Consider the following 144,179-nt stretch of genomic DNA (forward strand, 5'->3'; position numbering starts at 1 on the left):
GTGTCAGCTCCTCCCTGCCTTCCTCACCAGGAAGAGCCATCAGAATACAGATGGGCACTTAGACACACCTAATTTTCTTGTGTTTGTGGATGTCTAGAGGAAATGCACAAAATGTAGCGGTCACCCACTCCAGACGTGTATTGGAGACAGATTGCAGGCATTAAGAGCTGTAAGAGCAGAGAAATGTCAATTTTCTTAAAAGTGACATTTCTAAAATGGTAATGTCAAATCCAACTTTGCCAGTAAAGAGGATTCATAATTACCCTTCCAACTATATAAAACATAACAAAGCTACTTCTTTCTAATCAGGAATTGCAGCTTAAAAGTATAATAAGCAATTGCCAAGGTTTACCGATGAGAGGAATGGGCCCCACAGAACAAGTAATTTAGGTGTTTTTTACTACCAGGACATGCAAAACTTAAAAGTACATGTCCTACATTTACTTACACAGCACCCTGCTTTATGGGCTACATTGCGCCTACCTTAGGGATGACTTATGTGTAATAAAAGGGGAGTTTAAGGCTTTGCAAAGCATTTTAAATGTCAAGTCAAAATTGCAGTAAAACTGCACACACTGTCTCTGTTGTGGTGGGTCTGAGACATGTTTACAGGGCTACTTGTGTGGGTGACACAATCAGTGCCACAGGCACACTAGTAGCATTTAATTCATAGGTCCTGAGTATATGGTTTACCACTTTACAAGGGGCTTACAATTCAATTGAATATTCAAACAGGTGTAAACTAATTTTGCCATGTTTAGAGGAGAGAGCACATGTATTTTAGCACTGGTCAGCAGTGGTAAGGTGCTCAGAGTCCTAAAGCCAACAAAATGAATTCAGCAAAAAGAAGAGGTGAGCTGACAAAAGGTTTGGGATGCCTTTTCGGAGAGGTCTATTTTCAGACACAAAGAAAATGGCAGAAAAATTAAAATAAAAGCTACTACTTAAACGCTTTAAGACATACTAACCTGTTGCATTAAACAAATAAAACTTGCACTCTTAAATTAGGTATTAGGTGTGAAATATAATTTTATATTTTTCCACTTAAGTGTACTCTTTTATAAAAGTGTTTGGTTTTTAAGAGTGCAAAAAATATATTTATTTGCGTTTAACTTTTTAAATGCTTCCACAGATATTTGCAAGAAACATATTGAATTTAAACTAATTATTTAAATCTTTTAGTGGCCTGAAAGTGCCTAAAATAAATAATTATATTAGAAATGTATTTTTAAAGAATTTAAGAATAAAAATACTAAATGAATGCTGCTTATTTCTCCTTTTTCTCAGAAGTGAACAAGAACTACAATAAATATAACTTTTAAAAAGTATTTTAAGTACTGATTAGTATCTTTATCTTTTTTAAATGGCTAAAGAATACATCAATAAATACTAATATAAATGAACCAGATTTTGCAATGTATAAAAATGTTACAACAAATTAATTCTCATTTGTTTATTTTTTAATGCACGATGAACAACTAGAAGCATCAATACTATGAATCTTTACAGGCCTAGAAAGCATCTACAAAACTGGATACATTTTTAAATACATTATAATAAAATACAAGTTTCCATGGAAAAAATCCTGAAATCCCACTTTCTATTTTTTTTAAATTTGAATGTTGATCATATGTTGAATGTTGATCGTGGATGGTTGATAAAAGAATTACAAAAACATTTAGGCCCTGAGTATAAGTCTGGCATTCTGATGACAAGCAGTCTTGTGGGGACGTGGCGGTGGTAGGCCAGCCACCACCACACTGGCAGTCCAACCGCACCATTACGAGTTGGGTGGTCGGACAGCCCTGGGACCACCACCACCAACAGGGAACCACCATTCCCTTGCAATGTTGTGGTAGTCAGAGGCCGCAATATGCTTGCCAGGACCAACACGGTCCTGCCAAGCATATTAATATTTTCCTCTCCATGTCACCGTGGCAGAGAGGAGACAAAGGGGGCCCTACAGGGCCTCCTGTGCCTCCTCCGCTTGTGGATGCACACAGGGGGGGCATAACATGTGCCCCCCTCTGTGCATGCAGACCAGTTCCTACATGGCATGGACTTTTGAGTCTCTGCCATGCAGGAGCCTTGTTGTGTGGTCCCATTGTGGTACCGCCAACTTTGAAAGAGGCACCACCGCGGAACCACCATGCTGCCCACCAGACCACTTTTAAGTTGTAATCTGGCGGGCGTGCAGCGGCAACTCTTGGCGTGTGTGGACGGGTGGTGGCGTGCCACCAGCTCCCTTACTGCCAAACGTCATATTCGGGCCCTTAGAGTGCTTGGATTACTTTGCTTAATATTTTAGAAATAAGAGGAAAATTATAATCTAATATATAGAATATGGTTTATTCTATCTTTCTTATAAACGTATGTTAAAGGGCCAATACCCTCAACCACCCTTTTCAATGGAATTATTTGTGAATAAATTATTATTTATAGGGGAGTGTAAACCCCACAAACCAGGGGTTTTCAATAGGGTGGGCGGAAGTCGCAGAGTTTCCCTCTGTGGAATTCTGCAGAGTTACATAAAAACTCTGTGAGATTCTAAAGAATTCCCTGAGTGAGCAGAATTCAGTTCTTGCTGATTTATAGCACCGGGAGCTTGTTCCGCTCCATCTAGTGTCATTCTGTGAATGACACCACACAGAATGTTTCTTTTCTTGGCCCAAGTTAATTTTCAGCTCAAGTGGCAACTTTGATCAATGCAAACAGTCACAACTTGATTTGATCGCCGCATTGGGAAATATCGCCGGGAGGGATTCTAGTGTCAACAAATCCTGCTAGGGAATGCAAATTCTCATTCACACTCGCCATCTTAATATTGGTGAGCTGTTTGCGAGAAAAAACACTCCGCCACACAATGATTGGCGGAGTTTTGTCAGAACTCCGACCTCTAAGTGGAACGCGGAGTGGGCAAAACTCTGTAGGTGCAGCAGAATTTTTCGCCCACCCTAACTTTTTCATTCAAATGATTACAATTTTGTAACCTATTATCTTCATATGTGGGATAAACCCAACAACCCCTCCCTAATTATTTAAAACTATTACACAATTTTACATTATGTTAAATATGAAGATATAAAGCCATTCCGCAGTTATAATTATTACATATTTTTTACATTGTATTTTGTTGTATGAGGTGCCCCATTAGTAATTTATATTATTGCATTTTTCTTTTTAGTGTTTCTAGGATGTTGCTACATTGATGCAGGGTGAGGTAAATAATCACTGCAGCTTTTTTATTGCATTTACCTTGTATATAAAGGCTGTCTCCTCACAGGCACCTTTGTGCAGCTATTGTTCACAGCGTGTGATGCATCGTGATATGGGCCTTAGGCTTACATTTTTCGTAATGGTCAGTGGCCCACAAGGAAACAGCAGCCGAGTACTACTGTTACCAGGCTGCCATATAAAATGATCTACAAGGCCACAAGCAGCCAATGGCCTGTTCATTGTGTATCCCTGTCCAAAAGCATTATGGTTTTCATGGAAAGGACTCAACTTTGTTGCCCAAAATATGTACAGAAGAAAGAAGCACAGTCTATGCTTCGAATATGGACTATTCATCAGCTGTTGATAAAGTTGATTCAAATACACTGTGGAAGAAAATTAAATGAAGTTCCCTGCTGGATTATTAAAATTAAATATAATTTTGGAATATCCTGGGCTCCACTGAAGGCACTAAAGCAGCTCAGGGCTAGTAATGGCTACCATAGACCTTCTGCTCAAACATTTCACAGCTTCTCTTTCTTGTTTTCCCTGTTTATTTTAAAGCCTGAGTGGGTGGAATTCTCTAGTATCATTAAACCCTTTCTTCCTTAGGTTATAATGGTTGTTAAAGCCCTCTCACTCGTTAGAGACCCTTATCTTTAGCTGGGATTTAAAGACGTTTAAAACACTTAGGGTCAGATTGCAAGTTTTTCTCATGTCTGGCAGGCTTTTTTTTTTACATTACCACGGTGGTACCCTGAAAATGGGCACTGCAATGAGAACGCCAAAAACTGTGTAGTCCATGCCGTGCAGAAACTGGGGTGCATGCACACATGGAGGCACATGCTGTAGTGCTCCCTGTTTTTCTTCCCTGCCACAGTATTCATTGAGGAGGAACCGCCATGAAAGCCGTTGAAGAGAGGAAACTTGTTATATGCTTGGGGGGGACTGCTGTTGTCCCAATAAAGCATATTGTGGCCTCCTGACCGCCACAACACACCAGGGAATGACGGATTCCTGGTGGCTGCAGGGGAAAATGGTGGTCCGACCGCCCAAATAGTAATAGGGCAGTCAGAAGACCGCCACCGCCATGCCCCCATGAGTCTGGCAGTCTGTAGCCTGCCAAACTCAAAATTAGGGCCTTATAGTATAAGCCTGGTTGCAATTATACCCTTGCTCTTTAGTGCTCCCTATACATCTTCTCAGTTCCAAAACACACAGCCTTAAACCAAGACATTTGCATACTACTTTGAACCCTTTTGGTATCCACGAAAGGGCTTCAGTAGAAAGCTGGAACGCCAGTGGTCACAATGCTCCTAAATAACAGATAACAGCAGCAAATAAAAAATTGGCTTGTATATGAGTACATTCTTTGTAACATTTTTCAACATGGCACTATCATGATACAGAAGAATGATGAGTGGTAATCTCATACTGTCTTATTCAAGAATCTCCAGCTTTTACCTAAGACTGCCTGAGGTCACTATATAACCTGTCCATCCCACTTGCCACTTATCTCTCTCAGAAATAGATTTTGAGCTATTTTTTTTTGTTTTGGTAATGAGCTAAACCCCAGAATAGGTCAGATTAGTATTAAGCCAAGGTGTCAACTATTGCTCTATTGAACTCTGTAATTGTAGGTCTATAAGAGACGCTGTGATTTTATAATCCACTTTTTTATTGACTTTTAGTAATCTTTATCTGTTAATATCTGCTTTGATCATGTGAATTTATAAATGTTTTTCTTGCATATGTGATGCCATTATTAAAAACTTGTTGTTGTTTTTGGCAAGCCAGAAGTTCTACATGAAGCCAATAAGGTTTTAGAGGTGCGTGGCATTACTTACATGTGGGAAATTTCATGCTAAACCACCTATTATTATGGAGGTAGATAGAGACATGACAGAGCTGCATAAAAATGTCTTGAAAGGCAAATGGTAACTACATGGCCCATAGAGTTATGAACATAGTCTGGTATTTTATTGTTATGGTCAAACTGAACAGGGGTATTTGAAATGTAAGTAAAATGTATCCAGCCCATGCAGCAGCTGGGGTGAGCATCTATTCAGTGTTGGTACATCTTAATTATATCACAAATAAAGACTAGCCTTTTACATTTAATATCACTTTATCCTATTTAAAGAGGGCCCAATTCACAAAGACTTTGCTGAAAGCAGATGCGTCTTAAACCCCCTTTCTACTTTGTTAGAAGTCTGGTAATCTACATTGAGTCACATTACAATTTCTCGGCCCAAGTCAACTCAATGGTATATTCATGTACCTTTCTGCTTGAAAGTATCTGTCCTTTTCTCCATTTTATTTTCTCTAGACGGTTGCTGGTCAGTAGTTTCTTCTCTGAATGGTTCTCTATTAGACTCCTTAAATGCTGTTTATTTTGGGGTAATAAACTCTGTACGTCAGCATCTGTAAATTGTACAAATTCAAGCCAACCTCCTACTATGGTGGCTACCTCCCTCCAGGTCAATATATACAATGATTGCCCTTTTTGTGATAATGTATTGCACTCTGGGTTTTGTGGTCGTTTGCTACTAGTTAAATTAACACACCTGATAACAATGATTTGTAAATAGAAAGCTCAGGACTGAGACAGCATCCGTGTTAAGGTGTGAGGTGGTCACCCTACTGCCTACTCACTTCTATGTCTTGTATTTGCATAGCCAAACCATTCAGAGTACCCTTTATTGGCTTCCTGTCACCACAATTGTTTTTAAGTCTTTTACAGGACAGCACTGCAGTTTCTAGTCAAGAGACTGAAGTTGTATACCCCTGGTTGCACACTACCTGCATCAAAACAGAGAGTTTTAAATGCCATACTTCCAATGAGAATAATAGCTGGCCAGGTGTTTTGCATCCTTGCCCACACCATATTGAACTCTGTGCAAAGCTTAAAGACTAATTTTTGGGTGTCACCTAAGATAGCTCACATGTGTGAGAAGTTGGCCTGGTATATGCTGTTCACTAGTTAAAGTGGACACCTTGCACCAGTACAATTCGACTCTTATGATAGTAGGTTTAAGACAACCTTTTAAAGAAAGTCATCCTAGTGGTAGCTGTGGAGAGCAGCCTTCAGGCTAAGTTTTTAGAGGAATGTAAAGCAGCTTGTTTTACCTTATAATCTCTTGAATCTCTAAATGAAAGGACACCACACAGGTATATACATCAAACATATATGTATTTATTACTAACAACTCTCTGCTAATCTCTTTATGAGATTAGAAGTCAGGAACATATGCATAAATCAACGTTTCACAATAAATTAACCCTTGCTGGGTGAGTCTGAGGGACTCACCCAGCAAGGGTAAGTCAGGGCAGGCCTGGAGCAACCAGGGGAAACCTTTGGAACTGTAGGAAAGTCTTCTGGCGACCCACAAGCCAACCGGCAAGGGATCGCGAAGACGCCTCGGGAGGATTCACTCAACAGGGGCTCACGGTCACTCGGGACGGGGTAGGCCTCTGATCTTCGGAGGGATTCCTGCTGGAGACTTGGACCACACGTGGTCTAATGCACAAGTTCATAGAACGTCGTGAAGGGGTTGCACTCGAAAATAGTGCACGGTACCCAGTAATTGCGGTTCCTCGTCACTCGTGGGGTCCATTTGCCACTGGGGACTCACGATGGCCTTGGAGAAGTCAGGAAATCCTGTTCCTGGGATGCAGGGACTTTGAACTCCGGCAGGAGCGGGAAAGTTTGTGACCATTGATTGCAAGATTGGGTGCCTGCCTAGCAGGGGAGTCACTCCTTGACTTCAAGGTAGATTCTTCAGTCTTCCAGAGGTAGTGGAACGTCAAAAGTCCAGGATTCTTCTTCAGAGCGTCGTCCAGGGATATCTAGTTTGCAATGGCAAGGGTTCCCTACCTTATACTGAAAGGAAGGGAGGGACTAGCTCTATGACCCCACCTATGGGAGGGTCAGGGGAGTGGGTGGCGACACGCCACCGGTTTGAACTGGTGTATGCACAGAGGAGCCTACTGCTCCCCCAGGGCAGGACTTCAAAGCACTCTAGGAGTGCACTCACTCAGCCCCAATATACTAAACCCTGTCTGGGAGGTGGCCACACCTCCCTGTGACAGGATACCTATTGTTGGGCCTCCTCTACTGCGAGTTTCGGTCATCAGCAGGAGGGCAGCCCAGTGTCTGTGACTGGTGGCATCCATTTTGTGATGCCAGGGCTCTTCAGGATTCTACCGTGTTTCCACAGTGGGTACATGTCTATCCCTCTAGAAGGGTGGGTTTATACTCCCACACCAGTTTCTGGTGTGGAGGTATGATTCCAAAGCGTTTGACACCAAACACAACATGTTTTGATGCAGCCATCCCAGAGTTAGCATTTACCGCGAGGTTATAATGCACTTAAGAGTATATGGTTCGACCGCATTCACAAACAGCCCCAGAGAATGGACTCTGAGAGCTGCAGAGGGGTCCTGCTCAGGCAGAGGCACCCCCTCACATGGAAACCAAGCCCCCTGCCCTCAGTATTGATAGGGCCTGCCTTAGGGGTGACTGATAGGTTTAAATGTGTGTGCAGGGAGAGATATAGTGAACCTATATCTCAGTGAGGAGTGCTAACACTACCTCACCCAGGCTGCAGTAGCAGGCCTGTGGTGTCAGATTTAGTCTGCTTCCCAGGGGTGGCATAATACATGCTTCAGCCCCTGGTAGGCCTGTGAAGTACCTATGCCCTTGGTACCTAATGTACCATATACTACGGGCTCATAAGGCACCACAGTATCCTATCACTAGTGCACCTAATATGCATTCCAAGTCATTTAAGGAAGTAAGCAGATAGACTGGGGTCCTGAATAGCAGGATCCCAGCCAGACTAGTCAAAACCCATCACAACACCAGGAAAAAAGTGGGGGCAACCATGTAGTCACATTCCACCTTCCTACAACATGTGATGGAGCTTGCAAGTGATTTTATCTCCCTTCTGTTGTCCATGTTGCCCACCCACCATAACAAACGGTTCAGCTCTTTTTTTCCTAACATTTAACCATGCTGCACAGCATCCGCACTGCTGTACAACATAGCTAAAGACATTGGCAAAGCAAATAGCTCTTGCATAGGCGAGACATATTGGCTTTGCCAATGCTTGTTGTAAGAACATCCAGTAATGATTTCCATCTGCAGTTCATTACTGTCTGATGCCAAGAGACCTTTTTCAGTTATTGGTTTCTTTTCCAAATCTAATTTTACACAATGTTTCAGGACATTATCTAACATACAATAACTTGCTTTAATTAAGGTACATTGTTGCAGAGCTTCCTTCTATGTTATCAGTGCAGCTTGGATGCTAGTTACTGGCTTATACTGCATTAGAGGTGTGGTAGTGTAGAGCTGTGAATTTTTAGCATCAACATAACCCTTACATAGATTTATGTATGTATATGTGCCTTATATAACACAAATCTACCTATTGAGAAATGAAGCGATGTATACAATTGTGGTTTTCCAGTGGGTAGTGCTAATGAAGATGGAGTGGGAATGGGGAGGAAGGCACACAACAAGAAAGGTATCTGCATATAAGATTGCACTGAAACGATTTAGGGCGGGGTTCTGCATACCACCCAGCAGAGGGCTTCCTCCATCGATATTCATGCTTGCTTACGAGAAAGGTGGTTGATGTTCTAAAATGGGATCTGTTTGAGGAAAAACTGATGATCTGTATTGCATGTTGTTCTAAACTTCAATATTGATTCATACTAATAGTGGAATAGAATGTGTATGAAGAGGTGAAACATGGAAATGTTGTGGTCTCCTAATTTAAATTTTCCAATTATTTTATATTCATTTTTATTTTTATATGGATAGAAAGCTTCAGACCTCACTTTATGTATGTCTCATGCACAATACAACAAGGCCACAAGTGTATACACAAGTACTTTATACACATTTGATTAGCTAGCCTATTTCTCTCAGCAGGGCATAGATACTCAGGGGCCGATTACATGTCGGCTTTACAACCGACATCATCGGTTTTAATTCTGACTTGCTGATTACGATACAGCTGGTCAGAACTGAAACAAGCCGGTCATTCCGGGTGGCTTCAGATGGGCTCAAGGAGCCCATCGGCCAGTCAGAACCGGCCCGTTATCCATATGGATGGCGGTTTACGCTGTCCGGATTATGATGCACATTTTTCAGCAGTATTTTCATGCTGGCCTATTCGACATGAGGCCCTGTTGGAAAGCGTGTTTGGGGGCCACTAGCAGGGCCTCCTTTCCCTTGTGGTCTCCAGATGGGTGCCGAGGGGCACCTATGGTGCCCCCTGTTAACCTCTGCACCTTGTGGCAGGCACCTTCAGGTCCCTGCTAAGAGGAACAGGGATGAACACAATCTCCCATTTTACCTATGGGAGCTGGTGTTACGACTGACTTATGGCCGCAACACAAGCTCACATAGAGAAATGTGAGAATGCGACCACTCCATGTTGGTTGGTCCCATTTCCGCAATGGTGTTGGCCAGAGGACACTACTACCTACTACATCTATACCTCATTTCTCCCATGGAATGGACGGAATTTCCACTGGGATCAATGTGGTCTTTCTAGTGTTCTTAGTTCTTAGCGAGTCCATATTGGGGAACCTAAAACCTGCCACTTCTTTACTTTTTGAGAGACCTCTCCTAGATGGCCTTCATGGGCTATGTCTGCAATGTGTTCCTTGACACCAATTTCTCTGACCTTAAATTTAATTTTCCGCCTAAGGATAATACATCTCTGATGTTCCAGAACAGTTGTGAGTCTGTTGGAAGTTCATTGCATTTTGTAAGACACCCCTTAATAATCTTTTCTCTTACTGACTTCAAACTTTTATCTTTAGACTTACACTGTTCCCATTCAGTCACTAGAATTTCTAGGATGGCTACTGACAATATGGGAAGGTCTTGGTCAATAATGTCTGAACTGTTATTAATAGGTAATCTGAATAGGAAGTCCGCTGCAAAGTGTTTTGCCCCTGGTACATATTCTATGTTAAAATCGATTCCTGAAGGCCCAATCCCCATTTGGCTATTCTCTTTGTGTTTGTATTCTATGTGTTTTTTGGATAAGACAGGCATTAGAGACCTATGTTCTCATGGCAAAAGGAAAACCCCACAGGTAAAATTAAAATCAATTGGTTGCCCAAAAACAAGCCAGGGTATTTTTTTTAGTAATGCTCTGATAGCTTTGACTAGTTTTAGTTTAGTTTAGTTGATTTGCATAGTAAAACCATTGTAATAATAACACCAAACAATAAATCCTTGAATGGATATGTAATGCTGTGTTACACATATGTCAGAGTAGAATAATTTTCATATACTCTAACCAGTTAAAATTACTTTAAAAAACCATTGTAATAGCAGCACTAAACATAAAACCATAAGTGTTAGTATAAAAATTAATTTTGCATTTGCCACAAGCAGAAGTCTTTCTTGCAGCCAAAGTGCCAAATGTGAAAGTCCATGAAAAATTAAATGTGCGCTTTGAGGCTATTTGGAGCTCATAAACAGAAAGTGTCTTGTAGAGATTAAGGGGGTCTTTCACGGCTGATTGTCTGACAGACTGCTCCATTGTTATTAGGATCTGCTAAGCAGGCTGGGTGCCAAAATCCAGTCACTGATCCACAATCATTACCAGGCAGCTATTAGCACCAATAAAAGCCAAACTCTAGCTGCTCTTTGATCTTTTTGAATATTCCTCGGTGTTCTTAAGGATGCCAAACAAAATAGCAACTCAACGCAAAATTTGCGGAGAGGGAGAATTTACTGTCAGGACGGCACTAGAGTACTCTGCTACAGAGTAGAACAGTCTTCAAATACTCTGACAGGTAGGTGAATTTGAAGCTCTCACAGTTGGCTTAGAAGGGTGCACCCCTTAAATGTGGACATCAGCCCTCTCAATCTTCAATCCCTCGCAGCCACCAAGAATACGCAGGTCACCTACCACCACATGAAGGGAGTCCTTTTAGAGCTGATCTTCCAAGACGTCTTCCTTGGCCTGTCTGGTCAATAAAATTGGCAAGATTACTCACGGGGGGACGAGAACCTATCCTATCCTTATAGCCAGTGTAAGAATCACACCAAAGAAGGAAGCTGAAGAGGATTTTATTAACAGTTTGAAATATGTGCACCTCCTGCCTTGTTACTCAGTTTCCTCACAGGAATTCTTACATTCTAAGGGCCTGGTTATGAGTTTGTGCGGGGTGGCACGCCACCACCCCACACAGCCAAACTCGAATGCCGCTCGCCAGATTAGGAGTTTTCTCCTGGTCTGGCGGGCAGTCCTTTGGGATTCCCACAATGCTGCCTTTCAAAACAGTCAAAGTACGTTCCTTAACAGCATGGAATGGGATGTCCATGCCGTGCAGGAAAGGGGGTCCATGCGCTCAGGGAACACCCTGGATGAATGCCATGGGCTATGAGGCACCAGGGGGCTCTTTAGGGCCTACTTTGTTTCCTCACTGCCACCCTAACAAATACAGTCTAACCGCCTTGGTTAGTGTCACAGTGAGGAAACCTGCTGCCTCAAGACTGCTGCTTCAGTGCTAGAGATTGTGGATCACTAGCGCCTACGGTAATCCATTCATGGTCTGACCAACCGTATTCATAATACGGCGGTCAAACCACTGGTGTGCTGGTCCTCAACCACCACCACACCTCCCCCAAGGATTCACCGGTCCACTCATAATCAGGCCCTAAATCAGCTCTACCTGAAGATTCCAAGGAAGGAGCAATAGTCAGTTATGACTAGGGGAGCAATGGCAGTGGGAAGATAACTGGAAGAAAATTACATTACGTGAAAAGTAAAATACACCTTGAAAAGGCATGCATGGTAAAGCCATGCTGTGTAATGTATAAAACCATAGATTACACATAGGTCTTCCTGCTACCGGAGGAAGACCTTCTGCCAGAGTCAATTCTCAGGCTAATTTTCTTTTGTACAGTATCTGCTTTTTATGGTGGGCCTCCCTTTCCTGGTATCTTCTCATGCATCACATACCTGTTGAACTACCATGCCATCCCCTACAGATGGTGAAAATACCGATAGTTCAATATGTTCCATTTGTACTCCTAAAAGGGGTTTTATGAGACTATGCATGCTTCTTTTACTGAAACAAACTAGTGCATTATGATAGTTATTTAGTTCTTGATTTGAAAAAAGAAGGTATTTTTGCTTTACTGCTATTGCTATTATCACATTGTTGCTGTTTTAAAACGTTTTTCCCGCAGACTCCTGTCTGTGATGTTACCTTTGTGGTTCAGGCTTTTCTAATGATCATTCTGTTGTCTCTTCCTATTGTTGCTGTTGTGGTTCAGATTTTCTTTTTTGTTATGCCCTATCACCTTTTATTAAGGGATTGGATCCAGTTTTGTCTATTTATTTCTCGCAATTTTGTCAGAGGTCTATTTGCCATAGCTGGGTATTTTCCTCTTTCAAATTGCTGATGTCTTATGTATAGATATACTGACTGTCCCTAAACCTGAGCTCAACCCCTTGGGTGTTATGGCACAGAGCAGACAGGTTAAAACTTAGTACTATCAGTAAAGTATTTATACAGTACAAAAACCTCCAATAAGGAGAACCAGAGATATGTATTTTTATGTAAAATAGTGTCAAAAGGCACTTAGGGCCAACAACAGTCTCTAGAATTGTCAGACCAGGACCAAGGTTCCATTTCAAACTGACAGCGATAGAGCACTGGTCAGATGGCCTAATGAACTTGTACCAGTGAAAGTCTGGAAGACAGTACGTTGTCACTTTCTAGAAGAAGAATGAGGACACTTCTTCTTAGTCCTAATACAAAATGGTGCTATGTCACTTTTTGTGAAGAAATATCCTTCCCGCACATGAAGCCGCTGAAGGTCTGGTGGCTGTTGTATAGATGAAGGCTGGACACTTGCAACAGGTTTGTTAGACCGGTCACCCTTAGGGTGATTTTCCCCCAACCCTTTTGCCTGCTTACTGCCTCTTTTTGCTGTATATTTCTGTTGGCCTTAGGACTTTGAACACTTTACCACTGTTAACCATTACTAAAGTGCAAGAGCTTCTCCCCTAAACATAGTAACATTAGTGTATACACAATTGGCATATTTAGTTTACCTATAAGTCCCTTGTAAAGGGATGTACTATATGCCCAGGTAGCCTTTCAAACCTGTCTAAAACCTGCCATTGCATGGCCTGTGTGTGCAGTTTACTGCCACTTCGACTTAATATTCAAAATCACTTGCCAAACCTTAAACTCACCTTTTACTACACATGTCACCCCTAAGGTAGGCCCTAGGTATCCCATAGGGCAAGGTTCTGTGTAACTTAAAGTTAGGACATGTACTTTTAAGTTTTACATGTCCTGTTAGTGACAAACACCCAGATTTGTTTTTCACTACTGTGAGGCCTACTGCTCTCATAGGCTAGCATTGGGGTGGGAGTTCCTTAATACACTTTTGAGCTGTAATTCCTGATTAGAAAGGAGTAGCTGGATCATCTTTCATATCTATGGAATGGTAATGAGAAATCATATCTTTTGGTAAAGTTGTATTTAAGTTTACTGTTTTAGAAATGCCACTTTAACCCCTTCAGCGCGGCGGGAATTCCCCCGCGGTGCTGAAGGGTTCGAGCGCGGGCGGGGCCATGACGGAACGGTTCCGTCATGAGCACAGCGCAACCGATGCTCATGACGGAACCGTTCCGTCATGGGCATGGAAGGGGTTAAGAAAGTTGATAATTTTCTGCTTTTACTGCTCTGTGTGCCGTGCAGCCTATTCCCAATACACATCTGAGGTGGGTTATGGGTAACAACTACAGTTGGTGGATTCTCTCTAGACAGCTACAAACACAGGAAGGGTGTGTGTGACAGGGAACTCGTCTGCATTCTGATAGCTCTTTCTGGGCAGGAAGTGTTTGAGGAAGTTGATACTTGAACCTGAATAGGCAACATCCTGTTTCCAACACAAAGGGTTGAATAACCCCTGCTGATAATCTAGAACTAGAGCTGGGAAGAAAGGGGAACCTGTGCACTTCAAAGGCATGCAGCCAGGTAGTGCCAATCTAGTCCTGGGCCCTTGAAAGGTGATTTCTGCTGACCAGAACCATCAAAATCGATACAGTGACGAATTTACGCTGATTGGAACTGACGCATTGCCCTTCGTTGCTGACGCAGGAGATGATTGACGATACCGCTTCAATGTACAGTGCGGCGCCTGCCCCATAAAGGGGTTTGTCAATAATGTCTTCATCGCCTGCATTTATTGGAATGGACGCATTGATTCTTCGATGTTGACGCTTTCTCTATCCAAGGTACTTTTTTTAGCAGAGCCTGCGTGAGTCCTGTAGTCGGCTTGCACAGTGAGCAAAAGAACGATGATGGATTCAACTCAGATCTATTAGTGGCTGAGGGCAAGGGTCTGAAAAGTTTCAGCGCTCTGTCCATCATCTTAATGTGGTTGCTTGGCTTTTCCTACGTTGGCAGGGTATGCTCAGATGTGGGTCCCTTGCTCACTTTGCCACTATATTCAAGCTAGCCTGGCTGATGAGGGGTGTTACCCCGAAACTGGTCCCAGGATGCTTATTTCCAGTCCAGCAAAGACCTGGCCTGGTAGTTCGGGCTGGACTGCTTCCATGAGGAACAGGGTCAAGACTGATTTGCATATTGCAGGGTCTGAACTGGGGTGGCGAAGTGAGTAAAAGAACGATGATGGATTCAAATCATATCTAATAGTGACTGCGGGTAAGTGTCTGAAAAGTTTTAGAACTCAGTTTATCATCTTATTGTGTTTACTAGGTAACTAGAGGGAATCCTCAGAGGACCATGAATGCACCTGCAGTGGCAAAGGCCCTGATGGGATTTTTTCCTGAGTGGGTTTCTCCAAGGATGTTTTGTTTCAAAGGGACACAAACTTTATGTCTGCATACATGCAGTCAATGTGGAAGGAGTGCAGGGTAACCTACAAATTCTCCACCCCCTAACCATCCACAAACAAATGTGCTTGTTGAGAGATTCAACAACACTCTGAAGGGCATGATAAATGTCTACCTGAGGGCCTTAGGAATAAGTGGGACATCCAGTTACCATGCCTACCATGCCTGTTGTTTGCCTACTGGGAGGTACCACAGAAGGGGATGGTCTTCAGCTCCTTTGAGCTTCTGTATTGGCACCCTGTTAGAGGACCTTTGAGATTGGTGAAGGAAATGTGGGCACAAGTTCCCAGGAAGATTCCCTAGGATGTAGTGAGCCACATGCTGGCCTTCAGAAGCCAAATTGCTAAGCCGTGGAAGCAAGCTTCTGACAATTTAGTAGCCCGTCAGGGTGTAATAAAAGAGTGGTATGGCCAAACATCTACCACTGTAGAATTGCAGCCTGGGTAGAAAGTGTGAATTATGGAACCTGTGGAACCCAAGGCTATGCAGGATCATTGGACTGGGCCCTCTGCGGTGATTTTGAGGAAGGGTAAGGCTATCTACCAGGTTGACCTCAAGAACAACAGGCAACCCCCACAGGGTGCTCCATTTCAATTGGCTTACTTTGAGGGGCCTGAGCTCAGATGGAGAAGAGAAGGAGGAAAGTGAACCTCTCCCTGACCTCTGAGACTCTAAGGAGAAATATGGGTCTGTGGAAGGAATGATCCTCTCCCCTAGTCTAACTCCTGAACAACAGAGAGACTGCCACCAACTGCTGGTTCAGTACTCCTCCCTGTTCTTCCTTACTCCTGGGATTACCCACCTGTACACCCATGATGTGGACACATAGAACAACCTCCTGGTTAGGAATAAATATTACAGATTGCTAGATTAGTTGAGGGTCAGAATTAAGAGCAAAGTCCATAAAATGCAGGAATTGGGTGATAGTATCCTCCAGTAACCCCCTTTACAGTCCTCTGGTTCTGGTACCAAAATCTGTCCCTCTGGTCACCACTGCTGAACTGAGGTACCGTGTAGACTTTAGAGGGCTCAAGGCAGTTACTAAGACAGATGCTTATGCAATCCTCTGAGCTTATTGATAGGTTAGGGACTGCTCAGTACTTAAGTACCTTTATCCTTACATCAGGGAACTAACAGATTGCCATAACCGAAGGTTCCAAGGAGCGGTCAGCCTTCTCCACCCCAGAGAGCCACTACCAATTCTGTATGAAGCCCTTTGGCTTCATACAGATATACCTCTGCCATTTCCAGAGGTTGGTAAACCAGGTCCTTGCTGGTATCGAGGCCTTCTCATCTGCCTACCTGGATGACATAGCTGTCTTTAGTAGCAGCTAGAACAACCACTTTACCTTCAGGAAGTGCTGCAAGCTCTGCAAAAGGCAGACCTGACTATGAAGGCCTGTAAGTGCCAGATAGGGCAGAGGTCTGTGGTATAAGTTGGCTACCTGGGGCTGTAAAAACCAAAGAAAATGATGGACGGAGTGTTGAACATTGCAAGCACTCACCCCCAGTCAACTGATCTGGGTTTAATCCATCACCGTTCTTTAGCCCACTCTGCCACCCCAGTTCAGACATGGCCATATGCAAATCAGTCTAACCCTGTGCCTCATGGGAACAGTCCAGCCCGAACTGCCAAGCCATGTCTTCCCTGGACCGGTAACAAGCTTCCTAGGACCGGTTTCTGGCATTTCAGCCGTCTTCAGCCAGGCTTGCTTGAATCCAGTGGCAAAGTGAGCAAGGGACTCACGTCTGAGCATACCCTGCCAACTTATGGCGAACAAAGCAAAAAACAAAGAAAATGATGGACGGAGTGTTGAACATTGCAAGCACTCACCCCCAGTCAACTGATCTGGGTTTAATCCATCACCGTTCTTTAGCCCACTCTGCCACCCCAGTTCAGACATGGCCATATGCAAATCAGTCTAACCCTGTGCCTCATGGGAACAGTCCAGCCCGAACTGCCAAGCCATGTCTTCCCTGGACCGGTAACAAGCTTCCTAGGACCGGTTTCTGGCATTTCAGCCGTCTTCAGCCAGGCTTGCTTGAATCCAGTGGGAAAGTGAGCAAGGGACTCACGTCTGAGCATACCCTGCCAACTTATGGCGAACAAAGCAAAAAACAAAGAAAATGATGGACGGAGTGTTGAACATTGCAAGCACTCACCCCCAGTCAACTGATCTGGGTTTAATCCATCACCGTTCTTTAGCCCACTCTGCCACCCCAGTTCAGACATGGCCATATGCAAATCAGTCTAACCCTGTGCCTCATGGGAACAGTCCAGCCCGAACTGCCAAGCCATGTCTTCCCAGGACCGGAAACAAGCTTCCTAGGACCGGTTTCTGGCATTTCAGCCGTCTTCAGCCAGGCTTGCTTGAAACCAGTGGCAAAGTGAGCAAGGGACTCACGTCTGAGCATACCCTGCCAACTTATGGCGAACAAAGCAAAAAAGAGTGGTATGGCCAAACATCTACCACTGTAGAATTGCAGCTTGGGTAGAAAGTGTGAATTATGGAACCTGTGGAACCCAAGGCTCTGCAGGATCATTGGACTGTGCCCTCTGCGGTGATTTAGAGGAAGGGTAAGGCTATCTACCAGGTTGACCTCAAGAACAACAGGCAACCCCCACAGGGTGCTCCATTTCAATTGGCTTACTTTGAGGGGCCTGAGCTCAGATGGAGAAGAGAAGGAGGAAAGTGAACCTCTCCCTGACCTCTGAGACTCTAAGGAGAAATATGGGTCTGTGTAAGGAATGATCCTCTCCCCTAGTCTAACTCCTGAACAACAGAGAGACTGCCACCAACTGCTGGTTCAGTACTCCTCCCTGTTCTTCCCTACTCCTGGGATTACCCACCTGTACACCCATGATGTGGACACATGGAACAACCTCCTGGTTAGGAATAAATCTTACAGGTTGCTGGATTAGTTGAGGGTCAGAATTAAGAGCAAAGTCCATAAAATGCAGGAATTGGGTGATAGTATCCTCCAGTAACCCCCTTTACAGTCCTCTGGTTCTGGTACCAAATCTGTCCCTCTGGTCACCACTCCTGAACTGAGGTACCGTGTAGACTTTAGAGGGCTCAAGGCAGTTACTAAGACAGATGCTTATGCAATCCTCTGAGCTTATTGATAGGTTAGGGACTGCCCAGTACTTAAGTACCTTTATCCTTACATCAGGGTACTAACAGATTGCCATAACCGAAGGTGCCAAGGAGCGGTCAGCCTTCTCCACCCCAGAGAGCCACTACCAATTCTGTATGAAGCCCTTTGGACTCAAATATACCTCTGCCATTTCCAGAGGTTGGTAAACCAGGTCCTTGCTGGTATCGAGGCCTTCTCATCTGCCTACCTGGATGACATAGCTGTCTTTAGTAGCAGCTAGAACAACCACTTTACCTTCAGGAAGTGCTTCAAGCTCTGCAAAAGGCAGACCTGACTATGAAGGCCTGTAAGTGCCAGATAGGGCAGAGGTCTGTGGTATAAGTTGGCTACCTGGGGCTGTAGCCAGGGTAATTTGGCGGTAATTTGGTGTTATAGAAGAGGCCACAGACCCCTATGCGGTCCCTTTTGTAATACCGATGGCACTGATGCACATAAAGCGCCAGTGCTATCTACATGAGGCTTTTCCTCATTTACATGGGGGCGTGGCTCATGCAAATGAGGGAATCCCTTTGCCTCTGCACCCATGCCATATTACAGACGTGGGCAGAGAGGCAAACAAGCTGTCAGGAGGCGCACAGTCAGTGCATTCCCCTCAGAGAACAGCCCTCTGCAGTAGGTAAAGGGGGCCCTGTGGCCACCCAAGACATCCCCTTAAAGGCGGATGCAGTCACTGTCTGTACCCGCCTGCAAAGGGATCTCTAATCCCCATTCAAAATGCAGGCGTGTTGCCGCCTGCACAGTGAAACACATAGCAGCTGCTTTGAAGCTGCTCCATATATCAGTTGAATGCTCTTCCCTCAGGGCAGTACGAGTTTGCGGCTGCCCTGGGGGCAGCACATTCAATGTAATAGGGCACACTTTCCCTGTTTGTGCCTGGCTCAAGGTGAAGTTGGTGCAAACAGGGAAAGTGTTGCCTAATATATAATATGTCACCTGGTGGGCAGGGGTAAGGTGCAGCCCCTCCAGGCCAAGTTAAAGACTTTCATGGCCTGGGAGCCCCCCAAAATCCAGACTCAGGTTAGAGCATTATTGTGCCTCAGTGTGTACTACAGGAGGTTTGTCAAAGGATATGACACCATTGTTGTCTCCTTGACAGAGCTGACTTCTTAGAAGCAGCCCATAAACGTGACATGGACAGAGGCAAACCAAAAAGCATTTGAATCCCTGAAGCAGGCCATGTTCACAGCCCTTGAGCTTCGGGTCCCTGAATTCTCCCAGGAGTTTATCGTTCAAACGCTGACAACCAGAAACCCCAGTTCCAACAAAGTTGCTCCCACTGCTCTCTGGAGCTTTGTCGATTTCTCACTGAAAATGTTCTAAGTAGGAATGAAGAATTGGACTTTATTGTATTTTTCAGAGGTGCGGTGATCTTTCCGCAGGATAAAGCTGAAATTCAATCTGATACTGCAGAACTGACGGTCTGATACTTTTCCTAGCAAGTGCCCACTGAAGTTCTGGAGGAAAGGTTTTCAAAACTTTCATCTGTTGCATAAACAACTACAGGAGTACACTTCTAAAACCTCTAGAACCTAAGAAACCAATGTGCAGAATCCTACAAGGACCATCTCTCAGCCTAACATTTCAAAATCTCCATGGCATCCCTCCCAGGCATCATCAGAGCCCATGGATTCGAAATCATATCCTACACTGACGACACACAGCTCATCCTATCCTATCCTTGACAGACAACGCCAACACCACCAAAAACAATTACATAAACTACATGACCAATGTGGTAGACTGGATGAAATACAACTGTGTGAAACTCAACACAGACAAAATGGAAGTAATGTAGAGATAGCGTCCAAAGCTTGCTTTCACAAAACTGCTGATGTGAGAAGGGAACATGGCGGCCAGTCAGATATAACTGACCGTGAGATCCCCACACCAGGTGGTCAAATTTAGCTCATCTGAGTCTATGAAGTGGAAAACTTTTCTAGGGAGATTCTGAAAAACAAATGAGCAGCTGCCCCCACTGGCAGAAGATTAAAAAAGCCCCACAGGGCTCAAAAGTCGAGTTCTCTCTCTCTTGGCTGTGCTGGGTCTGTGCAGCAGAAGTTTGGTCATGGGGATGCTGCATATGTGTCTGTAGTGGGACAGGCAGAGTCAGCACAATCTCTGCACTACCCGCGGCCAGAAAACAGGAGTTTACAGATGTGAGGTAAGTGCACAGGCAGAGACAGAGAGAAGGAGAATGGAGCACTGCTTCTCTGCAGAAAGGTGAGTTCACAAGCAACATTTGCAATAGTGCATGGAGTGGAGCATTGAGAAGGGCAGCAGTTTCCAGCAGAACGATGGGCAATTAATGGAAGTGACTAAAGAAAATGTAGGCTTGCAGAGAGTACTAAGAACGGCAGGCCTAGTGGGAGCCCCATGAAATGAAGTTGACCAGGCATTAATTACTCAGGGCACAAAGACAGTGAAGGGGAGAGGAGACAAAATGGGCAAGAGATATTCATTAAGATCAGCCAGCCTCTTAGGAAACAATACATAACTGAAAATAACACATAAAGTAATAGAGGGGGGAAACAAGGGGCCAATGGTTAGGTTTTCCAAAGCTCCACTATAGAGGACCTGTCAGGGAAGATACAGTTAGAGGGGCAGTCAAGGGTGGGAAAACCTGGGAAAACATGCTAAAAATATCAGGATAACACCATCTCAGAGGTCACATATTAGGGTTAAGTCAAACGAGGACACCAACGCCTCCAGTCTCAGTCAGTCGAAGAGAATGCCCCTGGAGGGTAGATAGGTAGACATCAGAAACTGTAGTGATTGCAGAAAAGAGATGGAGGAAGCCAGAGAACGTACTGTAGAAATAGAGAAAGAAATTCCAGTACTTCAGATTCCAATAATAAATTGATTCACCCCACGTATGGTACAAGAAATGAGACAGAAAGGAGAGCAAGAGGGAAAAGAGCTACATGGGCCCATTACAATGCTTAGGCTGGGAAGGAGCGAGGGTGAAAAATACCAGCAAACTCATGACAAATGGAGTGGAAACTCAGAAAACTGTACAGGAAATGATAGCTATGTTATTGGTGGAGATTAAAGAGTGTTTCTCAGTTTAAGAAACCAATCAGATGGAGATCCAAGTAGCTTGTACAAAGCTTGAAGGGAAAATTGATGGTTTGCTACAGAGCACAGAAGTACTAGAGAAGGAAATGCATGACCTCAGTTTGGAAGCAAGTGCTAGCACAAAGGAGATTCAAGGCTTAATAACATAAGAATCCTAAATATAACGAAAGGAGCGGAAGGGAGTGATCTGATGGCATTTGTAGTAAAATTATTAAAAGAGGTGCTCCTACTAGTTATTACAACGGGTTGAGGCTTAGAAATAAGGAGAGTACACAGAGACCCTTTCTGGTGAAATCCAAGAAGGAGGAAACCTCATAGAATACTCATGAATTTTTTTTTTTTTTTTTTTTTGGTGTAAGAATTTTATTGCACTTTATTTTACACATACAAAACATGCCGAGAATCACCTATATTGCACTCGCCTACATCCGCAATGGGCCGGCGACATGCAATCACAGTTTTCTGCTACAGTGCTAGGTGTACACAGCCCATCAGCCGACATCCAGCGGACCGGCGGCGTGTTATCAGACAGTATCCAGTTGTGTGTCAGTGCTATGCTCGCTGCCTGATACATCAGTAGTCTTACATTTTTACAGTTTTTGTTTATTTTATGCGTATTTTTTGTTTGAAACTGAAACTTATCTTAACATTGCATTCCCCAACTTTTAGGTCTCCCCCTGCATCCGTCCCTCTGCATCACGGCATCCTCCCTCCCAAGTGTCAGTACTGTACAATTGGTCGCCCTGTGTTGTCATTTGCAGGCTTTCATTTTACTCAACTTCCGTTTCTGTGTCCGATGTGCCATGTTCAAGCAAATAGGCTCGTAAGTACCCCCAATAGTCTTTGGGCCTAGAGCCGACCGGCAATTCCTCTTCGTATGTGACGAGCGTGTCTCGACAATACACCATGTCTTCAAGCCAGCGTTTAACCTCTGGCGCTCTTTTGCTATTCCAGTGAAGCGACACCCTTCTTTTAGCCAGCAGTAGCGCAATAGCACAGAATCTACGCCTCAAAGCTCTCAGGTGTGGAGTAATACCCAACAGACAGACCTTCGCCTCGCACTGCACGCCAACCCCCAGCATTTCGCTCAAAACCTGTATGACCTGTTCCCAATATCCCGCCACTTTACGACAGTGCCATGCTAGATGCATGAAGTCCGCGTCCTCCTGACCACACCTGCAACATTTTGAATCATCCCGTAAGCCATGTTTGTAAAGCCTCTGAGGTGTGTGGTACACCTGATGCAAATACTTGTAATGTATAATTTTCAAATTCCCGTTGGGTGTCAGCATCCCCGTGAGCATGCAAGCGGAATCCCAGTCTACATCCGTCAGGGGTTCTGCTAGTCCAGCGCTCCATCTGTCCCTGGCCTTGTGTGTGTTGTTCCCTACCGCCCCTTGTATACTCGCATACAGTTTGGAAACCAGGTGGGATGCTTTGGGTGTAGTCAGGAGTAGTCGTAGAGGTTCAAGGGTAGGCGGTTCCTCCGGATGTGTCGGGTAGTGTTCCCGTAGTGCTCTCTGCAGCCTATAGAAGTTGAAACTGAACAGTGGAGTTGGGTTGCTGATGTATTGTAGCTTATCAAGTGTCTGGAATTCGCCATCAATGTACAGGTCCCCCAATGTGTCTATTCCGGCCCGCCGGAACAGATCCATGCCAACCCTCTCGTGTGTTACCGAGAGGGCTGGGTGATGCGCTAGCGGGAGTGTGGGTGCGTAAAGCGGCAGGCAGCCTGCTTCCCTGCCCAGTAGTCTCCATGCCTCAGCGGTCGTGTTAACTGTGTTAATATCACGGTCGTGTAGCCTGGCGCGCTTATGTGTGAGCATACTGGCCAAAGGGACCGGGTCAGTGTCCCCTGCCTCCACCGCCACATGTGTCAGGAAGGGCACTTCGTGGTACCAGAAGTGCGCGTATTGCGCCTGAGCGCATAAGTAATATAAGTAGAAGTCTGGAACCTTGAACCCCCCCCTCGCATATGGCAGTGTCATTGTGCGCAATTCCATCCTCGCCTGTTTGCCTGCCCATAGCAAACTAAGGACTAGCGTCTTGATATTGCGGAAGACGGCAGCGGGCGGTTTTATTGGGATATTGTTAAACAAGTATAGGAATTTCGGTAGAAGTACCATTTTTACAATCGCAGCCCTGTCCGCCAAAGAAAGCGGAAGTCTGTTCCATTTTTTAATTTTGTCTTCCAGGGCTGCTATCGCCCGCCCGTAGTTCGTCCTGATGACCACTTCAGGATCTCTGTGGAACCATATGCCCAGATATTTGGTGGGTCCCTCTTGCCACTCTAATGGATAGTCCAATGTGGTCGGTTGTGTGCTGTCTGTCAGCGCCAATACAAGGGATTTATCCCAGTTTATCTGTAAACCTGCCTGGTGACCGAACTTTATATACTCTCTCAGAAGCGGATTCAGGTGTTGCTCAGGGTGTTTAACATATAACACCATGTCATCCGCGTATAGTGAGATATGTATGGGTCGGGAGGGCATTTGAATTGCAGAGTGATGGTAATGTTGCCGGATTTTGCAGGCTAGTGGCTCCAGCACTAAAGCGAAAAGCATCGGCGAGAGTGGGCACCCTTGCCGAGTGCCTCTGCATATTTGTATGGGGTCTGAGATGTATCTGTTTACTCTGATGCGTGCCATCAAGTTTGTGTAGAGCATTGCTATCCATCTCTGAAATATCCACGGGAATCCCATGCGGACCAGTACTGCGTGGATAAAGGGCCAGCCAATAGTGTCGAACGCCTTAGCAGCGTCTAGTAGCACTGCCACAGCTTTCGTTTCCGGAGCCAAATAGTGTGCTAATGCGAACAGTGTGCGAGTGTTGTGTGTAGTGGCCCTGTCCGGGATAAATCCCGACTGATCAGGCCTTATCAACAGCGGCATAAGTGGTTTAAGTCTGTCTGCCAGCAGACTAGCTATAATTTTGGTGTCTACATTTAACAATGATAGGGGACGGTATGAGTCACATTTATCTACGTCTTTGCCCGGTTTCAGCAATGCAATGAGCAAGGCTTCCCTCAGTGACGTCGGCAGTGTCTGGGCCTCATGTGCCGCCCCGTACAAGTTTACTAAGTGCGGGGCGAGTAAGTCAGCGTACGCCTTATAAAATTCCGCTACAAAGCCATCCGGCCCTGGCGCTTTGTTGTTAGGTAAACGTCTAATGGTGTCTGTGACTTCTTCTACAGTTATGGGGCGTTCTAAGTATTTTCTATGTCCATCAGCCAGCCACGCCATCTCTATATCCTCCATGTACTTCAATAATTCAGCCTGTGACGGTGAGGGGTGTGCCTTGTATAGTGTGCCATATGTGTTCATGAATTCTTGCAGTATACCCTTGGTGTCTGAGATCACCTCCCCGGTGCTGGTAGTTATGGACGTGATATGTTTTGATGATTTGCCTGAGCATATCTTTGCGGCCAGTTCCCTGCCGGGTCTACCTCCTTCCCCATATCTTCTCGCAGTAGCTCGTTTAGACACATATTGCAGCTCTTCAGTTGCAAGTTTAGCATGCTCCGTCAATAGTACCTGGATATCCCCCAAAATTTTGGTGTCTCCCGTCTGGGTGTATGACTGTTCCAGTTTTTGAATGGCCTGTTCGCGCGTGTGCAGCTGCCGTCTGATAACTCTGAGGATGCCTGAGGTTGTACTGAGGCAGACTCCCCTGATTGTAGCCTTAAAGGCCTCCCATAACAAACCCGGGTCTTCCGTTGTTGGGCCGTTAAGATCAAAGTAATCCCCTATTGCCTCATGTATTGTAGTAACGTACACTGGGTCTCTCAGTGCCGCTGCGTTAAAACGCCAGGTGAAAGGTGGTGGGTCGTAGTGTGGGACATCCACTTCCAAAAGCACCGGACTGTGGTCCGATAGTGTTCGGGGTAAGTGAACAACATCTAACACCCATGAGAGTACATCCTGTGTGCCCAGCCAGTAATCTATTCTGGACCAACTGTTGTTCGCCGCGTTTATGTGTGTCGCCGTCTTTACCCCAGGGTTACGCGCCCTCCACAGATCTACCATGCGTAAGTCTTCCATTGCGTCCCGCAACATTGTCCTGGCATTCCCATGATGTTCCGCAGTGTGTGCTGCTCTATCTAGTGTGTCTTGCAACGTGACATTTAAGTCCCCTCCCCATAGAATGTGAGGCGCCTGCATGTTCGTGATGGTGTCCCATACCGTTCTAAAAAACCCCGGGTCATCCACATTAGGGCCATATGTGTTCACTAATAGGATCTGTTGCCTTCTAATCCTGCCAGCTATTGCCACGCTCCGCCCAGCTGTGTCTCTGTGAACGTCGGTAATGTCAAAGCCCGTACCCTTCCTAATCAATATGCTCACTCCCCTGGAGTAAGATGAGTAGTTAGAGTGGGTGACCGATTCGGCCCATTTAGCACCCAGTGTGGAAGTGCCGTCTCGATCTAAATGTGTTTCCTGCAAGAAAACAATGTTAATTCGCAGTCTATCAAAGTAAGCAAACAGTCGCCTAATTTTCTTTGGGTTGCCCAGACCTCTCACATTCCAAGTGAGTAATTTCAGCGAGTCACTACGTGACATGTATTTGTATAGGGTGATGGATTATCCCCTTCAGACGTTCAGTCAGGGTTCCATATCGCGTGTGCACAGTTTTATACTCTACTGTAGGTGAATGTGACAAAGGCATACGTTGATTGCAAACATTATATACGTGATAGTACATTACTAAGGAGTTCGCCATGCTTCTCAGACACAGAGGTTGCAGTCGGTTAGAGTCCAAATTCCCCACCCTCCCCCCACCCACTTTAGCACCCAAACTTTGCCAAAGCCATCCCAGAATTAACTGTAACTTCAACTGTAGTATAATTAGATTTGAAGTGGGGCGCACCCTCCTGGGGGTGTCGCCAGGTTCACACATCTCCATCCACATAGTGGATGTGGGCAGAAGCTTAAAGCATTAATATTGATTAACTTGCATGTTTCCTTCCGTCTCCTCCCCCACCCCATACAGGTCTGCAACCGCAACCCCCGGCCCGGCCGCCGATGCACAAGTTCGCCATGTCCCAGGTGTCCAGCTTCTCGCTGTACCCTTGCAAGCTTTATTTACTGCGGACTCTCACAGCTGGATTGCACCTCCCTCTACCGGTGGACCGCCACCTCCCAAGGGGCTAGTGTCACCCAGTGTCTCAGGCCGTTGTGCCAGCCCTCCGCGTGCTGCAGGTGCATTGTGTCCCCCATCTTAGACGTAAGTCTATGTCCACCAACGCCTCATTCCCAATGTGTTTACTGTACTCACTGCGAGAGGGGACACCTCCGGTGCAACCGATCAACTGTTCCAGGCATGGGGTGTGTCATAGGTTCTTACTCCCGCACACAGTGGGAGAGCAGGGCCGCCCGTCGTCTCACTGGGCGCCCACCGCCACACTGATCGCAGTCCGCCCTGCGACACTCGGCGGCCGGTATGTATCCACAACTGGGTGTATAGTAGTTCTTACTCACGTCGTCGCGCGTGGTCCAGTGCGCCCAGGAGTTATTCGACGTCGCTGGTTCGATCGGTCCTTTCCTGCGATTCCCTTCGCTTTCCCAGCTTCTTGACGTATTCCTGCGCCGCCTGCACTGTTGGGAGTATTACCGGCTTACCCGCTGACATGATCTTGAGTTTTGCTGGGTAGAGCATTGCATATCCTAGCCCCATATCTCGTAATTTTTTCTTTACCGGGGCAAACTCCTTGCGCGCCATCTGTACCGCCATAGTGTGGTCTGGGTAAAATTCCAGGTTATTTCCTTGATGCGTGATTTTGCCCATTTCCCTGGCCATCCTGAGTGCTGCGTCCCTGTCCCTGTAGTTCAACAACCTCGCTATTATCATGCGTGGGGCTGCTCCCGGTTTAGGTGTTGGTGCCAGTGACCTATGAGCCCGCTCAACAAGGAAGACAGGTGAGAATTTATCAGCCCCGAAGATTTCTTTTAGCAGTGTTTCCACATAGGTCTCCATCTTCCCAGTGTTTGTGGACTCCGGCAGGCCAGAAATGCGTATGTTGTTCCTCCTGGACCTAGCTTCCTGGTCCTCCACCTTCGCTCGCAGAGTCTCCAGCGCTTTATCCTGACCACTGCACGTTTTCAACGTAGCCCTGGAGTCGTCTTCCGCTTTTGATATCCTTTGCTCCGCTTCCGTCAGCCGTCCATCATGCTTCTCGAGCTTTGCCGCCATGGTATCGACCCTCAGCATCGCGTTATCTAGTTTGTTGTTCATTTCTTGTAGGCTCTGCTGGATCGCCTTCAGGACAGTCTCCATTCCCGAGCCTTCAGACGCCTCACGATCACCCTCAGTGTCTGGGGTGGCCGCGCTATTCTTGCCCTGTTTGCGGGTCTCGAACTGTAGCTTGGACTGTTGCTTGTCCGTTTTGCCCATGTCAGCCGCTTGTGTCCGGGAGTTGTGGGTGTGTGGGTCAGCGTGTTACTGGGCTATCGTCACGGCTGTGGCGCGGTGGGCAGGTGTTCGGGGTCACAGCCAGGCAGTGAGTCTACCCATCAGCCATCCATCGGTTGCTGGCAGTTGTTTCACCACCCTCAGCCCCGCCAACACTGGCCTCAGCGGCCGACCCAGGCTCAATGCGCCATTACAGCCGCACATCTGCCGATGTGAGTATGAAGGCTCCTAGGTCCACCGCCGCGCCCCGTCTCCCGCAAAGCAATGAGGTGCTTCGTCCAGTGCCACGAGGTGATGTAGCGCTCCAGTCTGAGGCCGTTGCATCGGTGTCTAGCTATTTTGCGCTATGGGGTTCTGCTTCAGCAGGGACAGGCCGCGCCTCACTCGCCAGCGGAGTCCGCCCTTTCAGCAACGCTGTTTTCGCACCTGTTTCTCCCTCGCAGCCGAAGCCGCCATCCAGCCACGTTGGTTTGTGCACTCCATGTTACCGCCCATGTCATATCACGCCACCATCCATCCGCCGTGTGTCTCCCGAGTCTGAGATAACGGTGGTCATCTGGCTTCACTCGTTCGTGCCACCCTTCCTCATGGTATCTCGGGTTTGCAAGCCAGCCTCTCCGCCATTTTGTGGTCGCCGGAACGCACGTTATTTGCCAGTGCTTTTCTCATGCCCCAGGGCTCACCTCCAGAGTGTACCAGCGCACCGCTGGTGGCTCTCCGCTTCTTACACCACAGCAGGTCCGGGTAGCAGCGGGCCGGTTGTCAGACGTTCAGGGGCGGCGGCAGTCCCGAGTGACGGGCGCGGCCATCTTGTATTGGCTCTCGGGTCCCCGTCCACTTTTGGCCGAAAATGTCCTGTCACGCCGCCGTTTCAGCCCCGCAACTGCATTCCCTTAAGCGCCGAGGTTTCCGATCGCCATATTCGTCGTTTCCGCCGCTGTTGGGGTGGTTTAAGGGGGCGAAAGTCCGCTAATTATCTTCCGCCCGGCGGAGCTGCCTTTCTCAGCCAGCCATTCCGCAGTGCGCCCTCTACTCATGAATTTTTGATTGCACATTGTCAAAGAGAAGATTCTAATATTTGATTTGGGGGAGAAAAACCTAACCGTACAATGTGATCCATTCTCTATTAGATCAGACCTTTCCCATTCCACCTTACATAAGCAGTGGGAGCTTGGTAAAAGGATGGAAAAATGGAAGAAATTTGGAGCAAGTGTTTAACTCAAGTTCCCAGCAATATATAAGACTATGAGAGTTAATAAAATGCACAGTTTCACTGACCTTGAAGAAGTGGATGATCTCCTGCAAAGTCTAAATGCAGGTGAGGAAGAATCTTAAAATATAAAGCATGCTATGAGGACCGCCGGGTGGAGTGGGGTCTCAAATAGACGCATTCTTTATGCCTTCACTTTAGTCAGCAAGGGTTCCCATTGGAGAGTGGACTGGGTAGATATGCACAAGGTAGAGAGCATGAGGGAAAAAATAAAAAAATGTAGTCCTCTTTGTTGGTTTAAATGGAGCATGATATACCCCAAATCGGTTTTTAGTCTAGTTGACCATGATGGGAGCAGGTGAATGAATAGGGGGCAGCAGGGGTTATTGCTACAGTTGATGTGTTGGAATGTAATTGACTTCAGGATTAAAAGGAAACAGCACCAGATTTTGAGCTATTTAAGAGAGAGAGGTGTATATATTATGTTGTTGCAAAAAACTAATTTACTAGGAATGCAATGCAGAGAGCTGATGGAGAAGCAGAGCTGGGTTAAGCAGGTGACTTCAAAAAACCAGACACGTTGTGTTAAGAAGGGTTGCACCTGTGATTATGGGTAATATTGGTATAGAGGAGGTAAAAAGCAAAACAGATGACATGTGGCATTGGGCCATTGTCAAGATTAGGGTACAGAAAGATAGGTTCACTATAGATAGCTATTATGGAACCATTGTTGATGATGAAACACTTCTAATGCAACTCATGGATGCCCTATTGGATTTTCCTTCTGCGATATTCATAGAAGAGGATTTCAACATTATTTTAAATAATGCTCTAGACAGGTCATCAATGCGATCTCAGGTCAACTCTCAGAAAAAGCGATCTCAGCTCCTCACCTGGATGGAAGACCTGACCCTTTGTGATGCTTGTTGGAAGAGGGAGGGATATTGTAGGGACTACACCTGTCTAAGCAAATAATATGGTCACTATTCGAGGCTGCACTGAGTCAAAGATGGAGTCTGGAGCACTTGCCTATTGATCTCTCTAACCACGCCACTCTACCTATGCATGTTGCTCTGTCGAGTTATAAAAAGGCAACAAGATGGACATTAGACATGGGGCTCCTCCGCCATAAAGATAGAGTGTTGGAGATTCAGGTGAGAAAAGCTGAGTTCTTTGAATATAACAAGGGAACAGCAAGGATAGAAGTTGTGTGGGACGTGTATAAAGATTACCTAAGGGGCATAGTGCAAAGTCTAGTGGTGTCTAAGAATAGAAAAGAGAGAAGAGAGATGACGCAGTCAAAGGAAAAGTTGGACGAGTTGGAAGGAAGGTTGAAGTTAATAGGGGTAGAGGAGAGAGATTAGCGAAAATAGAACAAGAACTATATCAACATCAAGCTGAGTTTAGAGCAAGAATAGAAAGCTAGGAAAATAAGCAATGAGAAGCCAGTAAAGTGAGGAGTTTCGAATATGGTGAAAGCTGTGGAAAAATATTGACATGGATGGCACAAAGAGACAGAAATAGGAATTACATAAAGTAATACAAGACAAGAAAACGAAGACACTATTAGAGAACAACACAGAGATTGAAACCTCTTCTACAAATTATATACAGAACCCACTGTTCCAGAACAAGTAAAAGACTGGCTAGAAGTTAAAGTGCTACCTTTTCTCTCTTTAGAGCATTAGGAGTTTATGAAAAAAAGATCAGTGGGTCTGAGGTGCTGGCAGAAATCAAAAAGCTAAGGAGGGTGAAGGCAGCTAGCCCGGATGGAATGCCAAATTAAATGTATATTACCTTAGCTGACAAGAGAGTTCCTTTCTGGATAACCCTGTTCAAGTCAATACTGTTGGAAGGATCTTCCAACCCCCTGTCCTAGAATGAGGCAACTATTTCTTTGATTTTGAAGCCAGGCAAAAATCCTCAAGAGTGTCAGTCAAACCTAACTATATCCCTGTTCAACTGCGGCTACAAGGTGTTTAAAAATATTCTTGCTAACCAACTGAGTAAAGAAGCCAGCATTGTGATACACCAGGACCAAAAATGAGACCTTGCCAGGTAGACACCAGCGAGAGTTAGCACGCAGTTTGATTGGCACTATTGATACAACAATGGTGCTTTTAATACCATTGGTCATTCTCACTTTCAACGCTACCACAGCATTTGACAGGGTTAACTGGAAATATCTTAGGTTGGTCCTAAACATCTAGACGTAGGAGGTGCATAGGAGAGGTTCTACGAAAAATGTTTAGCTTCCCTACGGCGTGTGTTCCAGTTAATAGCTCCTTATCTTCAGAGATTATAATCGTGCGGAACTAGGCAGGGGTGCCCCCATCCCCACATCTGTTTGATTTGTATGTAGAACCGATGGCACAAAGTTTAAGACAGAGGACAGACATAGTTCTGTTCAAATGTGGGGAAATAAGCAGGATGGTACTGCTCCATGCGGACGACCTGATGATATATGCTTTGGATACTACACAATCACTTTCTCATTTAGAACAGGAACAGGCTCTTTTGGGAGTTTCTTGGGTTATAAAGTTAATGAAACCAAGACTGTGGTAATGCTTTTAAATATGGAGTGGCAAGGAAGAGTAATCAAGGAATCCATTAGGTACCTGGGACTAAGTATAGACCAAGATCTCAAGAGACCTGTCGAAAGAAACCTGGAGAGAGTGAGGAAAGAAGTGGATAAGTTGATGGTTAAATGGCAGTCACTACCTCTAGTGGTTTATGGGTGGGTCAATCTTGTGAAGATGACAACTTTGTGTAAGTTAACCTTCCTGTTTGACAACATCCTGCTTACTTTTGTGAAGACTACTTTTTAAGATTTTCACTGGCAGGACATTTAAAACTTAAGTACAAATGTTCTACATTTTAAATACCATGCCCTATGGGGCTTTAGGAACCACCTAAGGGTGACTTACAAATATTTAAAGGAAGGTTTGGGCCTGGTAAAAGATTTGTTTTACCAATTCGAAATGGCAGTTTAAAGCAGTGGCAGTCCTGAAACATGTTTTACATGGCTATTTTAGTGGGTGGCACAATGAGTGCTGCAGCCTACTAGCAACATTTAATTTACCGTCTTTGGGTACATGTTGTACCATATACCAGTGACTTATAAGTAAATTAAAAATGCCAATTAGGTCTATGCTAATTTAGTCATTTTTGAAAGGGAGAGCACAAATATCTCACCTCTGGTTAGCAGGAGTTAAGTGCATTGAGTTCTAGGGTCAGCAAAAAAGGGTTCAGCATAAGAAATAAAACATCTGGGGGAATAACACTCAAAAGATGGTCCTCTGGAACAGTTTGTATGTGGGATAAGTAAATACATAATTCAGTAAGTAATACTATTTTATACATAAATAATTCACATTTTGTTGGAATAAGTACATAAACGTTCATTCCCAATGTACATCACTTCTGGGCTGATTTATGTAAACGTTCTTGCAGGGACTACATTTTGTACTACACATTTTTAGAATGTGTATCAAAGTGAATCAGATGTGTCTGCAACTCTGCAATATGTCTCAGACATTAATAAAAAACGTGTTTTATGATTTCATCCAAGTCTATGTCAATATTTTTGTTCCAAATCTTGCTGGGCTTCTGATGCTGGTATTTAATCTGACATGCATAGTTTCCATACAGGATGCTGGTCGCAATTCAAACAAGGTTTCCCTGGCAACAGGAGCTCTCGACTTACCATGAAAGAGGGGGAATATTCAATGTTAGACTTTTATTTCTTTAGAGAGACAGAGGATATATTTATCAATATTGATAATAGGGCCGTTGATGATATTAATCTTGACTGATCTTCGCGCCAGTCAAAGCCATCTCAATCTCGTGTTGCATAAATCCTGTCATCTGCTGCAGTCAGGCTTCAACTCTCTTCACTTTAAGAGATGAAATCTATGCTAATTGGAAAAGACAAGCTGTCTTTCTACAGGGAGTGAGAGGCAGCATAGGATGGATGACCGAGAATCGGAAGCATCTCTAAAATATAGTGACAGCATCTTCCTGCCTCTTAACTATTCAAAATATTCTGCTATCACAAAAAAAGGCTAATCTTAGTATATAATTAGGTAAACAACTATACCATATGCAGATAGGCATGCATGGGACGTATATAATGTGCACCTAGATCTAGAGCGAAGGAGCAACGTACTAGAAAGGTTGTGGGGCCTGAAGGAAGTGTACAGGCCCATGCCACACTGTAGGATGGGAGGGGATGTAGGAAGGTTATGGATGGAGAGAGCACAGCGGCGGAGATGGCTGTAGCGACAAAGGAGGTCCTGGGGACGGGGTAGTGTGGATTAGGATTGATAATAGGGGGCACTATTGGAGATTAGGGAGAGGGGGTGATATCAAAGCATTGCTTTCCATACTGGAGTTTTATTCTACAGAGGGATTCCAAGTGTACTACTGAAAAGGAGATAGAGCATAACGTATGTACGATTGGCAAACAACCCAGATGTGGGAAACTCCTACTTGTGGATGGCAAAGACTTGCACAAGTATGTTGTGACCCTTTATCTGCAGCAGCCATCATGGAAGCTCTCTGTTTCTATTCCATCAAGCTTCCAATGACTATCATATTCATTCATTATGGAACGTTGTCAAGTGCAAGACTGACCTCTATGGGCAGTGTATCGAGGGTGGTTTTAAGTCAATAGACTTCAGCAGTGCATCATCTACCGAGTGGGGCGGCCTTGCAAAGTCTGTTGATCGACCACCCAAACATTTAACTATTGTTGCCAGCTAACAGGTATAACTAGACCTTGAGGCTCTTTCTATACAGGCGGATGGTCCTTCAGTACACCAGGGGGGGGGGAGATGACTGTTTTCACTGAACTGTGGAACCCTGAGAACTTACCTCATAGTGCAACACAGGACCTGCACGGGTCTTTGTCAGACCCCAGCATCCATCGTCCATGAAGGGAAAGGACCAGTCAAGTCCGGACTCAAGTCAGTCATTTGGTTTAAGGATATTGAATTGAACATTAAACTCAAATTTTAGCTGCCAGTGCATTGATTGAAAAGATCCAGCCACTGCTTTTAATGTCAAGAAACATACGTGTATTCAGTCAGGCAAAAAAAGAAAGCTGGGTCTAGAAAACCCCCTGTATTCTTTCCTTCACCATGAAGCTTCCACTCAGAGCAGCTGTGCCTCGAAAAGCGAGGAGACATGGGAGAGACATAAATGACATAAAATGACCAGGCGCCCCAGGCAAATAGCAGAGGGACGCCATTAGTCGCCCCACCGGCATGAGCAAAGTAGGGAGTACCTCATCGGTGTCGCCACGAAGGAGGGTTCCCTGTGACGTCACCTGGGGGCGCTGCCTGGGACCGCAGCATATAAGGCATTGCAGGGCAAAGGATTGACATCTTTTCCCTCCACTGCGCACCGGTATCCATCTTACTGTCTCTCGTTGGAAGTTGTTGCAGTAAGGGGGGCTGGAATTGGACGTTGTGAGCGCACTATGAACCTGGACATCTACTGCCACACGTCCACCCTCACAGCTAACCTACAGCAATCAAAGTGCTTGGAATACTGCTTAAACCACTGCCATTTTGTGGCTTGCACCTTTCCTCAGGAAAAACATGGAGTTGACCTCAACCCGTCATCTACCCCAATAGGCTTTTCACGCGTCTGCTCTTCCTCCCTTGGGACCTAGAGAGCGGAACGAGCGGCAGGTTCGGATGACATGGTTTCTACGCTCAAAAGGCAGTAGTGGAAAGCCACAGTCAATATCTATGGTGGGCGGGCGGAACTGGCCTAACGAAACTTGAGGTGGCCGCCCTGCAACATACGTGGAGGGGCCCCCTCCTGGCTCAATCAGGAGCTCTCCGGCCAGAGTTCTGTGCTTAGGGGGCCCCCTGGAGCTTGCTCACCCCCCCCCCCCCACCCCCGCACCGCGGGGGCTGCGGGGGCCTGTGTTACGCCCTGACCAGAGCTGCCTTTACCCTTGGCCACTGTGGCACAAGGTCCATTGAGAACAAATGCATGCAAAGTTGTCCTTGGTCTTTTTTCTGTTGCTTGGTTTCACACTACTCGTTCTTTTATTGTTTGTGTCTTAAAATCTCGTGTTATTATTATTTTATCCAAAAGAGCATTTATTTTCTTTCTGAATGTACTTTCAGGAGTTTTCATGATTTGGTGGACAGACAGACTCTTGCAGTAGTACATCAAAATGAAAACATTTCCACAGCTTTATTCTCTGGCCTTTTAGGACCAGATTCATGGCGTTCTCTCTTCTCCCTCTCATCTCGAGGTGCAAATAAAATAGCATTAATCATAAAATACAGCTTGAGAGATGAGAATGTTGGCGGAAATATCAAACTCAGCACTTCCCCTGCTTGTGATTCATACTGCAGAAAACAGGTTGTGAAAGCTAAGTATGTTCACAAAAAGGCATTCATCGCTAGTTTCTGTTTCCTTTGGTGCGTCATACTTTTAAGTATGGCCAGCCACGCTACCTATAACCCCTCCCTCTTCTACCTAAAAAGCTTATTTCGTGGTGCACATTAATTAAAACCAGTTAGAATCTAACCTACCTTATCAGGAAGATCGACAAATTGTGTTAGTGCTCTTTGTAAATGGACATTATCAGTCAGCGAGCACACAAGCGATGTATATGGCGAGTGTCATAAACCCATTTGTATGAAAGACACATTTGAAAATGCATGCGGATGCTGGCAGAGTGCCCAAGCCCTGCGGCTTGCATATTAAAGAGCAGCCGGGCTGCTGATACCACTCAAAGACGCCGTGATTTGTATATTTGGCCTTTGACGCAGCAATGATAAGTACATGCAGATCGAAGCGCTGACTAGTGACATTAGATCGCTCAGCCCCTCTTAAAGGTAGAACATGTGTCACTGTCCTTGGACTTCAAGGTGCAAGATCCCGGATTGAGGGTTAGGATGGCAGCAGTGACTCTGGTGAGGTTTTCCCTTCCATGATCCCAAAAACTCCGTTACGCATGAAATGAGCTGCATTTTTCTTTTGTTTTTATGGTGTGTTTTGCTGCTGTTGACACGCTCGTATTCTCCTATTGGATAGTTGAATGTACCATCTATTGAATGTTGTTTGAAATATGCAAATAAAGAAACCTTTGTATGTATTTTTAGTTTCTTTTGATAGGAGTGTCACACTCCCAAGATCTTTTTTCAGTTTTATATAGCGCGAACTCGGCCCTATGGCATAAAGGCGCTTTACAGGAGCACCAGTTACATTATACAAGGACAGTGTTTTTCAAGCACCAGGAGAGATGCATTGATTTGCCCAGAGCCACAGAATGTGGCGCCGTGCCCGGATTCGAACAAGGTTCTCTAGTACCCAAAGGGCGTTATTACAGTGCCGCTGCAGCACTTTTACGCCGCAGGAGCTTCCTTTTTGGGATGCTCCGGAGGGGCAGTGTGCCAGCCCATATTTTCAATGCCACGCAAAACCACTCTGCGTGGCTTTTCATGGCCTTGTAAATATGGAGTAGGAGAATGCCTTACTCTGCGTGGAAGGGTGTTCCATGGGGGTTGCTGTGGGTGTTCCAATGAAACATCCCTGGTTTTTGGCACGGCCCCAGATTTACAACATAGCGCTAACCAGAGCCAGTGGCAAAACTGACACCTTCCCAAAGTAGAAGTAAGAGGAGAAATGTTTACATTTCGCTTCGTTTTTTCCTCTTTTCATGTGTGGTGCAATGCACAGCACTCATAGAACAAGTAACATGCCTCCTTTGATTGTTTTTGTGCAGGAAGGTGTCCCTTCCTGCACAAAAACACCATGGTGCAAGGGTGCCTGCATTGGCGCTCGGCTGCAGTTTGTGCGTCGGTGGTGGCAGAAAGGACAGGCATGTGCCATATCTTGTAGATACAGTGCATTCCTGCCCTTTTCTTTGAGGTAGGGCAGTGCAGCTAGAAGGCTTGCATGCTGCATTATGCCAAAATATTGTAAATATGCCCTACAGTTCACACTGGCAGCTCACACCATAATGCCACAGCATCCCTAGGTGTAGAGACAAAGGGGCATATTTACGATATTTTGGCATAGGGCAGTGCGGCAAGCCTTCTAGCTGCACTGGCGATACAGCGTATTCTTTTCCATTCTGCCAGCTTTGCCGTACAAACTGCATCCGAGTGCCAACTCAGGCACCCTTGCTTCATGGTGCAAGGATGTCTGTGTTGTTGGCATGATTGTTTTTGTGGAGGAAAGGACACCTTAGTGCACAAAAACAATCAAAGGAGGTGTTTTCTTCGCTCTATGAAACAATCACCGGGCATCGTAAAAGTGCTGCAGGGGCATTGTAAATATCCCCACGTTGCGGGCCGCAATGCTGAATCTCTCTCAGGGGGCTTTGTTGTGGTGAGACACGTCTCCCCAGGCAGCTGCATGTATAGCCTAGAGCTGTAATTCACCAATCAAATCAAGTAAAGCTGAAATGTATTTGGGTTGCTTGTGTTCCGCTGCAGAAGAGATGTAGTCTAGCTCGTCCGTGGGTGGACTTTTAGGCAGGTACCAAGAGTTATTTACCTATGGGTCATCCCCTTCTGTAATGCCAAAAACATGCAAAAACAATTAAATAAAAACTAGTTTAGACAAATGTCAGTAAAATCGCTTCCTTGCTGGATGTAAAACCACAAAAAAGGATTGCTCTTTTAATTGCTGCTTGTCATTATAACACTTTCAAATTTCACAGCACATCCAAATGTAATTTACTCTCAAAGGAGTTACCAGAAAACAAAAAAGCTCCAGGTGTGGCTCCTCCTGGATGGATATTTTTCCTTTTCTGCTTAGTCTTGGGGGTGGGGCCTGGGAGGTGACAGGCACTGAGAGGAGTGGTAGGTGAACTTCCTTCCCAGCGCATGAGGGTTTGACCAGCCATCCTAGGCCGGCCAAACCATCATGCGCAGTGAAAGCATTTGCGGTTGCAAAACAATCGCACATACCAATGCAACTCACTAGTAGGAAGAGATGCAGTTGGCAGGCCGCCTCCTAAATGCGACTCGTAAACCCTATTTTGCAAGATGGTAATAGGTTACCGACTCACAAAATAGAGTTTGTACATACCACAACCCTTTTTAGCAGTTGCAAATGGCCGATTTTCTGTTTGTGACCGATGAAAAGGGTTTTACATCTGGCCCTTAATTTCAGGACCATAGGGCAGTGGTCTAATGATGTGGACAGTGTAGGCTCCTTCTGGGTCCTGGAGCCTTTCCTGGTTCCTGCATGCAATCCACTTTGCTTTCTTTCTTGTGAAGGGACTGATGAGTCACTTGCATGGCATATATGTTTTGTTCATGACGAATTTGTATAATGAGTGTGTTAGTTTACACTTTATCTTAGAGAACGTCTTAGAGACAGATGTCACTCGGGCTTCACCATTACAAGAATGAGAGCTAAGAAATTCCTCTTATAATGGAAGACTGCATGCATCTTCTGTGTTCTCCTCTTTCCATCACACTGAACTTCTTTTTAGAGTTGCATATGACAATTTGGTGCACACCTTAATATCATTACAAAAACACCATAAGACAGAATATTGCAGGTAAGAATATTTTTTTAAATATAGCTGTATATAATAACACAATTTTATTATTTTTGATGTTTTATTGCGGTTTGTGTTACAAGTTCATATTATTTTGATGTTAATCATATGTTTTTTTCTGGTATAGTGTTTTATCTTTGCATCAGATATTTATTTAAAGATCTTATTTTATTTGAATAATTTTTTTAATGGCTGGTACTTGGGATTGTAGAGGAGTAAGGTGGGTGGTATTCAATGATTTGATTAACCACTGAGATGTTCTCTGTCCACTCAAAGGACCACACACTAAGTAGTACAAACACACATCACATGCTTTTTTTTTACATGCCTTTACGGACTCCAGCTCCAGTGCAATACTTGTATCTCGTAGGTCCCGGTATATCTCGACAGCTGACCGATCTCACAACCTGTTATAGCCCTGATGAAGTCATTGTACATTTCCATGTGATGAAACATGGTTTGGCTAGATCCTGTTTGGAGAAACAGAACAAAGACTTAATGAAGAAGATTCACACTAATGCACCTTTATTGAAGTTTTGATTTCTTTAGAGTGCAAGCATTTCATGTTTAAAGTTTTGGGACTTTAATTTTGAGGAGTATTTGTGTGGCTGCTCCTCCTCCCTTGCTGAGCACAATGAGATGGACACTTATAGTTTGTTATAATACTTGTTCGTAACTAGTTAAGGAGTTTGCTATCATAGGAGTAGGCACCTGGGCACTCAGCTTGCCACTTGTCAGAGGCCTCCAGTTCCTGATTGCTCCAGCCTGATCCAGTTGCTACAAATTGACCAAGTGACGCTGCCCGGGTCTCCCCCCCCCGCTCACTGTTTTTCATGCCAACAGAAACCCCGCCCATCCCAGGACCTAGTTAATGCAGATTGCAGTACGACCACATTAGTAGGCACCTAGCTTGCCACTTGCCAGTGGCCTCCAGGTCCTGCTTGTTCCAGCCCGATCCAGTTGCCAACTTTCGACACCGCCGCTGCCTGGGGTTTCCCGCTCACTGTTTGTTCTGCCAGCAAAAGCTCGCCCACCCCAGGACCTACTCAAAGCAGTCCTCAGTGAGACTACGTGAAGCAGGTGCGCGGCGGGCTCACTTAAAGCATGCCAAAGGGAAGCCCACCCACTCCCACCCACACCTAGACTGAACCTAGCACCAGGAACACTGCCTCCATGGCCATCCAACTCAACACCATAACCACAGCCATAACCGACACCATAGTCATTGAATACCACCACTCCTCCTTCCTCATCTTTCAGGACCTCAACCTCCCTTGTGTCTGGACAAAGCTGTACCTCTCTGAAGAGCTCTAATGAGAGCAAAACACATGTCAGGGGTTCCTCTTATTAATTTGAGGTTGGCTTGGATGGTATTTTACCAATCCAAAGCTGTAATACTGTGCCTGGAGTGGTAAAAGGCTTTGGCCATTTTACAGCTCGGCATTGATAGCACTGTGCTAATCCTATGCTTAAAGACTTTGCTGTAGAAATGGCAAAAGACTTTCTCCATTTCTATCTCGGTGTGGATAGCACTGTGCTAATCCTACACTTAAAGACTTTGATAGAAAAGCAGACAATTGAGGTGAGCTAATTTAAAGTGTCGCTGGTGTTGAGAGTGCTCTATACTGGACCTGCTTTCCACCTAAACTTAAGAACTACCCAGAGTTCTCTGCTTCTTTTTTGCATAATTTATGCATCACTCTATGCCTGCAAGGGTTTTGTTTTGATTATATATGTGTGTAGCAAGGCGATCCGGATTATACGGCGTGACGCTTTGAAACTGTATTCAAACTTATTAACTCCTAAGAATGTTGGCTGACACGGTGCGGGAAAGAGAGGCGGCCGCAATGGAAATGTTTTCTGACACACCTATGGCCACTCGCAGCACCAGATCAACTGAATGCACAAGTACAACTGAAACGAATTCAGTCAAACAAAAGTATAAAATATTATAAAAAAAGATGCGCAAGGAGCAAAGCAAATAGTGGGAGTCAAGGTCTCTCCAAAGGTATATCAATGTTGGAAGAATCCCTCTAGGCCTCTGGATTTTAACTGCCCCCACATATGAGGATCCAAATCTGGACCTCATGCGCGCATGGGCATAGTGCAATTTAGAATCTTCATGTAAACTTATCCTGACCTTGATAAAATATGCGGACATTGACCGGGCACGCCTTTTAAAAGAAATAGACGAATTGAATGAAGAACTAGACAAATTTGGTGAAACGGATGAAATCCTTAAATTACGTAAGGAAATGACAATGAGACTTAAGAAAGAGGAAGAAAAAATCAAAGAACGTAAAGCCTTCACATTCTTAAGAGACAAGAATGACTATGACCTAGGGCAAATTTTTACATTTGCCAAAAAATATGACTCGCTTCGAGTATTCAAACTCAAGAATTCCTCAGGTGCGCACAATGTCGCACCAAACCTAACATCAAGAAAAGTGGGGGCAACTAATGAGACAACATATTCGGATCTCAGTTCCACAGGGGGGAGTGAATCAGAATCTGAAATGAGGCACCCCCAGGAAGAACAACAAAAGGTCAAACCATCACCAGCCGAAGAGCTGAATTTTTTTATGCAAAGAGAGGAGACAAACCCTTTGCCCAAGGCCCCAAAGAAATCGTGCCGCACAATTGCAAACTATAGGAGAACGCAAAGACGCAAAGCAGGAAAGCGCCGCATACAACAACAAAAAAAGATGTCGGGGATACTGGAAGAAGAGATAAATCAGTCAACAGTTAAGAACAAAACAGTAGTCAACCTCAACTCAAATGTAATTAACACCTGAGGAAACACACATTTTAAGTCTCGGCCTTTCATATTGTCCTTAAAATGATTTTAACTATGCATCCACCAGGATGGACATCTATAAAGGGGTCAGAAAACTCAAATTGAAAAAACATTTCATGCTCCAGGGTGATAACACCCACATCCAACAGAAGGGAATGGAGGAAGTGGTGAATAAACAATCCAATTTAACACAATCTGACCTTCCCTTTTTTCATGAATTGACGGAACTATGGGATGGAGCAACTAGTCAACAACCTGTGACCAGTACATTCACAGATAAAACAACGAACCGTGGGAGCAAGATGGTCAGGACCCCTTTTAAATCTACATCCACCTTTAATCCAATTGCTCTACGTGATGCCATTGATGTGTTCCACGAAACTGTCACGGCTAACATTAAAAAATTCAATAAATCAGTGCTCACGACTCGAAAAAGATATAACAGACAGGACCAACAATATTTTAGCCTGATTCAAAAATTACAAAAAAACAAAAATATAGTTATGCGCAACAGTGACAAAGGTGGGAACATTGTTCTTTGGCCACAGGAGGAGTGTAAAAAAGAGGCTTTCAGTCAACTCAATGACCGTTCATGTTATAGTTGGAGCAAAATGGCACATTTGAAAGATACATATTTAGATTTTTACAAAAAATTGGCAATATGGAGGAGAAAAGACGTAATTAGTGAGGATGAATTCAAATTTCTTAGAAAAGACAATCCCACCACTCCTTCAATATACTTTATTCCTAAGATACACAAGGGCAAGGAAAAACCACCTGGCCGTCCAATCATTACAGCTAAAGACGGGCTACTAGAAAATTCATCCAAATATGTAGATTATTTTTTGCAAGACTATGTCAAAAAGTTGCCATCATATGTTCGGGACACTGGCGACTTTATTGGAAAAATCAAAGATGTTAAGTGGCAGGAAGACTATCTGTTAATGGCATTAGATGTTTCTGCTTTATATACAAGCATCCAACACCAAGATGGTATCAATGCCGTACAACACTACTTGGCACAACGTCCTATACACGATCAAGAACATAGTGAGATGCTTATCTCTATGATTGAATTCTGTTTGAACAATAATATCTTTATGTTCAATAATTTGTTATTTCAACAAATTAGGGGTGTGGCGATGGGAGCCAGCTTCTCCCCCAGCTATGCATGTTTGCATGTGGGCTGGTGGGAGGAGCTGGTTCTCAACATTGAACATCAATTGACAGTCAAAAGCCATGTAATCAAATGGCTTCATTATATTGATGACCTCCTGATAGTATGGCAAGGTACAAAGGAGCAGGCACAGAATTTTGATACATCAATTAATTGCAACTCCTTGAACTTAGAATTCACAGCTACAATCAGTGAGTTATCTGTCAATTTCTTAGACACCCAAGTCTACATCTACAACAATCACATAGAGACACGACTCTACAGAAAAGAGACGGCAGGTAATTCTACCCTACATGCCCAGAGTTCTCATCCCAAACATTTGAACAATAGCATACCATATGGCGAGATGCTTCGCCTAAGATGGATATGCAGTAACGAAACTGATCTAAAAAAAAGCCCAAAATGAGAGCAAATCTAGATTCCTTGAGAGAGGCTATGCTCCCAATATAATTTTACAGGCTATCTCTAAGTCGATGAGCGTGTCCAGGGATGTACTCCTTATAGACAAACAAATACAGACAGTCTCCTCACTGTACACAACTAGCCCTACTGTCAATGAATTTCGCATTATTTTGGGGTATAGTCGCCAACACAAAGCTATTCAAAAAATCTTGCAAACTAGTTGGCCCCTTGTACTGAATGATCCGGTGATTGGACCGCTGCTTCCGCAGAGGGTGTCCATCACCCATAGTAAAGCACCTTCGATGAGGGACAGTCTAGTCACAACCAACCATGAAATGATTGAGAATACAACCTGGTTACAGACACACAGGGGATTTTTCACATGTAAGACATGTAAAGCATGTATCCATGGTAAGAACACTAGCACATACTCCACGCCGTATTGTGATAGAGAATACAAAATTCAAAAACTGCTTACCTGCAAAACAGAATATGCTGTCTATATGCTTATGTGCCCATGTGGCCTTAAATACATAGGCAGCACCAAACTACAGGTTCACAAACGGGTGCTTCAACATCTGCGTGCAATCACTAACCAAGACAGCACATATCCGGTAGCTCGCCATGTGAAAGAATTTCATCAATCTGATAATAAGCATCTGAGCTACTTTGTGATTGATACCATACCACCCAGTAGGCGTGGAGGTGACAGAGACCACAAATTGAGAAAATTAGAGACTCAGTACATATTACAACTTGATACTAAGTCTCCAGGTGGCCTCAATATCACAGGAGATCTTTATACATGTCTGTAAACAGTTACTGCAACATCTAAACACAGGGTTGAGTGGACTTTACCTAATCTTTGCTTTCAACTTGCTGTGCAATGCCATACATAATTTGATCTCTATACCATGAGGCAAGATTAATCCACGATGTTCATCAACTTATTTTTCTATGGCCTAAATCATAGATTTTACGAGGAAATGTTTTTATATCAAGTACATATTTATTCACATTTATTTAATTATATATATAATTATTTTTATATTTATGATGAGATATCTATTTATGTGACAACTTTTATATGCACGATTTTATATATATATATATATTTTATATATATGTATTTTATCATCGTGTATGGTTACCTAAACAGTAGATTTATTCCAATTATTCCAACTAGGCCTCTTGGAATATGTACGTTTGCGCAGCAGGTTTGCACAAGTATATTTGCACAACTAAATTTGCACATTAATACAGTCATATATATTATATAGCCTTGGGCTCAACATGACTATATCCTGTGGACACACATAGCCCTTACAGTAGATGATCAGGATATACACCTATAAACACCAGAATTTGACTATGATACTAAGATATGATACCATGACAACTTTATCCTTCCTTTTTTGCACACAGATATTTCAGTCCTACTAAATCAAGTTTTGCATTGGATTAGTATCCTTCCTTTTTTTCACTTATCCTGACATGTCATCATTTGGCATGTACATCTGTATATAGAGCGAGATATATATATATATACTCTATTTGGAAGGTACTCTCAACATATTTTAGTAGTTTTGCTTGTTGCATAAGATCGATTTGAATTATACTTTTTTATGATTATTTGCACTTCACGTTAAGCACGACAGCACTTCCATGCCATGACCGATATTTAGGCAAAATCAGGCATCTCTTTTTATGTATAATTCTGTCTCTCTTTTGTATGTAAGGATAAGACTTGGCCATTTACTCTGTAAGCTCACCACACTGCAAGGCCATTTCACCTTTTATTAAAAAAATGTTGGTTATTAATTTTGCATTTGATTTTGGGATATCTCAGTATTTCACTGGTCATTGGTTAACCCATTTTGGTTTTATTTGATCGATTTTATATCCAATAATCATTGTTAGAATCCAAAAGTAAAGAGAGAAAAAAACTACGAAAAAAACAAAGACAAAAACAAAGAAAAAAACGTGACCAAATGCAACTGTTTTTTGGTATTTTACATATATCTGTAGATGTCTTTTCAAACATGGTCAATAGCTGTTAGTTTTTTTGTCTATGTCCATGCTGGGCAGGTCATGTGATTTGTTTACGTATTGCACTAGGACTTTAAAAATGCACTGAAATTGCGCTCCGACATGTCATGTGAACAAGGCTCTGTGGAGCTGAAATGCGTCATGGCGACAAAAGGAGTGAAGTAAAGTCACCTTAGCACTCATATTGGGTCCGTGCCCATCTGTTCAGTGTGGATTTTGCCGGAGGTGGAGAAGAAAGTGATATATATATATATATATTATATATATATATCATCACTGAAAAAAACAAAGGTTGCAGGGACATTATAGTTACAAATTAGAATGAAAAAAACCTTAGAAATTCACTGAAAAAACCCAAAGGTTATATAGACGTTATAGTTAGGCTGACATTTCACTTGTACAAAACCAGAGAAATTCAGTAGTTATAGTTACCTGAGCTAACTAAAACTTACGCCCCCACAATGCACTGCTTATGACCTCACATATTACATCACTCATGACATAGTCAGTGACCTCACTGATGACATCACTGATGGCATACCAAATGACATCACTCATGACATCATCCAGTGATTGGGAGTGTTTTCTAAACGTTACTGAGCATTAAACATATATACTAAGGTACCTCGCTGTGGAAGTGCCTGTATGGGTCATTGAATGGGTGTGAAAGTGGTGTATAGAAGAGTGACTGGGTACATAAAAGACTGTATACATGAGATAGTGTGTTTCTGAGTTTTTGCATAGGTTAGCGAGTGGATGTATCAGTGCATGAATGAGTAAGTGAGTGACTGTGTGAGTATCTGTATAGTTGAGTGCGTTGGTTTATCTGTGGCTGTAAATGGTGAATGAGAGGGTACATGAGTAACTGAATGAGTATTTGAGCAGATAGATAAGTGTCTGTATGGGCGAGTGATAGGGTGCATGAGTGTGTCTCGGTGCGTCAATGGGTGTGATAGTGGGTGTATGGGTGAGTGAGTGGGTGTATGAGTGGCTGTATGTGTGATGAATGGGTGTTTGAGTGGTTATTTAAAAAAAATATTTAAAACGTTTTATATAGCGTGAGCTAGACTGTGGAAGGGTATCTGAGTGCTTTACATATGTTACATCAAATAGATAGAGTGGGAAACTAGGCACATGTAAATTAATAGATAACCTGAAAATGTAAATGTTGTCATTACTCGTAGATCCTGAAGGTATTCAAGAGTACATTAGCCATTCACACTTAGAGTCAAGCGCAGATCCTGATAGGTGAGCTGCATCTGTTTAGTACCCAACTATCTCAAGAACTGGGATCAGGGTAAAAGTTTGTTCATTAAAAGTAGTTTGACTTCTTTTTTGAAGGAAGTGATTGAAGGGTTCATTCTGAATTCCGGGTGCAGGGCGTTCCAGATCCTAGGTGCTAGTCAGGAGAAGGTATGGTTGTATGTTTCCTTTTTCCCAAATTTTTGAGGTTTTAATTGCAAAGTACTGGTGCTTCTCAAAGTTCTGCCACCGACTGATAATTCCAATTTATTGGCTAGATACTTTGGTGTGTTGAAGGGCTTTGTGCGTCATGCAGGCAATTTTTTGCTGTATTCTTGCCTCATAAGTAAGCCAGTTCAGTGCCTTTAGATGAGGGGTGATGTGGTTGTTATTTTTGGAGCCGGTGATGAGTCTAGCAGCCGCGTTGAGTGAGGCTCTTAGTGGAGCCAGTCTGGATCTGGGCAAACCATATAAGGTTGTATTCCCATAGTCTATTCTGTGCATCTCTACTGCTTGCATGGCTGATTTGAGGTCTTCGGAGGTGAGGAAGGGTTTTAGTTTTCTAAGAATATGCATATCAAAGTTTTTTCCTCTGGTGGCTGTGCTGATGTGTTCCTGGCGAGATTCCTGTTGAGTGTTATTCCCAGTGATCTTGTGGAATCTATGATGTGTGGAGTGCAGTTGAAGGCTGTTAAGTGTTTCATCCAATCTTCAATTTCGCAGTGTCCTTGTGGTAGGGAAAATCGGTTTTGAGTACATTGAGTTTGAGGTGTTTTTTCTCTGCCAGTTGTGATTTCTTTGCAGAGTTGTGTTGAGATGTGTGCTTTTCCTGAGTCTCATTCTTGTGAAGAGTAGGAGGGGGAAAGGAATGTATATGTGGGGAAGAGGTGGTGGCTATACTTTTGTCATTGCGTTGGTCTATGGCCCTTCTAGTAGTGTTGTATGGGTAAGTGCGTAAGAGAGAGTCTGTATGGGAAAGTACGTGGTGGTCTCAGTCACTGTATAGGTGAGTGAGCATATGTATTAGTATATGTATAAGTATCTGAGTGGCTGAATGAGTGATTGTATGGGTGAGTTAGTTATTGTGTGAATGACTGTATGGGTGACTGGCTAACTGATTTACTGTGTCAGTAGCTGTATGGGTGTATGAGTGGGTGTGCAAGTGTGTCTGTGTCTCTCTAACTCAATCTGTTAGTGGCTGTATTGGTAAGCGAGTAGGTGCATGAGTGGCTACTTTTGTAAGTTAGTGGTTCCGTTAGTGGTTCTATGGGTGAGTTGATGTGTTACTGGCTATAAGGATGAGTGTTGAGATGTGAGAGTATTTGTATTGGTTCTGTGTATGAGTTTGTTGGTGATTGGGTATAAGTGGGTGCATGACATGTTTTATGGGATGTAAGTGGGTGTGTGAGTGTTTCTCTGGATGATGTCATCAGTTATGTCATTTGAAATGTCATCAGTGACATAATGTCCCATTATGCTTTGTTTTTTTCTGTGAATTTCTAATGCTGTTTGTAATTCTATTTCCTAACTATATCATCCTGGTAACCTCTGGTTTTTCCAGTGAATTTCAAAGTTTTTTAAAATTTTGTTTCATATCTATAAAGTCATTGTATTTTTTTCTATAATTAGATAGTGAACATTATATATGCATGGTGCACTACTTATTCTTGTATTTGTCATCTTTTTATTTAATAAGGATATTAATCTTCCTATTTTTAGATATTTTTGGGTTTCGCTATAATGTTGCTATTGCCGAGGACACACAGCAAATACTGCGTGTTATTGACAAATTGTAAAACAGATACATAGACATTTTCTTAATCCTGCTTAAAGAATATAAAAACGCCATTTTACAAACCAAGGCTGCCTATTTTTCAAGCAAGATTTTAAGCTCTGCCAATAAGTACAAGGAAATCTTTGCTATTGTGGATGAACTATCTAAGCCAGATAGGGTCACAGCAAAACCTGCCCCCACTCAAGCCCTATGTGATTCTCTTAACACCTATTTAATTGAAAAAATTGCCATCAGCAAGTCTAGCCTTCCTACTAATACTTTTCCTACAGCCCCTGCGCTCACATGTAGAAACCCTCTTTTGCTAGATCAGGTCCCTTTTATTTCCAGGGAAGTAATTTTTAGCCTTCTAAGGAAGGTTGGATCTGGCTCCCCTACTGATTGCAGCCACCGCACATATTATGGGAAGCTTTTCTCACCTGCCCGGATCCTCCTCATTCACTCCTGATTAACTCCCTTAAGCAGGGCATTTTTCCAAATGCATTTAAAGATGCGGAAATTGTCCCAATCTTGAAGAAACCAGGGTTAGACCCCCTAGCCCTAACTTACTATCGCTCTATCTCTCTGCTCCCCTATTTAGCTAAAGTTCTGGAAGATCACGTGGTTAGTTGCCTCAGCTCCTTTATCGAACATTCCCACAATCTTGACCCTCAACGGGCAGGTTTCTGACCGGCACACTCCACAGAGATGGTCATCCTCACGGTCATGGACAAACTTAGAAGGAGGGCTGATAAGGGCATCCCTGGTACTTCTTGATCTCTTGGCGGCTTTCGACACGGTCGACCATGACCTTTTGATTGACTGTGTCAGTAACGCCAGGATCCAGGGCCTGACTCTTAAGTGGCTCTCATCATTTCTCCTTAACCGCTCTCAAGCTGCTCACTTTGCTAATATCTCTTCCGCCAAAATGAAATTGACCTGCAGAGTACCCGAGGGTTCTTCTCTTTCAACGCTTCTTTTTAATCTGAACCTACTGCCCCTGATCCGTTCTCTTGGAGAAAGGAAGGTTTGCACCTTCAACTATGCCACCGACCTCCAATTGATATTTGATATCGATCAATCGGCATCTTCTGTCCTCAATTTTCAATCCACCATGCGATTTATAAGTGAATGGATGAACAGTAGTCATCTAAAACTGAACCCTGGTAAAACTGAGCTTATCCTAAGTGGTGAGCCAGCTAATCCCTAGAACCCCAACTTCTGGCCACCCCTATTAGGAAACCCTCCACTCCCAGCATGCTCAATCAAATGGCTGGGTATTATTATCAGCAGTGAACTGTCTGTAAAAGCCCAGATTGGGACAGTGGGCTCTCCCTGTTTCTTCCAGTTGCGCAGGATCAGGAAGACCAGTAGATTTCTGACTACAGAAGCCCTGACCCAAGTCATTCTAGCGTTGGTACTCTCTCGCATTGATTATGCCAACTCACTTTATGCACATCAGCTAAAACGTCTGCAGCAGCTGCAAGACCAAGCGGCCAGATTAATCTACCATCAGCCCAAAATGGCACCATGTCACGCCATTAATGGAAAGTCTACACTGGCGCTCAGTAGCCAAACGTTGTGCAATTAATTTAGGCTGGGCTGTATCACCTTTAAAGCTCTCTGTGGCAATAGACCAGCATTCATATCCTCTTGGATTCAGCGCTACATCCCCTCTAGGGACATCAGGTCCACTCATTTGAATTTTTTGGTCATTCTGTCCTTTAAAGGTAAGAAACACGGGGGACTAAGATTTGCAGTCTTGGCCCCTCAATTCTGGAACTCTCTCCCTGTGGATATTAGATCATTGACCTCCTATGCGCAGTTTAGGAATCAGTTGAAGACCTGGCTGTTCTACCAGGCATATGACTAAACCTCTCACTACTGCAGCATTCCCTGGACACCTGCGCCATGAAACCGTTTGGTGTATGTGCGCTTTACAAGCTTATTTAACATAACATAACCGGAGGTCTTGATCACCTCGGTAGTCGCAAATACTGTGTGCTTTTGACAAAGTGTTAAACACATATATACACATGTTTCCCATAAAGTTTGAGTCTAGCTGATTATTACGATATTCATTTAACTTTCCCCTTTGTATTTATTTGTCAAAAAAACATCTAAAATGCATTTTCCTTGATTGCGGTGACGGTGAAGGTCACGATGACGCCGGTGGTCGCGAATACCACGTGTTTTTTGACAAAGTGTTAAACACATATATAGACATGTTTTAAATAAAGTTTGAGTCTAACTGTTTAGTAAGATATTAATTTAACTTTCCCATTTGTATTCGTTTATCACAAAAGCTACATCAAAAATGCATTTTCCTTGTTCACTGCAACACCGGAGGTCACGATGGCATTGGTGGTCATGAATACCGTGTGTTTTTTGACAAAGTGTTAAACACATATATAGACATGTTTTAAATACATTTTGAATCTAGCTGTTTAGCAAGATATTGATTTAACTTTCCCCTTTGTATTCATAAATCGAAAAAACTATATTAGAAATGCATTTTCCTTGTTCACGGCGACACCGGATGTCGCAATGATGTTGGTAGCTGCAAATACTGTGCGTTTTTTGACAAAGTGTTGAACATATATATAGACATGTTTTACATAAAGTTTGAGTCTAGCTGTTTCGTAACATAGTCATTTAACTTTTCCCTTTGCATTCATCAGTTGAAAAAACGACATCTAAAATGCATTTTCCTTGTTTGCGGCAACACCGGAGCTTGCGATGATGTCGGTGGTCGCTGTCAGGATACTGTTTTCAAGTTCCCAGTTCTAACACGAGCAGAATGGCGCTGAATCCCAATGCCCCTTGTGACCTACCCCAAACCCCTCACCAAGGGGCCCATTAGCATAGCAGTCAGAAAACCACCCCGACCGGTACCACGGCAAAATCGGCTGTACAATTAGGATCAATCGCCAAAAAAAAATTACCGTGGAGGAACAAGGTAAAGAAAAAACACCTGTAGTGGGCGGAGAAGGCCAAAAACCGTCCGCGGTGGTAGGATTCACGGCAGAAAATAACCAAACCGCCGCCAGGACAGCGGAAACACTGCACGGAAAATTAGGATAACCCCGATGTGCCCGCGGTACGTTGCGCTGTTACCGACCGCCGTGGTCGCAAACAGTGATGAATGGGAGAACCGGCGGAAGAGCTGTAGAATCGGCACTGCTGCGGACGCCCCATGACAAATATGGCGGTTGACAGAAAAATCTCACAATAAGGCCACAAAGTGCACACAGCAAATAAGCCATGCACCCAAAAACACATAACACACCCCAATGACACAACCACATGGCAACTACAAAAATAAAAATCTCAGGACATCCCACACAACACACCTGACAGCAGTACCCCATTTGGACACACCCACATAGCTGAGCATAAAACCAGCCCCTTCCCTGACCACTATCCTTTGCACTACTCCACAACTGAAGGGCCCAACCCCTGAGAACAAAGGATAGACAGATCAACACACCATCACCACTCACACCACACACAGCACCACCACCACTTCCACACCTGCACCTCTGACCTCTTTGCACATCACACACCACACACATCACCACTAGCCTCACCACTCACACCCCTGCACCTATAACCCCTTTGCACATCACACACCATGGCAACACAGAAAATGCCCAAATTCACTGAGAGTGAGTTGACAGTCATGGTAGATGAGATTATCAGAGTAGAACCACAAGTGTTTGGTATGCTGGTCCAACAGACAGCATTAGCCACAAGAGCACAAATGTGGGAAAGGATAGTCGATAAGGTCAATGCAGTAGGGACCTCCTCGCGATCAAAAAAGGAAATCATGAAGCGGTGGCATGACTTTAAGAGGGTTGTGAAAGAGAGGAGGAGCAAGAACCGTGAGCTGGCTCAGAAGACTGGCAGTGGCCCTCCCATTGCACCCAAAACATTGTTTGCATGGGAGGAGAAGGTGCTTACTTAACTGCATCCAGAGAGTCTCACTGGAATAGCCGGGTGAGTGCAGGCTGGTAAGTACAAACAAATGTAGACCATTACACAGCAATGTACTGTCCAGCTAAACTACAAAGCCACATCTCAGAGGCCCAAGCATATCCATATGCACCACAATATCCAACACATGTCTCACATATGTAACATCCACTCCATCTGAATCACCACAAAGGTAGCCAACATTTACACGGTTGTATGTGTCTAGGCAAACAGCACTACAATTCCCACCATGCCCCCTGTTCCACACCTGAGCAAGATGGAGCCCCCCCTGAAGCATGTGGCAGAGATTGCACTGCTCACATCAAACTAACAGGTACGTAGCCATCTTAACAGGAAGGGGTGGATGTGGGTGAGAAGACTGCAGTATTACTACCACCAGGCACCCTTGTTCCCCAGCTCATCAAGATGGAGCACTCCACACTCGGAAGCAGTTTCAAGCCATTGTATCACTACAAACAAACAGGTAGGTAGCCATCTTAACAGGGAGGGGTGTTTGTGGGTGGGAAGACTGTACTACAACTCCCACCAGGCCACCTGTCACACCTGAGCAGGATGGAGCACTCCACACCTAGAAGCAGTTGGAAGTAATTGTATCACTACAAACAAACTAACAGGTAGGTAGCCATCTTAACAGGGAGGGGTGTATGTGGGTGGGAAGACTGCAGTAATACTACCACCAGGCACCCTTGTTCCCCAGCTCATCAAGATGGAGCACTCACCCCCACCAAGATGCATATGGCAGCCATTGCATTCTATACTTCAAACTAACAGGTAGGTAGACATATTATGCCCTCTTTTCCCACCCCTGAGCAGGATAGAAGCCTCCACCACACACACACACACAGATGTATCAGACATCCAATCCTAATGTGAAAATAGAACAGGTAAGTAGCCAGTACATGCACCCAGCCATCCCTCTCAAAAAGTATGGTGCCATATGACAACACCAGCCCTCTCATCACACAAAAATACACACAGATCCTATTGGCACTCACATTGTGCAGACAGCTAAGCAAATGTAACTGTCACAGCAACTAAAGTGTGACACGCCAATTCACATGTAGAAGAAAATCTGTGCACAATCATGCACAGCACTGAATGCCATGTGTAAGTGCCATGTGGCCAGAGCAGCAAGGACCATATGAAAACAAAGTAAGCATGATTGGTGGTACAAAATCAGATTTGCACATGACATGACAAAGGTATGCATGAGATAACAATGGCCAGCTCATGCTCAGATGTAACTTCTGCCAGGGCAGAGTAATCAACAAAGAGGCATCACAGACAATCTTTGTTGCACTAGTCCCCAGAGGGCAACCTGTCCCTGTAATCACAAAACATGCACGTGGCACATGGTATGTTTTGACACCTCACACCATGGACAAGTAATGCATGTACCTCAACATCATGTCAGTAGGCACAGTAGTGCACATACTAACAATGTGATGATCAGTCAACTGTGTGGTGTACAAACAGTGAATAATACACAGCTAACACAAAGCTTGTGGAGTGCACTACAATGACCATTTTCCATCTGTCCCACAGGTGACCAAGAACTGACTGCAGAGGACAACACCAGCAACCTGCAGAGCCAGTCACCCCCCTCCCCCCAGAAATTGGACTCTCGGATGTTGACTCCCGGGATTCAGAGGACGAGGAGCTCCGAGCCGGCCCATGTGGTGTGCCAGGGCACAACCTGTCCCAGGACCCCATCGTCCCACCACCACATCTGCAGCAACACCAACAGCCATGCAGACCCCTGCTGTTATGGCCTGTGCGTCCTCCACCCCACCACCACTACCAGTGCTGCCAGCAACACCCTCCCAGTCCCAGAGGATGACCACCCCACACCACCAACTGAGGAGGGCATGGAAAGGATGCAGAGGCCCACAGTGGTGAGGCAACAGGTCCATGGCACCAGGGCAGGTGGGAGAGGCAGAGTCACTCACAGACGACCAGAGCCTGGGACCGAAGCCCTGGACAACACAAACAGAGTCCTTGGGGCATAAGAACGGGCCCAGGGACAAACAGGCCAGTCAGAAGATTCCTGCAAGCTCCTCCTGCTGATGAGGTCCATAGACACCCGCATGGGACAAATCGTGGACCTCTTGAGCCACCTAGTGGCAGTCCTGAGGGACAGGCCTGTGCCACAAATGACACCTCCACCCCCCGGTGGGCCACAGGATGACAGTTCAACATCCTCCCCTGCGGCCACAGAGAGGGGTGAGTCCTCAGAACCCCCTGGCCCCACAGCAGAGGCCCCCCCTGCCAAGTGACGAAGGGGCTGTCCCAAGAAATCCCTGGGAGTCACCCGTGGAAAGCACCTGCCAAACGTCAGTCACGGAGCCAGCCATGAACTCAACCCTCTTCACTACTTCATTGACTTTTTGGACTATCCTTTCCCACACTGCCTTGTGAATGGCATCTGTCTGTTGGACTGGGTCACCAAATCTATGTGGTGACTACTCTACAGTCTCATTTACCATAACTGTCAATTTACTAATCACCTCAATGTAAATGTTCACCCCCTCACATGTCAACATTGTAAATAAACACTCTTTACACACATGTCGTTGTTTCTGCTCTATGTTTATGCCAGGATGTTCAGTCTTCACCATGATTACAATGTACCAGGAGTATGGAATGTATTTGGTCAAAGAGAGGCTGAAGGGACCTAGGAAAACACAACAGAATAAGATTCACTAGTCTGGGTGTGGCATCCCAGACATCATACAACACTTACCATCAAGCTAATCCATCATGCACACATCACAATGAGCAACAGTGCCAACATACACATCCTGTAGATGTTCTAATATACCCTGTCCCAGTAACATTGTCAGCCACCACTGAATCAACAACCAGCTGCAGTCACAAAGCTCACATACACCTTCACAACAACAGCAACATCATCAGACAATGTGTCTGTCGTACATCGTCACTCACCTTCAAGTGAAGTAGCGGGTGATGAGCTGTTGACACAGGTCGACACTTTCCTCCTCTCCACTGTCCTCGTCAATGGACACGGGTTGGTTTGCAGGCGGGGGCCTTGGCTGGTCATCATCATCAAGGATCACGGGGATCTCCTTGTGAATGGCCAGGTTGTGGAGCATGGAACATGCCACTACTATCTGACACACCTTCCTGGGCGAGTACATCAGTGCACCTCCGCTCTTGTCCAGGCAGCCAAATCATGACTTTAGGAGACCAAAAGTATGCTCCACCACACGACGTGTCCTCCCATGGGCATCATTGTAGCGGACATCAGCTGGTGTCCTGAAATTCAGCAGTGGGCTCAGCAACCAAGGACGGTTGGGCTATGCAAAGTCACCTAGGTGTGATAAACACAGAGAAACCTTGTAATGTTACTGTGGCAGAGGACAGCATGTCACACACACATCACGCTATTTGACTATGCATGCTCACCCACAATCCATGCACGCTCAGGAAGCAGATTACCCATCAGCTGAGGTACAATGCTGTTATGCAGGATGTTTGAGTCATGGGCTGAGCCTGGAAATTTGACGCACATGTGTGAGATGATCATATCTGCCTGGCACATCACTTGCACATTTATGGAGTGGAAGTGTTTACGATTCCTGTAGATGTGCTCAAGTGCCTGTGGTGGAACAAGCCCAACATGGGTGCAATAAATGGCACCAACAACATGGGGAATGTGTCCAAGGGTATAAAACCCTCCTTTCACAGCCGCCAATTCAGGCACCCAGGGGAAATTGATATATCTGTCCTTGTAGATCATCATAGCGGACAGGGCATCACGCAGCACAATATTGAACATAGGTTGCGACATCCCACCTGCGCTGGCCACCATGTTCTGGAATGATCCAGTGGCAAAAAAATGCAGGGCCACCATCACCTTAGATGTTGTGATGAGAGCTGTTGGATATGTTCTGCAAGGTTGCAGGTGGGGCTCCAACATAGCACGCAGGTTTTGTAGGGTGGCTCTATCCAGACGGAATTTCTGGATGATCTCCTCATTCTCCATGTCTTCCAGCACTGTGAACGGACGATACAGATTTAGTCTCCTCCTAGGTGAGATGAAAGTGGAAACATGTCAATGCAATACACCATGAGATGTGCACAACATCTTACGTTTTGACTGACACAACGCCAACAATGACTGCCATCACAATTGAGTTATAGAGCAGCTTACATGTAGGGACTCCTTCTGCTACACTACTCGTACACTTGTCCCCTTTCACACAGCAAGTACCTCCGAAACAACGTCTGACTATGAGAAGGCACATAGGGATATGGCCACATCTAGCATGAGCAGGCCTGAGAGTATTTCATACAGCATATGTGTAAAACTACAACACTACTGTCTCATACCTAGCTGCTGTACCTGACACACCTTCAGGCATGAGTTGCACATGGGACACATCAACAACACAATGACCGCAGGCTGAGCGTAAACAACAAGTGTGTGCATGATCCAGGAAAAGAAGGCAGTCAAATCTGCACATTCTTCATTGAGATATACATTGCTGTGAATCTTAACTGCACTTTCACACATTGACATGTGTACACATTGGAAAACCCATGACAACACTGTTCTATGTACATGCCAATTAATATCACAGGTGACATGTGAGGGAGTACATGCCAATGTACCAAATCACATACACAAACATGGCATGTGTAGTCAGCACTGTGTTAAATGTCACATTGGCATTGTGTGCACAATGATGTGCCATTAATCATGTGGCCACTGTGCACTGTTGATGACTGCCCATTGGCCATTGACACAGCATGATGTGTCCATAGGTGCTGTCAAAGTGCTCCGCCACCCAAATCCCAGTCACTCATGTCAATGTATGGCAGCCAAAACGTGGTAGCTACCGCCTGGCCCCTGCGGTGTGTTACCGCCAATGCCCAAGATACAATTGTGGTAGTGATAGGCATATGAGAATTGCCAAATGGTTGTTGGTATGCTCCGTCACCCAAATCCCGGTCACTCATAGCAATATATGGCACCCAAATCGCGGAAACTACCGCCTGGACCCAGCGGTGTGTCACCGCCAATGCCCAACACACAATCTCGGCACTGATAGGCATATGAGTATTGCCCAAATGGCGGTTGCCATGCTCCGCCACCCAAATCCCCGTCACTCATGTCAATGTATTGCACCTAAAATGCGGAAGCTGCCGCCTGGCCCCTACAGTGTGTCACCGCCACGGACCATGCCCTTACAGCCAATGGGAAGCATACTCGCGATAGCCTAATACAATTTTGAAAATTGTGGTAGGCATGCTCCGCCACCGCGGGGCTGGTCATTGGATGCATTTGGAAGATGCTCCACCGCGGTAGCGTCCGCCTGGCCCCTGCGGTGTGTCACCGCCATGGGCCATGCCCTTACAGCCAATGGGAAGCGCACTCGCGGTAGCCTAATGCAATTTTGAAAATCACAGTGGGCGTGCTCCGCCAGCGCAGAGCCGGTCATTGGATGCATTTGATAAAGTCAGACCTGGAACACCAATTGCAGCATCTTAGAACCACTGAAACGACCCCAGGGGGCTATATATGTGTGGGAGAGAGCCTCACATTGCGACTTCTCCCACAGTCTCCTGCCTGAGACCCCTCACCTGCTGCTGCCTCCAGGGACTGCTGCATGAGACCCCTCACCTGCTGCTGCTTCCAGGAACTGCTGTCTGAGACCCCTCACCTGCTGCTGCCTCCAGGGACTGCTGCCAGGACCCCTCAGCTGCTGCTTCTGCTGTCACCAGGCCACAGTGATGGCGAGAACTGAGAAGATCCAGGCCAGTCCCTTCACCAGCGAGGAGCTGGAGGCCCTGGTGGACGAGGTGCTCACACAGTATCCAAGCCTATATGGTACCCCAAATGTCATGGTAAGTCTTCAACAGTGTGAGTGAGAGTGCAAGGGGGGCACACATGTAGTTGATCAGATGCAGTATGTGCCTGAGAGTGTGTGGTCATGTCATGCACTGACTAACAGGGGTAAGGGTTGTGTAGCCTATATCACACGTTTCCCTGCCTGCACATAAAGATTGGAGGGACATGTATTGTCTTGCCAGCCATACAGTGATGCAGATAGCTGGTAATGCAGTAATCAGGACAGTGATTGCTTATGTGAATGTTTGTGTGGGTCCCTGTTGTCCATCTCAGTGTGACCCCACCTGGCCTGCACAGTCACCGCCCAAAATTACTAGGACACATCACTGAATGTACAGAGTGTTACATGTGTCTTTTTTCATTACTCTCCATCAATGAGACATCTCAGCAATGTAGATTGCACACGACAGGCCTTGTGAGAAGGGGGTGTGTTTGTGAGATCATGTCCCTCAATGTGACATCCATGACACAGTGAGCCATTCACAGGGCAAGGACATTGAGGGCTACACAGTTTTGGATACAGTGAGTCTACCCCCAAACATATGTTGATAGGTAATGTATGTCTTGCTCTACCTCAGAAATGGACAGTAAATGTGGGCAGATTATACATGGCTTTCTGTGCTGGCATCCGGCATGTGTATGAGATGTGCAGGTACTGTGTCCACCCTCACACCTTACATTTGGTTCTCCCATGATGATATACCATGTGAGATGCATTCTTGTCTCTGTTAGACATATCTGTGGATTTGTGATGAGTCACTATCATGCTACTGTCCTGAGAGATTTTGGTACATAACACTGTGTCACTGATGTTTCCCCCTCTTGTCTCTCATGCCTGCAGCTCAAAGCACACCAGCGTAAGGCCATGTGGAGGGCCATTGCAAGCAAGGTGCGGGCTCTGGGTGTCTCAAACTGTCGGTGCACCCACTGCCACAAGAGGTGGGATGACATCTGGCGGCTGAGCATGAACATGGCTTAGAGGACACTGGGGCTGGTCACTTGGACTGGCAGGTTGGCACGGCGCAGCATGACAGCACTAATGGCCCGCATCTTGGCAGTGACACAGCCTGAGCTGGATGCACGATTGAAGGAGCATCAGCAGCAGACTAGGGGTGAGTATTCTGGGAAGAGTGACTTTAGCTGTGAGTGGCTGCATGTGTACACGGCGTGGGCCTGCGCTGGGCTATGTGATGTTGGTAGTGTGCTGCAGCGGTTTGTAAGTGGCCTCTGTGCTGGGTGCAGATATCATGCATTTGTCCTACCAGTACTTCCTAATGTAATAAGTGTACTGGTCATTTACATAGCATTCTGAGTCGTGGTCTTCAGGTATTGTCAGCATTGGGGTAGTCTGGGGAATCACATGGAAGGGAATGGCAGTGTGCCCAATCTGAGTGTGCTTTCATCAATGTATGCATTGCCTGACCTCAGATTTGTGAGGCTTGGACATCTGACGCCAATGTGCAACAGTAGTTGGACCCCAAAGTGCAACATGGTTGATGGCATGGGATCATGACCATTGTGGAATGTCATGTAGGAGTCTGTATCTGTTATGTTCCCTTCTGCTCCATCCACATCTGACAGTGGCAACATGTTGTAGGGTTCATCCTTGCCCCCATCAGGGCCCTAGGTCTGCTATGAGCTATTTGTGTGTCTGGTTGAACGGAGCCACGGGCAGGATATTGTGTAGAGTGGTCATCACATGGCTCACTTATGCATGTTTTTCTTGTTTACACGCACTGTTCGAGCTAAAAATTGAGGTTGCACAATGTTATTGCACAGGGCGGTGTGCAACTTGTTGATTTCTTTATCTTCAGTAATGCTTTGCGTGCATTTGTTTGTTCTGTTGCTGCCACTGAACTGACCCTAAATCTCTCTCTCTCATGCAGCATCTCCCGTGGTCACGGAGGGACAAGGTACGGACACCAGTGGTGAGGCATCAAGCACAACAGCTGCACAGGAGCACAGTGACACAGATGTGACCAACGCCTTGGAGGGGGACAGGAGTCTGATGGAGGAATCACAGGCAGAGACGCAAAGCTCAACGTCATCTGACGCCGGCGGTGACACATGCATGTTGGCGGGCACAGGGAATGGGGACTCTGCCTCCTCTTCCACCACACAGCATACAGTGCCCACCCTCCCACCTACTTCCACTGGTTCTGCCCATGTTTGCACCAGTAAGAAGGGAAGAGTGTCCTTCACCCCAGACACCGCTGCCCCTGCCCTTGTCCCCCCTGCTGCCATCAGTGCTGAGTCTGTGGACCTTTTGCACCAGCTGTGTGTGGGCCAGACAGCTCTCCTCAATGCCTTCATAGACCACGACAAGAAGTTGGCAGAGGTGGTTGCTTTCATGGAGGGCATACATTCAGACGTGAGTGAGCTACACTGGACTGTCCAGTCTTTGTCGTACGCAAGTGACGGCAGCCCTTCAACTGGCACAATCTCAGAGTTCAGCTCCAGTCCCTTTGTTCACCCTCCTGTCAGTGTCCACATCTGACGATAGCGATTACGCACCACAGACATCAAGGGCAATATACAGCACACGCACCACACAGCAGCAGCAGCCCAAGCGGTCCAGGGTGCAGATACCATCCCCACAGAAAACTAAAGCCACCCCAGAGCGCAAAGACAAAAGCCCGTCATGCGACACCAAGGGCCACAAAGCCAAAAAGCAGACCTCAGGGTCACATGCCTCAGAGGCATCCCCAGCCAAGAAATCTCCTGTCCAAAAACCGTCTCGCATAGACGAGCAGACAGTTTTCGTGCCCACTGAGAAGGTTGTGCCTGCTAAGAGTACACATAAGAAGAGCTCCAATGCAGATTCACCCCCAGCCTTGACTCCCATTGAAAGCCATGTGAAGCAGGGAAAGGAGGGCACTGTGGGGGGTACACCTAGAAACAGGGGATGGAGGGGCAAACGCAATGGCAGGCCAAGCGTACCACTGGATCCAGCAAGTTCCCAGAGGGAGGGCCACCATCTGCCCTTGATGCAGCTTTGGTGGTGAGTGTGCTTGTTGTGTCCACTCCACTTCCCATTAATCCCAAGACAGGGAAAAAATTTAGAGTCCCCAAGAAGTGGAAAGGCACCCCTCCACAATCTCCCACTCACACTGTGTCTCACGTCAGCATGACTCCACTTCCACGTGCCACTACACCACCTGGTCCAAGCAGCCCTCAGGCTTCCCAAGCCACTGATGCCTCTACCTCAGCTGGGCCTCTCTCTCCCCGGTCAAGTGCTCCAACTGTCCCGACACACAGCCAGCTCCCAGTCCGACTGCTAGCCATCCTGAGTGATAGTCACCCTCACACACCTGTCTCTCACACAGCGGTGCCTATACTGCCCATTGTTACCCCCCTGACTGTGTTGCTGACCATGGCAGGCTACAGTCGCACACGTTCCCTGTGCAGCTTCTCATGGACATACTCTGCACTTTGTATTGGCCACTGGCCTTGTTACTCCTTGCTGTGTTAAACTATTCCCTGTGCAGCTTCTCATTGACCTACTCTGCACTTTGAACTGGTCACTGGCCTTGTTGCTCCTTGCTGTGTTAAACTATTCCCTGTGTAGCTTCTCATGGACATACTCTGCACTTTGAACTGGCTGTGTTGCTCCTTGCTGTGTTAAACTATTCCCTGAGCAGCTTCTCATGGACATACTCTGCACTTTGTACTGGCCACTGGCCTTGTTGCTCCTTGCTGTGTTAAACTATTCCCTGTGCAGCTTCCCATGGGCATATTCTGCACTTTATACTGGCCACTGGCCTTGTTGCTCCTTGCTGTATTAAACTATTCCCTGTGCAGCGTCTCATGGACATACTCTGCACTTGTACTGGCCACTGGCCTTGTTGCTCCTTGCTGTGTTAAACTATTCCCTGTGCAGCTTCTCGTGGACATACTCTGCACTTTGAACTGGCCACTGGCGTTGTTGCTCCTTGCTGTGTTAAACAATTCCCTGTGCAGCCCTGTTCAGCTCCTCATGGACATACTCTGCACCTTGGCCTGGCCACTGGCCTTGCTGTTTTCCCCTTCCCTGGGCAGCTTCTCATGTACTTACTCTGCATCTTGGCCTGGCCACTGGCCTTGCTGTTTTCCCCTGCCTTGTGCAGCTTCTCATGGACATACTCTGCACTTTGTGCTGGCCACTGTCCTTGCTCTTGTCTAATATTGGTTTCTATCTGTGCAATATGTGAATAAAGACAGTTGTTCCTGTTGTCTGTTTTGTCATTGTCCTTACTGATTAAAGTTTTTTCTGTGTGTGTATAGTTTACTGTGCCACATGCTCTGTTTGCCACTTCAACATTGCCAATGGCTTGTCTCACTTTTTCTAGTTTTTACAGGGGGGACAGGGACTTCAGTTCTTCCTGACTGATACTTATGGGTGCAATGATGGTGGTTTTAGATGAAGTACTGTTGTCATTATCATTCTTTGTTCATGTTAGCTATATTGTACACGTCAGGTTTGGAGGCACTGCCAGCACAGAGTGGGATTCTATCCACAGGATTGCAGGCAGGTTGGCCAGGGTCATCATGTATGTGTGTACTTACTTTATGTGCGCCCAGCAGTGTATGTGTATAGTCATCTTGTGATGGTCAGTCATCCTAGTCACATGGCTTATTTTCCATGTGTGCACTTGGGTGGTTAAGAAGTGTGCAGTATGAAGGGGGTGAATTTGTTGGGAGTGTTGATGTGTGTGTGCCTCTGCAGTGTCAACTACACACATGTGTCACCCATGAGTAGAGTGCCTGTTTGTGTGATTGTTCAGCCCTGTGATTGTGATTGTGTGCACATGTGTGTGTTGTATGTTGTGCACTGTACTGTGTGTTGGTGTGTCCTTGCAGTTCTGGCTGACTCCTACTTGTTGTTTTTGGCAATTGTGAGTATGCAGAGTATGTGACTGGCAAGTCAGTGATGTGTGTAGTTGATCATCCTTGTGTCTTGACGCTGCTTGTGGTCACTGTGCATACCTGCTCAGCCACACTGACATTGTGGGTGTGTTTTCTCATGTATTGCTGTCACATGGGGCTTTATTGCCTCTAGTATGGCAAGTGGTGTCTGGTGTCATACCATCCTCTATCTGTTCTTCAGATGCCTACCCATTGTGAGTGTACACTCCATCTATTTGTGTATGGTACACTCCTGCCCTGTCCACTACTGACGTACACACAACTTCGCTTTCATGTCAGCTGTCCCCTTGGGTTGCCTGTGTGTGCGCCTCCCCATCACTTCATTTGTGACACTGTGCTTTGTGGTGCAGATCTTTGCACAGGAGCAATGTGCCACTCAGGACATTTTCCCAATTGGTTATATGTGATTTATTTGTACTGTTTAGCAGTCATGGTTGCTCATATGCAGTTCTACTGTTTGTGCTGCACAGTCCTCTGGTCATGTTGTTTGCACTTTGGTGTCCCAGACTTGTGCATCTTTGGGTGTTGGGTTAGGTGTATGTGTGCTTTCTGAGGTACTGCTTCACTTTCTGAGTGTGATGTTGTCAGTGTGCTGTTTTGATTGTTGTTGTGGGTGTTCATGGTGTGTCACTCATATCTGTGTGGGACTGGTATGTTTGGTGTGCACACACTGCTTGTTGTGCATGCAGTGCTGTGAGTGTATGTTGCCTTGTCCTTGCCTGGTGTGCATCCCCTGATGTCCTGCTGTGTTTGCTATGTGAAGTATTGGCATTTGCGACTGTTGTGTGTTTGATGTGGCTGTAAGCAGTATTTGGGCTGTGTTGTCTCTTGCAGCTGACAGATGCTCTGTGTGTGGTGTTCTATTTGCATGTCAGTGTGTGTGTTTTGTTGGTGTGGTGTGTTTCATTCAGATGTGTGTTGCCAGTGTGGTGTGCCTTACCTATGTGTCTGTCAAATGAACTTAGGTCTATTCTAGTTCCTGTGCTTGTGTTAGGTGCGTCCTTGGTGTTTTCTCCTCTCATATTTGAGCTATCTCTTGTCATTCTTATGCATGTGCAGGCATGTGGTACACTGTGACACCATGTTGACTTGATGGGTGGTGTGGTATGTATGTCTGTGTCATTGTAGGCCCATTTCTCCCAGTTTGTTCCCATGATTGTTTTGTGATGATGCACTTCTTGTCTGTGTTGTGGTATGTTGTCTGTGCATTGTTCCTGACTGATGAGGTTGAGCACTTCTGTTCTGTCTGTGCTCCCATTGCCTTTCCACAGTTTGGCTGCACAGGTCATGTCTGGTCTTGTTGTGCTTCTGCGTGTGTTTTAGTTGAGTTATGTGTTTGGTTGTGGTTTTTGGGCAGATATTGGTTCTGGCATCCCTGTGTGGGTGTGATGTTTGTGGATACCCCCAGGGAGTGTGATTGTTTGTCTGTGTATTGACTGGACATTATTGACACCCTTCTGTGTGTCTTACACTGGTGTTGTGTGCTGCAGGTGTGATAGGGGCGTATGTGTGAAGATTCCTATATGTGTTTGACAGGCATGGAGTGTGTCAATGGGCCCTGTGTGTTGTGCTGCTGCGATACTCCTGTCAAGTAGTTGGATACATATGTGTGGCTGTTCACTGTTTGACTTCAGGGCCTTCCTTTCATCCCTGTGTCTATACATGGGTTGCCTTGCTGTCTCCCTGAGTTGATGCACTGAGGTGACTGTGGTTTGACTTCACTCACTGTGTCAGCCATATGTGATTTGATGGGCTGCGGTTATTGTTATATGTTCCTTGTCTTGCATGTGATGTACACATGCTTGGTAGTTAGCCCCTTGGCCTTCCATTTGTGGGCACCTCACTGCTGGCATGTGGTCTGTGTATGTGGCTGTGTGTCAGTGTGGGGTATGTCTGTGTGACTTGGCAGGCTGTGTGTCCAGTGGAGTGATTGTTCATTATCTGTGTGTGTTCATTTTCTGCTTGGACTCAGTTTTCTTGCCACGTGTGTGGTGTTGTTGTGGTGTATGGGTTGCCCTGGCCCTGTGCTTCTGTGCTGTGTGTTCCTCTGCAGCCTCTCCTGCTGTGTCTATCTCCCTAGTTGCTTGGTGTGTGGTGCATGGTGTGGGTTCACCTGGCTTGTTATTGTGAATGGGGGAGCACAGGAGGGGCACATGGCATGTCCCTTCAGGGGGTGGTGGGCCTAGTGTGTGGAGAGTGGAGGTGAGGCCCTGTGGTCTTTGTGCACTGCCCATGCCTGGTGCTGGCCCTGCCTTCTGCATTGTGCGCATGATTTCCCGCATCTTCACCGCTGAGGTGACATGACCGGGACATAACTTTACGATCCGGTAGATGGGTGACCTGAAAGCGGAGGGGTGATTGTGACAGGTAGGACATGGGTGGGTACACTTGTGGATGTGTTCCTGTCCCCATCAGGGTGTCTGGTGTGGACAGGAACCGTATATCAGCCCATGAGTTGTGTGTTGTCGTTGTGTGTGGGATTGTGTTATTGCGTACCTGCAGCGGCGTCCGCGACGGTCCATGAGTTGCTGGTAATGTATCAGGTACAGCACTGGGAAGATGTGTAGAGCTGGGTCCATTGCAGTAGGGACCGGGTGGAAGGGACCGGGACTCAGGTTTCGTGCTCCGCTGTGGTGCTTCCGCTGTCTCTGGTTGGGCGGTTTCTCAGCTGCGGCGCGACTGGCTGTTTGGGGCATCCTTATTTGTACTGCGGTCGGGATGTCATTCCGCACGGCGATGACTCTCCATTGGCTCCCACCGCTGCGGTGGTGGGCGCACTTTGATGGCGGGTTGCGTCGCACCACGGCGGACAGGAAATGAGCTATGTTTGGCCATACTAATATGGCGGAAGTGAGAACCGCTGCTGGCGTGCGGAAAAAAGCATTTTCCGCCACCACCAGCACCACGGTGGTGCCTCCACCTGCCATACTAATAAACCCTCAAGTCTTTTCTAAGAGAGTCTAAGGGTTACCGGGGGAAAAGGGGAATGGGATAAAATAAAAAATAACAAGAAGAAAATGCCTCGTTCTTTCTTCTGGGTGGGAATTCAATTTTCTTCAAAGATTTGCACACTGCAAGATAATGACAAAACATCAACACTTCAATGTCCTGGCTTCCTATTCTTATCCCTAGATTTTCTGTTATTCTAGTAAATACCCCTTGTAGTGACAGGCTAGCTTCTCTTCTATACAATTGGAATGCAGATCTCTACATTATGATGTTGATTCTTTCTCTCTTCTAGGAAATAGATAAAAAGATTTTCTTTCTAATAAGATTTGATAGTATTATCTAATCCCTTCTATGCTAGAGAAGATAACTCCTTTTTGACACTGTTTCTAGCAAATATTATGTACACGTATATTTCTTATTCTTTGTGTTGATCATTGAATCATTTCTCCTGAAACAGCCTTGTCATATTTTTCTCGCTAGGGTATTTGCGCGACAGGAACTGGAGAGGATAACAGGAAAACGGAAACTCTGCTTGATAATTCGGAAAGTATTCCATCTTCAGGATGAGAAAAGTGAAGAGTAGCCTAACTCCTGACTGGAACTTCCACAAATGCCTTTAAGATGGTTTCCACAAAACTCTGAACACTAACACATGAATAATTCTCTAAATAATGAAAGCCCTGGGAAATTCCTATGCTTTCCGTCGGACATGCACAACAAAGTTCTGTCCCTAAACACTACTCTACCGATGACTGAGGCAATTCAGCAAAACGCCACTACTCTGACGAAAGTCTTCAGTGAAATATGTCTAAAGAACGGTTGCATGCGCGCTTCAATCTGTTCACTGCTCTCAAGCACCAGATACTGGGAACAACTAGAACGCTAACCTTAGGGTTTCCTAATGCTGCATCTTAGAAAATTGTCTTTTCAGCAGAGATTTCTACAATGGATTCTGGGTTCTTTTCTTCACTCTCTCTGCTTGCGAGCTTTTGTTTACCAAGATACAGGCAAGTTGGTGTCTCTTGTCTTGATTATTACGTGGATTCCTGACAGTCGCGAATGCCACGTGTTTTTGGACAAAGTGTCAAACACATATATAGACATATTTACATAAAGGATGACTCTACCTATTTATTAACATATTGATTTAAATGTATTTTCTCTATGTATTTGTCAAAAAGAGCAGTTCCCCTAAATAACTTTCCATTTTCACGGCAATACCAGAAGTCGCGACGACGCCAGGACTCGCGAATAGCACGCCACTACCAAATAAAGAAATATAATTGGTTTACGCAGTTTTCTTTAGGAAAGGAATTACACACCCATTTCTCCCTTCTTGAACTTACTGGTTAGTTTATTGTAGGAGCTGTCCCAAACTGATTTAAAAAAAAAAAATTGCATCACAAGAACCAGAGGAAGACCTACAACTGGTTGAAGTTGTTGAACATCAAGAGGACTCAGCTGCACGTGAACAGCCATCTGATGAAGAACCACCAATGAAAAAACAAAGCATAGCTTGGGATTTTTCCACTATTCCATCTGGTGAATTGAAGACCACAGCTAAATTGGTGAGGTGCAGCATATCTGAGAAGACATTATCTCGAGCTTCAGCAAAAAAGTATTTATGTGGTAGAACAAGGATGTTATACCACTTGAAAACATACCACAAGAAGCAAATTAAAATTGCAGAGAGAGGAGAGGCATGATCAGCCTCCAGACCTCTAGCCCCTGCTCCTGGCAACTAAGTTCCAGCTGAAGTGGCAAGAAGATGCAATGAAAAGTCACCAGAACTAAACGTTTTGCTACCTTCTGCATGGACTGCAAAACATTTCAGAGCAGAGTCAGAGCTCGCAATGCCAGGCCTAATCCAAAATGAAAGGTCGACTCCCATCATGCCACTCTTCTGAGTGTCTGCATCTTTCTAGAGACCTCAATGAGTGTGTCAGTGCCTTTTAAGGGGCAAAATGACACATGCAAATAAGCCTATAGGTTCTTGACTATCACTGTTACACAATGCATGCTTTTCAAATGTATGTAGAAGAAGCTGCATGGGTCACTTTCTGCTCATTATACAGGGCAGCCCGGTATTAAGCTGTGTGTTTAACAGCTTCCATGAGCTCTGCCTAGCAAACAGATCTGTGCTTTTGGGACTGAATGCTGAAGCAGCTCTGATAATATTTGTGCAGAGGAATGATTGAATGTATTGTTTTTAAGTTAGGGTCTTCAGCTGCAGCATACATGTCCGACTACAAGTACATGTAGAGACATACCTGAGACATGGTAGCAGGCAGACATTGTAACTTGACACAGTACGCATTCAGTTTAAAGCACACACCTCACTATGGCCTTCTTTCAGAGTCCCTATGCAGAGACTTATATGGACAGAGGTTAATGCATCTGGAAACATGTTTTAAACCTCAATTTTCTCTACCATTTTAATTAGAGAGGCATAGCTCGCAATGCTAGGCCTAAGCCAGAATGAAAGGCCAACTCCCGTCTGAAGTAGCGTTGACAATATTTGTGCAGGGGAATGATAGACTCTATAGTTTTTGAGCTAGGGTCATCAGCTGCAGCACCCGTATCAGACTAAACGTACAAGTAGAGATATACCCAAGACATGGTAGCAGTCGGATATTCAAACTTGACAGAGTATGTTTTTAGTTTAAAGCACACACCTCACTATCTGCGGACTTCTTGCAGTGTACCTCTGCAGAGACTTATGTGGGCTCAAATACAGGGTAATACACATGGCAACATGCTTTAAACCTCACCTACCATTTTAATTAGAGAGGCAGAGCTCTCAATGCATGGCCTAAGCCAAAATAAAAGGCTGACTCCCATCATGCCACTCTTCTGAGCGTCAGCATCTTTCTAGAGACCTCAATGAGTAAGTCAGTGCCATTTTAGAGGCAATATGACACATGTAAAGAAGCCTATAGGCACTAGACTTCCTTTGTTTCACACTGCATGCTCTCTAAATGTGATTAGACATAGCTGCATGGGTCATTTTCTTCTCATTATATAGGGCAGTCGGGTATGAAGCTGAGTTTTCAAGTGTTTCCATGAAGTCTGTCTAGCGTGGTTGCCTGACCTAAGTTCACGCAAGGGGACATAAAATTAAAATTTATCCTGCAGAATTTTGGGACCAAGTTTATATAGCGCTCCATGTGCGTAACAGTAACATAGTAGTTTAAACTTCTCTCTCTCTCTAATGGGCAGCCAATAAAGTTCTTTCAAACAGGTGAAAGCTGACCTGTACTTGGTATTGTTATGAACCAGTTTGGCTGCAGCATTCTGAATAACCTGTAGGCAGGAAAAAAGGTAGTCGGCCATCCCAACATAAATCACATTTCCATAGTCCAGATTGCTGGTCAGCAAGGCCTGAGTAATAGTTTTCATACAGTTCACAGGGATCCACATAAAAAGTCTCCTGAGTAGTTTTAGCATGCAAAATATTTGCCACACAGAGCTCAGACTTGATACTGCATATTTAGTGTATTGTCTACCAGGAATCCCAGATTTTTTACAACATGTTTAGGCACAGGAGCAGTGTCCAATGGCTCTGGCCACCATGTTGTGCCCTAGACTGAATGTGCGTTACCAAAGAGCAGTATCTCTGACTCTAAATGTAACAGTAGGGAAAGTGGTGGATAGCGGAGGGGTAAAAATGACTATTCCCACTCCAATGAGTGCAACAGAAGGGAAAGTGTTGGATAGCGGTGGGATAAAATGTATAATTCCCACCCCAGTGAGTGCAACAGCAGGAAAAGTGTTGGATAGCAGGGGGATAAAATGTACTATTCCCACTCCAGTCAGTGCATCGATAGGGAAAGTGTTGGATGGCAGATGGTAAAATGTATTATTCTCACTCCATTCAGTTCAAAATTAAAAACAAACAAAATATTATCAATAAAATAAAAATATTTGTTTTAAAAGTCAATAACAAATATATAAATATGTTAAAAATAAAAATAAAAAATATTAAAAAAATAAAAACATATTATAATGTTAAATACATATCACAAATATTTACAAATATATTATATACAATAAAAAAATATTTTTCAAACAAATAAAGTTTTGGGGAAATTATTTATCAACAAAAACATTCATTATTACATACATTTAGTCTATGTACTTCCTACCCTATAACACCATACAACTCACAACCACATCGAAAAAAAAAGTATTAGCATAATTAACATAATTAATTTTCAATTAAGCAAATATTGTTAATTAAAAAACAAATGAAAACACATAAAATGTAATTAACTTCGCAGCCTTTACACCTATAACCCCCACAACCCACACCTAAATTAAACAGCAAAAAAATAAATTACACAATTAAAGAAAATTCAATTAAATAACTAATAGTATTACGCAACTAATTATAAAGTGAGTAAAATTAGTTAACTTCCCACCCTTCACACCTATAAATCAAACCCCCCACACAAAAAATAATTAAACAATTACCCTAATTAATGATCAATTAAATAATTAATATTAATTCTCAACTAATTATTAATTAATTAAAAATAAGTTACTTCTCACCTTTTACCCCGAAAACCCCCACAACCTGCAACTAAACTTCATTACAGAATTTCCGTATTTAATTGTCAATTATTAATTAACAACTGATTATTAATTAATTAAAAATAAATTACTTCCCACCCTTCACCCATTTAAACCCCACAACCTGCACCTAAAATGAATTTGACACTTTCGATAATTAATTGTCAATTAATTAATATTAATTAACAACTAATCATTAATTAATTATAAATAGATTACTTCCCACCCTTTACTCCTATAAACCCCACAACCCGCACCTACAATTTACCCGGAAATTGAAAACATAATTAACATTACTTTATTACAATAAAATAAATACAAAATATTAATTAATTTATTATAATGAAATTACTTCCTAATCTATTCCCCTATAAACCCACAACCCGCTGCGGAACTAAAAGATGCAAAATTTAATTTAAATAATATTAATAACTACTAAAAATGTAACACATATTAAAAAGTATAAACAATACTTTTACAAAAAAAGACATCACATACATTTAAAATATATACTAAAATACATAACACTAATTAAAGAAATCGATATTTCTCATCTTAAAGTCGATTTCTTCACCAAAATATTCTTGCTGTCGATATTTCTGTGTCACAATATTAAAAAATCAATATTAGTGCAAGTCGACATTTCCAACTCGATATTTTGACTGAATACCACATACAAGTAGAGACATACCCGGGATGTGGTAGCAGTAAGACATCCAAACTTGACAGAGTACTCTTTCAGTTTAAAGCACACACCTCACTATCTACAGCCTGCTTGCAGTTTACCTCTGCAGAAACTTATATGGAACCGTATAGAGGTTAATACATCTGGCAATATGTTTTAAACCTCATTTTTCTCTACCAGTTTCTTTAGAGAGGCAGAGCTCGGAATGCCAGGCCTAATCCAAAATGAAAGGCAGACTCCCGTCATGACACTCTCCTGAGTATCAGCATCTTTCTACAGACCTCAATGAGTATGTCAGTGCCTTTTTAGGGGTGCAATTACACATGTAAAGAACCCTATAGGGACTGGATTACCCCTGCTTCACACTGCAAGTTCTCTAAATGTGTGTAGAAGAAGCTGCATGGGTCACTTTCTGCTCATTATACAGGGCAGCTGGATCTGAAGCTCTGTGTTCAACTTCTTCCATGAGGTCCGACTAGCAAACAGATCTATACTTCTTTGACTCTATGTTAAAGTAGCTCTTTTTCATTCGATTTCTATATTAATGAGGAGTTTGGAGAGTATATTGAAGAAATGCATAAAGTAAAAGCAAATGTGTGTTGTGACAGATGCCTCTGGATAGCGCTTAAATGATACCTCAGCAAAGTTGGAACACAAATCATCGCTTCTGTCTGTTGGCACAGCATGAGTCTTGGTTTCTCATCTAATCACATACTGCAGTATTTTGATGTATTACAAAATATGTGCAATATTTACACCTGAATATGCTTTCACAAGATGTTTAGCAGCTCGGTATGCTAAAAAAACAGCAAGAGGCCTTTTGCTCAAGAACAGCACATTTGAACACTAAGGGGCCTATTAGGATGTCCGCCCGCCACCCTAATGGTGCTGGGACCAGCCGCCAGTGGTACGGCTGTCTCGCACCTGCAATTAGGATGCAACCGCCACCATGGCGGTCACATCCTGTATATTTCACATTGTGGCGGGCGGTGCTGTATTTAGCGCCCACCACAATGTCAAAAGGGGATGTTGTGCATTTGCATGCACAATGTGAGAGGCACCGCGTGGTGCCTGCCACCTTGTGCATGCAAATGTCAAGGGTTACCATGGGTACCCCAAAAGTGCAGCCACCCACCCCCGAAAACCCCCTGGGGGCCCACAACGGGACCCCAAAGGCATTCTCCGCATTCCAGACTCCGCCATGGAAAGGCATGAGACCGCCATCATCGTAAAATGGATGGCGGTGCCTGGACGGCACCACCACCATATTACATTTCTTTTCCACCTGGTAGGCAATCCAGCGGATTGCCTACCGTCTGAAAACTGGCAGACGGTCTCTCCGTCCGCCTGGCTCCCCTACCGCCATTGTAATATGGCTGGGGAGAAATGTTAGGCGGGCGGACAGAAATGGCGGGCGGATCGCCACCGCCATACGGGCGGTGGCGATCCGCCCGCCATCCAAATAGACCCCTAAGGGTTTAAAAGGTATATCATGTGTGTACCACTCATCAAATGTCCCACAAGGCACTGATGTTACAAAATAGACATTTTAATCGGCTTAAAAAATGCAATGAACGGTTTTAGGTCTAGCGTTAGCCAAGTCTTTTTTTTTAAACTAAAATAATACACAAAATCTACTCACTTGTACTTGTTTACAGCCAGCCCTCATCAGTCACTGGCCTGCTGTTGTAACATTTACATTTTTCTTCTGCCTGCTATAGCATCTAGCATACAGCAATCTGTTTGTTCACAAAGAGCACGTCCACACACAAAGTACTTCCCTACAGTTCAAGGGACTACTATGGCAATGCATGCATTTTCAGGCCAAAGAAATATTTGAGGTTCTAATAATTGCCCCATCAATAAATATTACAATACCCATGATAAAACACAATGAGCATTGACAAAACCAAAAGGTTAAGCATCAATTCAAGAGCTATTGGCTTTGTCAACATATCCTTCATCACCACTCTAAGTATAAATCATTGACTTGTACCACTGCTTCTGTTGCAGGTTGCAATTGATACCCTTGTCTGGTCCACAGCACGCTACACACAACAGAAGGAACAGGCTTCGGTGTGGGGCACATTAAGACTTCAAATGGGAGCACCTTCCATAACGTGCACAGAATCCACACTATAGACAGGGTTTAGTCACTCTGTGTGTGTGTGGATACATTCCACAATTGGGTCAAGCATAGAGTTTAGGCACAACACGCTGCATACAACAAAAGGAACAGGCTTTGCTGTGGCGCACATCAGCAGATCTTTCACAATCCATCACCAGTGTGGTTTACTGCACACAAGTCACTTTTGCACTCTTTGCAGCTAGCTGTTGTAGGTGAGCACCTACATAACTCCTAACAGACCGCTCTGTGTAAGAATTACAAGAGGTACCAGGATGGCTTCTTGGCCGCCAAGTTCCCTCAGAAGTAAAGTGGACTTCATCCCCCACCCAGTAGTGTACCACGAGCCAAGTATGCAGAGTGGTGGAGAAAGGGGGAGTGGCCTCCAAAGACCTCTTAGCAATCCCGCTGTGTGGGACTTATTGGAGATAACAGGAGGGGTAGTTGGCCACCAAGGATGTCCATGGGTGCCAACTACTATTCCTATTATCTCAAGTATTCCCATACAGCAGGATTGCTGAGATCTAATAGCAGGCCACACCCCCTTTCTCCACCACTCTGCAAAGGCACCTCCTGGTGCACTGATGCTTGGGAAAATAAGTCTACTTTAGTTCTGAGATCCCTCAGGAGGCAAGGGGATGTCATCCTGCCACCAGCAGTGCCCTGAGAGGTGTGTTTGCAGAGTTGGCAAAAACATTTTCATTTCTTTTTTTAGGAAGAGGGACTGTGCGGCCCCCATTCCCAGAACCATTTTGGGCCCTTGGGACCCCATCCCCGGAGCCTGACTCTTTTTTTATAAAAAAAAGGGAGGGGGGCCATGCATCCCCTCTCCTGGGCTGATATTGGCACCGGGGACGCAAACCCCTAAGGACAGGCCTTTATATACATTATTTTTAAAGCCGAGGAGGGCACGCAGCCCAGTCCCAGGACCATTTCAGCTCCCACCATACCATAGCATACTGCAATGTTCTGGGGGCAAGGCTCCTGGAGGAGGGCCACGTGGCCCCCATCCATTTGTTTTCATTTGCCCCAGGGAGATGGTGGACTCCAGGGCCACAACGAAACCCCTTACATTTGTGCCCCGGGAAGGTGGCAGTCCCTGAGACGGCGGCCTTCCCTGCCTTTTCTTTTTTATTAAAGTATATGGCTCGGGAGATGGCAGTCCCTGGGGCAGTGTGGGAGGGTGCGAGCCCCTATTTTTATTGAAAGTAGCCCAGGGAGGTGGCGGTGCCAGGGGCAGGAGGGGTCAGCAAAGCATCCCTCATTCTTGAAATTAGGCCCGGGGCTGTGGCGGTACCCGGGGCAGGGGATTCCATGAGGCCCCAACTTTGTTTTAATGAACCGAGGGGGTGGCAGTCCCCGGGCAAAGGGGGGTCCTCGAGGCCCCCCCACATAATTCAAAATAGCCCCAGGGAGGTGGCAGTCCCTGGGGCTTTGTCCGGGGCCAGTAAGCCCACCTGCATTCATAATCAAAAGAGCCTCGGATAAGTGACAGTCCCCGGATCTATGAAAAGCCCAGGAGGGGTGCCCGTTCTCCCCCCTCCTATATTTACCTTATGCCCCCAGAACCTTGCCCACCGAGAGTTTATTTTAAAGCAAGATCGGGAACCCGCACGTGCTTTTCTTGCCACAACTTTGCGAATATTGCGATGACGGTGCAAATGCTTTAAAAAAATGCTTTTATGCCATGGCGGGGTCCCAGGGGTTCCACTAGTCCATGGCTTAGGGGTCAGGGTATTCCTACCTTGCCCCCTTTTCTTTGTTTTCCCTTTTTCTGTGGGACTCAGTGATTGCCGAACTCCAAGATGGCTGTTAACTCTTCCTGGTTGAAGTGTTGCCAGCCAATCAGTGGTGCATTTCCCTGCACAAGCTCGTCTTTTTTCGCGAAGACTTCGTGATCAGAGATACATCTATCTTTTTCTTCTAATATTTCTGTAAACCTACTGAACGAATTTACACTAAATTTGGTGTTATTCCGTCCAGCAGTATGGGCTGTAGTTTCCACAATGTGTTCCTATGGGAATTAACATTAAAAATGCAGCCTTATTTTGCGCCCAAATTTCTCGGTTCTCACTGCACGGATCACCCCAGATCTTTTCATGACACACAGAACCTACTTTGACACTTTTATTTTTAAATTTCATGAAGATTGATCAAACGACGCCAATGTAACAGGATAGTCAAAAAATTATTTTTCTATGGAAACTAGGTCCTAACTATAACTACCTACTGGTGACTGCCAGCAGGTAATTTATATACATTTATATAGATATATACATACATACACAGTTCTTTTGGGTAATATAAATATTGCCCAGTGCTATATGTCTCAGTTATTGGTCCCCACCAGTACAGTATTTTTATCACATAAACATCATTGCACTGAGAAATCAACACACAATAATAATTTATTTTCGCTTTGTTTCTTTGCATATTCCTTTCTTCCTTCTTTTGATGCTTCATTCAATACAGCAATACAGCCATCATGTATTTCGAGCACAATTACGCTTCTTCAGGGCTCTCAAATTAATATCTTATGGTCACCCTGGTCTTTCTTAATTCCTCAATTTTTGTTAACTTCTTTCAGGTCAGAATGTTTGCCCTTCACTGATTAATTCAATTGAGTGTCGCTTCTTTTCACCTCAATTCAACATGCCACTGTTATAAATTCTTATTAGTCAATGTAAGGTCCCCTTGAAACAGGAATAACGGAGGTTTCAAGACAAGATACGACTCATATCAAGGGGACCTTACATTTTGAGACCCCCCCAAGAGAACTAGGGTATCAGGGTATTCAAACTCTGTCCCCTTCTCTTTTTCATGTTTTTAGCTGGGACATGACTGAAGATGAGTCCCAAGATGTCTGCCAACACCTCCTAGTTAGAAATGTTGGCAGCTAATCATATTTGAGCACAGGGGCTGTCGGATCCATGTCTATATATATATATATACAAATTTGAATTTCTTTTAATTACTTCAACTACTGAAAAGATTTACAACATATTACAAAAACAATATTTACCTTTCTGCCAAATTTGGTGTCATTCCGTTTGGGCTGTGGCATGTCTAAAGTTCCTATGGGAATTAACACTGGGAAAACACATTTTTTGAACCCCCTCCTTTTTCTCGGCCCTTGCTTGACGGATCACCATGAAACTATCAAGACAGCAGGTAAAGTGAGCATTGTCTTAATTTTGACAATTCTGCGAGGATTTGTCAAAGAACGCCAAAGTTCTTGGCAAAACAAAAAATGTTCTTCCTATGGAAACTAAGGGGCTCATTAGGATGGTTTGCATACATGAGTCCGTCCCCCATCGTTGCGGTGTGGGGCACCACCCGCCAGTCATGCGGCGGTCCCATCACTGCAATTACAATGCGCTCACAGTATGGCCGGCGCGTTCTGGGCATTTAACATTGCAGACAGCGCTGCAGCACCGTGCGCAATGTTAAAATGTGATACTGTGCATTTCCCTGCACTATGTGGCAGGCACCATGTGGTGCCTGCCACGCAGTACAGGGAACATATCCCCCCCCAGTTCAGCAACACCTCCCCCAAAACAAGGGGGCCCACAACGGGGCCCAAAACCCAATCCCTGCCAGCCTTTCCATGACGGTTGCCCCCGCCACGCTTGCGGAATGATTCCCTCTGCCATCGTGATGTGGCGGATGGAAATTGCCTGTTGGATGGCGGTGGCAGGCCTTCCGATATCCCAAACGGCTTCTAAGACTTAACTATAACTGCCTACTGGCGAAACAGAGGTTACAGCTAAGTCATTGTTAGGAAAACTTTATTGATTCTTTCTATACAAATCCAACAAAAACTATACAAAGATTAGAAATGTTTAAGTTACAGTTATAATTAAATTTGTAATTCATGTACCACCTTCAAATTACTGTCATGCACCACCGTACACAAAGTTGTCACCCACACTACATTAACTATAACCCGCCACTATACCTTGCACTGTGTTTTAACAAATTATGTTATTTAAGATGTGATAAGTGTTGTTATGAATGCTGTGACTTCACATGGTATAAGTGATGTAACATGCAATGGTAAAACTAGTGCATGGAGAAGGGGTAGTTATAGTTAGTGTAGTCTTGAGAGTGAAATGACAACACTTTTTACGGAGGTGTGTGACTTATAGTAAATTGAAGGTGCTGTGTAATAAAAAATGTAATTGTAACTATAACTTTAGAATGTCTGATGTTAGTACAGTTTTTGTTGTTTTTTTAAGAAAAAATAAATACAATTTCCCTATGAATTAACTTTTGTTTTATTCATTGAAATTAAATATCTTTTATTATTTAATAAAAATGTGTTTCAAATTGTAGTGTTGAGTTTCATTCAGATGAGTATTGTTAAGTGGAGTGTCATAGATTATAGTGGAGGACAGTGTCATAGAGTGTAGTGTCGTAGAGTGTAGTACTGTACAGTAGAATAGAGTGGAGTGGAGTGGCATAGCATACAGTGTAGTAAAGTGTTATACGATGGAGTGGGGAGGTGTGTTGTATAGTGGACTGGAGTACTGTAGAGTGGAGTTGTGTGTTGTATAGTGGAGGGGCATGTTGTACAGTGCAGTTGAGTGCCGTACAGTGAAGCGCTGTCGACTGCAGTGCTATGGAGTGGAGTGTTGGGGAGTGTCATTGAGTAGAGTGTCATACAATGGTATAGAATGGAATAGAGTGTTGTACATTTTAGTGGCACAGAATGGAGTTTAGTGGAGTACAGTGTCATAGTTCAGTGCTGTCAAGTGGAGTGTCATACAGTAGAGTGGTGGAGAGTCTCGTACACTGCAGTGTCTTATAGTGAAGTGTTTTAGAGTGCCATGTCATACAGTGGAGAGCGGTACAGTGTTGTACAGTGGAGCATAGTGTTGTAGAGTGAAGTGTATGAGCATACATTGGAGTACATAGTTGTACAGTGGAGTGTACAGGACTAGAGTGTAGTGGAGAGTTTAGGTTTCTGGTGGCATAAGGTGTAGTAGAGTTTTGTAGCGTGGAATTATCTACAGTGGATAAGAGTGTTGTAGAGTGGTGTGGCATGTAGCGGAGACTTGAACAGTGATGTAGAGTGGGGCATAGTATTATACAGTGGATTAGACTGGAGTGGAGTTGAGTGGCATAGGATACAGTGAAATAAAGTATAACAGAGTGTAATGTTATGCTGAAGGGTAGAGTGGGGTGGAGTGAAGTAGAGTGACTTGACGTATCATGCAGTGGAGTAAAGTCTCATAGAGGGGAGTGCTGTGCCATACAGTGGAGTGGTCTGGCATGTCGTGGAATGTTGGAAAGTATCGTAGGGTAGGGGTTTGTGAAATATTTTGTCTGCCGATGGAATTGGAAACTCTGCGTTACTCAAATTTCACCAATTGCCACATAGTGGAACATTTTCCAGTGTGTTGCTCCAGAACAGTACGTTGGGGGATGTGAGTGAGATTGGGCATCTGCTATCATGATTTACACCCACTAGAGGACATCCAGCAAGATTTTTCTAACACTGGCGGTCACGACCATTCGCAGTCAAAAGGCTGCAGTTCGAGTGGAAAATCTACTTGAGCAGCAGCAAAATCAACTAAAGGTGCTGGGCTCTCTAACGTGCCATGCAGTGCCATTCACACTGATTTTTCAGCATGGAACACGCTTCTGGTGCTAAATCACAGCGCAAGCAGTGCACAGTGCCTATTACTGCCTGGTGGTGGTACTCCGCGGATCTCACAGAGATTTTTTATGTAACTCCGTGGAATTCCGCTGAGTCAAATTCCATTCTGCCCACCCCTACCATAGAGTGGAGTACAGTGGTGGGTCACAGAATAGATTAGAGTGTTTGACAGTGGAGTGACATGAAGTACAATAGAGTGCACTGCAGTACAGTGTGGTATAGTGGAGTGGCATTCAGTCTCGTATAGTTGAGTGGAAAAGAGTGGTATAGAATGTAGTCGTGTAGAGTGGATTACTGGAGTAGAGAATGGAGTAGTTTGTCATAGAGTAGAGTGCAGTAAAGTCAGGTGGAGTGGCATAAAGGGAGTTGTGTAGAGTGTTGTAGAGTGGAAAAGAGTGTCTTACAATGGCATATAGTAAACTATCAATCAATCAGGCTTCTTAGGACAGCAAGGTCTTGAGGGTCATTCAGAATTCCGGAAGTGAGGTAATGGTCTGGAGGTGCGTGGGAAGGCTGTTCCAGGTCTTTGCTGTGATGTGGGAGAGGAGCGTCCTTCACTTCTGCTTTGGTATATGAAGGAAGTATGGGCAAGTGAAAGACAGCAGATGCGTACTCGTCTTGATGGTTGGTGGAAGTTCAGGCGGTGGTTAATGTAGGCAGGTTTTTGGTTGTGTAGAGCCTTGTGTGTGTGGGCCAGCAGCTTGATATGGCATCTCTTCAGTACGGGAAGCCAGTGAAGTTTCCTGAGGTGGGGTATTATGTGGGTTTGTCCGGGAAGGCCAAGGATGAGTCTGGTTGTGGCGTTCTGTATGGTCTGAAGTCTCTCTAGAAGATGTGCGGTGATTCCTCTGTAGAGGGCATTGCCTAGTCCAGTTGGCTGGTGATAAGGGCTTGTGTTATGGTGCATCTTTTGTGTAAGGGTAGCCACTTGAAGATGTTAAGTAACATTTGCAGAGTAAGGAAGCATGCTGAGGAGATGGCGCTGATCTGTGATTTCATGGTGAACTTTCTCTCAATGATGATTCTGAAGTTTCTGGCTTGGTTGGAGGGAGTGGGTGCCACTCCTAGGTCTGATGGCCACCAGGAGTCATACCATGTGTTGCTGCTGTTACCAACAATCAGTACTTCTGACTTCTTGTCTGAGGTCAGCTGCACTCAGTTGTTCTTCATGCAGTCGGTGGCGTTTGTCATGGCTCTGTGGAAGTTGGTTCTGGTAGTGCTGGGGTAGTGGGTGAGTGAGAGGATGAGTTGGGTGTCGTCGTCTGCTTCGGAAATTATGAAGAGTGGAGCACAATCGGATAGACTGAAGTACACCCTTCTACAGTGGAGTACTATACAGTGAAGCATCATATGGCAGAGTTGGAGGTGTGGAGTGTCATTGAGTGGAGTAGACTGTCGCAGAGCAGAATGAAGTCGAGTTGGGTAGGGTGGAGTGGAGTGGCATAAACTACAGTAGCAAAGAGTGGAGTGGCAAAGAGTGGAGAGTTGTAGAGCTGAGTGGTGGATAGTCGAGTGGTGTACAGTGGAATAGCATACAGTGCAAAGGCGTAGAGTGGAGTGGTGTGGTATAGAGTGTTTGAAAAAGTCGTAGAGGGGAATACAGTGGAGTAGCACAGTCTGGAATAGAATTGTAGAGGGGAGTGGCATACAGTATAGTGTTGTAGAGTGTGGTACAGTGTTCTGGTATAGAGTGCTGTAGAACCACTAAGTAACAGGGGTACCCCTAAAATAATTTAGGTAGAGCAATCGGGGAAAAGACCAGTAATGCAAAGAATTTGCTCTGCCTATCTAGATAATGAGAACGCTAAAAAGTCGTAATATCAAAAGGTCACTCAGGCTAGACCATATTAAAAGCATACAAAGATAAACCAACATCTTATGTTGACAACATTTATTTTTGTCTTTGTTGATATATACAAAAAAACTATAGTTAAATGTCAAAAATCATTGGTATGATATAATGAAAAATATGCAAAAACTATAATGACCCCATCAAGATGATCATTAAAATGGACAGCCTAACATATCTCATTCATACAACACCACATACGATAAACCCATTCACAACCTAATTCTAAGCAGCACATTCATCTCCAAAGCATACAATCTATATAAAAAAAATCGTCCCAATCGGAGGTTGGTATATGTTGTAGAGTGTTGTAGAGTGGATTAGAGTAGAATGGAGTATCATATAGTAGTGTAGAGTGGGGTACAATGCAGTACCGTGGAGTGGAGTGGAGTGGAGTAGGGGCAGAGTGTACAGTGGAGTAATCTGTCATAGAGTGGAGTGGAATCTCGTAGAGTTCAGTACCATGGAGTGGAGTAGGTTTGAGTGACGAAGCATGTACTTGAGTAAAGTGTCATATAGTGGAGTGGTCTGTCATGCATTGGAGTGGTATGGCATGTCATGGAGTGTGGGTAACTGTCATACAATGGAGCAGAGTAGAGTGGCATAGAGTGGAGTAAAGTGTTGTGGAGTGAGCTGGAGTTCAGTAGTGTGCTAGAGTGTGGTACAGTGGAGTGACATAGAGTGTTGTAGAGGTAAGTGGCATAGAGTGCAGAGGCATAGAGTGGAGAAGTGGAGTAGAGTGGAGTAGTGTTTTATGGAGTATAGTGGACTAAATTGTAGTTGAGTGTTGTAGAGGGAGCTACGTAGAGTGTTGTAGAATGAAGACGAGTGTGGTAAAATGGACTGCAATGTTGTTTAGTGACATAGACTGAAGTTCAGTGAAGTAGCATAGAGTGGAGTGGAGGGAATAGTGTTATAGAGTGGAGTAGAGGGATGTACAGTGGGATAAACTCGAAGGGCATTGACCTAAGTAGCATATAGTGCAGTGCTGTTGAGTGCCGTATTGAAGAGTATCGTGGCGTAGAGTCTTATAGTGTAGTGTGTTGCTGCATAGAGTGCCATGACGTTTAGTGGAGTGGCATAGAGTAGAGTGGCATAGACAGGGGTGGAGTACGGTGGAGTTACATACAGTGGAGTGGAGTGGAATGGAGTGGCGTACAGTTGAGTGGCGTACACTGGAATAGCATTAAATGGAGTAGCATTCGGTGAAGCGATGTAGAGTGGAGTGGCATATAGTGCAATAGGGTAAAGTGGAGTGGCGTGTACTGGAGTGGTGGAGAGTGGAGTACTGTACAGTGGAGTTGCACATAGTGGAATAGCATAGAACTCTGGGCAACCCTAGTCCCCCAAAACTCTGTGACGGAGTGTTGCTTCCCTCGACTGCAAGGGCAAATGTGTTGGTGTTACCCTGCTATCTAACCATATGCTTTTCTTCCCCTTGACTGCGATGGTCTCTGTCTGACGTTCGTGACCACTGTTGCTTAAAACTCATAAACATTTGTGTCTAGAACTGCATTTGTTAAAAATCGGCTTACAACACAGTTTTTCACTGTTGAATAAAGTTCTTGTTTTCTAATAATATATTTAAAGGTTTGACTTTCTTTTTTTCCAAATTGGTCTCGGATTTAGTCTCATTTTATGCCACTGTGTGTGATAACAAATGCTTAGCACTACCCTCTGATAAGTACAACTGCTTGCCCACAATACCACAAAAAGAACATTAGAGTTATCTGTTTTTACCTCTGCACACCTATTAGAGATCCACTGGACTCTCTGCGCAGTATACTTCATTTTATCACACTATCTTGAGAGCCAGCTCCCTTCAATTGGTGGTTCAGCGGTGGGATGCAAGACTTAACACTTGCTGGAATTACTGTGTCAATATTTGACCACATGAGTAAATCTGAAAATTGTCATTAGCTAGTCAAATTTGTTTCTGATTTGCTTATGTGTTCTAAATTTCAAAAATTAACTGATAGGGCATTGGTAAAGTCCCTGAAACAAACTGTTAAGAATTGTTTTAAAAAAATCTGTAGTTCAGTTAGGACAAAGTATTTAGTGAGTAGTTATTTTTTTAAACTTCCTAAAATGGTCCCAACTTTAGTAAAATAATGCCTGATTCTGATAGCCAGGTTCAGGAACTTGACCTGACCCTCTACATGGAACTGAGCCATGCTCAGCTGAGGGCTCTCTGTAAGGCCTATGAAATCAAACTGGGCAAAAAAACTAAAAAAGAATTTCTCAGACAACTGATAGCTCAGTTTGGGAAAGATCTCCCAGATATTGTAGACCAGTCCGGGGATGAAGAAAATACAAACAAAGATGATACGGAGTCCCCTCAAATACAGCTGAGACCCCTAAGAGAAGAACCACATGCTAGAAAGGTTGATCAGGAGACTTAACTAAGAAGCTTGGCTCCTGGAAGTAGAACAAAGGATGAGATGGATCTACGACCTAACTCTGGTGGCAACATACAAATGAATAGGGAGGGTGAAGGCTTTTATGACTATAACCTCCATTAACGGTTTGTCCCTAAATACATAGTTGGTGATGACATCACCAAATGGTTCTCTGCATTTGAGAAAGCCTGAACAGGAAGAAAAGTAGCCAGGAAAAATGAGGCTCCTTTCTTGCTGGAACTATTCTCAGGTAAATGCCGGTATAGACTCCTGACTTTGTCTGAAAAAAGATGTTTATTCTCATGACCTCATGTAGGGTACCCTGGTTGAGGGCTTTGGACTCACCACTGAGGAGTATAGAATATGATTCAGGGAGACTCAAAAAACCCAGAGTTAGTCCTGGGTATAATTTGATGACTTTTCAGGGAAAACAGTAGGTGGTTGGTTAACATGTAACAATGCAAATGATTTTGACGGGCTTTACAATTTAATTATGAAGGAGTATCTTTTGAGTAATTTTTACAATGAGAATATCAGTATCTGGTAGACCTAGGTCCACTTTCCACTCTAGATTTGGGGAAGAAGGCAGACCAATGGGTCAAAACAAGGGTACCAAAACTACCACTGGTAGGGGTGACCAAAAAAAAGAGGCCAAAAAGACCCTTCCAAGGAAAATATGGGGACCAATAAGATCAAAATAAAAATGAGTCTCCTTCAGGCCCCAAAAACTCTGCTCACAAGGGTGGTCACCGAAACTCATCACAGCTCAAGGGTGGGTACCAGGGTAAAAACTGGTATCCCAATAAGACTTGGGAGCCGATTCCGATCTCGCTGGGAGAAGATTCCATTCGACTCAGATCCGGAGGGCTTTCTGACCGACTTGTGCTACAGGGCTCCGAGCCCCCGAGTATGAGGCGAGCAAGCGCTGACAGACACGGGTCGCTTGGAGCTCCATTGAAGTCAATTGGAGCCTGTCGTAAGACTCGTACATAGACTCCCATTGACGAAAAAGGTATGTTGCGCACAAGGGTGCCCCATGTAGTGGGACGCATCTGTGACACCCACACCTTACATGCATGTGTAGGGGGCACCCTTGGGCCCCCCCTGTGATCAAATCGTAAGACTACGGGTGAAGGGGGGTCCGGCGCAGACCCCCGAAGTCTGCTTCCTGGAGCGTTTACGTGTCGGAGGCTCTGACTTGATCCGGCTGTCCGAATTATGCATTGTACTGGCTCAGTTGGAAACCGCCTCCATTGCACGGCACGGTTTGCTTACGGACGAGACGTACGGAGCATTTTGGACCCGGAAACGATTTGGTCGGCGATTGCGTTTCTCGCATCGTACTTGTTTGCTAGTACAGCATTTGGAAAACACGTGTGGCTCCTACTTTTTCCATCCGGATCGCATTCTGAGCCCTTCTGAGCGAGATCAGAATCAGCGCCTTGGTGTTTTAATTGTAAGACAACTGGATACCAAACTGGAGACCCTATCTGTAAAAACAAAAAGAAAGCTTCTAGTCCACCTGTAGCAAATGCAATTGTGAGTCTCCAGATGGGATCACAGGTGAGCCCTGACCAGGTCAAGCTGCTAACTGATGCCACTCTAGTCTCAGTGGGAGGGGTGGATGTAGCCACTCTGGCGGTCTGGCCAAGTAACCTTGAGAGTTACAGACAAGAACCAAATGTTAATGGGATAAGGGTGGAAGCCCTCAGGGATGCTGGCGCCAGTATCACCATGGTGCCTGAGCCACTGGTGTTCCCAGAACAATATTTCCTAGGACAGATCTATACAGTTCTCAACACTGATAATCAGGCTAAGGGACATCTATCAGCATTGGTCACCTTAAAGTGGGGAGGGGTTAGTGTCCTCAAAAGGGTAGTGGTGCCTTCTGCTATCCCTGCACAGTGTCTGATTGGCAATGATTTTATCATATATGTGTATTATATATAAGTTTAATATATTATTTTTATTCATGTTTATTTAATATTTTGATTTATTCCCACTTTATTTGTTATTTGTGTGTTTATTTCAAACAATATATTTTGTTTACGTTTTTAAGTGCTACAATGCATTTATATAGTTGCTAAATTATATTAATATGTTTTTAAAAATATAATATATTTCTAAAGTTAATGAGATTGTAATGTTGCATATTCTAAATTGTATATACTTACCTATTTTTTGGCAATATTTTGGTCCTCTATTTTTTTGTTTTTGATATTTTTGCACTGTTCATAGAATGTATGCAAAGTTGATATGTGCGAGTCCTCCCAGCAGTGCCCTGAGACAGGAGGGGTGAGTGCCTATCACTCCCAGCAGTGCCCTGAGACAGGAGGGGTGTGTGCAGAGTCCTCCCAGCAGTGCCCAGACACAGGAGGGGTGGGTGCAGAGTCCTCCCAGCAGTGCCCTGAGACAGGAGGGGTGGGTGCCTATCACTCCCAGCAGTGCCCTGAGACAGGAGGGGTGGGTGCAAAGTCCTCCCAGCAGTGCCCTGAGACAGGAGGGGTGTGTGCAGTGTCCTCCCAGCAGTGCCCAGACACAGGAGGGGTGGGTGCAGAGTCCTCCCAGCAGTGCCCTGAGACAGGAGGGGTGAGTGCCTATGACTCCCAGCAGTGCCCTGAGACAGGAGGGGTGTGTGCAGAGTCCTCCCAGCAGTGCCCTGAGACAGGAGGGGTGTGTGCAGAGTCCTCCCAGCAGTGCCCTGAGACAGGAGGGGTGTGTGCAGAGTCCTCCCAGCAGTGCCCTGAGACAGGAGGGGTGTGTGCAGAGTCCTCCCAGCAGTGCCCAGACACAGGAGGGGTGTGTGCCTATCACTCCCAGCAGTGCCCAGAGACAGGAGGGGTGTGTGCAGAGTCCTCCCAGCAGTGCCCAGACACAGGAGGGGTGGGTGCAGAGTCCTCCCAGCAGTGCCCTGAGACAGGAGGGGTGGGTGCCTATCACTCCAGCAGTGCCCTGAGACAGGAGGGGTGGGTGCAAAGTCCTCCCAGCAGTGCCCTGAGACAGGAGGGGTGTGTGCAGAGTCCTCCCAGCAGTGCCCAGACACAGGAGGGGTGGGTGCAGACTCCTCCCAGCAGTGCCCTGAGACAGGAGGGGTGGGTGCCTATCACTCCCAGCAGTGCCCTGAGACAGGAGGGGTGGGTGCAAAGTCCTCCCAGCAGTGCCCTGAGACAGGAGGGGTGTGTGCAGAGTCCTCCCAGCAGTGCCCAGACACAGGAGGGGTGGGTGCAGAGTCCTCCCAGCAGTGCCCTGAGACAGGAGGGGTGGGTGCCTATCACTCCCAGCAGTGCCCATGGAACGCAAAGGGTGGAGTAGTCACAGATACCATGCCCACAAATGTCAGTCAGGTGCACAAAGACCCTGCAGTACATGTACCACATGTGTTCGAGGCTGGGAGTATACGCATGCATAGCGCAGAAAAGAAAACATGTACACATGAAGTCATGTCAATAGGCCACATACACAAGTACAATGACTACTAAGGATGCCACGAATGATGCAGGTGGAGACATCGCTCAGCATGCATGTGCAAAGGTGAAGGACTACGTCACACACCCAGCTAATGGACACACAGCTCTGTGCCAAAGTCAGGGGACACCCTGCAGGGAAGAAGTCAGGGTACACAGAGGAAGGAATACACCTTGGGACAATTGCAACATGCAGCAACTGCATACATGAATGGAGAAAGGTAGCTAACACTGTGTGATGGCACACAGATCCCAGGGTCCCCCCTATGAGCAGCACACTACTACATTTCCCACACACCCAACACATGACCAACACCCACAACCATGTAGCAGCCCCACCAACAGCAAGGCCAGCAATGCAGGAGTGTTCCAAGGGCAAAAATAAATAGCTTTATTCAGCATGAGAAAAAAACTAGTATGACCTGAGTCCAATTTCAACAAAGGCCATAGGGCAGTCCAGGAGTCCCAACTGGATGGGGGACACAGTGGGATGCGTGTCCTCTAGCTTGCCTGCACAGTTACAATCCGTCGTCTTCCACATGGGTCAGGGCATCATGTGGGGGGGGAAGAAACAGGCACCGCAGGGACAGGAGGGTGAAGGGTAGGTGTCGTGGGTGCAGGGATGGAGGACTCCACCACAGGGGGTGGGGCAGGGCCAAAGGCGGAGGCCAGGATCTCGCTGCACACCTTAGCAAGGTCCTCCAGGGACTCCCCTGCACCCGAAGGAACCACAGGCCCCAAGGAGGGGGGGGGGCAGAGGGATGGGTCGCAGCACCACTGTGGGAGGGTGTGGACAGGGGGGGAATCAAGCACCATGACCGGGGACCTCCTTGACCGCTTGCGGGGTGGTGTCACTGTGGGGCTCAGGGACAGAGCTGCCATGAAGGAGTCTTTGGGGGAGATGTGGCCAGGAGAGCTGAGGGGAGGGGATTTGGAGGGAGTGGATTGGGTGGAATGCGGACTCCCACTCTGGCTGCGTGTCACACGTTTGCCCCCCGACCCAGTGGGTGTGCCTACTGCACCCTGTGTGTGCGTGTCAGGAGGTGTGCGGGGGACCTTCCCTGCTGGTGTGGTGCCTGTGTCTGTTGTGGTGGGTGCATGCTTATGTGTGGGTGTATGTTGGACAGGCATGGGAGTGGGAAGTGTGGAATGAGCAGGGGTAGGGGGTGGGACGTAGCGCTGCAGGAGACCCACTGCTGCAGTCAGTGTGGAGTCTATGGACCTCAGCAAGTTGCGTTGGTCAGCCTGCGATGAATGAATGCCCTCCAAGTATGCCTCCATGTTGTTGAGGACCTGGCTGTGGGCATGGAGGACATTAAGGATCGCAGTCTGACCAATCTGCAACTGCCGCTGGATGTCCACAGACTCAGCATTGGCGGCAGCAGTGGAGACAGGGGCAGGGGGTGCGGTGCCTGGCAGGAAGGAGACATGTGGTGACCGGGCACGTTGGGAAGGGACACGAGCACGTGGGAGGCAGCTGATGCCAATGGAGGGGGCGGTGCCAGATGTAGGGCTGCTGTCAGATGGTGGTGCAGCCACCGCCCACTCGGAGTGATCATCCTCGGACCCGTCCGCTTCATAGTCTGTTGTGCCAGTCGACAGGTCCCCGGGGTCACTCTCCACCGCCTCTGTCCCACTCGAAGTGCCAGCCCCGATGTCACCGCTGGCACTGGTGCTCGGTCCCTCCGTGCCGTCTGTGTCCATGTCTCCCACCGTGTCCCCCGACGATGCTGTGGGCAGGGTGAAGAGACAGAAAGTAATCATACACCTGTATACATATGTCACATGAGTACAATCTACGTAGGTTACAGTGCATAGCCTGAAACAAAGGATGAGTTACAACTACAAAACAAGGTACATACGTAGGCCCTGCAAGACACAGTTGTGTGACCCACCATGGCATGGAAAAACTATGGAGAGCATGACACAATAGCAAATGAGATGACATGGCATTCTGACTGAGGAGCAAGGCCCTGGGGACAATACAGCACTGCATCTGCACCACACAGCGTGGCAGGAAATTGGGATGAGCAGGGACCAAATCCAGGAACTAAAGGCACATGCAGCATAGGTAATACTGAGAACATGCCCACCCTGACTGGCACGCTGCACCTTGAGTGTATGTCCAGACAAACATCACACACTGGCCAGTCCGAGCAAGGAGATGACAGGTCTTGACATGTAGGCCATGGCCGCCCCACCCACCCCCTACATGAGACACATCTGTGGAGACACAGGAAGCACTTACATCTCTTAGTCTGGGTGAAATACACATGGGATGCAATAAGTCAAGATTGCACACCAAATACCGAAGGTGCGGCTGTCCAAAGAATCATGTACAAATGGCCATCATCAGATGATTGCTACAAGACACACAGGCAATGGCCACCGTGAGTATGAACTTGGAAAATCATGTCAGGCTGGACAGTGGACACTTGTAATACATCTCACGTCAATAAACATGGTGCCAGGGGACAATGGCACAGAGCACAAGCGATGCTGTAGACACAGAGATTGTCGACATTCTCGGATTACACACATGATACCTAGGAAAAGATGCCCCTGGGGATAGTAGTGGCCACACAACTCCATGCTCCTGAATGGAAATGACTGCAACACACGCTAACATCCCTGCACTATGCGTAACGCACACTCATGCACATCATGTCACAGGCCACCACATGGGACATGCCTGCTGGAAGGCCTCGCACTCAAGAGATCAACTCCCATGTCTGAAATCAGCATTAGTGCCAACTGACATGGAACCCACAAGTCTAGAACTGGACAGGGCACAGGCAAGGTCACTAAACCTCTTACACACCACCCCCACACATGACGCTGCAGGCATTGTACACTTGGAGAAGGTGTCAGGCTACATTTCTTTGTGATGGAGTGACTACACAGAGACCAGGGAACACATTGCAAGGTTGGGAAGGGAGGCAGGTGAGGCCTGCAACACTGTGGGTAACAGGATCTGCACAGCACCATAAACCCTGGAAGTGTATCCATGGAACAGTGCACTTACAAATGCTGGTGAAACACAACAAACACACACATGTACCTACCCCCTTCCGGCTGCTGCATGGCCTGTAGACGCCTGTCCAAGTCAGGAAAGACCACCGCCAGCACACGTTTCTGGATGTGGGAGAGACGGCGGCGCCCGCGGTTCTTGTTGCTCTCAAGTGAGTCCCCCAGCAGGAGCCGTGCGATCCTCCGCGTCCAGCACCGGATATCCTGCCAGCGTTTCCTCACCTGGGACAGGTGCCGCCTCCGACCATCCGCACTCCTCACGGCGCTGACGGCGTCCAGCCATATCTGCTCCTTGGCAGAGGCGACTACCTGTGAGGATGAACAAGTGACACTACATCAATACACCTTGCACATGTCACGGGGACACAGATTAGAACACATTTGCAGTTTACAACAAGACATAGTATGCATCCAACGCATTGCAACTTTGTCATAGGGACATGATCCTGTGGGGGAAGGCCAAAAGCAGTACGTGCCATTGGAAGGACACAGGTGGAATGAGGGCAACTACACAATCAATGATCCTGGCTCACACTGTGCATCACACCCACCCCTCCTGTCTCAGGGCACTGCTGGGAGGACTCTGCACACAGCCATCCTGTCTCAGGGCACTGCTGGGAGTGATAGGCACCCACCCCTCCTGTCTCAGGGCACTGCTGGGAGGACTCTGCACCCACCCCTCCTGTGTCTGGGCACTGCTGGGAGGACTCTGCACACACCCCTCCTGTCTCAGGGCACTGCTGGGAGGACTTTGCACCCACCCCTCCTGTCTCAGGGCACTGCTGGGAGTGATAGGCACCCACCCCTCCTGTCTCAGGGCACTGCTGGGAGGACTCTGCACACACCCCTCCTGTCTCAGGGCACTGCTGGGAGGACTCTGCACACACCCCTCCTGTCTCAGGGCACTGCTGGGAGTGATAGGCCCCCACCCCTCCTGTCTCAGGGCACTGCTGGGAGTGATAGGCACCCACCCCTCCTGTCTCAGGGCACTGCTGGGAGTGATAGGCCCCCACCCCTCCTGTCTCAGGGCACTGCTGGGAGACATCAGGCATTCCCCCCCCTGGGACCCCCTCTGCAGTACAAAGCATGTGTGTCACACCTGGACACAATGGCAAAAGTCACAGTCACTAAAAAGGGACACAGTCTGTGCCAGTGGACACTGAACTCACCTGATAACCTGGTCACCCATACAGCATGGGGTACCGTGGGAGGATCACATCCACCAAAGCCATGTTCTCCTCCAGGGTGAATGGCTGTGACCTCTCCACAGCCCTTGACATGGTTCCAGGGAATCAGTAGCAGCAGCTGGGTCGTGGAATACAGAGATGTGCAGGCAAGTGCTCCCTCATGGGACCTGGCTGCCTTATATCTGCCTTGCTGGCCCATCTCATGCACAGGAGTACAGAGTGATTGGTCACTCACATTTGCATCCTATGTTTCCTCCAATCCCTTCAAACCTAGCAGTCTGTGGGTTCTCTATCGGTTTCATTCTCCTGCATGATGTCAGCCCCACAAACACATTGCAACAAAGTAGAAGAATTCCAACTGACTACTGCTGTGCACCTTCCAGAACACATTCAAATTTTGAACTTGGTCTCCATGACAACCAGCATGCATGTAGGCCTTAATACTTGTCCCTCATGTGTCCCCTATGTAATTTGGAGCTCCACACACAGGTACGGTGCGTTCCGGGGCCCTAGGGCACCCCAAATGCATTGCAACGGACCGTACACACGTGCCTACGTTCACTATCACTATGGGTGTCCTCGCGTATGCGTAGTCGTAGTGGTACGGGCCGTACACACGCCTGTACGCTCCCTATCACTACGAGTACGCATACGCGAGGCCACCCATAGTGATAGGGAGCGTACAGGCGTGTGTATGGCCCGTACCACTATGGGTGTTCTTGCGTATGCGTACACGTAGTGGTACGGGCCGTACACACGCCTGTACGCTCCCTATCACTATGGGTGTTCTTGCATATGCGTACACGTAGTGGTACGGGCCGTACACACGCCTGTACGCTCCCTATCACTATGGGTGGCCTCGCGTATGCGTACATGTAGTGATAGGGAGCATACAGGCGTGTGTACGGCCCGTACCACTATGACTACGCATACGCAAGGACACCCATAGTGATAGGGAGCGTACAGGCGTGTGTACGGCCCGTACCACTACGTGTACGCATACGCAAGAACACCCATAGTGGTACGGGCCGTACACACGCCTGTACGCTCCCTATCACTATGGGTGGCCTCGCGTATGCGTACTCGTAGTGATAGGGAGCGTACAGGCGTGTGTACGGCCCGTACCACTACGACTACGCATACGCGAGGACACCCATAGTGATAGGGAGCGTACAGGCGTGTGTACGGCCCGTACCACAACGTGTACGCATACGCAAGAACACCAATAGTGGTACGGGCCGTACACATGCCTGTACGCTCGCCATCACGATGGGTACACATACGGCAGCACTCCCATAGTGATATGGGAACGTACACAGGCCCTCTTCGCAGCAGTACAGCGGTTTTCACACATCACAGTGGTGACAGGCGGCACACAGGTAGGGATAGGGCGGACATACTTGTCCATGGATGGACATACTTGTCCATGGATGGACATACTTGTCCATGGATGGAGATACTTGTCCATGAATGGACATACTTGTCCATTAATTGACATCAATGCATCGTCTGTGCATTACTACATGTGTGGGGCACAGGTGTGACGGCCTGTGATGTGGAACATTACTCCTGAGTCGAGAAGGCACCAGATGTATGATGAGATGTGTACAGATGTACTGTGTGATGGTGCAATGTGTGCCAGGCATGCCCTTGACTCCTTTGACATGTGTGCATGTCGTACTGCACACTTGGGGTGAGCGTCACTGGCATGGCACGGACACCAACACACGGAAGTGTCCCCTGATGCCCGGTACAGGGGTTATCACACCTGACTTGTCACTACCCACGGTGCACAATGTGACTATGTCATGTATGTGTGGGGGCTTCCCATCAGGTTGATGTTGGAGCACCCTCAAAAGCTGCAGCCGTTGCAGCAACCAACATGTGTCTGTGTGTAGATTGTCATTGCACACTGTTCTGCACACCATGCCACATGTGGTATCGGATGTGAGCCGCACATGTATGCATGGGACACGGAGTAGCGTGACAAGGACATGTCAGCATCCTTACAAGGAATGTGTGGTGAGTCATGACATGTGCACCTTCATGGCAAGGTGTGTGGGCTGTCCTAGTGTAATGTCATGTGACCTGTGGCTCCAGTGTTCCGCTACCAGTCTCTGCAATCGGCATCCTACTGCTGCTGATGTGTGGGCGTATGTCACTCCTGTCTTGCGTCTGGCTGTTCACTTGCACTGGGACACAGCTATTCCCATGGCGTGGCATGGGGAGGTTCTCAATCTCCGTGTGTAGCTGGGTCTTGGTAGGAGTGTCACCTTGCATCCATACGTGTCCTGGGCATGTAGCACATACCTGACTCCCTATGTAGTACATGTGTATTGACAGATTAACATGTGCTCAGTACACATGATTTGTTGTCGTAGTGCACTCACTCTTCCTTGTCACTTCCAAATTACTGCAGAGCGCCGCCTCTTGCCCGACCAATTCCGGACTTGGCTGCCATGCAGGAGAATGACAGCATCCGGCTCTACCACTTCACCCAACCGTTGATTCTGGAGTTGACGGCGAGACTGGCACTACACCTGCAACCGCAGCACAGGTATCCTACGGCACTGACACCCCAGCTGAAGGTAATGGCTGCCCTACATTTTCTTGCCACGGGTACCTTTCAATATACCATAGCTCATGTTGGTGGTATGTCCCAGAGCATGTTCTGCCGTGTGCTGCATGATTTCTTAGAGGCCATGTTGATTCACCTGGATGACTTCATCAAGTTCCCAACCCCTGAACAGATGACTGCGGTCAAGCGTGGATTCTATGCCCTGGGAGGGATGCCCCATGTCATCGGGTCCATAGATGGGACACATGTAGCTTTGGTACCACCACACGCACGGGAGGTGGCGTACCGCAATCGAAAGCACTACCACTCCATCAATGCCCTTGTGGTGTGTCAGTCCAACATGGTGATTTCACATGTCTGTGCTCGTTTTCCAGGATCAGCACACGATGCCTACATCATGAGGTGTAGCGGGATGCCTGAAATGATGATGCAGCTGCACAACGAACGGGCATGTGTTGTTGGTGGGTACAGTCTGTCTGTCCTGTATTTTGCATAGCCTACCAGCACGACCGCTTCACCACTTCTAACAATGTCCATGTGCTTCCCATGTAGGGGACGCTGGCTATCCCAACATGCCTTGGCTGCTCACACCTCTCCGCAACCCCATCACGCCGGCCCAGCTCCGCTACAACACCGCCCATGGCCGGACAAGGCGAGTGATAGAGAGGACGTTTGGCCTGCTGAAGAGCCGATTCAGGTGCCTACACAAGACCAGCGGCGCACTCCCATATGCCCCGGCGAAGGTCTGCAAGATCTTCATGGTCTGCTGCATGCTGCACAACATGGCAGTTGAAAGAGCTGTGCCACTCATCCTGGATCAACATGACGAGGACCATCCACCCGTGGAGGACGAAGGGCTTGGCAATGGGGCTAGTGATGTGGAGGATGTGGAGCCGCAAGAGGACATCTGGACTCGGCTCATACGCGACTTCTTTGCTTAGTGGTGAGTACCAGTGTCTGAGTGTGCACGCATTGGTCCCCGTGTGGCATGTGTTGTGATGTGTGTCTCCACCTGCATGTATGGCACGTGAGTCAGAGGTGTGTGTGGGTGTGTCACTGGAGTGATGGTGGCAGTGATGGTTGTATTTCCCTAGTCATAATTGTGACCTAGCATGTTGTCATCCATACATGTGTCGAGTAAATGCACATGCAAGTGGCTGTGCTTTTTGTGGCTGACTTCTTGTGTGTCTCTCTTCCCCAGGTACTTGCGCATGCCGTCTGCTGCTTGCATTGTTGTGGCACTGCTATTCCTCATGGACATGACATCGTGGGCTGACTCAGCGTTACAGGCACGGACACGTTTGGAAGTCTCCATAGGGTAAGGGATGCATCTGGGGTGTATTGGGTGTGGCAGTTGTTCACGATGTATGCACACTGCCCCTGTCGATGTTTGGTTCCTCTGCAGCCATGTAGCATCACCATGGGACACGACATGCAGCTGTGTACACCTGAATAGATGGTCTGCCTGGTTGACAGTCATCAGTGATGGGATAGGGGATTGTGATGATGGCATCAATGTGTGTGACACTGCCCTCGGACACATACGGTTAGCATTGGCTTGACATGGTGTGGGACTTCCACATCAGCGGATCTATGGTGTATGGCAGGCTCTCCGTGAGCAGCTGTGGGTGTTTAGCTGTTAGCCGACGCTTGTGTGCCAGTTCCATGGCGAACACGCATTTGTGCTGCAGAAGGGGGTGCCAGTGTTGGACCCACATGTTACTCCACATGATGTGTTCATGTGTACTTCAAGTTGCCTCTGCAATCCCGAAAACATGACTAATAAAGGTGTCCCTATGCCTCCAAGGTGCCTCTTCTCAGTCAATGCTGGTGTGTTGCCACGGTGCATCCAGCATGTCTGGCATGGTATTCCCTGATTGTGGCTATGTGTCAATGTGTCGAGTAGCAAGATGCAAGCTGTGTGTGTGGGCTGAGACTGTGTATTGGGCATGATGTCCATGACTGTGTGGGTATTGTGACATGTGCCATCCCCATGCATCCAACGTTGTCCAGGACCCCATTCTCTGCATCCACCGGACTCAAGCTTGCAGGACATGGTTCTGCCACCTGTCTACACATACCTGGGTGCCCCCAGGACACTGGACTGGATCCCTGACCTCTGCGCATGACTGTTGCTGTACTCAATGTGTCTGTCATCACGGTTGTTCGGCCACCCCCTCAGCTGGTTGGGCCCATCACGGGTGTGTATGGTGCTCCATGTCTGTCTTGCCTAATACACTGTGACCCATGTGTCCTGTGCCAGACTCAGGCCCCAGGGTGTGGATGGTTGAAGACAAAAGATGACTCAGGCATGTTTAGACTTTACAAGACACATGTTAGGTAATAATGCAACCAGCAGGCATCTACTCTTCATAGTGTGATTTATTATGGGGGGGGGGGACAAAGTGAGGGGCTTTCCGGGATTTTGGAATCCAAAGTTCAGTAGGGGAGTTGGTGTCCTTGCCATTTGAAATCCTCAGAGTCCATGCCACAGTCTTTGTCAACATTGGTCAGCCAGTGACCAGCAGGGCCATGTGGCAGAGAATGTCTCTTGATGCTGTGATGCTGTTGCTCCAGTGGGCCAGGTGCCAGGCCAGGTGTCCTGGGAGATGGTGATGTAGCGCCGACCCTCACGGTCCTTTCCGTGGACGACCCGGCCTCCTGCGGGGACCCTCAGCAGCAGGCCGTGACGACGTCTGGGATGCTCCATCGGATGTTTCCTCCTCCTCCTCCTGATCCCTCCCTGTGGGTGGTGATGTTCTCCGCCTTCTGGCACAGGGAGGGTCGGCCATGTTGTCGGCCATCCGACGGAGTGTATTGTGAATCCCCTGGAACGCCGTCACTTGCTCAGCCTGTCTGTCCTCCATCCTCCGTTGGTGTCGCAGTAGACAGGCATGTTGCTCCGCATGTTGCTGGGCCTGCTGGGTCTTTATCTCATCGAGGGTCCCCTTGATCTCATTGAGGGTGGACACAACCTGGGCCATGCCCGTGGTGTCCTGCCGGTATGTGTCCATGATGTTTCGGACATGGGCAAATACCGGTTCCCCAGCCAACTGGTCAGGCTCGTGCCTCCGCCGTCCTCCACTCCCACCACCCCTGCCCACTTGCACCTGGCCTGCCCTTGTGGGTACACCGGGACCCCTGAGGGGTGGCATTGGCGTTGTCGCTTGCCTCCTCCTGGGTGCCCGGGACACCGTGTCCCTCCTGGCCAGCCTGGCTGCATTGTGGTGTTGGGGCAGGGATCCTGGGTGTCTCCTGGGATGTGGCAGGAGTGGGGGTGGTAGCTGGCACAGTTGTACCTGACGCAGGTGCTGCAGGTGGTTGGACACCAGAGGGGCCAGGTCGGTCGGGGTCGTCCACAGAGTGGTGAGAGTGGTCGCTGCCGGTGGGATCGAGCTCCCGCAGATCTGGGTCCTGTGAGTCTTCCCCCCCAGTGTTGGGGGGTGAACCACGACGTTGACCTGTGTGTGAGAGAGAAAATGTTAATTTTGGTCCATGCAACATCCATGTTTCATCTGTTTCAAAGTTGGGACATTTCCTCTTGGGATCTGTCTTGCATTCCACTCACAGTGCACTTGTGCATGGGTGTGTCCCTTGGGCACCACTTTGGCCCCTTTAACTATGTGTGGCACGGTCTTACTTGCTGCGTCAAGTGTGACTGCAGTCAGCAGTGGAGTGGGCAGGTGTGGCGAGCCATGCATTGGCGCCTTCCGTGTAGCACTGTACATGTGCACATGGAGTGGATCCACACACTTATATGATCCAGGTAGCTGTCGTTGTGCTCGTGAACAGGTTGTGACATGGCCCTGTGTTTTGCCATGGGGAAGAGGGGGGGTTCTGGGACTGGCCACCCTTGTCTACATGCACGCAGTCTACCTGCTGACGAGCAGACATTCGCACACGCCACACGGCTGATTTGCTCTCCCTGTGTCTTGCTCCCTCTCTGTCCCCCTCTCCCTCCCTCCGTGTGTCAGCCTCCTCCCTCTGTCCGTCTCCCTGTGTCTCCCTCCCTCTGTGTCCCCCTCTCCCTCCATCTGTGTGTCAGCCTCCTCCCTCTGTCCGTCTCCCTCCCTCTCTGTCCCCCTTTCCCTCCCTCCGTGTGTCAGCCTCCTCCCTCTGTCCGTGTCCCTGTGTCTCCCTCCCTCTCTGTCCCCCTCTCCCTCCATCTGTGTGTCAGCCTCCTCCCTCTGTCCGTCTCCCTCCCTCTCTGTCCCCCTTTCCCTCTCTCCGTGTGTCAGCCTCCTCCCTCTGTCCGTCTCCCAGTGTCTCCCTCCCTCTGTGTCCCCCTCTCCCTCCATCTGTGTGTCAGCCTCCTCCCTCCGTCCGTCTCCCTGTGTCTCCCTCCCTCTGTGTCCCCCTCTCCCTCCCTCCATGTGTCAGCCTCCTCCCTCTGTCCGTCTCCCTCCCTCTCTGTCCCCCTCTCCCTCCCTCTCTGTCCCCCTCTCCCTCCCTCCGTGTGTCAGCCTCCTCCCTCTGTCCGTCTCCCTCCCTCTCTGTCCCCCTCTCCCTCCCTCTGTGTCCCCCTCTCCCTCCCTCCGTGTGTCAGCCTCCTCCCTCTGTCCGTCTCCCTGTGTCTCCCTCCCTCTGTGTCCCCCTCTCCCTCCATCTGTGTGTCAGCCTCCTCCCTCTGTCCGTGTCCCTGTGTCTCCCTCCCTCTCTGTCCCCCTCTCCCTCCCTCTCTGTCCCCCTCTCCCTCCCTCCGTGTGTCAGCCTCCTCCCTCTGTCCGTCTCCCTCCCTCTCTGTCCCCCTCTCCCTCCCTCTGTGTCCCCCTCTCCCTCCCTCCGTGTGTCAGCCTCCTCCCTCTGTCCGTCTCCCTGTGTCTCCCTCCCTCTTTGTCCCCCTCTCCCTCCCTCTGTATGTCAGCCTCCTCCCTCTGTCCGTGTCCCTGTGTCTCCCTCCCTCTCTGTCCCCCTCTCCCTCCCTCTCTGTCCCCCTCTCCCTCCCTCCGTGTGTCAGCCTCCTCCCTCTGTCCGTCTCCCTCCCTCTCTGTCCCCCTCTCCCTCCCTCTGTGTGTCACCCTCTGTCACCTCAGCCCAGCTTTCTCGGCACACACTGTTAGCAGATCTTTGAGTGGCCCTTGGCTTGTTGATGTGAGTTTGTTTCTGATCTCGAGGCACCCATTGGGTGTGATGTGTGTCTGTGCGCTGCTGCTGTGGTGGTGTGTGCTGCCACTCTTTCACAATGTTGGCTGTTCATTAGCTGCTGTCATGTGCAAAACAGTGCCTTCACCCCCATGTGTTGATGCAAGGCGTCCGCCATTTGCTGGCAAGTCATTCCTGTTTTGGGAAACACTGTTTGTCTGGCTGTGACCTAGGCCATATGGGCAGAGGGCATTGTTGTCTGCTTCGGAGTTGCACTATGTGATTTTTGGGGCCCAGCCTCCCGCCATCCGGGTTACCGTGTCATGTGTTGGTGTGTTCTGTGGCCTGTGACTTGACATTGTCCAGCTGGGTGCATGGGGCATGGTGGCAGCAGTGGCATGTGCGTGCTCATGGAGTGTGGTTGAGTCATGCGATGGCTTGGGGTGGTTGCGTGCCTGTTAGTGATTTTGGTTGTGGATGCCGTTCCCCCCATGTGAGGTGCGTTGTTTGTGTACTCACCCGGGTCTCGGAGTCCTTCTAATCCTTCGACTGCCTCCACCGGCAGTATGGCCATCACCCTTTCCTCCCAGGGCTGGTAGTGTACGGGTCTGCGGGAGGGCCCTCCTCCTGTGGCGTTGGCCTGGTTGTGTTCCTCCTGCCTCTTGGCTCGGACCCTCCTCCGCAGATCGTACCACCTGTTCTGGCATTCCTGCCTGGTCCTTCTGGTGTCCGCAACAGCATTCACAGCATCGACGATAGTCTGCCACATGGCTGTTTTTGCTGCAATGCTGGTCTGTCTGACCAATGTTCCAAAGAGCTGTGGCTCGACTCTGAGGATTTCATCGACAAGAACCTCCAACTCTCGGTTACTGAACTTTGGATTCTTGGTAGTGGGCATGGTGAGGGGTGTGGGTGTGGATGGGGGGGGTGTGGATGGTGGGGGGGGTGTGGATGGTTGTGGGTGTGTGGGTGTGATTGTGCAGGTGTGTGTGTGAATGTGATGAGGGTGTGTTTGTGAAGGTGGTTGTGTGGAGATGTGCAAGTGTAAGGTGTGGTGAAGCTTGTAGTAAGGTGCTGTAAGTTGTCTGTGGTGTCTGGCAGCAGTGAGTCTGTTGCAAAGGCTCATGGTTTGTGTGTGTGGGCCCTTTTTATTGGTCCATTGGTGGGTGTGGCTGTGTTTGAACTTTGGGTGGGTGTGTTATAAGGAGTGGTGGTATTTAGGGCCTCTGTTTGTTTTTGGCAGTTGCAGGTCAGTGAATGTGTGTTTTTTGAGTGTTTGTTGGCCATGTTTAGTGGCTTTGTGCCATTCGAATAGTGTATTCTTGTGTTGTTTTGTTTTGTCCTGGTTGTGTACGTGCGTTTTGAGCGTGTGTACGGTGTGTAGATGGGCCATTTGGTTGTACGGTGCTGTCCTTGTGTGTGGCTTGGCACGACTCGTACATGCGGTTGTGATGTTGGGGCATGGGGTGCGCTCCGTACTTAGGAGGTTGTGGTGGGGGTGCGACTGGAACGTACTGGGGTGTAGGTACACGGGGGTATGACACGTACAGGGGTGGGGGTACGACTCGAACGTACTGGGGTGTGGGTATACGGTGGTACGACACGTACAGGGGTGGGGGTGCGACTCGAACGTACTGGGGTGTACTTAGACGGTGGTACGACACGTACAGGGGTGGGGGTACGACTCGAACGTACTGGGGTGTAGGTACACGGTGGTGTGACACGTACAGGGGTGGGGGTACAACTCGAACGTACTGGGGTGTGGGTACACGGTGGTACGACACGTACAGGGGTGGGGGTGCGACTCGAACGTACTGGGGTGTACTTAGACGGTGGTACGACATGTACAGAGGTGGGGGTACGACTCGAACGTACTGGGGTGTACTTAGACGGTGGTACGACACGTACAGGAGTGGGGGTACGACTCGAACGTACTGGGGTGTAGGTACACGGGGGTGTGACACGTACAGGGGTGGGGGTACGACTCGAACGTACTGGGGTGTGGGTACACGGTGGTACGACACGTACAGGGGTGGGGGTGCGACTCGAACGTACTGGGGTGTACTTAGACGGTGGTACGACACGTACAGAGGTGGGGGTACGACTCGAACATACTGGGGTGTACTTAGACGGTGGTACGACACGTACAGAGGTGGGGGTACGACTCGAACGTACTGGGGTGTAGGTACACGGGGGTATGACACGTACAGGGGTGGGGGTACGACTCGAACGTACTGGGGTGTAGGTACACGGGGGTATGACACGTACAGGGGTGGGGGTACGACTCGAACGTACTGGGGTGTGGGTACACGGTGGTACGACATGTACAGGGGTGGGGGTACGACTCGAACGTACTGGGGTGTGGGTACACGGTGGTACGACACGTACAGGGGTGGGGGTACGACTCGAACGTACTGGGGTGTGGGTACACGGTGGTACGACACGTACAGGGGTGGGGGTACGACTCGAACGTACTGGGGTGTAGGTACACGGGGGTATGACACGTACAGGGGTGGGGGTACGACTCGAACGTACTGGGGTGTAGGTACACAGGGGTATGACACGTACAGGGGTGGGGGTATGACTCGAACGTACTGGGGTGTACATACACGGGTGGGGGTTCGACACGTACACGGGTGTACATACAGGGGGGGGTACATTAACGGGGAGTACGACTCGAACGTATGGGTGCTGGGGGGAGTGTTTGGCGCGTATGCGGGCACATATCTCCATGGTTGCAATGGGAGTTCGGTGCGGACGGTGTTTTTACCATACGGTTGTGATTTCGGACGCACGGGTGGGATCGTGATTCCTCGGTCGGACTTTACTTTTCACGTTTGTACGGTAAATCGTCCGAGGACGTGTCGGACACATTTTCCGACCCGAGGACGTGTGGGGAATGATTCCAAATGCGGTTCGTATGGACTTTTTCCCATGCGAATCGTGATTGCCAGTTCGTACGGAACTTGTACGATTCGTACGGTAAAAAGACCGGATACGAGTCGCACGGGGATTTTTTCTACCGGATCGTAATCGGCACCTTAATGTTTGCCCATTTCCTGTTTGCATAATTGCAGTAACACAGTTCAATGAAGTACTACTTTAGTATCCCACTGAAAAGTGCCTTGGGACCTTGTCAGCACATTTAATACTTCACCATCAAATTGTTACTGCCCACAAAGCGTTCCAATATCAACCTGGGATATATCTCCAACCATCTCCCAGCTAAGAATAATTACTATTCTAGGTTTAGTTTGGTATGATAGCCACCTCTGTTCTCTCACTTTTTATTATTGTACTACTTGTACAACCCTTAAAGCAATTGCTCTGTTTAGATTGTCAAAAACCCCCTTCAGATCATCTTCGGTGTGCCAACAGGCACTTGATGGTAGCTAATTGTCAACTCCTGATTTCTCGAGAAATCTAGAATAACTCTCATGATCCTGGCTACCACTGAGCCATCAGCTATCTGGAACAGCAGATCAACTATCTGAACATTCTGACTTTGCTTTGGCATCGAAGTATATCCCGTCTTGAGTATATTGTTTTTGAATAATTGTATTCACAGTTTCTGTCAAATGTGTGTGTTGCCAGTGTTTCTTTGCATTCTAAAATCTACAGAAAAGTCTTGGTTTTATTCAGAATACACTGAATGGGCTGGCAAATCATTTACATCGACAGTAGTGAGTTTTTGAGGGTTAGGGTTAGTTCTGAACATCAGTGTATCTCACATTAAGTAAATTAAGTTCAATTTATTTTCTTTTATTTGAAATCAAATTTAGTTAATCTTTTGAAACAACGTTTTTCATGTATACTGCTAGGCGAAATGACTATTATACCCCTTAATAACAAGACTAAAGTCTGTGGCATTCATTATAGGGCAGAAATCAGCACATCAGTCTGATGGTGACATGCTAAAGTGGAACACTTTTCCTAAAGGGGCACAAAGGGATCTCTACATCTGCATAGTGCAGCGTCACTCTGAATATCCAGGACATGCCGATGACTAATCTCTCCCCTCTGCTGTCAAACACCAGAAGTCTAATCAACTCAATATTTGTACCACAATGAACCTAGAGAAATGCCTGTGCACAATTATCATGGATCTTGACGACCCATTTCAAAAATAAAGATCACGTTTCTTTTCATGTGATCTTCTGAAATTGTTTAGAAGTTACTTATTTTCTAAATACCTTTGGCTGTGCTGTTGCAGCTGAGTCTCTTGTAAACACATCACTTTTCTCATGAAGGCTAAATAACTTTATGTAATGATATGCACTTTTCTGGAGCATCAAAGCGGTTTGCATTTTCAATACATGGTGGGTCATTACGATGGCGGGCGGCGTAAGTCCACCCGCCATCGTGGTGGAGTTTGGGACTGGCCGCCATGCATGCAGCAGTCCCGCACACCAAATTATGATGCCACCCCACCATGGCGGTCACATGTTCCAACTTAACATTGCGGCGGGTGCTGCTGACTACAGCACCCACGGCAATGTCAAAAACGCAGGTTGTGCATTTCCCTGCACTATGTGGCAGGCACCACACGGTGCCTGCCACGCAGTGCAGTGAAATGCAGGGGGGTTTACCCCCCCAGTGCACCCACACCTCCCCCATCACAAGGGGGCCCCACAACGGGCCCCCAAAACCAATCTCTGCCTTTCCAATTGGGGTTTCGCCGCCAAGGAAAGGCTGACTGTAGCCAGCATCGTAATTTGGTGGACGGTGCCTGCTAGGCACCGCCACCATTTTACGTATGAAAACTGCTCCGCCAGGCAATCGTAACGATTGCCTGTGGCGGATCCGTGTTGGGCGGTCTTTGCACCCACCGCGGTCGTGGTCATATTCCCCCAGCCATCATAATGTGGCAGGGGAAAATTGCTTTCGATGGCAGAAGGCCCTCCACCGCACTGCTGGCGGTGGTTGGTCTTCTCCCTTCATAATGACCTCCATGGTGTTTAATTAGTAGCACACATAGTTAAACTAGGTAAAAATGATGTACTTAGGGACTTATTTGTAATATATTTCTACATCAAAGGAATGCCAATGACCCCATTTAAGAAAGACCAGGCTGTAGTGCCTCGGTATCACAATGAATTTAGCGGGTCACTGCTAGGGGATATTTGTTGGAAGTGTATGCCATGGAAGTCCCCAGCCCCACTCCCTGTCTATCACCATCTTGTACACATGACACAACAATCAAAGGAGAAGATGGATTAGAGTTTAAGGAAGAAAAAACCTGAACTGATCTTAACATTGTTTAGTGAGTGTAGTGGGGCGCACCGGTCCAGCATGGCCCTTCATATATAGGAGAGTCTTGAGCTGTTTCAACAGTACAGCTCGATTTTAACCGTAAAACTTGCCTAAGCTTTCTTTTGTTATCCAGCAGCATATCATTGAATGGCTTTTCCCTAGACCTGCTGAACTTTCAGGAAAAGATGTCACTTCACCAAGACAGGGTGATATCTAATTTCACAAAAGTCAGCATGGGCTGGTGGAGAAGGCTACATCAGGGGTGTGCAGACAAAATATCGAGTTTTAAATGTCGACCTACAGAAATATCGAGTCCTAAATATCGTGAGAGAGAAATATCAACAGCAAAAATATTGTGTTCAAGAGTATCGATTTAAGGTAGAAATATCAATTTAAATAAAAACAGAAGTCATTAATATCATTTGCAAAAATATATTTGTTTAAAATATCGATTATTTAGTTAGTGTTATGTATTGTAGCATATATTTTAAATGTAACTGATGTATTTTTTTTAATAAGAATATTATTTTAGTTGAATTTTGCGTTTCTTAGATCACTAGCGGGTTGTGGGCTTATAGGGGAATAGCGTGGGAAGTAATTTAATTCTATTACTTAGGTGCCAATTCCGATCCGTTCAAAAAAATTACCGTACGACTCGTATCCATATTTTTTTACGTATGAATCATACAAGTCCCGTACAAATGGCGAAGTACGATTCGTACGTGAAAAATACATATGAATCGCTTCGGGAAAAGTCTACGAGACGTCCCCGGACAGTTTTACATACAAATCTTAAAACTGAAGTCCGAGCACGCAAGTACGAACCGTACCACCTGTCTGAAAACACAAGCGCATGGAAAAGGCCCCGTACGGAGCGCAATTTGTACGACCCCTACCCCGAGTACACTTGTGCCCGGAGTATGAGTTGTATGGCCCCCTCTGCCTCCCCCCTCCCGCGTATGTACGGACCATCCCCCCATCCCCCCGTATGTACGGACCGTACCCCCCACCCGCGTATGTCCGCAGCGTACCCCAATCCTCGCGTATGTACGGTCCGTACATATGCGAGGATTGGGGTATACCTGGGGTACGGTGCGGACATACGCGGGTGGGTGGGGTGTATGGTCTGTGCATACGGGGGGTGGTGGGTACGGACCGTACATGAGGGGGGTGGGGGTACGGACCGTACATGCGGGGGGTGGGGGGTACGGTGCGGACATATGCGGGTGGGGGGGTACGGTCTGTGCATACGGGGGTGGGGGGTACGGTCCATACATGCGGGGGGTGGGGGGTATGGTGCGGACATGCGGGGGGTGGGGGGTACGGTCCGTGCACACGGGGGGTTGGGGGATACGGTCCGTACATGCAGGGGGGTGAGGGGTACGGCACTGTTGGCCTATGTACGGTGCGTACCCCAACAGCGCGTATGTACGCACTGTACATATGCAATGTTGGGGTATGCACCGTACATGATGACATGTACGATGTGGGTGATGGCGCGTACGTCGCGTACCGGGCCCCCTTTTCGTCGTGCATCGCAGCGTACTTTGCTTTTCCGGCACTTTTTGGCTCCCGTAAAAATATAGCCGTGCGGAGTGCTGTAGGTACGAATCGTACCTGCTGGTCCGTAAAACACTGCCTGACTCCGTGCGGACGTCGCGTACGCGCTGTCCAGGATCAGAATTGTATGAATTTTTTAGCCGTACGGTGTTTTTTACGATTCGTACGGAAATGGTATTTCTGTACGAATCGTACTTGCTGGTTTGTAAGGTGGAATTCCCGGGTATGAGTCATACAGAGAAAACACTCCGTACGACCATTCGTACCCGGGTTTTACAGGATCGGAATCGGCACCTTAATGATTATTTTTTATTTATTAATATTTTTTTAACTGAGATTTTATAGTGTTAATTGCGTAAAGAAATGTATTAATAATTAATAAATAATTGGTTGTTAATTATTATGAATTAATTATTTGGTAATTAAATAGAGTAATTGTGTAAATCATTTTAGGTGCATAATTGGGGGCTTATAAGGGTGAAGGGTGGGAAGTAATTTATTTTTTAATTAATAATTAGTTGTTAATTGTCATTATTCAATTTATTGAAAACTTAACTATGGGAATTGCGCATTTAATTTTAGGAGAAGGTTGTTGGGTTTATAGGGATAAAGGGTGGAAAGTAATTTATTTCTGGATTAATAAATAATGAATTGTTAATTGATATTATTTAATTTATTGAAAATTAATCATGAGAATTGTGTAATTAATTTTATGTGTGGGTTGTGGGGTTTATAGGGGTAAAGGGTGAGAAGTCATTTATGTTTAATTAATTAATAATTAGATGTTAATTAATGTTAATTAATTAATTGATATTAAATTAGGGTAATTGTTTATTTTTTGTGCGTGGTTTTTACTTTTAAAGGGGTAAAGAGTGGGGATTAAATACATTTTACTTACTTTATAATTAGTTATTTAATAGTAATAGTTTTTTATTTGAAAATAAGTTTTAATTGTGTAATTAATGTTGCTAAAGTTTAATTTTAGCTGTGGGGTGTGGGGATTATAGAGTTAAAGTGCGGGAAGCTAATTAATTTTTATTAGTTTTATTTCTTTTTTATTAATACGATTTCTTTAATTGGTGATTAATTATGTTAATTATGGAAGTACATTTTGTTAAAAAAAAATTATGTTGGTTGTGAAATGTGTAGTGTTATAGGGTAGGAAATAAAATAAATAAATGTATGTAATATTTAATGTTTTTGTTTATAAATATTTTCTAGTTAAAATATTTTTTCGTTCAAATTTTATTTCTATATAATATTTTTAGGAATTCGTCATATGTATTTAACATTATAATGTGTTTTTATTTTTTTATTTTTTATATTAAATATATTTGTATTTCAATTTTTAGCATATTTAGATATTTATTGATTTATTTTGTTTTTTATTTTTTGGGGGATTTTTTAAATATTTTTTTTGTTTTTAATTTTGAACTGACTGGAGTGGGAATGGTAAATGTTATCCCTCTGGTATGCAACACATTCCCTACTGTTGCACTGCCTGGAGCGAGAGTAGTACATTTTATCCCTCCGTTATCCGACAGTTTTTCTACTGTTGCACTCACTGGATAGGGAATAGTAATTTTGCCCCTCCACTATCTAACACTTTCCCTACTGTTGCACTGACTGGAGTTGGAATAGTAAATTTTACCTCTCCGCTATCCAACACTTTCTCTATTGCTGCACTCACTGGAGTGGGAATAGTAATTTTTACCTCTCCGCTATCCAACACTTTCTATACTGTTGGACTGATTGTAGTGGGAAATTTAAGTTTAAATATTTTCAAATAGTTTTATGTTTTAATTTATAATAGAACTGTTTTTTTATCACATTTTATGTTATTGGTATATATATATATATATATATATATATATATATATATATATATATATATATATATATATGTATATATATATATATATATATATTCACTGAAAAAACAATAGGTTTCACACACGTTATAGTTAGGAATTAGCATTTAAAAAACCTTGCAAAATCATTTAAAAATCCACAGGTTTCACACATGTTATAGTTAGGTGGGTATTTCACTCGTAAAAAACCAATGAAATTCCCCCGTTATAGTTAGTTCAGATAACTATAACTCGCGTGCCCGCAATCCTCTGCTCATGACGTCACATATTACATCACTCATGACATGGTCAGTGGCATCACTCTTGATATCACTGATGACATCATCCTTGTGATAGAGTGGCGGTCGCGCGAGTTATAGTTATCTGAACTAACTATAACGGGGGAATTTCATTGGTTTTTTCCGAGTGAAATATCCACCTAACTATAACATGTGTGAAACCTATGGTTCTTTAAGTGAATTTGCAAGGTTTTTTAAATGCTAATTCCTAACTATAACTTGTGTGAAACCTATGGTTTTTCAGTGAATTTGTATGGTTTTTTAAATGCTAAGTTATGTATGTATTATTATTTTTTTTATATATTTATTTTTCAATAAACTACGTATTATATTATTTAATTTTTTTATTGTTTTTCACTGAGCGCGCACGGTGCGCGAACCCCCGCGGTTTAAAAAAAAAAATATTTAAATGTTTTTTCCTGCCTTCGGGGTCCTTCAGGGACCCCCTGACAATGGCTAGGGGGTCAGGAACTCTCTACCCTGCCCCCTTTTCACGTTCACCACCTTCCTTTTCCACTCTCGCACTAAAAAAAAACAAAATGGCAGCCGACACTTCCTGATTTCGACCGATTCGAACGTTGACTGACATGTAACAACCAATCAGAATTACGCTCACGCACGTTAGGGTGCGCGCACGGTGCGTGCACGGTGTGAGGCTATAGATATGTATGTGCTTTTTACTGCAATTTTCTCTGGAACTACTGAACAGATTGACTCCATATTTGCAAAAGGCACATCCCTGACCTGAGGACTACCTCTCTGCCAAATTTCAAGTAATTCTGTTTAGCCGTTCGGGCTGTACCTTCGACTAAAGGTCCCATGGGGAAAACGCGTATTGGGACCCCCCTTTTTTCTCGGCCCCTGCTTGACGAATCCCCCCGAGACTTTCGGGGTAGGAGCTGAGCGGAGCGCCCCATTAGTTTTGAAAATTTCTCGAAGATTCGTCAACTGGCGCCAAAGTTATTCAAAATAGAATTTTGAGATTTCCTATGGAAACACGGTCCTAACTATAACTATCCACTGGCGACCGCCAGTAGATAATATATATATTTATATATGCAGTCTGAATTTTAACACGTGAAAGCAACTCACTGTAGTTTTATTGACGGCACTACAAGAACCATCAGGCTTAGCAAGAGCCAATGCCCACTGAGGCAGGTGGCGGGACTATATCAGTAATGCCGATATGCTCCACGTTGTTAATGACTTATGCCTCTGAAGAAATGCGAGCAAGCATGAAATGCGTCAGGCTGTTGAAATTTGGATTAGACTTCCATCCAGTGTGCTGTAGTTTCCTGAATTAAACAATAATTTACCTACCTGTGTGTGGCTCTCCTAAATGGGAATCTTCTTTGTTGGATATATATAGTTATGACCAAGACCACGGATGTGGTCGAAACGCATCGTCCTTGTCTGTCTTAAGAAAATAAACTGCCCTGACCGACCGAGTGGGCTCGCCTGGATTCTTGTTCATGAAGATCCTTTTCTGTGTGAGATATATATATATATATATATATATATATATATATATATATTCACTGAAAAAACCATAGGTTTCAGACATGTTATAGTTAGCGGAAATTTTACTGATAAAAAACCAATGAAAGTCCCCCGTTATAGTTAGTGCAGGCAACTATAACTCACGCGACCGCAATCCTCTGCTGATGCTAATACTGTATTTAGACACTTATTTGCCCATGTCTTCTTCCATAAATTTTTAGCTATACATATATTAGAAATATTTTTTTTTCATAAAGACACATATGTCATCAGCAGAAGATTGCGGTCGCGTGAGTTATAGTTGCCTGCACTAACTATAACGGGGGAATTTCATTGGTTTTTTATCAGTAAAATTTCCGCTAACTATAACATGTCTGAAACCTATGGTTTTTTCAGTGAATTTGCAAGGTTTTTTAAATGCTAATTCCTAACTATAACGTGTGTGAAACCTATGGTTTTTTCAGTGAATTTGTACGGTTTTTTAAATGCTAAGTTACTTTACGCCATTCGTGGCGTGCACGCCCACTTAACGCAGTTCGTTCCGTGCGCGCACGGTGCGCTTCGCGCACCGTGCGCCCACTTTACGCAGTTAGTGCCGTACACGCAAGGTGGGCACGCAGTGCGCTACGCGCACCACGTGCCCACGTTACGCACCGTGCGCACATGGAGGACATATTATGCGCTTCCTTGTGATAGGTAATCTGTTAAATTTAATTTGTAAGTGATAATAATATGCCATGCACAGAGATTTTTTTATTTTTTATTAAAATTTTTAGCGTAAGCGCACCGTACGCGTACGGTAAGCGTAATCGGCGAAATTTTCAAAAAATAAAAATGTACAGTTTTTGGCCTTTGAGGACTCAACTAACATGGCTATGTGCATGGGCGCTGTCTAAACAGCCCCTTTATATGTTTTTTGCCTTTATTTACAGCCCCCCCCCTCAGAGTGCGAGAGAGAAAATGGCGGCCGCCGCTTCCTGGTTTCGACCGATTCAAATGTTTACTTAGATGTAACAGCCAATCAGAATCGCGCTCGCGCACGCCACCGTACGCGTACGGTAAGCTTACGGTAAGCGTACCGTAAGCTGGCTCAGATATATATATCGATTTAAAGGCTATTTTCTCAGGATATACTGAACAGATTTACACCAAACCTACAAAAGGCACTTCCTTGACCTGAGGACTACCTAAATTTCTAGTAATTCTGTTCAGCCGTTCGGGCTGTAGCCCTGTCTAAAGGTCCTATGGAAAAATGCATGGGAAAAACGCGTTTTGGGACCCCCCTTTTATCTCAGCCCCCGCTTGACGAATCCCCCCGAGACTTTCAGGGTAGGAGCGGAGCGTAGCGCCCCACCTATTTTGAGAAATTCGCGAGGATTCGTCGACCGGCGCCAAAGTTATTCAAAATAGAATGTTGCGGATTTCCTATGGAAAAGGGGTCCTAACTATAACTACCTACTGGCGACCGCCAGTAGGTAATATATATATATATATTACCTACTGGCGGTCGCCAGTAGGTAGTTATAGTTAGGACCACGTTTCCATAGGAAAACCTCAACATTCTATTTTGAATAACTTTGGCGCCGGTCGACGAATCCTCGCGAATTTCTCAAAATAGGTGGGGCGCTACGCTCCGCTCCTACCCTGAAAGTCTCGGGGGGATTCGTCAAGCGGGGGCTGAGATAAAAGGGGGGTCCCAAAACGCGTTTTTCCCATGCATTTTTCCATAGGACCTTTAGAACGAGCTACAGCCCGAACGGCTGAACAGAATTACTAGAAATTTGGCAGAGAGGTAGTCCCTAGGTCAAGGAAGTGCCTTTTGTAGGTTTGGTGTAAATCTGTTCAGTAGATTCTGAGAAAATAGCCTTTAAATCAATATATATATCTGAGCCCGCTTACGGTACGCTTACCGTACGCTTACGGTAAGCGTACGGTGGCGTGCGCGAGCGCGATTCTGATTGGCTCTTAGATCTTAGTAAACATTCGAATCGGCAGAAACCAGGAAGCGGCGTCCGCCATTTTGTCTACCGCACTGAGTGTTATGTATCAAACATGATGGCCAAAAACATGTTACGGGGATGTTTTGACAACTCCCTCTCACATAGTCATGTTGAGGGAGTCCCCAAACATCCCCCAAGAGCAAAAACGGCATTATTTTTTTTTCGGCAATTTCGCGGGGTACGCTTACCGTACGCTTACCGTAAGCGTACGGTAAAAAAATAAAAATAAAAAAAACACTATCCACACTTTCTCCACCCCTTGTGTAAATGGTGTCCGAAGGCCACCATTTGTGCATGGCTTATCAGAGCACAGAAAATTTTCCCAAAAAATTTCAACAGATTACCTATCACAAGGAAGCGCATAATATGTCCTCCATGTGCGCACGGTGCGCGAAGCGCATCGTGCGTACATGGCCCATCTAGCGTAACGTGGGCACGGCACTAACTGCGTAAAGTGGGTGCGCGGTGCGCGAAGCGCACCGCGTGCTCACTGTGCGCGCACGGTGCGCGAAGCGCACCGTGCGCGCACGGAACGAACTGCGTTAAGTGGGCGCGCACGCCACGAATGGCGTAAAGTCACTTAGCATTTAAAAAACCGTACAAATTCACTGAAAAAACCATAGGTTTCACACACGTTATAGTTAGGAATTAGCATTTAAAAAACCTTGCAAATTCACTGAAAAAACCATAGGTTTCACACATGTTATAGTTAGCGGAAATTTTACTGATAAAAAACCAATGAAATTGCCCCGTTATAGTTAGTGCTGGCAACTATAACTCACGCGACCGCAATCTTCTGCTGATGACATATGTGTCTTTATGAAAAAAAAATATTTGTAATATATGTATAGCTAAAAATGTATGGAAGAAGACATGGGCAAATAAGTGTCTAAATACAGTATTAGCATCAGCAGAGGATTGCGGTTGCGTGAGTTATAGTTGCCAGCACTAACTATAACGGGGCAATTTCATTGGTTTTTTATCAGTAAAATTTCCGCTAACTATAACATGTGTGAAACCTATGGTTTTTTCAGTGAATATATATATATATATATATATATTCACTGAAAAAAGCATAGGTTTCAGGGGCGTTATAGTTAGCTGGATTTTTCACTCATACAAAACCATTGTAATTCCCCCGTTATAGTTCAGCTAACTATAACTTGCGCGCCCGCAATGCACTGCTGATGACGTCACATATTACATCACTCATGACATGGTCAGTGACATCACTCATGACATGGTCAGTGACATCACTCATGACATCACTGATGACATCTCAAATGACATCACTGATGACATCACTAATGACATCATCCAGTGAATGTGTGTTTTTCTGAAAATTAAATATGTTTTACATATGTATATCTCAAGGTCGATGGAAGAATAAATGGGTATATAAGTGTCTAAATGGATAATTTTTTGGGGAAAAATTGATTGCATAACCGACTGATTAAGTGTATCTTAGTGAATACATGGCTTAGTGAGTAATGTTTAAATATGTAAATATCTGTATCAGTCTCTCACTTTGTGTATAAGTGGCTGCATGGGTTGGTGAGTAGCTACATGATTATCTATGTAGGTCATTAGTTGTTTTTTTGAGTATCAGTATGAGTGTCTGAGTGTCTGTATGGTTCGGTGGGGGGTATTAAGTAGTGCATAGATGCATGATTGAGTGACTCACTGCTTGTATGTGTTGAAGATAGCATGTGTGAGTGAAGGACTGTCTCAATAGTGTCTTTATGAGTAACTACATATGTTTTGAACTAGTATATGTGACTATTGGTGTATATAAGTGAGTATATGTGAGAGTGAGAGATTGGAAGAGTTCCTGTATCAATAAGTATGTGTTTCTATAAGTGATTGTTTAAAAGACTAAGTATGTGTAAGTTTCTGTAGAAGTAAGTGTGGTGGTGTGTGTATAACTGTACATGCAAGTAAATGGATGTTTGATTCTTTATTAGCATGAGTGACTATGTGTGTGAGTAACTCTATGGATGAGTGGCGTTGTGTAACAGGATGTATAGGTGTATGAGTACATATGATGAGTGAGTACATGTATGAGTGACTGTATAGGACTGTTGGTGAATGAGTGGATGTGTATGTGGATCTTAGAATTACTGAATAGGTTGTTGTAACTGGTATTGGTATGTCCATTGTTTTGAAAATTTTAGTTTCTATTTTTGAATGTGTGTATCAAAGGTAATGTTAGGGTGAGAGGAGGTCTGCCACTCTATCACAAGGATGATGTCATCAGTGATGTCATCAGTGATGTCATTTGAGATGTCATCAGTGATGTCATGAGTGATGTCACTGACCATGTCATGAGTGATGTAATATGTGACGTCATCAGCAGTTCATTTCGGGCGTGCTAGTTATAGTTAGATGAACTAACTATAACAGGGGAACATCAATGGTTTTGTACGAGTGAAAAGTCTGGCTAACTATAACGCCCCTGAAACCGATGGTTTTTTCAGTAAATTTCGAAGGTTTTTTAAATGCTAATTCCTAAATATAACGTGCCTGAAACCTATGTTTTGTCAGTGAAGTTCAAATAAATGCTGATTTCTAACTATGCCTACAGAGATAGGACATGTGAAGAAAGAAGAAAAAATGCACAGAAAGAAAAAAAAGAAATGCAGAAAGAAGCAACAGAAGTCCTCAAAGACGGAGAAAAGTACAGGAAAAAGGATAACGTGCAGAAAGAACAAACAGAAGAGCAGAAAGAAGCCCTGTTGCAAAATCATCCTGTACCCTCAACTTTTTCAGACGGATACTGGTGGTAACTGAGTCTGACTAACCAGTCCTAGAGCCAGTGCTATGTTAAAAGACACTTAGAATACAGTGAAAACACCTACAAACACTAGGGAACACTGTGCTTTGGGGTCCCCCTGTGATTAGCATGACATCCTCTGTAAGCCCCTAGTATATAATATGGCAGGGTGATTGAAACTACCTCTTAAAACGTGCCACAGGGCGTGTTTGCACACGTCACCTTAGGCCCCGTCCCCTCCCTTCCCCACTGTGTAAACACGCCCTGTGGCCATTTTAAGTTGGGAGATTAAGTCCCCTTGAATCATGGGGTCCCTAGGGTCCAACTAGCCCACTAGGTACCTCCAGTAAGCGCCACAGAGCTGCTTTGCAGAAAGATGTAAAAAGAGGCACGGCCTAGACCACCTCTCTGCAATGCTGTGAAGTTGTGCTCACTGGAAGCACCTGGTGGGCTAGTTGGCCCCCAGGGTCCCTCAGGATTGAAGGTGAATAATTTCCCCAACTTAAAACGGGCCACAGGGCGTGTTTGCACACGTCACCTCAGGCCCCATTTCCTCCCTTCACCACTGTGTAAACACGCCCTGTGGCCGTTTTTAGTTGGGAGATTATGTTCATTTGAATCCTGAGGGTCCCTAGGGTCCAACTAGCCCACTAGGTACCTCCAGTAAGCGCCACACAGCTGCGTTGTAGAGAGGAGTAAAAAGTGGCATGGCCTGGAGCACCTCTCGGCAGCTCAGTGCAGTGGCGCTTACTGGAAGCACCTGGTGCGATAGTTAGCCCCCAGGGGCCCTCAGGATTGAAGGGAAATTATTTCCCCAACTTAAAACGCGTCATAAGGTGTGTTTGCACATGTCACCTCAGGCCCGTCCTCTTCCTTCCCCACTGTGTAAACATGCCCTGTGGCCGTTTTAAGTTGGGAGATTAAGTCCCCTTGAATCCTGAGGGTCCCTAAGGGCAAAATAACCCACTAGGTACGTCCAGTAAGCGCCATTGCAGAGAGTTGTAAAAAGGGGCACGGCCTGCACCACCTCTCTGCAACGCAGCACAGTGGCGCTTACTGGAAGCACCTGGTGGGCTAGTTGGCCCCCAGGGTCCCTCAGGATTGAAAGGGAATTATTTCCCCAACTTAAAATGCGCCACAGAGCTTGTTTGCACACGTCACCTCAGGCCCCGCCCCTCCCTTCACCACTGTGTAAACGCACCCTGTGGCTGTTCAAAGTTGAGAGATTAAGTCCCCTTGAATCCTAAGGGTCCCTAGGGTCAAACTAGCCCACTAGCTACCTCCAGTAATCGCCACAGAGCTGTGTTGCAGAGAGGTGTAAAATGGCCTTAGAGCACCTGTCTGCATCGCAGCTCCCTGGCGCATACTGGAGATACCTGTTGGGCTAGTTGGCCCTCAGGGACCCTCAGTATTGAAGGGGAATTAATTCTGCAACTTACAACTCGCCAGGGGGCGCGTTTGCAGAGTGCTGCAAGGATGCCGGTCTTTTATTTATCTATGTTTTTAAGAAGGCGGGCTCTAATTTATTGGCCCTGGGGACCCCATCCCCCAGGGCCTGCCCCCAAATATATTTTAGGAAAGACCCCAAGCCCTGGGATATGGCCTTTTTAAAAAAAATCTTTAGGAGGGGGGCTGCGTTTCCCCCCTCCTCAGGCCCCTTATGGCCCCGGGGACCCCATCCCATGGGGCCGGCATTGTTTATTTATTTATTTTATTTTTTATATATTTATAGAAACATCTAGGACATGCTGGACAAACCGTACGTACCTATCACCATGACGATTTGCGTGATAGTCATTAAAAGGCGACTATGCATAATATGAATCCACATGGAATGTATTTACACCGCTAGTGAAGCTCTGACGTGTCTGACGCCCTACCGTGCTAATCCCAGCGCCCCCACCGGTGGGTACTCTCCAAGTAGACACCCTTGTTGTTTATTTATACAAACATGGGTAGCTATTAAAAAGCACATTTAATACACACGCACACAAAGCCATTCAAAGGGGAGTCGACAAAAATTCGACCAAAACTATGCAAGAAACCCCCCTCACGGTTAATAAATCACACATCCACTGCCAGATGTGTAATACTTTTTATTTTGCTCTCTGGAAAGGAGACAAACCTCACTTGAGAGTCACAGCGCGCTCCTGGCTGAGCTCAATGCTGTGCTACACCCACCAGTGCCTGCCGAGTGCCACACACCTCTGTGTTGTATTTCACCAGCTAGTGCGTATGCTATGACACTCTCTAGCCCATGTGCACTGTAACACCAACCCGTGAATATGTCATGCCACACTTGCCTTCGCACGGGTTATATTGCCCGATCTAACGTGCCTTCCTCGATGCCTATAATATAACGCACAGCGCTATGCCATACGTATTACAATCTGGGATCCGTATCTTTGCATGTGCAACGTTATACTCCCCAGCACATATTTTATATTACAACTTTAGAGACTAGTTAGATTACACAACACTGCCCTGTGCTCTGCCCTGTGCATATTACACTCCAAGGTGCATATCACATAGCACGCGCTAGTGCCTGTGCTATCTGTGCTATGCTTTTTTATGCTTTTTGGTGCATAGTTTATACCATACACTATATCTAGTTTTCATGTTCAATCGTGCTCTCAGGACTATATTCTATATAACACTGCGTTCACCTACCCTTTTCACAGGCATTACATTTTGCAATGGGTGTGGAGGGTCAGGGGGTGTTTCTGCAAAGTGAGCCTGGAGTCACAGTCACAAATGTCCTCTTCTTCCTGAATAAAAGTGAGATTATGCTGCATACTTGTTCATATTTTAAGTAGTTCGCACAGACACACATTTTAAAAACAATAAAGTTCCTAATACCCGCCTTCTCTGAACAGTTAGCTTGCTTCCCCATCCACCTCCTCCCTATCCTCTGTTGTCTGAATCCATGGACTAGCCTCCTCCCTCCTGCCATGCATGGTCTGATGTGCTGCCACTGCCCTCCATTTAGCATGATGTACCAGTCCACTCCTCCTGCCCTCCATTGCACAATTCTATGCCCCATCATTGACCTCCTGCTTAGCCTCTGTACTTAGCTTGCTGCCCCTATTCTCCTTCCCCCTGCCCTCCGATGTCTTTGTGCATGCCCCTGCTCCATCCCTTTTGCCCACCATGTTCCTTGGACCTGCCCCTCCTATCTACTGAGTGTTCTGTTGAGCTGCCACTCACCTCCCACCTGCCTAGCATTGTCAGATGACTGTAACCTGTCCCTGCCACCTCCACCCTGCCTGTCCACATTCCATGTCCATATCCCCTTCCTCCTGTCCTCCATGGTCCATTTTACTGCCACACCCTTCTGCCCTCCCTGGTCTGTTGTGCTGCAACTGCTCCTCCTGCCTACCCTGCGTGGTCTGTTGTGAGGCCCCTTCCCCTGACCTCTCTTGTCTGTGCCCAGGTCCTAACCCTACCTTCTATCCTCCATGGTCCTTGGTGCATGCCCCTGCACCCTCCTTCTTGCCCATAATAGCCATTGTTCTACCACTAACCCTCCCGCTTGCCATGCATGGTCTTCTGTGCTGCCACAGCCCCTCCCACCTTCCCTGTGTGGTCAGCTAGCTGCCCCTGACCCTCTCCCACCTTCCTTCCATGGTCTATGTGTATGCCATCATAGTCTCACTGTTGCTCTTCATGGTGTGTCTTGTTTCTAGTGCCCATCCTGCCTGACCTCCATGGTCATTTTGCTGCTCCTGCCCTACCCCCTTGCCCCCAGCCCTCTGTTTCCATGTGCAGACCCCTATTCCCTCCCTCCTGGCTTGTCTGTTCCATTGTAATGCCCCTGATCTGTCCCTCCTACCCTTTATGGTCTGTTATGCTGCAGCTTTCTCTCCTGTCTGTCCATTATGGTCAGCTAGCTACCATTGCCTCTTTCCCCTCTGTTCTCTGTTGTCCATGTGCATGGTCCTGTCCCTTCCCTATTTCTTTCATGGATTGTTGTGCTGCACTCCCGTCCCACATGCCCTGTGTGGTGTATTGTGCTGCTGCAAACCCTGATGCCTGCCTTGTAGGGTCAGTTTGGTGCACCTCTCCATGTCCCTCCAGTCCTCTGTTATCCGAGTCCATGTCCCTACCCCAATTCCTCCTGCCTTCCATGATCCAAAGTACCATACTTGCGAACATTTTGAACTTGGTAAGAGGGAGATTTTGAAAACAAACTGGGGTATTGATTTTCCCCTTTGAGTTACATTGAAAAAGAGGATATTGTAGACAGGAGACAGATCAAATAAAGCCCATTTGAGCTTAAAAACATTGGAGGTTTCCTGGCTGAATCGGGTCTGTTGGCATGTATGGTTGTAATACCACTGCCTCTTCCTTCTGCCCACAATGGTCTATTATATTGCCACAGCCTCTCTTGCCAGTCCTGTATTGTTGGTTTGTTGCCCCTGCCCCCCTTTCCACTGCCCTCCATAGTCTGTTGTGCTGCCACTGCCCTTCCTGCCTGCCCAGTGTGGTCAAATTGTTGCCTCTGCACTCTCCTACCTACCTTCAATTTTGAGAGTTCGTGCCCCTGGCCTCTGCCTCTCAACAGCATCCCAATGAACAACTAGATTGCTAACATTCTATATTTATTACAAAAGTGTGGAACACCTGAAGTCATCTTGATGTAATCAAAACTGTAATACCTAGAACATTTCCTTTAGAAATTACATATATGAGAGGGTCTTATTTGCATCAAAATTATGGTTAGTGCTCTAAAAAACTAAAATGAGGACATATTTTCTGAGTTTTCAAATAGCGACAAAGCACTTTTAAATTTTTGTTATCTTTATTTTTTTTAATCCTGTTGACCACTTGATTAAATGTTGCACTTAGGGGAGAGGATGTGGTGTTACTTTCAGAGCTGCAGACTTTGCAACTGAGGAACCAGGTTGGAGTTTCTGCTTCAGCTCGACATTCTGTGATTCTGGTCAAATCACTTAATCTCCCCATGTCTACAACCAAAATGAATTTGTTCTTGTGTGATGTAACCAATGCTCATGTAAAGCACTCCAATACCTGACAAGTCTGCACTATATAAAACTGCAAAAACACAAAAAATAAAAAGTGTTTTGAACACTTCTGTCATTGGGCTACATGTGGGCTACATCTGGGTGAAATTTGTGCTTCATGTAGGCTCTTTTGTCTCTGGTGGCCATCTTGGGAGATTTATTTGTTATGAAGTTTCCTAATTACCTCATTTACTGCTGTCTCCTCAATAGGAAATGCTTTCAGTTTGTTACTTTGATTCCATCAAGAAGGTATTCAGATATGCCACACATTTGCCATAAGTTCTGAATGTTAGCACTCTAGTTGCTCATTAGATCACTGTAGTAAAGCTACTGCTCACCACGGAAGTCTGCTGCTGGTATTAAAAGTGCATGTTTCAGTCTGCATGTCAGAATTCTTTAATGAACTAGAAGAGGATTTGAGAAGTCACTCAAAATGTGCCCTTATTTTTCTTTCTTCAGCACTAATCATAATTTCTATGGCAAAATGAACCCCCTCATTGTGTTCCTTTTTAAATTAAATGTTTTAAGTGTTACCAGTTTATTCCAATCAAGATGGCTTCAGGTGTGCCATACTTTTGTCATAAGAAAGACAGTAAGTGCTCTAGTTGTTCTTAAGATCACTCTGGGACATTCTGTCATTGGTCTATACTTGGGCTACATCTGGGTGATATTTGTGCTACATTTGGGCTCTTTTGTCTCTGGTGGCCATCTTGGGAGACTTATTTGTTATGAAGTTTCCTAATTTCCTCATTTACTGCAGTCTCCTCAGTAGGAAATATTTTCAGTTTTTTACTTTGGTTCCATCAAGAAGGCATTCAGATGTGTCACACATTTGCCATAAATTCTGAATGTTAGCACTCTAGTTGCTCATTAGATCACTGTAGAAAAGCTACTGCTCACCAGGGAAGTCTGCTGCTGGTATTCAAAGTGCATGTTTCAGTCTGCATTTCAGAATTTTTTAATGAAATAGAAGTGGATTTGAGAAGTCAAAATGTGCCCTAATTTTTCTTTCTGCAGCACTAATCATAATTTCTATGGCAAAATGACCCCCTTCATTTTGTTCCGTTGCAAATTAAATGTTTTAAGTGTTACCACTTTATTCCAATCAAGATGGCTTTGTGTGTGCCATACTTTTGTCATAAGTACGACTGTTAGCGCTCTAGTTGTTCTTTAGAACACTCTGGGACATTCTGTTATTGGGCTATACTTGGGCTACATCTGGGTGATATTTGTGCTACATTCGGGCTCTTTTGTCTCTGGTGGCCATCTTGGGAGACTTATTTGTAATGAAGTTTCCTAATTTCCTCATTTACTACAGTCCCCTCAGTAGGAAATACTTTCAGTTTTTTACTTGGATTCCATCAAGAAGGTATTCAGATGTGTCACACATTTGCCATAAATTCAGAATGTTAGCACTCAGGTTGCTCACTAGATCACTATAGTAAAGCTGCTGCTCACTAGGGAAGTCTGCTGCTGGTATTGAAAGTGCATGTTTCAGTCTGCAGATCAGAATTTTTTTATGAAATAGAAGAGGATTTGAGAAGTCACTCAAAATGTGCCCTAATTTTTCTTTCTACAACACTAATCATACTTTCTATGGCACAACGAACCCCCTCATTTTGTTCCTTTTTCAATTAAATGTTTTAAGACTTACCACTTTATTCCAATCAAGATGGCTTCAGGTGTGCAATACGTTTGTCATAAGAAGGACTGTTAGCGCTCTAGTTGTTCTTTAGAACACTCTGGGAAGCTGCAATAGAACACAAAGGAATCAACTGACAGTCTCTGCCCTTTTTGGATGTACATGTTTTACTGAGAATGTCAGACTTCACTCTCACATGACTGAGAAAGATAATGTGAATTTACAGAAAATATGCTCTCAGTTTAGCTTATAGATCACCTTCCAAACCTCTGTGGGAAAAGCATGAGAAAATAGTTTTCTCTCAAACATGATTCATGATATCCCAGCAGAAGGCTTTTTCACATGGTAAAATCACCTTAGAACACACCACAATTCCTAAAATGAGTATGGTACCATCAACAAATGATTTATAATGTATCTAAAGTCTTAAAGCCTTCCATTAACTGCAATGCTTTTTAATGAGGTGCTATCATGTATATTGGTCCCAAGATGGCTACCAACACTTCTTGGATGAAGTGCTGACAGCCAATCAGATCTCGGAATGAGATGTGTGGTTAGGCTCCGCCCAGATATATATATGATTTTACTTTTGATTTCCTCAGGAACTACTTAACAGATTTACACCATTTAACCATGAGGCACGACTCTGAACCAAGGGCTACCGTTTTGCCAAATTTGGTGTAATTCCATTCAGCAATTTGGGCTATAGCTGCGATTAAAGGTACCTACGGAAAATTGCATGGGGAAAACATGTTTTGGGACCCCCTTGTTTCTCAGCCCCCGCTTGATGTATCACCTCGAGACTTTCAGGATAGGAGAGGACCGGAGCACCCTACCAGCTTTGAAAATCTCGCGAAGATTCGTCAACCGGCACCAACGTTATTCCAAATAGAATGTTGCGGATTTCCTATGGATAATAGGTCCTAACTATAACTACCTACTGGCGACCGCCAGTAGGTAATGATATACATATATATATATATATACACACACATATATATATATATATATATATATATATATATATATATATATATATTCACTGAAAAAACCATGGGTTTCACACACGTTATAGTTAGGAATTAGCATTTAAAAAACCTTAGAAATTCAGTGAAAAAACCATAGGTTTCACACATGTTATAGTTAGCTGGACATTTTACTCGTAAAAAACCAATGAAATTGCCCCGTTATAGTTAGTTCAGCTAACTATAACTCGCACGCGCCCGCAATGCACTGCTGATGACGTCACATATTACATCACTCATGACATGGTCAGTGACATCACTCATGACATCACTGATGACATCTCAAATGACATCACTGATGACATCATCCAGTGAATGTGTGTTTTTCTGAAAATTAAATATGTTTTATATATGTATATCTCAAGGTTGATGGAAGAATAAATGGGTATATAAGTGTCTAAATGGATGATTTGTTTTTTAAAAATTGATTGTGTAACTGACTGATTAAGTGTATCATAGTGAATACATGGCTTAGTGAGTAATGTTTAAATATGTAAATATCTGTATCAGTCTCTCACTTGTATAAGTGGCTGCATGGGTTGGTGAGTAGCTACATGGGTGTCTATATAGGTTATTAGTTGGTTTTTTGAGTGTCAGTCTGAGTATCTGCATGGTTCGGTGGGGGGTATTATGTAGTGCATAGGAACATGAATGAGTCACTCACTGTTTGTATGTGTTGAAGACAGCATGTGTGCAGGACTATATGGGTGGATGAGTGTGTGTATGGCTGTGTTAGTGAGTGAATGACTGTCTCAATAGTGACTTTATGAGTAACTACATATGTTTTAAACTAGTATATGTGACTATTGGTGTATATAAGTGAGTATATGTGAGAGTGAGAGATTGAAAGAGTTCCTGTATGAATAAGTATGTGTTTCTATAAGTGATTGATTAAATGACTAAGTATGTTTAAGTTTCTGTAGAAGTAAGTGTGGTGGTGTGTGTATAACTGTGTATGCAAGTAAATGTATGTTTGATTCTTTATTAGCATGAGTGACTATGTGTGTGAGTAACTCTATGGATGAGTGGCATTGTGTAACAGGATGTATAGGTGTATGAGTACATATGATGAGTGAGTACATGTATGAGTGACTGTATAGGACTGTTGGTGAATGAGTGGATGTGTATGTGGATCTTAGAATTACTGAAGAGGTTGTTGTAACTGGTATTGGTATGTCCATTGTTTTAAAAATTTTAGTCTCTATTATTCAATGTGTGTATCAAAGGTTATATTAGGGTGAGAGGAGGTCTGCCACTCTATCACAAGGATGATGTCATCAGTGATGTCATTTGAGATGTCATCAGTGATGTCATGAGTGATGTCACTGACCATGTCATGAGTGATGTAATATGTGACGTCATCAGCAGTGCATTGCGGGCGCGTGCGAGTTATAGTTAGCTGAACTAACTATAACGGGGCAATTTCATTGGTTTTTTACGAGTAAAATGTCCAGCTAACTATAACATGTGTGAAACCTATGGTTTTTTCACTGAATTTCTAAGGTTTTTTAAATGCTAATTCCTAACTATAACGTGTGTGAAACCCATGGTTTTTTCAGTGAATTTGCAAGGTTTTTTAAATGCTAATTCCTAACTATAACGTGTGTGAAACCTATGGTTTTTTCAGTGAATTTGCAAGGTTTTTTAAATGCTAATCCCTAAATATTTCGTTTTTGAAACCTATGTTTTTTTCTGAGAATTTGTATGGTTTTTTATATGCTAAGTTATGTATTTTTAATTAAAGATATTTTTTTTTATTTAAATAAAATTACTTTATATTCATTTATATATTATCTGTATTTTTTTATAAATTATTTTTTTAAATAATTCAATTTGGATATTTTTTTTTTATAATTTTTAAAATTATTTAATGTCCTCTTTTTTTTTTTTATTTATAATTTCTTGGGGTGCGCGCTCTGAGCGCGCACCTAGTACTATTTCGTATGTTTTTTATGAATTCCGGCGTACGTTATTTACGTACGCAAATATACTTGTTGGTGCGCGCTGGGAGCGCGCACCCAGTACGTATGCGTACGTACGTACGCACGCATGCGTCCTACGCCCTCGACGCGGTTTACTTCCGCATACGCTAAAATTACGCGCAATAACGGTCGCGTATACGCGTGTTAAACGTATGCGCGCTAGGTGCGCGTATATGACGTATGCACCTGCGCGTTTACGCGTTCGTGCATACGTCATCACGGGGTGCGCGCTCGGAGCTTGCTCAGTGCGCGCACCTCGGGTTTATACATAAGAAAACAACATTTCTTATTGGTTATCATTACTTTCAGTTTCTAATTGTTTCAATACCACACCCAATCCCCTCATGGCAAGTCATGTGATCAAGAATCATCACTTTTGATTGGTTTGAAGTACTTTCTGTTCCAGATTCTTCCCAAACCACACCTACTCCCCTCATTATTAGTTCTGATTCCTTTGGAGAAGGAGCTATTCTGTTGTTGAGAGGCAATGGCTGAACAGCAACCTACTTCAGACAGTGACCAGGACACTCTTGAGAGGCAGAGGAACAGGAAGCAGAAAGACAGCTTTATATGGCAGTTTTTCACTTTTCCAGAGAATGAGAAAAAGGTAAATGCACCAAAAGTTACATGTGTACTTTGTAACAAAGTCTTATCTCGTGGGAATCCTAACAAGAAATATTCTTTTAGCATTCACACTATGTTAAGACATGTTGACAAAATGCACCCAGTATCTTTTCGTCGAGCTTCTGAAGAAAACTCTCCACCTGCTCAGCCGACGACATCAGCAGCAGCTCAGCCGAGCACATCTTCGGCAGCTCAGGGGAGCACTTCAGCTGCGATGGTGCCTTCACCTGTTTCTTTACCTCTTGTTGGTCCACCTTGTTTGGCGAGGTTGTCTACACGGTGCACTGATTGCGGTTCACTTATTTCTGTGGGGGAGACCAGTCTTGATCTCCTTCAGAGAAAATTTGATGCGCATTCATGCACTAGGCCATAGATTTTTTTTCATTTTTTGCGTTTTTCTCTTCCTGTTTCCCTCCATTAACTCAAGGGCTCTTTTAAGAGCCACTTATAAACTTAACCAAAAAAAATTTTTTTTTGAAATTTTTTTGGGAAATTTTTTTGAGGTGCGCGCACCCTGCGCGCACCCAAGGTTTTTTTAATTTTTTTTTTATTTTTTTTTTATTTTTTTTTTTTGAGAGACTCCCCCTTTTTCCTACTAATGGAACTGTGAAATCACCAGAGGAAAACGCAACAAATCTCTTCCTGTAATTCCTATTTGCACACAGAGTCATGTTTTCACATTAGTCACAAAACGAAAAATCTTTGCCAATTTGAATGCACACTTACTGCTCTTTTTTGTTGGCAAGTGAAAATTACTTTTACAGACTGACACATTATGAATCCACTTTTCAGATTTTTTTAAATGCACATGTCCAGACTGCATTTTCAGACCACAAACCATGTGTATGCTGGGTGACTGCCTACACTCCAGCAAGGGCAACCAGCCTTAGTGATGCTGAATGTATTTGCATTACAGACTGAAACCTCAAAACCCCACAGCACATTATCAGAGCCAGGACCTTTGTTCTCTACACCTCTCTCCACTCAGCAGAACCAGATAATGGCAATCTTTCCCTCTATTTTTCCACACATATAGATGTTAATTTCAAATCACACTGCTTCCCCCTTTTTTTCAAATGTAATCACACATTTCTATTGCTTGAAAACCAACCCTTTTCCAAATGTACCCTTCCCCCAACTTGACTTCTGCCTAGTACCCTTCCCCCAACTTGACTTCTGCCTGCTACCATAGCAACAGCTCATGGAACACTGCTGTGTGGAGTTAGGTCAGAAGTTCGCCACACAATGTTTCAATTCCACAGAGCAAGAGTGCTTGACTTTTCAAACCTTACAGCAAATCCATAGTACTGTTCTTTGGTAACACATTTTTCTGAACCAATACAAAACATGCTTCTATTAATTTACACATACAGCCTAGTTTTTAGTGTAGAATGGTATGAAACAGCCAATCAGTTCTTTTTTTTTTATAAAAAATATGTATGCCTCCATTTCCAAACTGTCTTTCATTTCTTTTTACCATTCTACTGAATTACACCTCCTGAGTGCATCCAGATCTCCTTTGAAGATGTTCACAGTGTGGATTGTAGGACACAGCTATGTCTTCTGGAGTGAAAAATTTGCAGAGAAAAGAGGTATGGTGAGAGACCTTGCTTTGCCAAATGTAGACATCAAGTGGATTGGTCAGAGAGGGTTAAAGTGGCACCAATTAATGCCTTTGGTGAAAACCTTTCTACATCTCCCACAGCCTAACCTTATTATTGTGCACTGTGGTGGTAATGATCTAGGCACTTTAACTGGGGTAGGTTTGGAAATGCTTATTAAGGACACCTTTGTGCAATTAATGTCGCTTTTTCCTCAATCTGCCTTTGTATATTCTAACATATGCCAAAGGCAAAAGTGGAACTGGTCCAACCAATTTTGTCCGCAGATTGACAAAGCAAGGAAGCACGTCAACAAATCTGTTTCTGCTTTCCTCCGTGACTATGGTATGGGTTCCATTTACCACAACATCTTGCGTTACGACATGCAAGACATTTATAGAGGAGATGGTGTGCACTTCAATGATGAAGGGAACAGAGTCTTCCTCTTGAACCTCAGACTCTGCGTTGGTACTTACTTGTAGGTACCGAAAAACAAACAATAAACACAAGGGCTCTTTTTAGAGCCACCTTATATCTAAACACTTAAATGCAATTTTTTTTAAATTTCTTTTATTATTTTTTTTTCCGGGTGCGCGCAGGGTGCGCGCACTCGGCGATATTTTTTTTCAAAATATTATTCTTTTTTTTTGCCCTACAAGGTCCTACTTTGACCCCCTTACAATGCCTACTGGGTCTATTTCTACCCACTCTGCCCCCTTTTCAAGTGCTCCCCCTTTGTTTATCACCCCCTCTTTATGCGATAGACAAAATGGCGGCCGCCGCTTCCTGACTTCCACCGATTCGAATGTTTACTAAGATCTAACAACCAATCAGAATTGCGCTCGCGCACGGCAAGGTGCGCGCACCCAGCGCGCACTCTGCGCGCATACAGATATATATATTGATTCAAAGGCTATTTTCTCAGAATCTACTGAACAGATTTACACCAAACCTACAAAAGGCACTTCCTTGACCTAGGGACTACCTCTCTGCCAAATTTTGAGTAATTCTGTTCAGCCGTTCGGGCTGTAGCTCGTTCTAAAGGTCCTATGGAAAAATGCATGGGAAAAACGCGTTTTGGGACCCCCCTTTTATCTCAGCCCCCGCTTGACGAATCCCCCCGAGACTTTCAGGGTAGGAGCGGAGCGTAGCGCCCCACCTATTTTGAAAAATTCGCGAGGATTCGTCGACCGGCGCCAAAGTTATTCAAAATAGAATGTTGAGGTTTTCCTATGGAAACGTGGTCCTAACTATAACTACCTACTGGCGACCGCCAGTAGGTAATATATATATTCACTGAAAAAACCATAGGTTTCACACACGTTATAGTTAGGAATTAGCATTTAAAAAACCTTGCAAATTCACTGAAAAAACCATAGGTTTCACACAAGTTATAGTTAGCTGTACATTTCACTCGTAAAAAACCAATGAAATTCCACGTTATAGTTCGTGCAGGCAACTATAACTCACGCGACCGCAATCCTCTGCTGATGACATATGTGTCTTTATGAAGAAAAAATATTTGTAATATAAGTATAGCTAAAATTTAATTGAAGAAGACATGGGCAAATAAGTGTCTAAATACAGTATTAGCATCAGCAGAGGATTGCGGTCGCGTGAGTTATAGTTGCCTGCACTAACTATAACGTGGAATTTCATTGGTTTTTTACGAGTGAAATGTACAGCTAACTATAACTTGTGTGAAACCTATGGTTTTTTCAGTGAATTTGCAAGGTTTTTTAAATGCTAATTCCTAACTATAACGTGTGTGAAACCTATGGTTTTTTCAGTGAATTTGTCCGGTTTTTTAAATGCTAAGTTACTTTACGCCGTTCGTGCCGTGCGCGCCCACTTCACGCAGTTCGTTTCGTGCGCGCACCGTGCGCGCACAGTGAGCACGCGGTGCACTTCGCGCAACGCGCGCCCACTTTACGCAGTTAGTGCCGTGCACGCACGGTGGGCACGCGGTACGCTACGCGCACCGCGTGCCCACGTTACGCTCGATGGGCCATGTACGCACGATGCGCTTCGCGCACCGTCCGCACACGGAGGACATATTATGCGCTTCGTTGTGAAAGGTTATCTATTAATTGTTCAAGTATTGTATATGCCATGCACAAAAGGTGCCCTGCGGGCACCTTTGGCAACCGGGGGGGGGAATATGTGGATTTTATTTTTTTTTAATTAATTTTTTGCCGTACGCGTACGGTAAGCGCATTCGTCGTTTTAAAAAAAAAAAAATTACTTTTTGGCCTTGGGGGTCCTTCTGGGACACCCTAACCAAGGCTAGGTGGTTAGGAGCTGTCTAGCCTGCCCCTTTTCATGTTATCCAACTTTGTTTTTCCTCCCCCCCTCAGAGTGCGAGAGAGAAAATGGCGGCCGATACTTCCTGGTTTCGACCGATTCGAATGTTTACTTTGATCTAACAACCAATCAGAAACGAGCTCGCGCACGGCACCGTACGCGTACGGTAAGCTTACCGTAAGCGCACGGTAAGCGCACGGAGCGCTGCCACAGATATATATATTGATTTAAATGCTATTTTCTCAGGAACTACTGAACAGATTTACACCAGACCTACAAAAGGCACTTCCTTGACCTTATGGCTACCTCTCTGCCAAATTACAAGTAATTGTGTTCAGCCATTCGGGCTGTAGCTGTGTCTAAAGGTCCTATGGAAAAATGCATGGGGAAAACGCGTATTGGGACCCCCCTTTTTTCTCAGCCCCCGCTTGACGAATCACCCCGAGACTTTCAGGGTAGGAGCGGAGCGTAGCGCTTCATTAGTTTTGAAAATTTCACGAGGATTCGTCAACCGGCGCCAAAGTTTTTCAAAATAGAATGTTGCGGATTTCCTATGGAAACAGGGTCCTAACTATAACTACCTACTGGCGACCGCCAGTAGGTAATATATATATATATATATATATATATACATATATATATATATATATATATATCCAATTAACCAAAGTTTCGTACGCTCTCAGGCAGGTAAAAAACACGACCAAAGTAGAAGTGATCAGGTTTATTTCATGACGCGTTTCGACTGCGTCCGCAGCCTTGCTCACATGAAGATAGTGCAACATAGGGCAGCTCGCGACTAAATACAGTGGACACGTGACCGTGACAGTCACAATAGAAACAGGACTAGAAATGGCCGCCATCTTGTAAAGGTCAACGATCAAAGTATAATACATATGACGAAATGCAGAATAATTATGCAAAGTGAACATGTCACAATGGACGAAAAATAGAATGAAATAAAATAGAAGGCTATAGAGCAACATGACATATGTGCTCAGCGTACACAACACGCTAATGCATGAGTTATACCATCGTAATGCTCCCCAGTTGTCCGGGTGATAGTCAATAAAGTTTTTATACATGAATTATGTAAACAAAGATTATTAGTTAGCCAAAGTTAAATACTATTGTACATCATCTTTGTATCAAAAGACATAATTATCAAGGCTCATAGCATATGCAGATCCTATGTGCAATAAACATCTTTAAACTAAAATGCGATCACATAATGTACGTTACAATAACTCGTTTTCTCAAAGGCAGTGATCAATAAAGTATATACAAAAAAATAATAAGTGCGCCTAATCTGCAACTTCTGGGATTGCTGCGTACACAGGAGCAAAATGAAAAGAAACTTCTCAGTATATGTGTACAGCCCAGAGTATCATTCCGTCCCATTGTTGTATGATGTGGCAAGAGGACAGCTGCAATTCCCTCCCTCAGCGTGCGTTAGCTCATTGTATACCAAGTCCGTGTCCGACGGTAATCTGAACTTGACGTATAAAGATCATATCGGCATAGTGCTTGTTACCGAAATAACTCATTGAATGACCAAACCTCAGTATATACAGAGTATAAAATGTCAACAGTACTAGAATAGTAGGTCTAAGCATGGTGCCAGTAGACCTGTACTGAAAAAACAAACTACGATATTACTGAAGAGTAAGTATCAAGGCAAAGTGCTCAAGAGGAAAATTAGGCCTCTAAAATGGTAAGTCTAGGCCTGGGGTTAGGATATAACATAACGAAACCTAGTAATTAAAAAATCCGAAATGGTACACTGAGAGGGAATGTAAAGTCAATGTAGATAAAAGTACAGTATTAAGCCCAAAAGAAAACCACTTATCCTGAAGTTGAATCGTGCCCATCATAGGAGTCTTCAGTCGCAGTGCAGTGCCCAATACTGACGTGATGGTGATAGAGTGACATTGAAGAAAAGGTTAGGTAACCAGTGAAGTGAGTAGGTACCTTCCTTCTCTCCTGTAAAAAATCGTGATATGCATGGATTAGATGATGAAAGTTTGTAGGATTATCAATGCATCAGATAAAAATGAACAATGAAATTACTTAAGAGTTTAAGTAGAATAGCAGAAATTAGAAGAGAGATTATAAAAACATGGAATAAAAATCACATGATTATGTAGTACACACTGCATGTATATGAGCCTGATAGTCCAAAGTGACAAGGGTCCACTGTAAACTGAAACATCCACATAGATGTAATAGTGCTATACTTTTAGTCTTTTTTTAAGTGGATCGACATTTCCTCGTCTTGATTCATACCCCATGGGGCTTTAGTTTGTAGATCAATAATATACCTGGACTCTTTCTGTCTAAGTTTCAGTGTTCTATTCCCACCTCTGTGATCTATGAGAACTTGTTCCAGAATGAAATACTTCAGAAGAGAAGAGTCTGAGTAATGTCTCTCCTGAAAATGGCGCGCCACAGGATATTTGGGGTCTTTGTTGTTAATCGCCCGCTTATGTTCCAATATCCTTTTCTTAGCCATAAGGGTGGTGCTGCCTATATAGCATAGGTTGCAGGGACATTCGATGACATATATAACAAAAGTAGTGCTACATGTAAGGAATTGGGTTATCTCTCTGCGATTAAGGCCTTGTGTGTAATCCCTGCGGAAGGGGCTGGCCGAGCAGGCCTTACAGTGACCACACGGAAAAAATCCATTCAGATTTTGAATCCCCCTTTCCGGTGTAGCAGTGATGTCATTGTGAGCCAATATGTCCCTTAGATTCCTACCACGTCTGTATGTGATGTTAGGTCTGTTCTTAAATGTGTGGCCTATACTAATGTCATTTTTAAGGGTATTCCAATTCTTGGACAGAATGCGTTTGATGTTATCTGATTCAGCATTATAGGTGAGAATCACTCTAGTCTCTATTTCACTGGTGTCTACCTCTCTGGTAGTGTCTTCTCTAAGTGTTTCTTGTCTGTCCACCCGTTCTACTCTGCTGATAGCTTTCTTAAGTACCCAGGTAGGGTAACCGCGGAGTTTAAATCTTTCGATTATCTCTGCGCTTTCCTTGTCAAAAGTTTCCGTACTACTGCAGTTCCTTTTTGCCCTCAGCAGTTCGCCAAAAGGAATACTCCATTTGAGAATGTCTGGATGACTGCTGAGGGCATGTAAGATACTGTTACCTGCAGTGATTTTACGGAAAAGGGAGGTCTGAAGTGTGTTTTCCTTGACCATGACTTTGACATCAAGGTATTCGACCATCTCAGCACTGATGTTGCCTGTAAGGTGTATATTGCGATCATTGCAATTAAGCTCTTCAATAAAAGCCTGTGCCTCTGAATGACTACCTTTCCATATGATGAAAAGGTCGTCGATATATCTGAGCCAGAGTACAACCTTGTGGAGTTCTTTGATGGTGATTTTTTTAGAGAATATCTCTTCCTCCCAAAGACCCATGAACAGGTTCGCGAAACTTGGGGCTAGACAAGAACCCATCGCGGTACCGATGAGTTGCTTGTAAATGGTACCGTTGAAGACAAAGATATTATTCGTGAGACAGAATTGTATCATCTCAATTATCATGCAGTTGTGTTCCCAGTATCTTATCTGTCTAGATTTGAGAAAATGATTACATGCAGCGAGTCCCTGCTGATGGTCGATAATAGTGTACAGTGAGTGCACGTCAAGAGTAATGAGAAGCAGTCCTGTCTCCCATTTGATGTTTTGTAATTTACTGAGAAAGTCTTTAGTATCCCTCACATAGCTAGGAAGAGTAATTACATGTTCCCTTAAGAAATGATCCACGTATTTTGAGATGTGTTCTGCTACGCTCCCTATGGAGGATACTATGGGACGTCCAGGTGGAGTTAGTGCGTTTTTATGGACTTTAGGTAAGAGATACAATACCGGTATTCTGGGAAAATCTCTTTTAAGGTAACAGTACTCTTCCCAGACCAGAATCCCTTTATCCTTCCAGGTAGTCAGTTTGTCCCATATAGTGATCACGCTGTCATTGTAAACTTCTCTAGTAATCTCCATATAGGAGTCTGTGTCACCCAATTGTCTGAGGGCCTCAGTAATGTATTGTCCTTTGTCTAGTATGACCACATTGCCGCCTTTGTCGGCGGGGCGTATGATTATATCTTTGTCTGTGGCCAATGATTGTAAGATTTGTCTTTGGTTGAAAGTCAAGTTGTTATTTAGTTTCTGTTTGTAGTGTGTTTTCTTTCTAAGCTCAATTAGGGCTTTAGTAACATTGTCATGGAAGGTGTCAATTCCGTCATGTGGTAGGGTAGGAAGGAATGTAGAGGGGGGTCTGAAACATGTGGTGGTAGCAGAGTCATATGAGATATCCATCTCACTGAGCATTTCTCTATCATCCCTGAATGGCATTTCCGAGTCAGTGACGTTATTCAGATCAAATAATGTAGTCAGGGTATCTAGATCCCCTATTGCTAGGTTATCAATGGCGGCTCCCTGTGTCCCTGTGTTGGTGCCAGTGTTAGAGCCAGTGTTGGATCGTTGGCGACGTAATGTGTGCCATTTTTTAAGCTTGAGTTTCCTTACATATTTAAACAGGTCTATCCTAGTATCTACATAGTTAAAATTTGATGAAGGACAGAAGGAAAGGCCTAGACATAGCGTATGTTTTTCTATATCACTTAAATGTCTCTTCGAAAGATTGATAATAGTTTTATTAACCATATCTGAGTCCATTAGTATGTTCGTTTGGAGCGCGTCTTGTTGCTTCCCATGCGGCCCCTTCCTCTGCCTCTTCTGCCACCGTTGTCTGATTCGTTGGCGTCTGTTTCTACGACCTCTCGACCTCTGCCTCGTCCTCGTCCTCTTTGGCCTCTTGTTCTCGGTGTTGGCGTGCCCCTCGTTTGTCTTGTCTGTCTCATTGTCCGATACTCGTCTAAAAAAGTAATCGTACGAGTGCTACGTTCTTCTCCCGATGTCTCTCCCTTTGATATGTCTGATTCAGTGTCACTCGCCGTTGAAGCCCCTGATTTTTCTGCTTCTTCAACGATATTAGTATCAGTAGTTGTTGGTGTCTCTTTATGTTTGTAAAGGTGGTCATATTTGCGATTAAAGGTTAATATTCTACCGCTGTCATAATCCTCATAGTCTCTATTCAATTTCCTCTGTTTGCGACCTTTGATGTCTTCCTCATGTTTAAGTAATCTCTCCTTCATATCTGCCATTGCTTTATTATACGTTTCTGTGTTCAGGTTTTTTACGAGATCTTCCTGTAGGTCTTTAATTTCTTTTAGCAATAATTCACGATCAATCCAAGCATATTTGATCAAAATCTCAAGCATACGTCTGGAGCTGAGAGCCGAGTTTTGGGACCACTCCTCAAGCATTTTCGGATTAGGTTTCTCGTATGAAGGGGTGATAAAGATCCTCAATCCCCTCGGGTCCATTTCTTGGTCCACATAATTTTGTAACGAAATGGCCTCCCACCACTTAGCGTGTTGTGTACGCTGAGCACATATGTCATGTTGCTCTATAGCCTTCTATTTTATTTCATTCTATTTTTCGTCCATTGTGACATGTTCACTTTGCATAATTATTCTGCATTTCGTCATATGTATTTTACTTTGATCGTTGACCTTTACAAGATGGCGGCCATTTCTAGTCCTGTTTCTATTGTGACTGTCACGGTCACGTGTCCACTGTATTTAGTCGCGAGCTGCCCTATGTTGCACTATCTTCATGTGAGCAAGGCTGCGGACGCAGTCGAAACGCGTCATGAAATAAACCTGATCACTTCTACTTTGGTCGTGTTTTTTACCTGCCTGAGAGCGTACGAAACTTTGGTTAATTGGAGATAATTTGCCGGTTGCTTCGCCGGCGTGTACGCCACCTTCCATGGGGCTGGCTGTCCAGAAGGAGCGGATGTATTTTGGATATATATATATATATAAACAAACAAAGTGCCCTTGAGCCTTCGGAAGGGCACACGCTTCAAAGTCCACCATCCGGTCTGCATTTGTGGCTCCCCACACTGACCCTCAGTTAACCATTGTGCCTGACGCGTTTCGATGCCTTGAGCATCTCATCAGAGGCGTGCTTTATACTTGAGCAGTGGAATTGGCCCTCCTTTGTTTTCATTATCTGCACGCATGTGATCATTATCCTCCCTGAGCGGGTGTGCGCTTGTTAGGCAAATTATATTGCATGCTGGGAACATGAGTTCTTTTGTTTAGAAACTCAAGTACCTTAAAGAGCCATAACGTATCCCCTAAGTGGGTTTCCACTGGAAGTGTCTTTAAAAAGCATTTGAGTTGTCCTAAGTAGGATTCAGGACACTGTGGAGAGTTTGTTTTAATCCGGACTTTGTAGCGCTGATTTGCCGTAGATCAGTTCAATGGCACAGCTTCTCTTTTTCACAGATCGCAGAGACTGTGCTCCTCCCACGACGAGGCCGCCGCTGAAAATAGAAACAAACAAAGTGCCCTTGAGCCTTCGGGAGGGCGCACGCTTCAAAGTCCACCATCCGGTCTGCATTTGTGGCTCCCCACACTGACCCTCAGTTAACCATTGTGCCTGACGCGTTTCGATGCCTTGAGCATCTCATCAGAGGCTTGCTTTATACTTGAGCAGTGGAATCGGCCCTCCTTTGTTTTCATTATCTGCATGCATGTGATCATTATCTTCCCTGAGTGGGTGTGCACTTGTTAGGTAAATTATATTGCATGCTGGGAACCTGAGTTCTTTCGTTTAGAAACTCAAGTACCTTAAAGAGCCATAACGTATCCCCTAAGTGGGTTTCCACTGGAAGTGTCTTTAAAAAGCATTTGAGTTGTCCTAAGTAGGATTCAGGACACTGTGGAGAGTTTGTTTTAATCCGGACTTTGTAGCGCTGATTTGCCGTAGATCAGTTCAATGGCACAGCTTCTCTTTTTCACAGATCGTAGAGACGGTGCTCCTCCCACGACGAGGCTGCCGCTGAAGCCATGTATTCACTATGATACACTTAATCAGTCAGTTACACAATCAATTTTTCAAAAACAAATCATCCATTTAGACACTTATATACCCATTTATTTATATATTTAATTTTCAGAAAAACACACATTCACTGGATGATGTCATCAGTGATGTCATTTGAGATGTCATCAGTGATGTCATGAGTGATGTCACTGACCATGTCATCAGTGATGTAATATGTGACGTCATCAGCAGTGCATTGCGGGCGCGCGAGTTATAGTTAGCTGAACTAACTATAACGGGGGAATTTCAATGGTTTTGTACAAGTGAAAAGTCCAGCTAACTATAACACCCCTGAAACCTATGGTTTTTTCAGTGAATTTCTGAGGTTTTTTAAATGCTAATTCGTAACTATAACGTGCCTGAAACCTATGGGTTTTTCTGTGAATTTCAAAGGTTTTTTAAATGCTAATTTCTAACTGCCTACAGAGATAGGACATGTGAAGAAAGAAGAAAAATGCACAGAAAGAAAAAAAAGAAGTGCAGAAAGAAGCAACAGAAATCCTCAAAGACGAAGAAAAGTGCAGGAAGAAGGATAACGTGCAGAAAGAACAAAAAGAAGAGCAGAAAGAAGCCTTGTTGCAAAATCATCCTGTACCCTCAACTTTTTCAGACGGATACTGGTGGTAACTGAGTCTGACTAACCAGTCCTAGAGCCAGTGCTATGTTAAAAGACACTTAGAATACAGTGAAAACACCTACATACACTAGGGAACATTATGCGTTGGGGTCCCCCTGTGATTAGCATGACCTCCTCTGTTAGCCCCTAGTATATAATAGGGCAGGGGGATTAAAACTACCTCTTAAAACAGGCCACAGGGCGTTTTTGCACACGTTAACTCAGGCCCAGTCCCCTTCCTTCACCACTGTGTAAACACGCCCTGTGTCCGTTTTTAGTTGGGAGATTAAGTTCATTTGAATCCTAAGGGTCCCTAGGGTCCAACTAGCCCACTAGGTACCTCCAGTAAGTGCCACAGAGCTGCGTTGCAGAGAGGTGTAAAAAGTGGCACGGCCTGGACCACCTCTCTGCAATGCAGCTCAGTGGCGCTTACTGGAAGCACTTGGTGGGCTAGTTAGCCCCCAGGGGCCCTCAGTATTGAAGGAAAATTATATCCCCAATTTAAAACGTGCCATAGTGCGTGTTTGCACACGTCACCTCAGGCCCCGTCCCCTCCCTTCACCACTGTGTAAACACGCCCTGTGGCTGTTCTAAGTTGAGAGATTAAGTCCCCTTGAATCCTAAGGGTCCCTAGGGTCAAACTAGACCACTAGGTACCTCCAGTAAGCGCCACAGAGCTGCGTTGCAGAGAGGTGTAAAAAGGGGCTTGGCCTCAGAACACCTGTCTGCAGCGCAGCTCCCTGGTGCATACTGGAGATGCCTGTTGGGCTAGTTGGCCCTCAGGGACCCTCAGTATTGAAGAGGAATTAATTCCCCAACTTACAACTCGCCAGGGGGCGCGTTCGCAGAGTGCTGCAAGTGGGGGCGTGGCCTCCTGCACGATGCCAGTCTATTATTTATTTTAATTTTTTAAGAAGGGGGGCTGTGTGGTTCCCCTTCTTATTCTAATTTATTGGCCCTGATGACCCCATCCCCCAGGGCCTGTCTCCTAATTATATTTTTTTGACCCCAATCCCCAGGGCCGGCCACTGTTTTTTATTATTTTGAAAAAATATATATTTATAGACACACCTAGGACATTCTGGACAAACAGTACGTACCTATCACCACGACGATTTGCGTGATATTCATTAAAAGGCGACTATGCATACAATGAATCCACGTGGAATGTATTTACACCACTAGTGAAGCTCTGACATGTCTGATGCCCTACCGTGCCTAATCCCGGTAGACACCCTTGTCGTTTATTTATACAAACATGGGTAGCTATTGACGGGCACATTTAATACACATGCACACCAAGCCATTCAAAGGGGATTCGACAAAAATTCGACCAAAACTATGCAAGAAACCCCCCTCACGGTTAATAAAACACACATCCACTGCCGGATGTGTAATACTTTTTATTTTACTCTCTGGAAAGGGTACGAACATCACTTGAGAGTCACAGCGCACTCCTGGCAGAGCCCAATGCTGTGTTACACCCACCATTGCCTGCTGAGTGCCACACACCTCTGTGTTGTATTCCACTAGCTAGTGCATATGGTATGACACTCTCTAGCCCATGTGCACTGTAACACCACCCCGTGAATATGTCATGCCACACTTGTCTTCGCACGGGTTATATTGCCCCATCTAACGTGCCTTCCTCGATGCCTATGTTATAACGCATAGTGCTATGCCATACATATTACAATCTGGGATCCATATCTTTGTCACAGTGCATATGCAACGTTACACTCCCCAGCACATATTTTATATTACAACTTTAGAGACTAGTTAGGTTACACAACACTGCCCTGTGCATATTACACTCCAAGGTGCATATCGCATAGCACGCGCTAGTGCCTGTGCTATCTCGCGCTCTCCAATGAATCTGTCATTGCGCACAATGTATTGCATATTATATTTCATGCCCGGTTCATCTTATATCACACTTTTTGATGCATAGTTTATACCATACACTATATCTAGTTTTCATTTTCAATCGTGCTCTCAGGACTATGTTCTATACAACACTGTGTTCACCTACCCTTTTCACGGGCATTACATTTTGCGATAGGGGGTGGAGGGTCAGGGGGTGTTTCTGCCAAGTGAGCCCGAAGTCACAGTCACAAACGTCCTCTTCTTCCTGAATAAAAGTGAGATTATGCTGCATACTTGTTCATATTTTAAGTAGTTTGCACAGACACACGTTTTAAAAACAATAAAGTTCCTAATACCCGCCTTCTCTGAACAGTTAGCTTGCTGCCCCATCCCCCTCCTCCCTATCCTCTGTTGTGTGAATCCATGGACTAGCCTCCTCCCTCCTGCCTTGCATGGTCTGATGTGCTGCCACTGCCCTCAATTTAGTATGATGTACCAGTCCACTCCTCCTGCCCTCCATTGCCCAATTCTATGCCCCATCATTGACCTCCTGCTTAAACTCTGTGCTTAGCTTGCTGCCCCTATTCTCCTTCCCCCTGCCCTCCGATGTCTTTGTGTATGCCCCTGCTCCATCCTTTTTGCCCACCATGTTCCATTGACCTGCCACTCCTATCTACTCTGAGTGTTCTGTTGAGCTGCCACTCCCCTCCCACCTGCCTAGCATTGTCAGATGACTGTAACCTGTCCCTGCCACCTCCACCCTGCCTGTCCACATGCCATGCCCCTATCCTCTTCCTCCTGTCCTACATGGTCCATTTTACTGCCACACCCTTCTGCCCTCCCTGGTCTGTTGTGCTGCAACTGCTCCTCCTGCCTGCCCCATGCGGTCTGTTGTGAGGCCCCTTCCCCTGAACTTTCTTGTCTGTGCACAGGTCCTGAACCTCCCTTCTATCCTCCATCGTCCTTTGTGCATGCCCCTGCACCCGCCTTCTTGCCCATCATAGCCATTGTGCTACCACTAACCCTCCCACTTGCCATGCATGGTCTTCTGTGCTGCCATGGCCCCTCCCACCTTCCCTGTGTGGTCAGTTATCTGCCACTGAACCCCTCCCACCTTCCCTCCATGGTCTGTGTATATGCCACCACAGTCTCACTGTTGCTCTTCATGGTGTGTCTTGCTTCTAGTGCCCATCCTGCCTGACCTCCATGGCTATCTTGCTGCTCCTGCCCTGCCCCCTTGCCCCCAGCCCTCTGTTTACATGTGCAGACCCCTACTCCCTCCCTCCTGGCTTGTCTGTTCCATTGAAATGCCCCTGATCCATCCCTCCTGCCCTTTATGGTCTGTTATGCTGCAGCTTTCTCTCCTGTCTGTCCATTATGGTCCTGCCTCTTGCCCCTCAGTTCTCTGTTGTCCATGTGCATGGTCCTGTCCCCTCCCTCTTGCTTTCTATGGATTGTTGTGCTGCACTCCTGTCCCGCATGCCCTGTGTGGTGTATTGTGCTGCTGCAAACCCTGATGCCTGCCCTGCAGGGTCAGTTTGGTGCACCTCTCTATGTCCCTCCTGTCCTCTGTTATCCAAGTCCATGTCCCTACCCCATTTCCTTCCATGATCCAATGTACCATACTTGCGAACATTTTGAACTTGGTAAGAGGGAGATTTTGAAAAAAACTGGGGTATTGATTTTCCCCTTTGAGTTACATTGAAAAAGAGGAGATTGGAGACAGGAAACAAATAAAATAAAGCCCATTTGAGCTTAAAAACATTGGACGTTTCCTGGCTGAATCGGGTCTGTTGGCATGTATGGTTGTACTACCATTGCCTCTTCCTTCTGCCCACAATGGTCTATTACATTGCCACAGCCTCTCTTGCAAGTCCTGTATTGTTGGTTTGTTGCCCCTGCCCCCCTTTCCACTGCCCTCCATAGTCTGTTGTGCTGCCACGGCCCTTCCTGCCTGCTCAGTGTGGATAAATTGTTGCCTTTGCACCCTCCTACCTGCCTTCAATTTTCAGAGTCCGTGCCCCTGGCCTCTGCCTCTCAACAGTATCCTAATGAACAACTAGATTGCTAACATTTTATATTTATTACAAAAGTGTGGAACGCCTGACGTCATCTTGATGTAATCAAAACTGTAATACCTAGAGCATTTCCTTTAGAAATTACATATATGAGAGGGTCTTATTGGCATCAAAATTATGGTTAGTGCTCTAAAAGACTAAAATAAGGACATATTTTCTGAGTTTTCAAATAGCGAGAAAGCACTTTTAAATTATTTGTTACCTTTATGTTTTTTTATCCAGTTGACCACTTGATTAAATGTTGCACTTAGGGGAGAGGATGTGGTGTTACTTCCAGAACTGCAGACTTTGCAACTGGGGAACCAGGTTGGAGTTTCTGCTTCAGCTCGACATTCTGTGATTCTGGTCAAATCACTTAGTCTCCCCATGTCTACAACCAAAATGAATTTGTTCTTGTGTGACCAATGCTCATGTAAAGCACTCCAATACCTGAGAAGTCTGCACTATATAACACTGCAAAAACACAAAATAATAAGTGTTTTGCACACTTCTGTCATTGGGCGATATTTGGGCTACATCTGGGTGATTTTGGGCTACATTTGGGCTCTTTTGTCTCCGGTGGCCATCTTGGCAGACTTATTTGTTATGAAGTTTCCTAATTTCCTCATTTACTGCAGTCTCCTCAGTAGGAAATACTTTCAGTTTTTTACTTTGATTCCAAAGGCATTCAGATGTGTCACACATTTGCCATAAATTCAGAATGTTAGCACTCTTTTTGCTCATTAGATCACTGTATTAAAGCTACTGCTCACCAGGGAAAACTGCTGCTGGTATTGAAAGTGCATGTTTCAGTCTGCATGTCAGAATTTTTTAATGAAATAGAAGAGGATTTGAGAAGTCACTCAAAATGTGCCCTAATTTTTCTTTCTGCAGCACTAATCATACTTTTTATGGAAAAATGAACCCCCTCATTTTGTTCCTTTTTAAATTAAATGTTTTAAGAGTAACCACTTTAATCCAAGCAAGATGGCTTCAGGTGTGCCATACGTTTATAATAAGTAGGACTGTTAGCGCTCTAGTTGTTCTTTAGAACACTCTGGGAAGCTGCAGTAGAACACAAAGGAATCAACTGACAGTCTCTGCCCTTGTTGGATGTACATGTTTTACTGAGAATGTCAGACTTCATTCTCACATGACTGAGAAAGATAATGTGAATTTACAGAAAATAAGCTCTCAGTTTAGCTTATAGATCACCTTCCTAACCTCTGTGGGAAAAGCATGAGAAAATATTTTTCTCTCAATCATGATATCCCAGCAGAAGGCTTTTTCACATGGTGAAATCACCTTAGAACATACCACAATTCCTAAAATGAGTATGGTACCATCAACAAATGATTTATAATGTAACTAAAGTCTTAAAACCTTCTATTAACTGCAATGCTTTTTAATGAGGTGCTATCATGTATATTGGTCCCAAGATGGCTGCCAACACTTCTTGGATGAAGTGCTGACAGCCAATCAGATTTCAGGATGAGATGTGTGGTTAGGCTCCTCCCACATATGTATATGATTTTACTTTTGATTTTCTCAGGAACTACTGAACAGATTGACACCAGACCTGCAAAAGGCACATCCCTGACCTGAGGACTACCTCTCTGCCAAATTTCAAGTAATTCTGTTCAGCCGTTCGGGCTGTACCTTGGACTAAAGGTCCCTATGGAAAATTGCATGGAGAAAACACATTTTGGGACCCCCCTTTTTTCTCAGCCCCCGCTTGACGAATCCCCCCGAGACTTTCAGGGTAGGAGCGGAGCGGAGCGCCCCACCTATTTTGAAAATTTCGCGAGGATTCGTCAACTGGCGCCAAAGTAATTCCAAGTAGAATGTTGCGGATTTCCTATGGAAACACGGTCCTAACTATAACTATCTACTGGCGACCGCCAGTAGAATACATATATATATATATATGTATGAGAAAGCAAAATGCCCTGAAGCATTCGAAAGGCACTCGACAGTGCTCTGCCCTCCAGCTTAATCACGCAGCAATCCTCTCTGCTCCGCTTTTCTTTCATCTCTGCCGACGCGTTTCAAGGCCTGACGGCCCCTTTTTCCTGGGCAAATAAAACATCACACCTGAGGCTTTCATTTCAATTTCCGGCATTTTATTGTATCCATGGCCCACCAGGGGGCGGGTGCTGAGTGCTTCGTTCCCGGTGATTTATGGGGCATGGAGTCCGTAAATGAAGGCGATTATTTGCTTTGAGTAAGTTCGAGTGTGAGTTTGAAATTATAAATCCATTAATTCCTTGAGTAGGTAGCGGAGCGCAGATCTTGCTCATTAAGCGTATGCGTAGCGTAGCGTACGGTAAGCGTATTTTTTTTTTTTTTTTAAAAACACTAAAAAACAATTACCACATTACAAGGTCCTTGAGGGATTATAACGAAAAACTGAAAATCTGATTGAGGAGAAGTGGAAAAAAGGGACCATGAAATTTCTGACTTACCTGACCCACCCAAAAAATTAAATATCAATTAAAATTTTATTTAAATTGCTAGAAAAATAGTTTTATTTTTCGAAAATTTTCTTTCTCAATCTGAAAAAAAAAGAAAAAAGTATTAATATTTAATAAAACATTTTATAATACAGTACACGTATTTACATATTTACCAAAAACAATTTTTTGCCATTTTTTTGCTGTTTTCAGAATATATTGCATTTCACTATAAATCGTGAAAGCAATTGCATTCATCACTTAACAGCGGGCAAAAAAAACATTAACAATCTCAAAGATTGTTTTAAAAAAGCCCAGAATCTCTTCTCACTTAAACATAACATTATAGAAATGCAAAATATTCAATAAAAATATCATCTAATAACAATAACTATTTCTAAAAAATACCGTCTGACAATTTTGTTACAGAAGCATAATCACAAAAATAATATATCTCAAATAACTCCACAATACATCTGGTTACCTTTCCTTTAGGCCAAATGGTAATTTTTAAATTCTTTTTTGATTAAATTTCCAATGGTAATCCAATAAAATTCCAAAATTTAATTTGTACAGATGTTACCAATTCTCTCTAAAATTTTGGTTTCCGAAAGATTAATTAGGAATTAAAAAAGTCCACAATACAATTGGTTACCTTTCCTTTAGGCCAAATGGTAATTTTAAAAATCTTTTTATTTGAAAATTCCAATGGTAATCCAATAAAATGGTAAAATTGATTTGTACAGATGTTGCCAATTCTCTCTAAAATTTAGGTTTCAGGAAGATTAGATAGGAATTTGCTAAATCAAATGGCAAACGTTGCTTAAAAACCAATTGACAATCATTACACATTGTCCAGCCTTTTTCACATTTTAGATAAACTGTGTAATGACCAGAAGTTACAGTAGGTCCATCATGGAAAATTATTGCAACTGTTACAAAAGTTTTTCCTGAAATTGATAATTGCTGTCCTGTAAACTTCTTTATTAAAGTATCCAATTTTGAACCATCAGCTCTACATCGTTGCATCATTAAAATTACATACTGTCCGTATTCCTTTAAAATTAACGTTGAAAACATGTCAGATTTACATTCACCGCATTCCATGCTATGATTAGCATCTTTAACTAATTTAGTAAAAGTGACTGATTTACTCTCTGGGAATGTTAAATAAATAAACCTTTCAGAATCAACATTAGAGCCACATGCATTGAAACAGTTTTCACAACTATGTTCCCATTTATAAGAGAGACCAAACATATTTTCTATTTGTACCCCTTCTTCTTCCAGTACCTGAAGAAAATACATCAAGAATTCCTGTGCATCATGCTGTACATTTTGAGAAAACTGTGTACATCCTGAACATACATCTAAAAGTTTTCTAATTTCAGTAGCACTTTGTATTTTAGTTTTATCAATACTCAGCTTTTCAAAAAGGAGACTCAGCACAGAACAGAATCTTTTTCCCTGATTTACTATTATCTGCTCTTGCAAACTTTCAAGATAAAATACAACATTCAGCACTACATTAGCGTAGCAGTTGACACCAGAGCTATTTTCAAAATGACAACCAACAACCTCTTCAACATTGTCCTTTTTCTTTTTGCTTGCAATTATATCACTCTTCTTTTGTTTTCTCTTCTCTACATCCTCATTACAGATATTCTCAATTCTCCTTTTACGAGAAACAACACGTTTTTCCAACACAGGACACTGACCTAAATGAGGAGCATAGGTTCTTCTTAATCTATTGTACTCTTTAAACCAATTTGCATCAGCACTAACTTTTGAGTCATCAAAGTCTATCATGAATAAACCAGATAATGTTTTCACTCGTGACAAAGCAACATAAGCCATACCTTCTTTGAACACAGTTGAACCAATGTTCACAAAAGCACAATCTACAGTTAATCCTTGAGACTTGTGAATAGTTACAGCATATGCTAGAGAAAACGGAAACTGCTTCCTACATACATATAAGTCTTTCACAAGCAAAAAACGGACTGAACAACGACAAATGTCTTTAACCTCTTCAATCTGATCAAACTTTATTTTTAAAAATTCAATCCCATCTTTTTTCTGGTAGTTCACAAAACCCACAACTTTACCCATAGCTCCATTCACTAAACCTTTTTCAACATCCAAATTTCTCCTTAAAAATACTCTACAGTTCATGCAAACATATAGATTTTTTTCTAATCCAGCTGTTTTCGAAATTTTCTTCTCTAGAGAATCCAATTTTTTTCTCAGTTCGCCTGTTAATGTAATTGTAATTCTTTCATGCTGAATTTTGTCCACTGCTTCCAATTTCTTAATCTCTTCCTTTTCCAATTTCAAAAGTTCCTCATTGAATATTGAGCATTCACGTAGAGTTGGCATTAAGCAGATTACACTTTTCTTTTCTGCAATGTTCTTGTATATTTTCTCTGCAACTATTTCTTCCTTTGGGAATAA

Source organism: Triturus cristatus, chromosome 5_1 (assembly GCF_964204655.1).
Source record: "Triturus cristatus chromosome 5_1, aTriCri1.1, whole genome shotgun sequence".
Classification (NCBI taxonomy): Eukaryota; Metazoa; Chordata; class Amphibia; order Caudata; family Salamandridae; genus Triturus; species Triturus cristatus.